Source organism: Zeugodacus cucurbitae, chromosome 2 (assembly GCF_028554725.1).
Source record: "Zeugodacus cucurbitae isolate PBARC_wt_2022May chromosome 2, idZeuCucr1.2, whole genome shotgun sequence".
Classification (NCBI taxonomy): domain Eukaryota; kingdom Metazoa; phylum Arthropoda; class Insecta; order Diptera; family Tephritidae; genus Zeugodacus; species Zeugodacus cucurbitae.
The window spans coordinates 10,091,045-10,197,970 of record NC_071667.1 but is presented as its reverse complement, the minus strand read 5'-3'; the positions used below and the strand labels follow the sequence as shown (position 1 = coordinate 10,197,970).

Below are 106,926 nucleotides of genomic sequence, written 5' to 3'. Positions count from 1 at the left end.
GGTTATTTCATCATTCCTTTGACGTTTATAAGAACATTTATGCGCGTTTGCTGCGTCACTAACACACCTACTCTCTCTTACAAAGTGGCCTGATTAAGTGCTCTCAGCGTGATCCTTGACTACAGCCACGTGGAATAACCAAGCGGTGGTAACTGACTGCTATGTAGTATATACATATTTTCTTGGTCTACGTGCATAGTTGCACAGTACATCATAAAAGTAAATAGCCCAATGGCATAAACGACAAGCATGACTCCAAAGTATATGAAATGTTACTCCCCACTTGTCCACCACTCATCTACAATGTATGAAATTTAATTTGCCGGCACTTTTGACTTGTGCGATTTAACTCTCCTCGGGTTATTTGTTTGTCCCTGTTGATGAATTGTTAAGCTGTGAAGGAATTTCTATATAGTTAATTGAGAGTTTGTGTATAATGCTTAAATAACGAAATTATTAAATATTATATATATTTGAACTGGGACGTGTATTTGTACTGCAATAAGTGCTCCTTTTCCTCTTTTATAAGGAAATGCCAAAATTTGGAATAATGTATGAGAGCATATCAATTAGTGTAGACATTTCGGTCTATTGCAATTTAAAGGCTTAAATAACAAAAGGTAGTATTTAAAACAATATATCAATCTGGAAAAGATACTTTGATAAAGAGTTTTTTACCTTTTCTTCAAAGAATAAGCATAAACATATACAAATACTTGCAAACATATTTCCTGCAAATCTTGAATGTCTGGCATAATGAACTGGTATAAGTGTATTATAGCCTTTTCGCATATCCAATTGATCAATTAATAATTGAGGAACCAGTTTTTGCCTTTCGCACTGCCGGTTACTCGATAATCGATCAGCTGCTATACATTTTTGTTTTTGGTTTTCATAAAAAGTTGGTAAGCTTCATCAGCTGATTGCTATTTTATTACTTATATCCAGCTATGTGAACAACAACTCGCAGACAAAGAATGCAACTATAATTGCAAACACGTTCTTTGACGCAGGGTTGCATTGCATTTTCAACTCGATTATAATTCGATTAAAAATTAATGTACAAAAATTAGGTTCTATTTTTGTATGGTAAATCGATTTAAATCAACGCTTTAATCGAGCAAAAGCCGGTTAATTGATCAATTAGTTTCTGTGCGAAAAGGCTATTAGACTAGTATATACACATTTCTTTTTTGCAACGAATACAATGGTTTCTTCTCAAAAAATTAAATATTAACTTATTTATTGTAGTAATTAAATGAAGTATAACATTTTATAAAAATAAAAATAAATTTACAGGTGTGAAAATTTACTTATAGCACAACGTTTCCTTCATTTTATTTCTTGTTACATACAGATAATCTTTCATTTAATATGCATTGCGTCGCATTGCATATACTTAGCCTCTGGAAATTCGATTAATTCGATGGCCACTTGTGAACGAAATGCAATTGGCATTGTGATGAATCTCACCACAAAGGCAGCTGAGCCCATATAGTTTCACGCAATGACACTGATGCTGCTAAGAGCTCGCTATATTATATAAAACCTTGTGGAGTGTGAAAGTTGACACTCTGGTGTCACAGTGGTGGGGCAAGATGCTCTTGGTTTTGGTCATGAAAATATAAATTCTTGGTTTTAAATACTTAATGTTTGGATGCATTTCAAAGAAGCCATTTAAATTACTACTTACAACATCTTAAAATAATTGATAAAAAATATCACACCTGGACATTATTCATACTCTCTTTCTTATGTCAAAGTTATAGTATAATTTTATTAAACAACCAAATATTGTATTATACTTAAGCTAACAACGCTCTTGACACAATTTCGACCAACTTTTCGGTTCGCCACTCTTAGACTCAATTGTAGTCTTGTGCCTGCTTTGTCTGACTGCATGATTTATAACTTTTAAATTCATCATTTACTACGCGTTCTCGACCCACCGAAATGTTCGCGCTTTTTCGTTTTTTTTATTCCAAAGATTCTAAAAAAAATCAAGTACTTCCCCGTACTCCATGAGTGGTAACAGAGAAAGTAAAATTCAAAATGTGTCACTCTTTTAACTGTTTTTGGCGGCAATTTATAGCGAAGCATTGTAGCGCGAAATTAGTCAATTCTCGTTAGTAACAACTTCCTTTCGTAGACAAACTTCGATGATACTAGTAGATGTGTACGAGTGTTTATAATATGCTGAATGGCGCGAAAATAAAAATAAGCCTATTATGCACCGCTATCTAATACAAATTTATGTTTGGTGTGCTCGTTTGGGTGGGCTTTCTCAGATATAAACTCACTTTCGTTGTCCTACTTTACAAGTTAGTTTATTAAAGAGGCGTTATGTTGAATTTTGGAGTTGCTCTTAGCGAGGTGTGCCTAATACAAATTACTACAACATAGGATAGGCAGTCGACCGTACGTACACCTCAACTTAAATACGAGTAGTCATAGATTACAGTGCAATGCAATAGATACCATAAAAACTATAAAAATCTAAAATATGTATAAAACTTTTCGAATTTTTAGTTATTTTTTTAATTTAATGATAATGAAAACCCTGATTATGTAATAATAAATATTAGTTGAATTTCAAATTTCAAAGCTGTACCATATCAAAACCCTGTCTCCACGCCTGCAGGTATGCAACGCTAAATACCATTTGTCATGAATTTATGGTGTCTTGTATATAACGGGATGTAAGTAAGTACATACACACACTCATACGCGTTAACTAAACACTTCCCTATCGGAGGCAATACGAGATGGCCGTGCCTTGCATGCCGCACATGTGAGATACCACAATTTATGCCTCAGTTGGTGAAAGTGTAAAATACGGCTGTTGCATGCAAATCGCTTGATGGATGAGCACACAGCGATGGCGACGACGACACGCCAGCGCAGCAGTGACAGATATGGCATTCTTCCAGGTGCCTTCCGCAAATTTCCTCTTTCGAATGCAATTTTATGCACATATTTGGGCACCCATACACTCACTTGCTACCCGAATCGCTGTTTATGGCGATAATTGCAAGCAACTAGGTGGCAAACAATGTACCACGTAGCGTGTATGCAAATGCCGTTGATGGTAATACCAAGTGGTTGCAGAACAATTTCCCCGTGTCTTTCGGCTGCGTTCTCAAGAGATATGAGTACAGCCATTGCAAACCGCCAGCTCCCACCTTGCTTATACACCATTTATTTTTTTACCCACAATAATGCTAAAAAATATAAGAGTTTGGGTCGCATTTGCGAGTAGTATTTGGTTTTCGTTGTTGTTATTGTTACAAGTTTGCTATAACGGCTCAGAGCAAATGTTACAAAGTGTCATTCATTATGTCACGCACCCGAACTCACCTTTGTACACAAAATGTATGTCTGTATATTGCCGACATATTGAGCTCCTAGCTATGTGTCAACCATGCAAACCAGGCACGTATGTTGATATGTACATGTGTAATAACTATAGTGATGCCTTTTGCTGGTATGTTTGTATGCAACTCGACTGCACCGCTATTGTTGGCATTCATTGTGGCGGAAAATGTTGTGCCCACTGAGCCCCACTGACACAGTAACTTTTATCAGCCCCATAAATTCTCGGCTAATGCACCATTTTTTAAGAATTTCAAAATGAACAAGTAAGGAAAGGCTAATTTCGGGTGCAACCGAACATTTTATACTCTCGCAATTTATTGACATAGTGTTATTAATATAACAGACAATTTTACCCATATATTCGACATAAAGTCCAATAGAATAACTATAATCATTATATCGTATATGACTGATGTAATTCCTGAACCAATTTCACTCATTTTCCCCACCAAGGTACACTATATATCTATACTACTATTATAAATAGTAAAGATTTGTATGTATGTTTGTACTCATATTGAATAAACTCGAAAACTATTGTGCCGATTTCAAAACTTCTTTCACCATTGGAAAGCTACATTCACACCGAGGAACATAGGCTATATTTATTGCTATAATCTCAACTTTCTGGAAATAGTTCCCAGGTGAGGGTATCAAAAAGTCTCCATAATGGAGAATCTTTATCTGAAAATGAAAATCGTTTGCAAGTCATTCGCTTCGCATTGCAATCCCGTGCGAAGCCGGAGCGGTCTGCTAGTATATTATAAAATGATGGAATCAGATGGAATATAAAATTTAGTTATATGGGAAGTAAGCGTGGTTGTGAACCGATTTCGCCCATTTTCCACACGTGTCATCAGGTTGCATGAAAATATTATGTACCGAATTTTATTGATATCGATTGAGTAGTTTCTGAGATATCGTTTTTGACACATAGGTGGCTTACGGCACGCCCATTTTCCAAAAAATATGCCCCTTTCTAGTGTGATTCTTTGTACCCAATTTAATTTTTATAAGTTTATTTATGGCTTAGTTATTACACTTTATGTGTTTACGGTTTTCGTCATTTTGTGGGCTTGGCAGTGATCCGACTTCGCCCAATTTCAATACCAACCTTCTCAGGCTGCCAAGGAATTTGTTGTTTTCATTAAGATATCTAAATTTTTACTCAAGTTATCGCTTGCACGGGCGGACGGACAGACATCCGGATTTCAACTCTACTCGTCGTCCTGTTCATGATAACCCTATATCTAACTCTATTATTTCTGGGTGACACAAACAACCGTTCTGTGAACAAAACTATAATACTCTCTTTAGCAACTTTGTTGCGAGAATATAAAAATGTCTATAAACAGGAATATGTGGTGTCGAAGATTTGTACCTTCCGAGTAAACTGAAACGAACAATAACGGGATTGGTTTTCCAAGAACCGTAAAGATTCCCAATCTCCAAATAGAATGTAATTAACTCAACTCTCGACCAAATAGGTAAGTAGGTCACACTTAATAAGGATATTGGTTTGTAAGCAGTTACAGAAAGGTGTAATTTTAATAAGGAAGTCCTCGATATAAGGTAATTAATGCGCCTAATCATGAAGAAGCCAATAAAATGCCAGCATATTATCTTCTAATGTGTCTAAACATGAATAATATATTACACTGGTTTCTTGAAAACGAAAAAGAATCTAGCACTCCTTGCAAAAACAGTGTTTTAAACATTATTATTTATTTATTTATATGTACAGAATTTACAAAATATATAGTATACCACTGATAGGCGCCTCTTCATAAGCTACACTATGCCGGAAACCAATTACAACCAAAATATTTATATAGATCATTTCGATCGGCATACTTAGCATGCCTGCAGTTGACACGTTCAGTAGTAGTCCGCTCCATCGTCTAATGTCCATAAAATATAAAATGTACAGTCATTCCAAATTATAAAAAATCAAAGAGTTTTATTTATTTTTAAAATGAAATCTCCTATTATGAAAAAAATATAATTTTCAATGATTTTATCTTTATATAAAGTATTTTCTATCGAATGTGCACCATAATAGTATGCCTTTTGAAATTAAGTGACTACTTACGTGCATTTCGTTCACTAATAATAGTCCTATTACAAAATAACAAAATAATATTCTTATAAAAATCGACATTTTAGTGTTGAAATGTGAAATGTTACTGGTGATGCGCTGATGTATACTACTAAATATATATTTCAATAGAAAGCAGTGTACGGGCGCAGCCAAACTAAAATAAAAATGCTCGTTTGGTGTTTGGGTATTAACAAAAACTGTGTTCCGTGTCATATTTTCATGCCATGGGAATAACTCAAAAATTTTCCGTTATATCTGTGTGAGATACAATCAAACACGAAAGAGCTGTTCCGGTGTTACAAAAAATATTTAAAAGAAACCTCTAGGAAAGAGGTCTCGATTCAAATGCGAGACAATAAGTGGTAACGTTTGAACCACCAGATAATGCATCTTAATACTGTGTAAAGTCGGAATATTGACATCATTTCAAAATTGTGTCGATCATTGCCCGGACGGAACGTGCAGTTTAAATTTCCTACAGTTTAATTTTTGACATCGAGAAACTTTAAAATACCCTTATATTGTGTAATCAATGGTCCTTTTTTTTAACTTGAGAAAGATTGAAAGTGGTTTTATATCCGTTTGATGTATCGGATATCGGTGATTTCTTTGCAACCGCGTTTCCAATATTCAATGATTTTAGGTACTCTGGGTATAAATATATGTAAAATTTAAATTAGTTATCAACAAATTAAAATTATAACGGTTGAATAATGAATGCTAACAAAAATAATTTGTTCCACCTATTAGTAATGTAAGACACCAATAAAATATTCAATTTGTTTCACATTATTTATTTCGTTGAACATTAACAATACAAGCACAAAGTTCAAATCAATTGTTAAAAGACAAAGGAAACGTAATACAAACGTATAGTATATCTATAGATGGATTATTAAAGCAATTTTATAACTTTTAAACATAATAAACTGAACTAAATCTACAATTTGAATTCGCTTTTACCAGAAATTTAGTTGAAAATTTTCATAGTTAGTTTTGAGTTTACCAAAGCATTTAGTTTAGATCGTTGCTTCATAACATTCAGCTCTTTGAAGACAGTAGACGTCATTATGTCAATAAATTCTCATTCTCATTCTGGCTTTCAAGCTCTGTAATGTATGGTTATGCTTGGGGAAGCAATAAATAGAACTATTTCAATTATCAATTCTCAATATCGTCTAAGCGTTTTAGAACTAAGTTCTGTTGCATTTTAATATACTCCATTAAGCGATGCTGATACTCCACTGGATCAATAGGTTCTTCCGGTTTGGTATATTGGGAATGGGAAGCGATTGAATATATTGAACGAATATTATCGGATTTATTACGTTGCTGCGCAATGTCTTCCTCTCATCAGAAATATCAAAAACAATATCAAAACGATTGGTCCATGAGTATGGCATGGCTTATATGCTGAAAGTAGATAGAGAACCCAATTTTGATTTTAACAAATATGAAATTTGAATAAATATATGAATTCTAGGGTAGTCCTTAAGAGAGAATTTGTAAGTTCCAGCTCTTCTACATTTATATTATTTTGTTATAGAAAATTAATTTTTGATCAGTTGATCCCTGTTACAAAATATTGAAAAGAATATGTTCATATCTCATTTCCTTTGTTCAGTCCTGATTTTGTTATATACGTATGTATGTATTCGTTTTTTTTATTACGATAAGAAAAGATCAACGTAAACTTTTAGCCTCTGAGCAACATGACTTACTCTGTTCGAATCGGGAACAAGATTTGTCGTTGAAATACTCATTAAACGGCTGAGACTAAAAAACATTCGATAATTAAGAACTACCCTTATATAGATATATATGAACCATAATAAATACATTTGAATATTTTGGTATCAGCATGTGCTTGTTATTATGTGCAATGTCTGCTCATTTCAATCACCTTTAGATCCAAGTCACGTACCAAATACTGTCTAAACGTTGTGCCTCCGATCTTTTGTATATGCAGAAATACTATCAATTCATGCCCATCCATATCGAAAGTCATCGTTGAGCATATCCACATAGAAGAGTCCAACATTGGCGATAATTAGATTTTACTGAAGTGAATGATGCTGCGAGTGATGAACACGGTAAGCATTGCTCGACCACGCCCACGGGACCTGGTAGTGGCATTTGCGCCTCATTATAGACCAGTATATCCGGTTGTAGCATCATGCTGCGCTTGGAGAGCGTTCAGGTCTGTTGACATGGAGCCAAGGAAAAAAGGAAAATAAGTTGGAAATTAATAAATATCGAAATAAATATGAGATATGGGGAATACAAGGCATGTTTTTTTTTATTTATGACAATTATGGCAATAAAAAATTCGGGAATTTACAATTACGTTGAAACAAGTACATGTGTAATGCGAAATGTGCGAATCAAGTAAAATCCAGTTAACGCATTCGATCAAGCTAGTGCTTATATGCATATGTGTGTGTATTTGGATGAAAGGATTTACGGATTGTCATACAGGAAAACCTCATCGAAATGCGTATTGGTGCATTGATAAGAATTCATACACTTATTTATGCAAATGAAATCAGACTCTAAAGCGCGTTCTACCGCCCACACACCTGAAGCACGTAAAATGTTTCAGCTGGCATTCAAATGCAGCGCCAATGAATAATAATTAACTCCTTTAATTTTCCGGTTAACGAAACGTAAAAAGGATTTCGGCGATACACTGATGCATATTCGTACAGATGTATGCCTGTATGTGAGTAAAATGCGTGAATCAAATTGGCCATGTATGAATTTTTAATTGGAATTTTTTAATGGAATGTCCGGTTTATATATGTACATACATATAGGTAAGTATGGATTTGGTCCACATCAAATGTTATAATTTATCACGCCTTCTGTAATACGAAAATTTGGCAACGCTCACACGAAAATGCACACATACATACGTAGATGGAAAACAAAACCACCACATGCTGGTCATTGAAGTGTAAACTAGTAGATTATCGCATTAAACAAAGAAGAAAGCCTACCTCCAAATCACATTATGAATTCGGAGCAGATAGTCAAAAAAATAAAATGAAATAAAAAGTTACAACTGTGAATGTTTTATTACTTGCTTATCGTATCCACTACACTGGTCAGCAGTGATTTTGGTGCCAAGAAACAATTATGTCGGTATATAAACATTCCATGGCTATAAGAGGCTGTCGTATTTTGAAATTGGGATATTGTTTTGTTTCATATAAATATTTACAATTTTGTGTTTAAAAAAATATAATTATTTATGTGAAATAATAGAATATTTACTCCATAGTCATATATACATATAGTCATATAAAAAATTATAAAAAAAAATTTGGAAATTTGTCATCTAAATTGCTAAAGCTCTGAACCTGTAAAAATTTGTTGACAAAGCTTATTGCTCATGAAAGTTATCTTAAAAGTTACAATATGTTTGGCCGACGTAAAATTTATAAACATTTCAGCACTCCACTCCAAAACTTGTCCAACAGACAAACGACAGGATATGCAATAAATGTGTCCAAACATGCTTTCAAAAGCCAACTGTCACAGCAAACCTAACCAACTAACACACGAACATATTGAGGTAAATACACTTGTAGGAAAAAAATTGTTGAAAAAATGATCTTCAGCTAAAATTTAAACACCGATTTGGTTGTCTAAAAAATTCTCCCAATTTTTAGATTGATATGTGCAATATTGCAACATAGTATAACTTTTGCAATCCATGCCACGTGCTAAGGAGCAACCAGAGACACTTCAAGCACAAGGGAATGTCAACTCTGACAGTTATTGAGTATTGTGTCAGAAGATGATCCTTTGCTTTGTAAATCACTTAAGATTACTCTAACCCACATCTTGCATTGTGTAATATAGTGTACTTCCATTATCAATACTTATGTAAGTGTTTAAGATTTCTCTAAAAATAAAAAAATTAAAAATGGAACAAAAATCTACGTTTACACCGTATGCCACCAATTATGAAATGTCAAATCGGAAAGTTATGTCACGAGTACATTTCGTTTGTCAGTTGGAAGCAATAGCGTCAAATTAATTGTAAATCAAAATAACATTAATCTTACTTATGACTTCGACAGCATCTTCATTTAGGAAGATATCTTCAATTATACAATTGTAGCATATTTTTGTAATTCGAAATTGGGAAATTTAATACTTAAAGTTTTTCTTGTTCAAATATTTAACATTTTTATTTTTGGTTGGTCTTTATGTCGTTATTTGCCAGTTTGGAACATTCGTTGAAACAATAACGCACTCTCAATCGTAAACAAGAGCGAAACAATTCAAAGAGAAGGCAACATTTGGAGCTGAACACTGCCGAGCACTTAAATATTTCTATTTAATTGCTAAAGTTATATTATTTCAGTGCAAGAGTTATGGGTACGCATCACTGCCTCAATTCAAACAATTCGGTAACTGGGCTTGTTTTTGTTGTCCTTTGTCTTCCTTTCTCAGTTTACGTCTACGGAACAAACACACTCATCCCATAATTTATAGCTCGTAATACGATAAGAAATTAGTTTGTTTCTCCGGCTGCACATTTTAATGGGCAAAGCAATTTGAGCATGGAGATAAGTGAAGAAAACAGCGAGTAATTGTTGTTGTCTAAATTATACTGTTGCGAAATATTTGTGTGTAGTAAGAATTATTTAAACTCGTAAAGTAGTTGTTAAAGAAAGGTTAGGAGCAATGACTTGTATGCTATGTTGTGTTTATTTAATTCTGGCAAAAGTTAAAAAACGAATCCTGAATAAGTCAGTAAACAAATCATGAGGATTCGCTAAACCGGATGGTCGATATAGAATAAGTCTCTTTATTAACTAAAATTTGTCAAAAAACAGCTTTCTCAAGGAAAACACGACATATCTTGAGGTTTTCTTCTACATGACTTAAAATTTTCCTTTCCTCATTAGCAGCATCGTTGTCCTGTGGGCTTTGACACTATTGAATATCATCATCTATAAAAGAACGAAAGGAAATCACAAATGAGCTTTCCCATGTGTGTGTATGCAAATCAAAACATTTTGAATGATGCAAAATAAATAAGTAGTTTTTAAATGAGTCTCACTCATCCCCCCACTGTAACATACATCACACTCACTAAGCATCAACATACCACACTGGCGCACAACATTTATCCAAATCCACACCACTGATACATAACATTCACCAGACTCACCACAGAACAAAAGAGAAACTGTTATAAGAATAAAATTCAGAGGGAATGAATTACATAAAAATATCTGAGGGATTTACCTATATTTTCGGTGAAAAATTACCCTTAGACACTGAGTTCTTCATGTTCGATATCAGGGGCCTTGAAAAGTCATGGTTCGATTTTGACAATTTTTCCACAAGTGATGTCACAGCTCAAATACAGTATTTGTGTAATGTTTTATTCCGCTATCTTCATTTGTTCCTAATGTATGTATATATGTATTATAAAGTGAACGAATCAAAAGAATTCAAAATTGAGTTATATGGGAAGTATGGAATTTCATTGAAATCGGTCGAATAGTTCTTGAGATATGGTTTTTGACCCATAAGTGGGCGACGCCACGCCCATTTTCCATTTTGTAAAAAAATCTCAGTGCAGCTTCCTTCTGCCATTTCTTATGTAAAATTTGGTTCTGACATTTTTCGTCAGTGAGTTAACGCACTTTTAGTCATTTTCAACCTAACCTTTGTATGGGAGGTGGGCGTGGTTATTATCCGATTTCTTTCATTATTCCGATTTCTGTATAAGGAAATGGCTAAAATAAACGACTGCTGAAAGTTTGGTTAATATAGCTTTATTGGTTTGCGAGTTATATACAAAAAACCTATTTGGGGGTGGGGTCACGCCCACTTTTCCAAAAAAATTACATCCAAATGTACCCCTCCCTAATGGGATCCTATGTTCCAAATTTCATTTTAATAACTTTATTTATAGCTTAGTTATGACACTTTATAGGTTGTCGGTTTCCGCCATTTTGTGGGCGTGGCAGTGGACCCATTTTACCCATTTTCGAAAGCAACCTCTAAAGGGTGCCAAGGAACATATGTTCCAAGTTTCATTAAGATATCTTTATTTTTACTCAAGTTATCGCTTGCACGGACAGACGGACAGACTGACGGACAGACATCCGGATTTCAAATCCACTCGTCATCCTGATCATTTATGTATACATAACCCCATATCTAACTCTTATATTTCGTGGTGACACAAACAACCGTTATGTGAACAAAACTATTATACTCTGTGCAACAGGTTGCGAGAGTATAATAACTAAAACATATAAGATATAATAAAGACAAATATTATAAATTGTATCAGCGGAAGGGATAATGTAGGGATCGAGGAGGTAATCTGGTAACGGATGTCCAGAGCATACTGGGATTATGGAGGGAACACTTCTCCGACCTGCTGAATGGCAGTGAAAGTACAACACCAGGAGATGGCGAACCCGATCCTCCAATCGATGACGATGGAACAGATGTTCCATTACCCGACCATGAAGAAATTCGAATAGCAATAACCCGCTTGAAGAACAACAAAGCGGCGGGGGCCGATGGAATACCGGCCGAGCTATTCAAATACGGCGGCGAAGAACTGATAAGGTGCATGCATCAGCTTCTTTGTCGAATATGGTCGGAAGAAAGTATGCCTGACGATTGGAATCTTAGTGTGCTCTGTCCAATCCATAAGAAGGGAGACCCCACAATCTGAGCCAACTACCGTGGTATAAGTCTCCTCAATATCGCATATAAGGTTTTGTCGAGCGTATTGTGTGAAAGACTAAAGCCCACCGTCAACGAACTGATTGGACCTTATCAGTGTGGCTTTAGACCTGGAAAATCTACAATGGACCAGATATTCACCATGCGCCAAATCTTGGAAAGGACCCGAGAGAGAAGAATCGATACTCACCATCTTTTTATCGATTTTAAAGCTGCCTTCGATAGCACGAAAAGGAGCTGCCTTTATGCCGCTATGTCCGAATTTGGTATCCCTGCAAAACTAATACGGCTATGTAAGCTGACGTTGAGCAACACCAAAAGCTCCGTCATGATTGGGAAGGACCTCTCCGAGCCGTTCGATACCAGACGAGGTTTCAGACAAGGTGACTCACTCTCGTGTGATTTCTTTAACCTGATGCTGGAGAAAATAATACGAGCTGCAGAGCTAAACAGAGAAGGTACAATCTTCTATAAGAGTGTACAGCTCCTGGCGTATGCCGATGGTATTGATATCACCGGAAGCAACAACCGCGCCGTTTGTTCTGCGTTTTCCAGACTAGATAAAGAAGCGAAGCGTATGGGTCTGGTGGTGAATGAGGACAAGACGAAATATCTCCTGTCATCAAACAAACAGTCAGCACACTCGGGTCTTGGCTCCCACGTCACTGTTGACAGTCATAACTTTGAAGTTGTAGATAATTTCGTTTATCTGGGAACCAGCATTAACAACACCAACAATGTCAGCCTTGAAATCCAACGCAGAATCACTCTTGCAAGGTGCTACTTTGGACTGAGTAGGCAATTGAAAAGTAAAGTCCTCTCTCGACGAACCAAAATCAAACTCTATAAGTCGCTCATTATTCCAGTCCTGATGTATGGCGCTGAAGCGTGGACGATGACAACATCCGATGAGACGACTCTTGGGGTTTTCGAGAGACAGGTTTTGCGCAAGATTTATGGTCCTCTAAACATTGGCAACGGCGAATATCGCAGACGATGGAACGATGAGCTGTATGATTTATACGACGACATTGACATAGTTCAGCGAATAAAAAGACAGCGGCTACGCTGGCTAGGTCATGTTGTACGGATGGAAGAAAACACTCCAGCTCTGAAAGTATTCGATGCAGTACCCGCTGGAGGAAGTCGCGGAAGAGGACGACCTCCACTCCGGTGGAAAGACCAAGTGCAAAGTGACCTGGCTTCACTTGGTGTTTCCAGTTGGCGCCCAAAAAGCAAAACGGAGGAATAGGTGGCGCGCTCTGGTGGATTCCGCTATAATCGCTTAAAGCGGTTCCTACGCCAAATATATATATATATATATATCAGCGGAATATACGTCTTTCATTGTTTTTCGGACATATGTATATTATCAGAGTGCGTCCAAAAATAGTGAGAGGCTATGCCCCCTATTATTCAAGTAATAATCAAGATTTATATGCACATATCAGAGCTTACTGAAGGAACTGATGTGTACAAGTAATGAATATATTGATTAGAGGGTAGAGTGATAATTTAGTGGCTTTTGGAACCCCCACAAAAAAAAATCGTTGCTTAAGTAACACATTTGAATATAAAATAGTTATAAATTTTGCAGTCTAAGATCTCATCAACCGGTTGTAGGAAAAAAATTCACTCCCTCCCTCTCTTTTTCCACTGATACATTTTCAATAAAATTGCATACTCGAAACAAAATCATTTTATGTGCTATACTTTTTTATGAGCATCATATTAATAAAGCGCACACAAAAAATGCAGCTTAACTGAATATATTACATTTATATGTAAATGAAGTTGTTTTATGAATATATAAAATCACTTTATGAATTTATGCGTTAAGCTTAAATCAATTGCTGGCGCAATTCAAATGTAAATGACGTTATTCATGGAAATATCAGCTCGTTGCAAACGGGTTTGATTGTGAGCAATGATCGCCCATAAGAGGTGTAAAGTGTAGGAAACGATTTGATTAGATATGAAATAAATTTATATTTAAGTGAATATTGAGTAAATATACGTTCATTATAAAACGCTGGAAAGTATGAGAAAAAAACATGGAAAGTAGAATAAATTCAATATTTACGATTTCGGCGATCAAAATAAAGTAAATAATTTAAATATTTTTTTCAATATATTATACTAGCGTATTGGAAAATTCGATGGATGGTAGAATTGCGAAGGAAACATGAGAAAACAAAAATAAATTGTAATTTTTCAATATTTCGAATAAATAAATAATAAAAGCAGGTAGCACAATAAATTTCAAAAACACACACACAGTGAGAAAAATTCTCATGGCAAATTAACTGAAAATATTTGGATATACTGCATGTAGCATGCAATGCAATGTGTGGCTGACTTGGGCTGAAGCCAGAGGGAAATAAATAGAAAATGGTAAACGTTGACGGCAAAAGGCCATGAGCATATTACTTTGTTATAAATATGTGTATGTATGTACATATGGATTATGAACTTTTAGCAGCACAAATAAGACAAATAAAAATAATTCACAACAAATTTTGCAATTGAGCACTGCGAAAAACCAATATGTGGGCGAAGAAGCCAGGCTAGCGGTTTAGAAGCAGGTTACTCTGGGTCATTGGGCGAAATATGTTAAAATAGTATGTATTATCGGAAGGAGAATTTGAAAATATAAGCTAAAATGGTAAACCGCAATTTGGTACATTCACCACATACATAAACACTCAGGATCTAAGCAAAAATAACAATTTTCTAAAAATCTGTGTGCAATATAGATTTGAAAGCACATTTTAGTAAAAAGCAAGCTGGTGTAAAGCTGCAGTATTACATACATATCTATTCGTGCGCAAATATATTAAAAGCAACCAGTTCTTTCACACCGTTAAATCCAACCAACCCCGAAGAGCAGCAAAAAATAATTCTAGCGAAATGACTGAGATGGCACACAGAGCGGTTTTTTTGGGGTGTTGGGTGCGCGCATATCGGGGGTGTTGAAGCGCAAGATTTCCAAAGTATGTCAGAAAATGCCACAACAGTAACTGAAGAGTTCAATGGAAAGATTTTAAGATATCAGGAGCGCTGCGAAACGCTTATGAGAAGTTAACGGATTGCCTGTGGCATTTAAAGAGGTCATTGTGGCTTACAAGTTGTTGTTTTATTACTTTTGGTTTGAAATCGAAATGTATGCGCTTGTTGTGGAAGCATGCGGTTTCGAACGAATTTTGGTGGTTGTCAACAAACAGCTGAAATGTTTGGTTATGAAATGAATCTATTTATTGAAGAGGAGCACCTGAATTAGTTATAAATGCCGGTAAATAAGAAACAAATAAGAATTTAGTGGGTATACTACCTGGAGAAGAATTTAGATCGGATTATGCAAAAATTAATAAAAGAATGTATAAATAATATGAGAATATTTGGTATTACTAACAAATATGTGTTCTGCGCCACCTATGTAGCTGTTTTTTACTTGAAAAGATGTCAAAGATGAAAAGATGTTAAAATACCCAATCACTTACCAACAATGTTATTCAGACACCTTATTATTTTTTATACTCTCGCAACAAATGTTGCTAAAGAGAGTATTATAGTTTTCTACACATAACGGTTGTTTGTAACACCCAAAACTAAACGAGTTAGATATAGGGTTATATATACCAAAGTGATCAGGGTGAAGAGTGGAGTTCGAATCCGAATGTCTGTCTGTCTGTCCGTCCGTCCGTCCGTCTGTGCAAGCTGTAACTCGAGTAAAAATTAAGATGTATTGATGAAACTTGGCAGACTTATTTCTTGGCACCATAGGAAGGTTGAGCAAAAACACAGAAAGTGCCTTAACTAAGCCAAAAATAAAACTATGGAAATAAACTTTGGTATGAAGGATCGCACTATGAAAGGGGCATATTTGGATGAAATTTTTTTGGGGAAGTGGGCGTGGCCCCGCTCCTACTAAGTTTTTTGTACATATCTCGCAAACCAATAGAGCTATATAAACCAAACTTTCTGCAGTCGTTTTTTCTAGCCATTTCCTAATGCACTCCAAAAATGAAAGAAATCGGATCATAACCACGCCCACCTCCCATACAAAAGTTAGGTTGAAAATTACTAACAGTGGGTTGATTCATTAACGAAAAAAGTCAGAAACACTAAATTTCACATAAGCAATGGCAGATGAAAGCTGCACTCAGATTTTTTTACAAAATGGGAAATGGGCGTGGCGTCGCCCACTTATGGGTCAAACACCATATCTCAGGAACTACTTGACCGATTTCAATGAAACTTGGTTTGTAATAGTTTCCTGACATACCAATGATATGTTGTGAAAATAGGCCTAATCGCTTCACAACCACGCCTACTTCCTATATACCAGAACTTTGAAGACGATCTGAATCGTTTACTTTACAATATATAAAGTAAGCACTAGTGAAGATATCGGTGCAGAACTTTGCACAAATACTATGTTTATAGTGTGGCAGCCCCGTTCCAAAAATCACCGAAATCGGACCATAGGCTGTCAAGGCCCCATATATCGAACATGAGGACCGCGGTACTTCTAACCTAATATTAAGGTTTCCAACTTTCAATTGACTTTATACAATATAAATGACGAATATGGTGGTCAAATTGTGTATTATATAATATTATTAAAACTAAATAAATAAATTGCGAGAGTATAAAATGTTCGGTTACACCCGAACTTATCCTCCCTTACTTGTTTATACATCAGCGCACCATCTTATAGAGGGTATTATAGATATATTCAACCACGGTTTTTTGAACGGAACTGAAAACTGGACAGAAATCTTCTTTAGACAACTTTTGCCAAGTAGTTCAATACACAGAGCTATTTTTCATTTCAACTTACTTGGACTTGGCCCTTCCTTACTTAATTTCTATTTTTACTTCCTCAGCAGATAAATGTAGAAACATAAGTATACTCTATTACCGCTTGAATGTTACTAAGTATGTTTGGATGCATGTACATATATTCATTTACATAACAGCTTTTGCAATGCACATGGTCGGCCGACGCATCACGTTGTGATAAGAAAATAAATAATGTTTAGTGTAGAGAAGTATGTGCGGGCCTTTTTCATATAGCAATCCAAGTGACACTCAAAGGCATAAGCTTTAACCGATTTAACAACAAATAAACATGTCCTCGCCCTTATTGGCATTGCCACATTGTATTTATTACAAATATCCTGGCGAATTTCATTTACTTTTTGGGTTTATCCCGTAATCGATAGGTTCCAGCTTGTAAACGCTAACCCTAATAAATGTAGATATACTTAGAAGCAGCTCAAGTTGAGGATTATCGAACAAATATTGTATGTATTTACCTTCGGTATCGAAAAGGCGGTCAGTATGTGATTTTAAATTTTTCTTTTTTTCTAAAATTTTGCTTCACACAATTTTGTGGGTGTTTCTCTTGGGTGCTGCATATGATTATTGTGTTATAAATTACAAATAATTCACAAAATCATATATTTATTAGCGCACATTTTCACTCATATTCTGTCTCATCAGATGCATTCGAGCTGTGTTTGCAAGTGGCAACACTTTGCTTTTAACTTTACATTTCATTTCTTAATAGCCTGTGTATGGCGTTCTAATTCCCAACAATAGCAAAAAAATTATTTAATTAAGCCAAATGACTGATACCCGTTGCCTACAGTGTTGTTGGACTGCTAGTGGACCGAACGAGGCGAGGGCAGAGAAATGAGGAAAATCAGAGCAAAGCAAAACAAAGTGATATAATTAGTTAGTGCACACAATTCGTTTGTATACATTCGCTGTGTTGGCATGACTTTTTGGCCTATTTAGAATTAAATGGATATGTAATCAATGCAATTGATGAGCCACTTTCGTAGCACTGGCACTTCTGTTACAGTGTTTGTTTATCAAATCAAATAACACCGGACCAGAATTAAAAATATAACATGAAAAATTCAAAAGAAATGTGCTATTTGAAAAAATGTTGAATTTTATAAAAAAGCTTAAAATTATTGATCAGCACCAAATAGTAGTATAAGTGTCAGAATTGGTCCATTTTGGAAGAATATAGCTGATTTGAATTGTTTTGTTATGGTTTTTCATCATTTTGTAACTAATAATTAATAAAACAATTTATTAAACTGCAATTTACGGATATTTAACTAATTTTTAACGAAAACAAGTAAGGAAGGGCTAAGTTCGGGTGTAACCGAACATTTTATACTCTCGCAATTTATTGATGTAATTTTATAAAGACAACACAATTCGACCCATATATTCGGCATAAAGATCAATAGAATAACGAAAATCATCATAAATAGTATATGGGGACTGAGGTAATTCCTAAACCGATTTCACTCGTTTTCACCACCAAGATACAACGTATCGAAGACTATACGCTCACTTAATTTAATATTACTTATAATTAGGTATATGGGATCTGGGGGAAGATATGACCCAATTTTTACCATTTCAGGTACAGAGAGAAACTGTTATAAGAAAAAAATTCAGAGGGAATGAATTACATTAAAATATCTGAGGGATTTACCTATATTTTCGGTGAAAAATTAACCTTAGGTACTGAGTTCATCATGTAGATATCTGGGGCCTTGAAAAGTTATAGTCCGATTTCGAAAATGTTTCTATAATTGGAGCCACAGATGATATATATATTATCTTCATTTGTTCCTAATGTATATATGTATTATAAAGTGAACGAATCAGATGGAATTCAAAATTGAGTTATATGGGAAGTAGACGTAGTTGTGAACCGATTTCGCCCATATTCCACCCGTGTCATCAGGGTGTCAAGAAAGTGTTATATACCGAATTTCATTGAAATCGGTCGAATAGTTCTTGAGATATGGTTTTTGACCCATAAGTGGGCGACACCACGCCCTTTTTCCATTTTGTAAAAAAATCTCAGTGCAGCTTCCTTCTGCCATTTCTTATGTAAAATTTGGTGTTTCTGTCGTTTTTCGTTAATGAATCAACCCACTTTTAGTAATTTTCAACCTAACCTTTGTATGGGAGGTGGGCGTGGTTATTATCCGATTTCTTTCATTTTTGGACTGTATAAGGAAATGGCTAAAAGAAACGACTGCAGAAAGTTTGGTTTATATTGCTTTATTGGTTTGCGAGTTATATACAAAAAACCTATTTGGGGGCGGGGTCACGCCCACTTTTCCAAAAAAATTACATCCAAATGTGCCCCTTCCTAATAGGATCCTATTTTCCAAATTTCATTTTCATAACTTTATTTATGGCTTAGTTATGACACTGTATAGATTTTCGGTTTCCACCATTTTGTGGGCGTGGCAGTGGACCGATTTTGCCCATTTTCGAAAGCAACCTCCTCAGGGTGCCAAGGAACATGTGTTCCAAGTTTCATTAAGATATCTTAATTTTTACTCAAGTTATCGCTTGCACGGACAGACGGACAGACGGACGGACAGACATCCGGATTTCAAATCCACTCGTCATCTTGATCATTTATGTATATATAACCCCATATCTAACTCTTATATTTCTTGGTGACACAAACAACCGTTATGTGAACAAAACTATGATACTCTGTGGAACAGGTTGCGAGAGTATAAAAACATACCTCTAAGTGAGTACTCGAATTAACGAAAAATTCGATGTAACGAACAGGCAATTAATGTGTTCGTTATTTCGGAAAACTACTGTATTACAAATGGCTAGAGTAAAGAGCTTATAGGGTAAACTATTTATGAAAAGGGTTGCAAACAACAAAAAATAAAGTGCTGATTTCGTAAAATATTTTTGAATCAATAAAACTATAAAAAATTAAGCTAAAGGACAATTTTTATCACCAATTACAAACATATGGATCTAAATCTAATATGAGTAAATCTGTAGAAAAAATAACTAATAAATATGGTAAACAAGAATTGATTGAATTAAGAATTATATTAAAATAGTATTGAAACATTTTTTGTATTAGGTTAACACTTTAACTAGCTTAACTGTTAGCTTACTACTCACTCCCTGCTTCAGACTGATCGGCTTAATTTCTAAATATACAAATTTCAAAAGTTTTTCTTTCAAATATAATACTCAAACTAACTATTTTATTTAGGCGAACCATAAATATTGTCTTTATTTTCCCCCAGCAATTTTAATAAAGTGATAAAATGTTTGCCCTTATCATTGTTGTCGCTAAGAAGGCTTATTATTTTAAGTTATTTAACAACATAAATAAAAAATCAACGACAACATCACTAAACAATGCGTTTATCACTTGGATGGAACACATATCATAATCAATATTTAGTATGTGTAAAATTTCAAATTTACATATGTAATCAACATTTATGCTTACAGATAGAGATGAAATATGCCTCACAAGCGTAGCGTGCTACGCAGTAAGCCATTTATTTTATTTTTTTCCAGTTGCGATTTTATTGTAAGAGATTAGGTTACAAAGCTGACATGACAACCACAAATTACAACCGGATCATGGGTGGACCTTAGGTGCTTGTGTAAAAACCGCATAGTCATGTGTGCGTGTATATGAACAAATCGTTTTGTAGCTTGTAAGGATATATGTGCATACATATGTGAATATGTAAGGATTTGTGGAGCTCCACTTTCGGGTCATATTACCAACACATCAACATACTCAAGATAAGTAGGTTGTTCACAAAATAAGTAGAAAATAAGATAAAAAAAAGAAAATAATAGCAATTTTATTTAGTGCAGAACAACTTAAATACAAACTTAGAACCAAAAAAATTTTCAAAGTTCACATTTTCTGAAGGGTATATTCGCAGTTATAAGTGTATGCATGTATGTTTGTACCCATAAGCTTTGGAATAATCCTTGAGTCGATTGTTTATTGAATTTTTTCGATTTATGTATTACCTTTTTTCTGGTTATTAGCATGGTTTACTTTTCCTTACTAAATATTATCGGTTCTCCGACTCTCTTCTATATTTTCGAGCTGACTACACACTCTCAGCAGCGCAAATTATTACATTGGCACTGTAGAAGGTCAATTGTCCTTTGTTGTTCTCACTCGGTTATTGTTTTCCTTTCTTACACTTGCCATTCGAAGCAAGGAAAAAAGGGTCATTTTGTAAGTAGTATGTTAAGGGGTTACACTTGATAAATTAGCGTTTACTGTGCTAAAATTAAAATGCGTACAAAACCTCGTATTGCATCCTCAGAGGCGATATAATCTAAATTATTTCCGTTGTTGTGAAAATACTTATGTATTATCTGTGAAAAGTGTTATTGATTTGCATATTTACAATTAAAATATAAAATACTCAGTCCTCAGTCAGCATGTTTTCATTGAAAGTATAATTGATTTATGCGGAGTAACAACTATTCACCAACCTATCGGTGTGGATTTATACCGGCATTGAATCTTATTTCATGACATCGAAGAACCGAACACTTTTTAAAGTTAAGAGATTAACGGAGGTTTTTGGGGTCTAACCGACCTTTCACAAAAATGGAATTTGGGCTTATATATGAATATCAAGTCTAGGGAATATTAGAACATGTAATTCAAAATTCCCCAAATATTAAAACATTGCTTGACATAAGTAAAGATTCTAGGGTCAAAAATTATTTATCCTCCTTGCATATAAAAAACATCCAAATACAACTTTCTTTCGATGTACATAACAGCGAAAGCCGACAAAAAGTGGAAAAAGCAGAAATAAAGCTGATGAATAAAACGTCAAAAATGGGGCAAAAGCCGGGAAATAATTCATCGCTACGTTTGAGCTTCAACGCCAGCGCGCTTTTATTAAAAAAGTCAACCTCATTTTTTATTCATTTCATATGTTTGTATATGAGTGTTTGTGTGTATCTGTGTATATGTAAAAATTAGTGTAACGTGCCTGCATGGTGCTAATGCAAAATGTAGACAAACATAATGGGGCGTAGTTAATTTCCCAAGCGTCGACGACTCCTCCCACACAAAGGATCATAGCGCTAAATTACTCAAATTACTGTGTGAGAGAGAGAGCAAAGCTGTAAATACAAACAAAAACTCCAAATCAAAAGAACATTAAAGCCCACGGCAAACGAGCAAGGGAAGGTGGCAAACAAACACACAAACAAGACACAGTTCAAGTATGTGTGAATACTTAAAATTCGCCTAATTTATGTTGAAATAAAATTTTATCTTATTTCTTCCAATTTCTTGCCAATAACTTGCCCTCGGTTAACCTGCGAAACAATTGCGCACAGATCTCCTTTTTGCGCCATTTTTTCGACCACTGCGCGACTTCTCTTCTCAAATGTGGGTGATATAAATTCTCATTTGAGCAAATTATTAAGTTAGTATTGTACTTTATTGGCATTGGCGGGGCCACGATGAGATGCTTGCTTTTTAGTTTTTCACAGCCAATTTAATCCTTGATTGCTCTCGCACAGAAATTACCGTTGCGCCGTTTTGTTTTTGGTCTTGACAAACGAGCAAATGTAATGAGAGGATATAAATTAGAATTTGAAATTCGAAACGGTGTCACTAATAAATATGAGAGCTGAAGATAATCGATAAATACGCTGTAACGATAGAAGCTGATAATACATACAGATCGCATAGCATAGAAAACATTATTATTGATTTGTGAAGTTAGAAAACTTGACTACATACATACATTTTAAATAAAATTCTTCTTAAAAGATATCCTTCTATAAGATATAAAACAAAAAATAACATAATTGCCATGTTTTGATTTTATAAATAAAAATTAAACGCTTCTCAAAAATTGTCACAGTAATAATAAACTTTTACTTTTTAATCTATAATACAAAAATGAATCGCAAAATGTGTTGCTAAGCGCATAACTTGAGAACCGCTGAACCGATTTCGCAAATTCTTTGTTTAGAATGTTTTTAGAGGTACCGGGATGGTTATAAGGAGAGAAAAATTGCATAAAAAAGTCTTAAATCCACAACTTTCTAATCACCCCAAACAATTTGTGTCGTTAGTCTCGAAAAAAGTCGAGAAGGGCCAAACCGATCTGGCTAATTTTAGTTTTGAAATATTTATGGAAGGCCAGGGAAGGATTAGAAAGTAAGTATATATCGAAAAATTGTGAGGAAGATAACAAGAAGATGATTTTATTTGAATTGACAACTAAATTATAAAAAAAACAAAAACAAAACAAAACAAAAAATAATAATATTTTGAAAGTTGTCATTGCTGCTTTGTTAAAATATTTTTATCACTGTTCAATTGTATAAGGCTGTGTCGATAGCTCAAAACAATTTGTAACAAGTAGGGAAGGCATAGGGAACATTTTATACTCTCGCAATTTATTGATATAATTTTATTGCACACAGTTTGAAATAAAGTCCAATAGAATAACGAAAATCAGCATATATAGTACATGAAGTTTGATGTAATTCCTGAACCGAATTCACTCATTTTCTACGCCCAGTTATAATGGGAATAAGGGCAACTTGGCACCTGTTAATAGGCATACAAGTGGCAATTCGGCCTTGAAATTACTCCTAAATTGCAAATCAACGAAACACCAGTCTGCAAAATCGCCAAAAAAAGAGCTATAAAGAATATTTTCCAGATATTCAAGTCGCTATAGGTACTGCACAGGACTTTAAAAGATTTACGCGACAACGAAAATATTTTTGTTGAAGCCATGATTCTGTTGGCAGGTGATTTTCGCCAGACTATTCCTGGATCAACTGTTGCTGACGAACGAATCACAATCCCAAAATGATCTAATTTGTGGCGACACATAAATAATCGCCCATTATCAAATAACATACGAGTGTTTTTCCAACAAAATCATACTGCGATTGAAGAAATAGTTGAAAATGGTAGCGACACAGTTGACACCTCGATGGATTAATAACATTTTTAACGGGTTTATGTCACTTCATGGCCTCGAAAGAGGAGTTTATTCATCGTGTTTTCCCTGACATGAGACCATAATGTAATAAACATAAATGGCTGATTAAATGACCTATATTGGTGGTAAAAAAAACAAGGATCTCTTTGATCTTAATGCGACAATTTAGAATTTCGTTAAAGGAGAGTTTACACAGCTACAAACCAGGATGACGTATTCAATTATCCCACAGACTATTTTAAATTGCTGGACTATCCCCATTCACTTGCAATTAAGAGTAGTGTTAGTTGTCATCATGCTGCGTAACATAAATCAACATCAAACTTTGCAAAAGAACAATACTGGCTGTGAAGAAGGTAATCAATATCGTCACCAAAGCCAAGATAAAGACAACTATGAAATTTGGTCTTTGGAAAGATTTACTAATTTAATGTATACCTTAGCCACAAAAACATGTGGCCGGGTCTGCTAGTTGTTAATAATTTTTATACTGTTGCAACAAAAGTTGCTAAAGAGAGTATTATAGTTTAGTTCACATAACGGTTGTTTGTAACACCCAAAACTAAACGAGTTAGATATAGGGTTATATATACCAAAGTGATTAGAGTGAAGAGTGGAGTGCAAATCTGGATGTCTGTCTCCGTCCGTCCATTCGTCCGTCTGTGCAAGCTGTAACTTGAGTAAAAATTATGATATATTCCACGCCTTCCTCCCATAGAAAGGTTATGTTGAAAACTACTAAAAATGCTTTAATGCAGTAAGGGAAAACACCAGGAACCTTAAATATCGCTATAAAGAAGGGCTACACCCAAACTAGTATACAAAATTTTAAATGGGTGTGGATCCGCCCACTTATGGGTCAAAAACCCTATCTCCGAAACTTCTCGACCGATTTCAATGAAATTCGGTATATAATATTTTCTCGACACCCTGATGACACGTGTGGAAAATGATTAAAATCGGTTCACGACCAAGCCTACTTCCTATATAGCGGAACTTTGAAGTCGACCTGAATAGTTTACTTTGCAAAATGTTAAGTAAGCACTAGTGAACATATCAGAACAGAACTTTGCATAAATACTACATTTATAGTGTGGCAGTCCCTTTCTAAAAATCGAAACCGAACCATAGGTTTTCAAGTCCCCATATATCGAACATGAGGACCTCGGTGCTTTTAACCTAATATTAGGGTTTCCAACTTTCAATGGATTTTATACCATATATATGATGAGTATGTGGATCAAATTGTCTATTATATAATTAAATAAATAAATTGCGAGAGTACAAAGTGTTCGGTCACAAGCGAACTTAGCCCTTCCTTACTTGTTATTTATATATATAACTTAGAGGGAACCACCGCTTCAATATTGAATATCGAAGCAGTAGAAAAGTGCTCTAAAATGTTATATATTTATTTTTTGAAATTCTAAACGAAAGTGTGTATGCAAGTGTTAACCTTTAAGTAATTGTCTGCAGTGTTTTACATAAGCATACTTCAATCAATAAATTTACATTGACATCAATCTTTAGGCATACCAGCATGAATAGACCTTTGACAACTCACCCAATAGCACACAATCAATTTTAATCCGTTTGTGTACTCTTACATATCTATATACGTATGTATGTTCAGTTCGCTATAGCAGCTTAAAGGTTTACTTTCGGCATATATACATAAATATAATATCAATACTGTCCTTGTATGTGCACTACTCTCGAAAACCAAATGAAACACTGTCGGACACACAGGGCGTATGAGTAACGTGTTTCAGCAAATATGTGAATGCATGGGCGAAGCACACATTAAACAATCAAGTAAGTACATGAAGAAACAAGCGGATAATAAGTAAATATAAATATATGTATATGTTGTTTGTGTTTATTAAGCTCTCATTAATTTAACATATTATGCTTGAATATGTATTACACGCAACGGAAGTGGGCATTTTTTCGGATGTTGTTATATTTTTAAACATATCCTGTCATATTACAAAAAAATTAAATGTGACACTGAAAAAAAGTAGAGTGATACTGTTAGGCCGTCACAAAATAAGAAAGCAAACAGACAACAATCACATAATAAACACAAACTAAAACGAAAAAGATTTCGTTCAAACAGCTAATATTCCAAAATCGCATCAACCACGGAAATCAAATATTTTAGCACTCGTTGTTGTTGTATTTTAATACATTGTAATCAATTTGGGCGCATAAAAAAGTGTGTAAACAGTTATTTATCACACTCAGATGTCAAAATATATGAAAAATATTATAAACTTTTAATGCCTGCTCATACACATAAACACTAGTACTCGAATTATGCAACGAACAACGAAAGTACACAGTAAACGCTGAACAACAAAACAAAATATTGAAAGTTAGAGTAAATCTGAAACTGTTTTGCAGCGCATGTGTGTATGTTTGTGTGTAAAATTTGTTCGCTCGGTAATTTGTTCAACAATAAGTTTGCGTTATGCTTCCGCCGCATGAACTGTAGTGTAAAATTTGTTGCCAGCATTTACAAAAAAAAAACGAAAAAACGTTACATCACAAAGTGTTGTTTGCAAGTCTATTGCATGTTTTCTAAACAAGCAGAATAACGCGCATAACAAGTTTCATAACCAAGTAAAGTGTTGTAACTGAAGCTGCGTTTAGAAATAAATTACGAGTATAACAAGAAAACTTTTACACAACCAACTCAATCTTGAATTTCGCTGGTGTTTTATTTAGTAGCAGAAATTTTTAAAAAGTTGTGAAGCATAAGTTCATTGAGGGGCAGTGTAGTTTTTCACTTATAGGTCTGGTTCAGGTTTAAGTTAATTTGCGTTTTACTGTTATAGTGTCTACATAAGATAAAATTGCAAGCAAAAGGCTAAAGTTATTAAGAATTTATTTACCAACATGTATGCATACACACATACTAAGAATTATAGCATATCTTCAGGCGCCTTAAGTGAAGTAAGGTAAATGACTTAATGCTCAGTAAATATAAACTTTTTGAAGTAAAACTTCCTCACATATACAAATTAATGTTTAACATAATATAAATTAATATTTACAATAAGAATACCAAATAAATATCGTTTAAGGAGCCTTAAAATTGAAAATATTTTTTAGAATGTCTGCAATCAGTTTACATATTTGTACTTAAATAATATGATAGTATTTTTCGAGCCTTTAGAGAGGCATGCATAAAAATTGTATTCTAGTAAATTTTGTATTAGGTAATAATTATACAAGTGCCTAAAGAACCCCAAAAATTTTTATTATTCATGGAATAAATAATTTTTCAAAATATTTCTTGCTTAATTATTTTAATAAATACAATACTGTACATCTTTGCGGAAATCTTCTACGGCAGTTTAAGATTGGATTTCTTGTAAGAATCTGAATAAATTTCTTACCACTATTTAGGGTAATTACTTCGGAGATTTAGGTTGTATGGGAAGGTTTGAAATCAGCCTGAGATTTGAAGACAGCTTTCTTTACAATAAATAACCCTTGATGTTAATTAACACACATAAATGCTTTTCAACACTTTCAACTCCGTTAGTGTTAAATATTTAAATACGCAAATTAATGACTGTAATATTCGGCAGCGTTGACTTGTAATATTTGGTGAGCATAAATACGACACAAAATGTCACATTTATTTAACGATACAAATTAATTACATTTATGTTTAATGAATGCCGTCCTTTGTGCAATTTATAGTCACAAATCGAGTAGACACACACACACGTACACACACATTTCTATGTTAATAAATCAGGTAAATCGAGGTAAAATTTGGTTGATTCTGAAGTTAAAGATAAGGACGAGTTGTCATTAAATGTTTCAATAAGCTTTTTTTATTATTTTGTGAGGTATAAAGCAAATAAGTAAGAAGCTAAATTTCAGTATTTAGAGAATACGAAGTGATTAATTCTGCAACTTTTGAGATGTGGAGGAGGTATTTATAACAATCAATCAATAATTTTATATAACAAATTTCGTAGTATTTTTTTTTGCAAATGATAAGAAGCAATGGTATTAAAATACACAAAAATGCGTTTGTTGTTTTCAACAGTTGGGTTAAAATTTTGTGTGATTGTCATTTCAAAATTGATGTTGTAGTCAAGTAAGTTTTGACATTTCCTGTTTAGGTGATGCTGGTGAAACTTCCGTTCGTAAAACTTTTATAAACCTCACATCCCTCAAGCAACACACTTGTTGTTTGGACGAGCATTTTATTTGGTACACGTTCTATTTACGCTTTTTTGCGAAAATAAAAAGCGGAAAAGCGACAACTTTAATAATTACTCACTCAACAAAGTGGGAAGAAGACCGGAAATGTCAAGAGTTAGAGAAATTTGTGGATAACAGGAAATAAAATTAATCGTATTAATACAATATTTTCAAGAAAATAATTTCAATAGCAGCGAATGGAAATTTTTAGTGTGGTTTATTAAGTTTATAAATATATCTATTATTTACAAAATGGGCAACCAGCAATAGGGGCTACCAGCAATAAAAAATTTCATATACCAAATACCATTTTACTTAATTTTCTATATCGTTTCCATAGAAACTTTAACGGGAATAAATCATATGATCATATTTGTAGAAAGCATCATATGACACCATTTGATGTGTACTCTCTGCCAATCTGTCACTTTAGTATTCAACAACGCCATCAGTGATGTATATTTACAGTAGCGAGCGTGCTCGTATTTATTATTTACTGCGGACCAACATAGAGTTTTTTTGCACTCATCAGCACCTCTTTTCTACGAGTGTCAACGGCGGCGAAAAGCGAAAAATGCCTGTCACGCCGAGTAGTAAATGCAAGCAATAACACTGCGTGACCGTACAATAACAATGCACTGCACACTTCAGCAATTCTTTCTTTGTTTACTTTTCCAACTGACACACTTTTTAAACTTTACACTAAATTGCCTGCAGCCACTTCATAATTACGGTGAATCGCTTCGAAAGCTTTTATTTTATTTTGGAAATATTTTTAAGTGCAAGCGAGTGGCGTTTGGCGTTTCTGCATTTTAGTTTTTGCAAAAGTCATTCACTCAAAAAGTATACTTTAATTTATTTCACTTTGTGCTGGAAAAAAATTGAATCATTTTGAAACGCATTTGAAAACCGTTTCAAATGCCTTTAAGCGGTAAAAAAAAATTTAAAATGAACTCTTACGAAATTTAATGAAGTAACAAAGAAATAAAAATTATTGTGATGCCTACATTTAGGCGCATTATCATTAAAAATTGATTTGATCGAAGTCTATTTATAAGTATATCTCGTTCGTACCTACCAAACAACACAGTTAAAAGCTCTAGTTGTGAAAAACTTTAGTTGGTTTGTTAAGCACACGCAGCGGTAGAACAGCCGCGCGATCCAGGTATTAATTGTCAACTCAGCTATAAGGCTTACGAGTACTTAACTCAGCGGTACGCTAATAAAATATAAAAATGTGGACGACAATCTGTCAATTAATCAGCGCAAAAACACATAAAAAGGATATATGAGAATAAAAATACATACAGACCTGCCTGTCTGTGTGGCAATAGGTAGTATAATTAAACTTGTTTGTAAATGATTTAAAATCGCAATCTATTTTCGTCTGTGCTTTTCTGCATTTCGCTTGCTAAGTGCTCAATATTATTTTAAGAGACCCTAATTAAGCTAACAGGGGACTATTGTTAAAATAACTTTTCCAAACAATAGCAAAAACTCGTCAACAACGAGGTAAACATTTAACGAGAGCTAAAATTTAAAGAATTACGCTGATGACTACACTCGGGCAAAGCGCGCTAATTATTTCATTCACATACACAGCCTGGGAGGATGGTAAGCAAAGGAAGGCACTATAGATAATGCTAGATCACACAGCCAAGCGATACACAACGAAGCAAGCAATGTATGTATGTATATATGCAATGGGCCGATGTCATAAACTGGAATTTATTCATGTTGTTGGCGACTGAAAAATGTATCCCTTTCAATCCGCTGAGCGACGCAAATTTCGAACAAATCCATAGCTCAGTTCACATTTGCGTGCGCGATTGAATGTGTGTGTGTATGTGCAGTTGGGGATGAAGCGTTTTCTCAGCGCCCTCCCTCGCCTATTCTCTACTCCAGCTCACTTTCCGATTTAGCGGCCAACTTCAGCTTGTTCGCACCACATGCTGCCGCCGTTGTCCTCACTTTGTCGGGCTCGTGTGTTCATTCTCATTGCTGTAGCTTTAAAACTTATGCTTTATACTCTTCGTTGTAATTTAATTTGTGGTCAACCATGACGAAATGTACATTCTGCGCACACTGAGTACACACAACTCAGCGTCAGAAATATATGCATATGCACAGTGATATGTATATGTGTAACATATTATCAGATTTATTTAGCTTCTTCCGTTCGTGGTTAGCTCTTCATTACTTACCATACATACTCATACGAAAATGTATATGTATACGATCCACCGTTGTTATTATTTTCATTAAATTATTGTTGATTCGCAACTTCATGTCGCGGCAAATGTCAAGCACATTTAAGTGTTTGTCAACATATAATTGGCCTTTAGCATTGCACCGCGCACAACTTCAAGTGTCAAAGCTTGCGCGCCAAATGCCAACAGCTATTGCAACGACCGAGAGCGACTAGTTGAGCGACACCGCCGACTCTATTTTTGTTTACCCTCCTTCGGACGCCTCGCCACATCACATCAAAACACTTTATGTCACCGCACTTCAACGCACAAATGGAAGGCAAATGTCAAGTCGAACGCCTCTCAAAAGTAATTCAATTCAACTTGGAAATGGAACTAAGCGCTGAGCCATTGACGGCTTGTCAAATGCGCCTGACTAATGCTGCGTGCAAAAGTTTAACGCTTGTGTGGCATAAATTATACGACACTGGAACATACTTATGCCGCGCGCCAAACGGGACTTCAGTGCGCACAATGATTGTCATTCGTTGCAGTCGCTCAGACCATTAAAGTAGACAGGAAGTGTTCATGGGTTGTGGGTAAATAAATACAATGTGTTAAATTGCATAAATGTATTGTGTTTGCAACAATTATTGCTTTTAAATTGCAACAACACACAGACACGTACTACTAATACAGCGTTATTATACTAAGATAATAGAAAATGCAGCGTAAAACCATAATTTTCGCCATTATATCTACTTCTAACGACGAACGTTGTGAAAAACTACAAAAAGTGTCTTAAAAATAAGAACGATTATACGTAATACATTAAAAAGCACTTACTGTCTATTACAAGAGAGAATATAAATATTGATGCTGTGAAACTTGGAGAAAAACTATTCATATTATTTGAAATATACGGCTCTGTTTCGTAAGTCACAAGATACATGGAGAAATTTTTGAAAATTTTTAAAACATTTATCATGATGCTTACAGTGTTCTCTAGAGTAGCGGTTAGCATCGTGCACAAATATCAAAAATATTTTCCATAAATTGTATTCTAATTTTGACAGAAATCCCCTGAAATCCGCCAATCTGTTGGAATTTATGCAATATTAAATTCATTGTGAATAAAAAAATTACCAAATTAATTGAATAAATAAAACACATCCTTTATTATCACCATACTTTTGACGTAGAAACTGACAGTTGTTGAGATTTTCTATTTAAAATTTATTAAAATTTAATACGCAGACAGACAGTTTAATACATACATATATAGCTGAGCATAGTTGGAGAAATAATGGACTTTCATATTTATAATTAAATGTATATACATTCTTTGTCTGCGATTGGCTGTATTTTTTTTTTAAATAGCATTAATACTACTCGACGGTATATGTTGCTGCTAAAAATATCAATCAGCTGATGAAACTTACCAACTTCTTATGAAGGGCAAAAAGAGTTTCTCAATAAAAATTTTAGTTGATTAATTAATTTGGCTGTGTAAAAACACTATTAGCAAATAAAGCTTGATGGTGCTTCTGTTCTCCAAAACTTGGAAGACACACAATTTCATAGCGTAGACACAAACTTTTGGATTTGTGCTTTGGGAAAAAGGATGCATATACAAAAAAAATTTTAAAATTATACTCTTAGCGTAACCAATTTAATAATTGAATCAATTAGAATTAGTGTTCGAGGTATCTAAAATTTAATAAGTAGCTCCACTAATCTATTAAAAAAACCGTAGGCTGGCGTTCAGTATCATTAGATATATCTTCAAAAGAGTAACAGAATTGTAAATACAGTTGAACTTCCATAACTTGAACTTCTATAACTCGGAGTTCTTCTTAACCCGAACTCTTGAATTGTCAATAGAACTCAAATTTCATACAAATTATCTTCCATAACTCGAAGTCTCTCTAACTCGAAGTTCTTACGTGGATTATGGTGACTCGAGTTAACCCATCTTTACCCAACGTTGCGCAAGCGCAACATTTCAAATTTGTTTTTTTGTTGTTTATAAAATAAGGAAATAAATCTATGAAATCTAAGCCACTCTCAAAAAGAAGAACTAACAGATAGACAACAATTTTTTTTTATGGTTTTCCAAATACAAATGCATTTTATTTTTATCATTCAAAAACTGCTAATCGAGTCATCTCGGGATCGAAATATTCATTGAATCATAAAAAATATTAATTTAAATAAAGCTTTACTTTTTACACTGTACAAAGCTTTAATAATATCTTATTTGTGATATAAACCATTTTGGTGGACAAAACTACCTACACGTGTTGTTTATCTTACATTTCTAGGAAACATTGCGTATACGCAACGTCGGGAGTAACAATAGTCAGTTATTGTTACTCAGGATGCCATTCGTGTTAGAAATGTATTGTCAATAATGGGTTCTCGCTATTCAAGGAGTAGTTCTGTTTTGTTTTTATTATTCAATTGGTTCTAGAACGTTGAGCTAATAGCATAGATAACTTGATACGAGACTATTTTGCCACTGGTACTATTCGAGAAAATAGAACAATGAATAAAACCATGACAAATACGAAAAATCTTCAGAAAAAAGAGAGAGGTTCATTTGATTTCAGCTTTGACCAAAAACATGAAGTACGATAGAAAACTAAAAAAAATGGTGAATGTGCCTCAGCCCCAGGTTATAGCAGATTATAATAAAAATATGGGAGGCGTCGATCTGCATGATAATGGAATTGCCAATTGTAGGATTCGAGTAAGAGGGAACAAGTGGTGATGGCCACTGTTCATCAATTTGATAGATAGTGTTTTAGTAAAATCGTGGAAGATTTACAATCTGGCAAATGAGCGATCTATGACTCAATTAGAATTTAAATCTTACGTTGCTGTTAGTTTGATGAAAACCGAAGAAGCCCAACTAGCAAATAATTCTCACTTTTTGGGTAATTCAAATAGGAATTTAGGAAGACCATCCAAAAACGCATTACCTTCCAATATTCGCTTCGATAATATTGGTCATGTCATAGAGGAGCACGAAAATAAAAGTCGAAGAAGATGTAGATAGTGTAGAAGTACAACAATTTATATGTGTAAAAAATGTCATATACATCTTCATGCTGATTGTTTTAAAATATTTCACTCACGCTAATCGCTATAGTATTAGCGTAAGTGAAATATTTTAAATGTATTTTTATGACTTGCTTGTATAATATAAGTTCAGTAATCCCAACGTTGAGTAGGCGCAACATTTTACGGAATGAAAAATAATTAATCAATATTTTTTTTTAATGATTTTCTCTTTTTTTATGTATTTTTAAACGTAATAAACAATAAAACCATAAAATATGCATTTATTTTTACCCTTGGGAATTAATGGATTAAGGAGGTTAGGGAGTCAGTACATAATTTTTCAAAAATCAGACGTTACGATTGAGACGAAGTTTAAAGGACTTTAAAGTCTTCTTGAAACTGAAAGGTATTGAAAATTTCGAAATCCATTATAAAAAGCTCGAAGACAATAAAATATTTCAAATACGAAACTTTATGCGAACTTTGCAAAAATAAAAACAAAAGAAAACTAAGTGGCGCACTTTAGCAGAAACAAGCGGCGCCTACACATACTCTACATTCCGGAAATACTATGTACGGTAGTATATACAAGAACGCGTGTGTCCGTATGTCACTGGTCCAAAACTGTTACAATTGTAATAAATATCACTAAGCTATGTGGACAATAAAAATATTTTCCGCTCGTTTGCTACTTCATTGTTTTGTTTGAAACATGAAAACAACAACGTTAACAAAAGCATTCTAAAGTCAAGACACTGTGGAGCACATGAAAAAGACCAAAGCCACCTTTGACAAATGTAACATTTGGCTTGACGGCTTTTCTGACATTACAAGAAGGGCAACTCAGAAGAAGTGGCTTGCGAAAGCGTCGAAAACATAGCAGTAACAGCAGTTGTCAGTTAGACAAACTCTAGTCTTCGGAGCAAATGTGCGAGTGTTTTGTAGGTAATGGTACAAATGCGTTGAATACCTTCCATTCGGTATTTTATTTCACTCCAGTTCGACAGAATGAGGTATGTCAAGGGAGCGACAGCAATAACATGTAAAATATTGCATACTTTTCAAAGCTGTGAACATGGAGAACTGACACAGAGAACAAATACAAATTTGAACTGACACAAACTCATACACATATACAAACATACATATAACACACTTTCTTGAAACGTTTAAATTTGTATACATATATATCATACACATTTGTATATTCACCTTTCGCAGACATATTTCTTACTCGCACGCACTCACACAAACAACTTATACTTATAAGCTCACATGGCTCCACTTGTATTTGCTGACGCACGGAAGTTGAGTATAAACTTTTCGGCTTGTCTGCCATAATTTGTGTTGCAAGCAAGTGTGCTTGCAGCAATTCAATATGTCACACATCCGCTAAACTGTTCAACTGTACAGTGTAGTCAAGGCTGTCGGTTGGTTATGCAGCTTTGTTCCTAAAATAAAATTAAATGAAAAGCAGCAACTTACTGTTACTGCATACGGGTATTCATATTGTGGTTAAAACACTTATGTCTATGTAGGTCGGACGGACTTACTATCTCTACAAGAGAGCATGTGTCAGATATTATTGAGATAAAGTATGCCTTTGAATGGAGCAATTTATGCTTCGAGTGGATTGTCTGGATATTAGTGAGCTGAAAAACAGAATCGAATATAGGAATAAAAACGTAAAAATATAGTAAAAAACGTATTGAAATCAGATGTTCATAATAGAGAACTTTAAAACAGCAACTGAATTAAGAACTATTAAATATGATTAAAGTTTAAACATTAGCTAAATTTTTGGTTTTCAAAAGTATGCATCATTTGGGACTGAAGTGTTCTATGTAGAATTGATTTATATGGTTGTAGTGTTCTAAACTACATCATCCTCTATATATAAAATTATGTATAACTAATGAAGTGTCATGAAAATATTGTCATTGATAATAGATAAACAACATAAATTCACATTTCTTAGTATTCACTCGGCTCAGTTTCATCTTAGTTGCTATTGTTAAAATCATATTTCGAACCTTTTTTTTTTCTTTTCTTCGTATGTCCAGCGTTTACATGGTCTTAAGTATGTAAACTACCATTCAACAGAATACAAATACAATTGTTCAATACTCAACGTAATTGTATTCGAATGACCACAACCGTCATGCTATGTCAATACACAAAAGCACAAATAAATCACACTGCTGTTAAAGGGGAAAATACTGAGTTCAAAACAGCTGACAAAAGCAAAACATTTATTGAAAGCTATGCTGAATTTCTTTTTTATTTGTATGTGAATATTTATGCTGGAATTTGTCTTTTATGTGTCGAAATTCATCGGAGGAAGCGTAGGACCACCACAGCGTATGAGTAATCTTGTCAAGCTCAATACAATGTTCATTGTAAGTGCTGACCTATAAAATAGTAATTAACTCTATATTTTAAACATATACATATAATTTAATGATTTATTAAAATGTACGCGCTTCAAATGGAGCGATAGGCAAAGAACTTTTAACAAAATGAATTAGACTACACGGCGTGGCAATAATATAGCTGTAAGGCTGTACGAAAATGCTAAGTACATGTATGTAAATATGTATATTTTATATACCCCAGTCAAATAATTATATGTGCATTTCTGCTTTTGGTTCCTAAATGGCTCTAGACCAAAGGGACATCGGAACAGTATCTCAAAATTTCTTAAAAACCCCACTAATTATGGTATAGTGCGACGCAGCGGACGAAAAACAACATTAATTAGCGGTGCGAAAGGATGATTCGACGGATAGTAGTTGCGAAGTTGATAAGCAGCGATCAATATGGACCTAGTTAAGACAGAAAATCACAATAAATATAATTTTTCCAATTATACATAAAAATCAGTTTCTGAAACACACCTCCATGGCACCTAAACCAACGCTAAAGAAAGACACAATAAAGCACATTTGAGGTTTGCAAATAAATACCAATTCCGTGCCGATGAGTGATACAATACAGTCTTAAGTGACGAAAAAAATTAAATTTGGTTGGCCCAGGTCATTGCAAGAAATATTGGAGAGATTCGCACTAGAAACGACGGTCCTACTACAAGCGATGTTTTGGAAGCGGTACCTTGAATTCATGGGCTGCATTTTGCTGCTGGAAAGCTATCTACATGTTTTATATTCACTTAAATGAATGCTAATATCAATGTAGATCTTTTGGACAGCGAGTTAATAAAATTTGCTGGCAATATTTATGGCATATAACTGGAAATATCGGCACGACAACGATTCAATCCACACGAAGAACATATTTTAGGACCGGAAAATTCCCGTATTACAATGTGCAGCATTGAGTTCGAACCTAAATTGAGGATCTCTGGGGGGAACTCTCTGCTCCTGTTTTCCATACGGAAAGCAGTTTGAGACAGTACGTCACCTTAAATTAGCCATAAAGCAAGATTTAGAATTAGATTTTGCTAATATTTACACAACTATTCTACAGTCAGTAGTTAATTCTCTGATTAAGCGGCTTAATTTAGTTTTAAAATATAAGGACAATTCTACTGACTATTAAAATAAACATTTCTTTCAGTTAAACTCAAATGTTTAGGCTTTACTGGTAAAAATAGTAAAATGCACATATAAATATTTACTATTAGCCTAAACTTCAATTCTGTTTTATAGTTTAAAAAATATTTTGAAATTTGTTAATTTTTTGTTTTTTTATATCGTATACATTAATAATAACAAACCGGCATACTCAGAAATATTTTGCAATTTTGTAATCTTTAATTTTTTTTTTTTGCAAAAAGTTCATGCAAATTTATAATTATTTGACTGAGGTATATGTGTGAGACTGCGTGCGCTCATGTCCGTATGTGAACTGTGGCAAACTAACATAAGAGTATCAACTCCATGTTATGTGTGCTTGTTTATTACCATTTTGCTGCTCATACTTTTTCGGCTTAATGTATAGGGTATTCGCATTAATATTGACCACATATAGCCGCAACATATCCAACCAGCCGCAGAGCACTAAGCACTTCCCATAAAGTGTTTGCTCGCCACAAATATTGCCACAATTCTTTGCTGCCAACACCAGTGGCATCGTCCGGCAGTAGACGTGCGCTGGTAGAAAGCATTCGAGAAGCAAGCACTATTGCAGTTTGGCCGCAGCATTAGTCTGGTGTTATGCTCGATGCAAATGTACCGATTTGCTAGAATGCAAGCGTCTAAATGTTTGTGCGTCACATACAACTACAAAAGCGCATAAATCATATTTAAGTGCTCGTGTATGTGTGTGTGTGGCAAGCGACACATAATGAGTGACAAACCACTTTTACTAGTCTCATTTTATACGAAAAATGTGCAATTTCTTAAATGAAAGCCTCTAAAATTGTATATATGTATATTTGCACGTGTGTGCATGTTGCCATTAGAAATTACTATTTACGGTAAGCAAGGCAAGTGCAAGTGCTTTCTAATTAATTGCACTTCTATTTCGGATGACTTTGAATTTTTTTTTTTGAGATTTCTAAATTCAAACACTGCCTATCCTTCAAATACATATTTATATGTGTACATATGTACTTCATATGTTTATATGAAAAACTAAAAAGCATTCCTCGCAACCACATATGACACCGCTGGACAGCTCTGCGCTTTCTCATCACTTCGTTTGAGTAATTAAGCATATCACATATCCTTTCGGCTAATGGTACATGGTACGTCTGCACACATTGCGGTAATGATATCAACAATTTCATTTTCTGTAACCTATGCGTCATTGAGTTGCCCGAAGCGACAGCTTATGCACTGAAATCCAACTGTGCAACTGTGAGAATGGTCGAACAATTTCCTGGAATCGAAACAGTTAATTGAGAAACCTTACCTTTGATTTGCTGTGTATGGAGAATATGTGAAAAGAGCTTATTTGAGTTGCGAATTGCCGCATCAAAGCTCTAAAATTTAAAGCTTTATGAGGTTTTATATATAATTGTTCTTTAATAAATGAAATTGTTAACCATTTTCTTATGCATATTTTTATGAATTTCTAATTATTAAATTATCTATAATACTATTATAAAGAGGAAAGATTTGTATGTATGTTTGTATTGAATAAACTGGAAAACTACTTTGCAGATTTCAAAAATTCTTTTACCATTGGAAAGCTATATTCAACCCAAGTACCATAGGCCATATTTTTTTAATAGAACTTTTTGGCAATAGGTCTCAGGTGACGGTATACAAAAGGCTCCGCAATGGAGAATTCTAATCTGAAACTGAGAATCGTCATGCAAGTCATTCTCTTCTAATCGCAAGCGCGATCACGTATTCGTCTACCAGCTACCATGCCGTCGAGTTCTTTAAAAGAAAGCATTTTAATTATATATAATTTTTGACAATTCTCGAAACGAAAGAAATATTTTCGCACTTTTTTATTAAAAAAGAAATCAAAAACAAATTTATAATTTATGTAAGCAAAAAAGTGGTACACATTTCTAAATGACGACAGTAAATTTCAATCACATGCTGATTATATGACGTTTAAATATAATATATAAAATAAAAATATTTAAATTAAATTCCAATGTTTCATAGACATTCTTCAACCAACTTACAGTGAAGCTATGCCTTATCTTGTCACAAATTTCACTAACCTACATACAGCAAAAACTATCTCCAGTGGGAGTATGTACATGACAAAGCAGAAGAGTATTTAGTTACTAAAGAAAAGCAGAATATACTTGGCAAGACTTGGATTAACAAGAAATTAAGGAACCTTGAAACCAGCAAACAAAGAAAAAAATTTTGTTTTTACTTTTTGCGTTTTAATGAAGCTATAAAGCAAATAATGTCATACAATATATAAAAAAAACTAATAATTGGAAATCAGATTGAGAATCTTACTTATATAACAGTCTTGACTTCACTGAATAATTTGTAATATGAGGATATAATAAGGAATACAAATACGTATGTTATACTGGTGGTACGTGTGGTATACGCAACATTTTAGTAAAACATCTATTAAAAAGTGTTTGTCCTAAAAATTAAACTTTGATATCACCGTTTAAGCATCTTGCAATCACGTTTTCAATAAAAAACTTGATTATGCCATTAAGTGAATTTCACGTCTTAATGTGTGACCAAATTATGTTGCGGCGCGCTCTGTTTTGCTAAATATTGTTCAAACAAGTACAAATACAAATATTGTATGCAATAACTGTGCACCAACTAAGAATAATTGCTGCATTTCCGTGACAAAGCGTAAATACGCTCTCAAACACACAGACATACTCAGCTAAATACAGCTGCATGCGCATGAAAGGTTTCAATATTTGTATGAGACTGTGTCACACATCCAAAGTGACTGCAGTGCCACTGGCATTTCGGTTGAACGAATCATGGCAGCATTGCAGCAATGAAACACATCCTCTCACGCTTGCAGCAACATTGTTTACAGTTAACAAAATGTCATTTCTGTTTTTTTCTGTTGACGTTTCTCGTTCCTACATTTAACAACTGGAACACGAAATTCAACTTTGGGTATTGCTGGAGCAAATGCTGCAATGAAACCGGCAAATGCACCCGTATACTCACAGACACCTGTTAAGCTTGAATGCTGTTTTCATCACACCTCCCACTGTGTGTGGAACAATGTCTGTAAGTCCTAGTAGGTGAGGGAGAAAACCAGTCAAAAAATGCGGTGGCATGGATTGGGAATGGAAAGGAAAGAAACTGAAACTAATTTGAGCAAAATCATGAGTAGATTAGTAGTTGCGAAGCTCCAGAAAGATTGTCAGCAAATATTGCATTACTTAAATTATGCAATTAAAAATCTTTGTCGGTCTCTAAACAAAAATGTAAAAAAAAATGTTTAATGTCAAGCCTTTCTTGAGGCATTTATCGATCCATTTATTAATATTTTTTCAATATTGTACATTTGAGCAGGTACATAATAGATTTGTCAAGAAAATATCAATAATGCTAGAAAACTTTTTCCTGACTAAAATACTTCTCAGTCCCACTTTGCTACTGCACTACATAGCTTACCACATATTGAGATGTCATAATTGAGTGCAAATCGAATGGATTATACTTAATATCTAACAAAATGTTATTTATGGCGCGATTGTTGGCACTCCAAAGCAAACAATGGGCGATAACTGTGTAGCCGCCTTACAAGTACATAGCTGAATGGATGCATGCGTGCGATTCGATTGCTACAACACTAACTAGTAAAACAAACGGGAAGTATTTACATACAGACAAGACACGGTGTCAACTAATTAAATGCGTTTAGTTGCATCTGCTTATTGGAATGACAGAGTAAATATAAATAAATACATATAAACTTTACACGCACGAAACAAACAACAACAAAAGGACACATGATGTTTGCTCATTTGCGAAACCACCGAATCGCTCAATGACCTCATGACCATTAGTTCTAATTTTAATAGCATCGAAAAGTTCACACTCAAAGGCGCGATAAAAGGCGAGGTGAACATTTTATTGTCACTTACTTACAAGCATTGTGAATGAACATACATCATTTTGCTATTTTCAACATTTGTTACACATTTTATTAGTACTTATTTTTGCTGTTTTTGAATATTTCCGCCTTTACTATTGCTCAATTGTCAGTTACATTGGCGTGTGGGAATTCTTCGGGGGCATTGTGTCAAACGTTGAGTAGTGAACTAAGCTATCAATTAGTTTATTATTTTAGCTGTCAATTCGCACACACACACACACATATATTTAAGTACATATACTGCACATTTTTATTACGCTATTTATGAGGCTTAGTGGAGTTATTGCCTCGATATTTCATTCCGAATTCTCAGCGCCGCAGCATCAAACTTTATATTGCACGCAGCTTCTCCACTCGTAAATCAATTAATGCCTGTTAGATACATTATTCAGACGATAGCAAGCAATAGTTAAACCGTTGGACATAAAAACTTATTTATTTGCAGCAATTAAGCCTATCATTTGTATCTGTGTTTTTCAAATTAACAGTACAAATAACTCGAATTTGTCGAATTCAAATGGTAATGTGAAGTGGAATTTTCCGTTATTTTTATAGCTTTGTTCTGTAAGCTTTTTCTTTGGCAGTTACGTTTTAATCCTTTAATATTGAGAAAAACCTTTTCTTTTTAGTTCAGCTTTGTACGTTCTTTTTAAAAAATATTTTTTTAATTAAAATAATTTCACTGATTGCTTGCTTCTTGATATATAAAAGAAAGCATTTAAAAAATTTCTAGCGAATACATATATTTTTGAATTTAAAATGACAAATTTTCGATTATTAATCAATAGTGCCTTCAGGCTGAGTGATCTTTGATTTAAGAGTGTTTGAAGTGTTAAGCAATTTTCGGCATAAAACCTATGCTCAAGTAATATAAATTGTCAGGAAAACTTGAATTGTTAATATCAGAGGGTTTATTTCTGACAATTTTAGTACATTTATTTGTCAAATTTAATGACAGAAATTATCAAATAAAAAAACGGTTATTTAGCAACATTAAATAAGCAACCTAGTGAATACAATCTAATACGTCAGTAAAATTAATGAGAACTTTCAAAAGAATAGAAAATGACACTACTGCCGTTTTTGAAAATTGCTGAGTCTTTGTCATTAAATTTGGCATATGAAAACCACACTTAGCTAATTCCACATTTTTCATCATAACATGTCTCAAGAAATAAAATATCGATATAAAATGAAGAAGAAAGAATGAATCAATTTATTAACCATTTGAATAATGTTTGATGAGACCTTAATTATTTTTTTTTATTTGGATGAGCATACGCTTTTTGCAATGATGACTAGTTAGCTTAAAAAATATTTTTTCAACTATTTTCTTTTAAATACATTTTCAATATAACAATTTAATATCCTAGTAAAGTAAACAAAAGAAAAGATATTATCTTAACCAAAGAAATAAAAAACCAAAATAACTAAATTAAAATAAACTTAATTAACTCTCTAACCGAGCAATTTGCTACATTTATGTACGAGCTTTGTATTCGTTGCTTAAATACCAAGTGTACTTCCTTTGTGTGACCAATACTTGAGCATGCGCCGACTGGAGCCTTAAGAAGAGTGTGCAAAAGTGTTTGACTACAATTTAATTAACTGCAGCAACACTAAGCGAGCAACTTAGTAAGGCAAATATAAATGAGTCCATTAGAAACTTCCAGCTGATGCACGCAATTTCGGTGAGTTGTATGGTAAGTTGTCGACCAGAAATTGCCGGCAGCCACATTCGCATCAAATTTAACAGATGGGTTCAATGTTAACACACTTATTTGCGCACTCTTCTACATATTCATGTGGTCGTGCAAAAATGCGGTGCTGAGCAAGTGCTGGAATAAAACAACAATAAATTTATTTTACTACTCCATAGTAGTTTGCCGGTCACAGAAGCGTATTTTGAGCGAATTCGGCCTGCTGTCTTTTCACCAAGGTAAAGTATTTCTATGTGCACCAATTTAAATGTCTAAACCGCTCTTCAATCTATTTTGAAGACAATAAGTTACTCTTACTAACCAAAAAAATTGTTTTCTAGTAAACTTTTGTTTTGTATCATTAGCTAGATCGATTAAAGAAATAAAAACATATTCAATTCCCGCTTAAAAACATCATTCATACTTTTATAGATATATATACATATGTATAAAATTAAAAGCAATTTATTGTATTATGGTTATTGAAGTACATATACATATATGGTATTTTGTAAAACCAAAAGGAATTTATCTTACACAGCCGTATTAGTTTTGCGGGGATACCAAATTCAGACATCGCGGCATAAAGGCAGCTCCTTTTCGTGCTGTCGAAAGCAGCTTTAAAGTCGACAAATAGATGGTGTGTGTCGATCCTTTTTTCACGGGTCTTCTCCAAGATTTGGCGCATGGTGAATATCTGGTCAGTTGTTGATTTTCCAGGTCTAAAGCCACACTGATAAGGTCCAATCAGTTTGTTGACGGTGGGCTTTAGTCTTTCACACAGTACGCTCGATAGAACCTTATCAGCGATGTTAAGGAGGCTTATCCCACGATAGTTGGCGCAGATTGTGGGGTCTCCCTTTTTGTGGATTGGGCAGAGTACACTGAGATTCCAATCGTCGGGCATGCTTTCTTCCGACCATATTTCGCAAAGAAGCTGATGCATGCACCTTATCAGCTCTTCGCCGCCGTATTTGAATAGCTCGGCCGGCAATCCATCGGCCCCCGCCGCCTTGTTGTTCTTCAAGCGGGTAATTGCTATTCTAATTTCTTCACGGTCGGGCAATGCAACATCTGTTCCATCGTCGTCGATTGGGGAATCGGGTTCGCCATCTCCTGGTGTTGTACTTTCACTGCCATTCAGCAGGCTGGAGAAGTGTTCCCTCCACAAACACAGTATACTCTGGTCATCAACCACTAGATCACCGCTGGGGGTCCTACAGGAGTGTGCTCCGGTCTTGAAACCTTCAGTTAGTCGCCGGATCTTTTCGTAAAATTTTCGAGCATTACCCCTGTCGGCCAGCTTGTCAAGCTCGTCATACTCACGCATTTCTGCCTCTTTCTTTCTTTTTCTGCAAATGCGTCTCGCTTCCCTCTTCAGCTCTCGGTATCTTTCCCATCCCGCTCGTGTTGCGGTCGATCGCAACATTGCGAGGTAGGCAGTCTGTTTTCTCTCCACTGCGAGACGACAATCCTCATCATACCAGCTGTTTTTTTGGCTTTTCCGAAAGCCAATGGTTTCGGTTGCAGCTGTACGTAAGGAGTTTGATATGCCGTCCCACAGCTCCCTTATACCGAGATGCTGATGAGTGCTCTCAGAGAGCAGGAGTGCAAGTCGAGTAGAAAATCGTTCGGCTGTCGGTTGTGATTGCAGCTTCTCGATGTCGAACCTTCCTTGTGTTTGTTGACGTGTGCGCTTTTCTACACAGAGGCGGGTGCGTATCTTAGCTGCTACAAGATAGTGGTCCGAGTCGATGTTGGGACCACGAAGCGTACGCACATCAAAAACACTGGAGACATGTCGTCCATCTATCACAACATGATCGATCTGGTTGCGAGTGATTCGATCCGGAGACAGCCAAGTAGCTTGATGGATTTTCTTATGCTGGAATCTAGTGCTACAGATGACCATATTTCGGGCCCCGGCGAAGTCGATCAGCCTCAGACCGTTTGGTGATGTTTCGTCATGGAGGCTGAATTTTCCGACTGTTGTGCCAAAGACACCTTCTTTACCCACCCTAGCGTTGAAATCGCCAAGCACGATTTTGACATCGTGGCGGGGGCAGCGCTCATATGTACGTTCTAGGCGCTCATAGAAGGTATCTTTGGTCACATCGTCCTTCTCTTCCGTCGGGGCGTGGGCGCAAATCAGCGATATGTTGAAGAACCTCGCTTTGATGCGGATTGTGGCTAGACGTTCATCCACCGGAGTGAATGCCAGGACTCGACGACGGAGTCTCTCTCCCACCACGAATCCCACACCGAATTTGCGCTCCTTTATATGGCCGCTGTAGTAGATGTCACAAGGACCCACCTTCTTTCGTCCTTGTCCCGTCCATCGCATTTCTTGGATTGCGGTGATGTCAGCCTTTACTCTTACGAGGACATCAACCAGCTGGGCAGAGGCACCTTCCCAATTAAGGGTCCGGACATTCCAGGTGCATGCCCTTATATCATAGTCCTTTATACGTTTGCCGTGGTCGTCATCAAAAGGGGGGTTTCTCATCCGAGGCCTGTGTTTCTTATTCACTGGTTATTCGTTTTTATGTGGTGGGTCCCAAGCCCTACGCACAACCGCATAAGCGGGATTCGCCTTCTCACTTTAGCTCGCTTCCAGACGGATGTCTGTTGGCTACCCAGAGGATACTTGGTCTAAGACCGGAAGTTGTGAGCTGCTTGAGCCACATGTAAAAGAATCATTCCTGGCCACTCCCAAGTGAATGGCAGTCAGAAACTTTCCTCACTTACGTGAACTTCTACATATGACTCCATCCTCCGCTGGAGAAAATTATAAGAGCTGCAGAGCTAAATAGAGAAGGTACAATCTTCTACAAGAGTGTACAGCTCCTGGCGTACGCCGATGATATTGATATCATCGGAAACAACACCCGCGCCGTTAGTTCTGCTTTTTCCCGCCTGGATAAGGAAGCGAAGCGAATGGGTCTGGTGGTGAACGAGGACAAGACGAAATATCTCCTGTCATCAAACAAACAGTCAGCGCATTCGCGTCTTGGCTCCCACGTCACTGTTGACAGTCATAACTTTGAAGTTGTAGATAATTTCGTATACCTAGGAACCAACATTAACACCGATAATAATGTCAGCCTTGAAATCCAACGCAGAATCACTCTTGCCAACAGGTGCTACTATGGACTGAGTAGGCAATTGAAAAGTAAAGTCCTCTCTCGACGAACAAAAACTAAACTCTACAAGTCCCTCATCATTCCCGTCCTACTTTATGGTGCAGAAGCGTGGACGGTGTCAACATCCGATGAGACGGCACTAGGAGTTTTCGAGAGAAAGGTTTTGCGGAAGATTTACGGTCCCTTAAACATTGGCAACGGCGAATACCGCAGAAGATGGAATGATGAGCTGTATGTGTTGTTCGACGACATAGACATAGTCCAGCGAATAAAAAGACAGCGGCTACGCTGGCTGGGTCATGTTGTTCGAATGGATGAAAGTGCCCCAGCTCTGAAAGTTTTCGATGCAGTACCCGCTGGTGGAAGCCGAGGAAGAGGGAGACCTCCACTCCGGTGGAAGGACCAGGTGGAGAAGGACCTGTCTTCACTTGGTATTACCAATTGGCGCCAAACCGCCAAAAGGAGAGATGCGTGGCGCACTGTTGTGGACTCGGCTATAACCGCGTAAGCGGTTTCTACGCCAGTTAAGAAGAAGAAAAGGAATTTATCTCTTACAAATGTCAAATAAATTTAGAAATATACAAATTTCAAGAATAATTTCTTTGCATTAAACTCGCATCAATAACATTTTTTTGGAATTTTACGTATACTAATTTTTTCATATTGTCTATCAACTTTTTGCTTTTGAAATAAACAAACAAAAAATTAAGTACATATTTTAGCATAAAAAAATAACCACAGACAATTGTATACACATATGTATATAAACTACATTCATATGCAAATGAATGGCGTTAAAATATTTGACACGCAATGCTTATGAACAATACATCCGGATTTCTCACGAATTAGGAGAATGAAAGGTTGGAAAGATTGACAAAAAAAAACTAAAGAAAACCGCTAATACCTAATACCAACGCTCTGTAATCACAAAAATCTATTTTAACCAATATTGAGTTAATATATTACTAGAGCTTGAAAACCAAATCCCAACTCACAAATTGTTTGTTTGAAAACGGGTTATTCGTTTATACTAGACAAAAAAATTATATTTGTGTATATAACCTATATAAAAGGGTAACTAGAAACTATTAACTGTATAAACTGTTATGCGCATTAATAAATTTAAAAAAATTCAATGTACTTTCTTTGTGAGAATATGTTAATTTTGCAAAAGAAAACTTCATAATTTTTCTCATCCATCATTGAGTTAAAAGCATAATGAATGACGAGTTTTGGAGTTTGAAACTCCTACTCTGTATTTGATTAAAGGTTTGAATAATAGGCAAATGCTTCTAACTTCTATTAACATATTTACATTGCATTTGACTAATAACTCAGTAAAATTCTTTAAATTGTTAAAGAAATGCGTCTTACATATTAAACAATCCATAATCAATATTTCATATAAGTAGGTCCACATACCTGAAAAGAGAAGAATGAAATATATTTGAAAGAATTCTTCATTAATTGAATTCAATTATGTCTACAAACATGGAAATTATGTATTATGTCTGTGTTAAATATGGATATGATATCTGCTTTGTAGAGAAGATACCAGTTCAAACGCACCAACAATACGATATACTACAATATACATAAAAATGAATAAATGTATACATATAACACACATAGATATGTTTGCAAGTATATATGTAAATTCACACCATTATTATTGCGTGTGGGAATACCTTAATTACATACATGAGTAATTACAGTCTCTCTCTCATAAAATTAATGCCGCAAATTAATTAAGTGTATTGTGTAGCCACAGAACGATTCAATGCAATAAAATTGAGATGAAACCATACATTTCCTTGGCAGCAGACATTTAAGACTCAATATGAGGTGTGGAAACTAATATAGCTGTAAAGATTGATGCTTTAAAACTGGCGTTGAATATGTGAGAACAAGTGCTAATGAAGTTGTGAAAATATATATGTAAAATTAATATTTTATTTTCTCTCATAAACTGTTTTGTGGTTTAATTATTGTAAAAAAAAAATGATAAAATTATCAGCATTGCCAATAGTTTAAATAATAAATAAATATTCTACATTACTGCTTTTCATCTTAAGTAGAGCAAAGTAATTGTCGATTAAGTCAAATATATGACATCACTGTGCACGTTTTAGCAAACTCTGCATAAATCAAATCGGCTGGTATTATAAAAATTGGTATAAATCTCATAGATTTGTATAACAGAAAGTGGTATAAGTACCGTCTGCTGGTATACATTTTTATAATAAATCGTAAAAACAATTATTTTTAGAATTATGAAATATTTTATTAATTATTTTTCAAATTAAAACTAGCGCGCAACCATAAATATACACCATAGCTTTTTGCATAAATCAAATTCACCACACAGAATACCACCAATTCAGAGCAAGTGCATTTTCCTACAGGGCACTTTGGAATAAACAGACAATGCCTGTCAATTGTAGTCGACACATGGGATGAACGGAAAATGTACGCTGCCATTCAGCAAATAAATTAAGTGCGTACTTGCATATTTTTATTGCATTTGCAAGCAATTATTGCTCGAGCAACACTACGCGTTTGGGGTAATGACAATATGAATTAACTACAAGAGCACCATAACAAAAGCCACGATAGTTGTGGGGAACGAACATTGACAACATTAGAATGCGTAATTATTACTGTGTATAACAACCTGTGCTGATTTGCATACAACATATTCAGTGGACTCTTATTGCCGTTAATGACTATTTATAATCAGAGAATGTACAGCAAAAGATGAATTAGTATGCTACACGACACTTCATCATTATTTAACTATATGGAGTTAAATAGTCGTAAACTAATTAACAAAAATCTCAAATGTATTTTAAAAAATGTATTTTATTACAAAAAAGATTTCCAACAATGCTTTAAGCACAAACCGTAGTTGTCAAATTCCTTCTCCCTGCAATAACAGGACCGAACAAAAAATTTCCATTGCGAATCACGAATTGATGTCGATCCAATAGACTAAATGCATTTGTTGCTATAGCATAACCTTTCACACAGAGAATTGTATAGTCGCTACGGGGACGCGTCTTCACCCGAAGTCGCTCAAGATGTCAATTAATGATTTACGTGCCTCAACGAAACCCGCCGACATATCATAGACAACACTAAATGTATCAATTAATTTTTTCTTAAGCAAATGCAAAAAAAATTGTAATGAATTCAAAAAACTCGACGATTTCGGCTTCTGAAAAAAACAAACTGAAATAAGAAACTGCTGTCAAACTTTATTTAATGTTTACAAACTCGCAACCGCAGTTTTAAACCGCACAAATGCAAATCAATGTTTTCCGGCGTCGCCTTCGAAGTGAAAACGAAATTCAAACGCAAACAAGCGAAAGTAAAACCAACAAAAAAAAAAACATCCAATTACAAGCGTAAATGTGAAGGCTAAAAGTTCCCGCACTCCATTATGCTAATGAGACTATCAACCGCCACTCTTTTCCGCTAAAGTGCGTCTGCACCGCCAACAGCAGCTGTGAAATGTCAGCACAATGAAATGAGGTAAAAAGGAGAATACACAAATAAGGATGGAAAAACGGTTTTAAGCGAATTGGAAACGCATCCTTCGCAACAGAAATCAAATCTCGTAAAGCGCTTAAAGGTGGAAGACAGATATCATATATCATTGCCGTCCGGGGTGCCATTTGAAGCTTACGATGTTCAACTTGTTTATGCTTGTTTTGAAAAGTTTCAATAATGCTTCTTAGCACAACGGGTGGACTGCTGCGCATGAGTTTAGAGAAATTATTTGCATTATTAAGTTGAAGTTACAGTCACATTTTCAAATAACATTTAAAGTATGGAAATGTCACATGTGTTGGTTCATTGGTTTGAGTGCTCTCCAGCTTTCCATATTCTAAAATCAAATTAGTGTTATGGTTCGATGATACAGAGTACACACTATTCTCACCACTCGATTGACTTCTTGAATTCTCCTTAAATATGATAAGCGGTTAGTTTTTAAGGTTTGGTCCTCATGGGGTCCGATAATTATATGTCGGACATAAGCATGAATGAGGAGATTATATTAAAGGAACTCAGAACAACTCTCGATCATTACATTTTATCTTTTCTCTAACATCGATAGAGAAGAATTACCTATATTAATAAAGAAGAGTCTTGGGCCATCAAAATTTTGGCATCATAAAATGTGTAAAAATGAAAATAATAATTGTTAATGGAAAAATATGTTTTCTTAAATTTTAAGTTTCGGTGTAGTCTATATAATGCCCAAATCGCCAACTCTAAAGAGTAGAGTGCGATTATTAAACATTACAAACATAAATTTGTCAGCGACACATTTTTACGCAAAACAAATTCTCCTTTACACTGCATCCGCCATCTAACAATTTAACACTCTAACCACTAAATTAACTATTTTCCATATATACCAAATATACACAAAAGTGATTACCACAATTCGTTGGGAACGCAAATGTTGCGACGTGCATATACCCGGAAAACTCTATGGGTCATTACAAACGCTACAGCTAACAATGCAGTTAGCGTTTCCACACGACAAATTCAGAAATTATGCCACCTAGGAATACGATGCATGTTAGTTGGTAGTTGCTGCTAGTCATATATCAAATTAAATTGCGCACACGTTATATACTATTCTCGTATATATAATCACTTCCCACTTATATCCTCATACATAGATATATAGATGAATTGCATGTGTGAAGGATATACTAGTATTTAGCACGCCAGTTTATAGGATAGTAAGTAAGATAGTAATGGGTGACGCCTTTAAGGTCGCTTTGATAAATAATGATAATGCTTGTAAACTTCAACAACAAGTTATTATTGGAAAAAGAAAAAAATTATAATGGTTCATAAATTAATAGTTGCAGATTTTAATTACTGAAACTGGGCAACTTTCTTAGTACACTTTGTTTTAAAAAGCAGTTCCTTTTAAAAAGCCTTGGTGAGTAGCAAATAGAACAAACAACTGGTATACACCACATAGACAGGTTAAATCGAAAAGGGATGGAATGCCATGAATTTATTATACATACATACATATATAGAAGTAAAGATACCTGAGCACTGCTCTCTCTGGTTTATCTAATAAACTCTTATTCTCCGGCTCTCGTTTCACGCTCCAATTAAGAGAGTGTAAAAAATGAAAAAATGTGCTAACAATCACTTGAGTGAGATGTTCGTTGGAATAAACTCCATTTTCGTTTATAATACAAGTGGTACATGCAGTTAACCCTCTTATGCCCGAATCAAAATGGGCGGAGCTAACATTATATTTAGAACAGATATATATTAGTCTTAACTCAAATATGAAGTGATAAAAATTTCAAAGTCCTATGTATCCCGGTTCATTAGTTACAGGATGTTGCTTATAGGCACAAATTAAGTTATTATAAATAAACTGAACACTTTTCACATGAATTATTTATTTTTAATAATTCTCTTATCTTTATTTAGTAATATAGTTCAATTTGTTTTAAAATAAAACAATTACTTTTATGTTTTTGAAAACTTTTTGTATAACCACTTATGTATAGCATTTTTCGCGAAACGATTTTTGCCAATTTTTCTCTGCGGAGAAGTCTTACTGAATGAATACGTGCACAGCTGATATCAGAAAAAGTAACTTTAGGCTTGAACAACACATAACTCTACATAATTGAAAAAAAAACGCTGGTCCGAAATATTTAAATAACAAGTAAGGAAGGGCTAAGTTCGGGTGTAACCGAACATTTTATATTCTCGCAATTTATTTATTTAACTTTATATATATAGATATAATACACAATTGGACCCACATATGCGTCATATATATTATATAAAGTCCATTGAAAGTTGGAAACCCTAATAATATAGTTAGAAGCACCGAGGTCCTCGTGTTCGATATATGGGGCCTTAAAAACCTATGGTCCGATTTCGGCGATTTTTAGAATGGGGCTGCCACACTATTAACATAGTATTTGTGCAAAGTTCTGCAACGATATCTTCACTAGTGATTACTTTATATATTGTAAAGTAAACGATTTAGATTGTCTTCAAAGTTCTGGTATATAGGAAGTAGGCGTGGTTGTGAAGCGATTTGACGTATTTTTACAACATTTCATTGGGATGTAAGGAAACTATCACAAACCAAGTTTCATTGAAATCGGTCGAGCAGTTCCTGAGATATGGTTTTGACCCATAAGTGGGCGACGCCACGCCCATTTTCCATTTTGTAAAAAAATCTGAGTGCAGCTTCCATCTGCCACTTCTTATGTGAAATTTAGTGTTTCTGACGTTTTTCTTTAGTGAGTTAACCCACTTTTAGTAATTTTCAACCTAACCTTTGTATGGAAGGTGAGCGTGGTTATTATCTGATTTCTTTCATTTTTGTACTGTATTAAGAAGTGGCTAAAAAAAATGACTGCAGAAAGTTTGGTTTCTCATTCATTTCACTCATTCATACCAAATTTTATTTCCATAGCTTTATTTATGGTTTAGTTATGGCACTTTATGTGTTTTCGGTTTTCGCCATTTTGTGGGCGTGGCAGTGGTCCGATTTTGCTCATTTTCGAAAGCAACCTTCCTATGGTGCAAAGAAATAAGTGTGCCAAGTTTCATTAAGATATCTTAATTTTTACTCAAGTTACAGTTTACACACACAGACACAGACGGACAGACAGACATCCAGATTTGAACTCCACTCTTCACTCTGATCACGTTGATATATATAACCCTATATCTAACTCGTTTAGTTTTGGTAGTTACAAAACTATAATACTCTCTTTAGCAACTTTTGTTGCGAGAGTATAACGAGAGTTAGAAGCCGGTAAGAACAATGTTGCCTATAGGCAGTTGATTGGTGCATATGTATGTGTAATTATTGCCGAGTTGGCCCAACTACTAATTTGCATGCGTGGTCGATTTCACAAATATCAAGCTTAAGCAGCATATGAATTGTATTAGTTTGTGTATAGGCACGAACACCGACACTTATCTGCAAATCTGGATATAATATGCATGAATATAAAGTATTGTGCAAAATAAATGCAACAGAGAACAGTTATACAAAAAGTTAGAAAGTTATTTAGAGGGGTGCAACCCCTGTGATGTACAACACTGTACATTAATACCAGCATTCCTCTTGTAACTACATACAAGTCATTACGTACAAGTGAATACATACATTAGCATATTGCGTTGCATACTTGCAGGCGTTTATACGAAATTTTATGCAATTCTGAGCGCTCACTTTTTTCAACGTTACGCATGGGAACTAGATTTTCTGCTTACTTATTATTTCTTTTTTCGCCATTTATAGCACTTTTTATATTACCAAGGACACTTTTTTAAATGGAAGCAAGGGCGGAATAGAAAGTGTATATGTTTGTGCAAGCTGCTCTCTTCGGTACCATAGAATTGCTACAACATCCTAATATTTTATAATACACTTGAATGCGACAATGAGTTTATTTATATTGTTTTGCTCCATAAATAAATAAATAAAAAAATGCTAAACCAAATATAAATAACCAGCAACACGCACGCCATAAATTACGCAACCGTTAATGAAATATTAAGCTGTTGCATAACAGCTGTGTGACATGCAAAACTCGTAATGAAAAATTTCGAAAATAACCATTGCCAAAGCAAAATTATGAAAAATCACAAAAAGGACGAAATAAAGAACAAGCGAATGTGCAACGCAGCATTTTTTTTTCTGTTTCGTGAATTAATTTTGCCTCACAAATTATATGAAAAATTGGAGCAGACAACTCAATGTCACAAATTGCATATAACGGTGCCCCCAAATACATATTTACAAATATACACACTCTTGCAGGGTTTTTTTCTCAAACTGAAAGCTCTGAGTTGAGCTACAAAGTCATCAAAATTGTTTTTCTTTTTAATATTTTCAATGCTTGATAATAAATTATTAAAAAGAAGTAATTATAATAAAAAAGTACTTTTTAAAATTAGTGTTCAAATTACTAATATGAAGAACACATTGGTCCGCTGTGTCGTATAAGTAACCAATTGCAGCAGTATTTCGACGCGCATTGCATGTGCATGTATATGTATTGTATTGTCTATATGCGCTTGAATAATCAGCTTGTGTGGCTTTTGTTGTCCGACATCTGCGGTTTCACACCTCACTAACTGTTTGCTTTAGAGATTATGATGTGGTAATCGTATTGTATGCGATTTAGCGCAGTTAACCGTTGACGCTTTGCAGTTGTGAAATGCTGGCATTTTAAAGCAAACACCACGTAAGTTCACACAGCTATATTTTATTACACTATACAACAATGTGCGTTACACTGCTTTAATGGAGTACAGTGCAAAAATCAAACCATACGTACCATATTCAAATTGAATAATAATTTTTTAAACCACCAATACGTAGAAGTTGTAGTTATGTGATTATTTGATTTCCTAACACAGCTCAAATCATCTAAAGCCATTTCATTGTATTTTTTTATAATTTTTTTTCATTGGAAATTCAACAAGATATAAATAAAAGAACAAAACCAATCACTTGAGAGATTTTGGCATAGAATGATTTGCATTCGACATATTTTTCATAATTTTCACCACTTTTAAGCTGATAGCGAAAAATTATTTATTATTATTAAAAAAAAAATATATATATATATATATATAAGGCAGAAACGAACAAAGAGCTTCTGATTAAAGGAAATGCAGGAATATTTCACAAATATATTTTTTTATTTTCAACTAAACCAAACAGTTATTCAGAAATATAAATTTAAAGAGAATTAATTATTTGGTAACGTAATTAATACTCATATTATTACCGTTATTATCGCACATACACAAAATGCTAAATATAGAACAATATTCATTACATTTTTAAGATTTCTTTCCATTTCACCCAACAAATTCGAAAAAAATTACAAATGGACAATTATGATTTTCAATGAAAATAACGGTATTTATTATTCATTTGTAATGATTTGCCAAAATTAGCAAACCATATATTGATATTTCATGGAAATTGAATGCAAATCAGTGAATTCGTGTGGAAATGAATTTAACTGCATACAAAAAACGATTTGCTCACACCCACTGGCCCTTGGATCGCGACAATGCAAGCCATAAATATTCGCCCGCCAGATAGCGAAGGCAGAAAATGGTTTCATATTTGTAATGGCCAATTAAATTCTTTATCACATTAAAGTGTGGGCACTGACTCAACGCTGACCGCTTTGCTGAAAGTATTTCCAAATGGTTGATTGCACAATACAACAACAACAATGTACGAAAGGATTGTGTTTGGTTGTTCGTAATACAACCAAGTTTTGACATTTTACTACCGGCATAAAATATAAAATGAGAGAACTTACCAGCTGTAGGACAACAGGGACGAAAGTGTTTCATTGTTTTCCTGAAGTTTTTCAACAATTTCATGCTTGCTTCTTGTATATGATTTTATACAAATTCCTATTAAAATCATGGTTCGTGTGATCTTTGCAGTAGATATAAATATGAAAAGGCATTGCTGATGTATAAAGTTTATCCAAACACATACATTGAAAATATTGAAAACATATTGAAAATATTTTCAATTCACAAAATTATGTAGATTCAAAGAAAATTTTGGTCAGGTTATGTTATGCGCTGCAAACGTTTCTGAAACTATTTTGAAAGAAAACCCATCTTATATAATATATAGTATGTCAACTCATTGTTCGCACTCAGAAGAACATAATGGGAAACCTCACCGGCGTCCCAGATAAAAATTAATACAAAAATGGGTATTTATGATTCACTAGATGTCACCACATTCGTATTAGTATAATAGTGGTAGGTTATCTATAGTGAGACCGTGTCTAACATACAAGATACATACTCCGCCTTATTCACAGTAAGGCATTTTTAACTCAGACTACTTTTCATCGTATAAAATCGGGTCTGAATTTTACTGTCGTTAAAAATATGTTTTTATTGAATAAAACACTTAGTTGGTGTGTGAAAGCATTGTGATAATATTATATATATTGGTTTTAATTTGCATAAAAATGTTTGAAGGACCATTTTCGTATTGCTGATTGAGTAATTGAGTCAACAAACTATAATTTTGTAGAAGAGACTCGAAAGAAAATATCGCGAAAAAAGTTAATTTGTATGCAGCTGAAGTAAACATCGTTCGGAGTAAGTTTTTTTCATATTTTATTGCTGTGTTTAGCTTTTGTTTGTTTATATGCTACCTTTCAATTATTAGCAATTCTCCAGGCGGTTAGTTTTTTGAAAACACACGACCATGTACCGTATACAATGTCCCACTATACTGCCTGTCAATGGAGCACAAGAAATTGCGGTCGCATCCTTAGCTATTGCCAAAATCAACACGAAAACGCTGCCAAGCGATCCAGTTCCAAATTTAATTTTTTATCACATTTCCAAAATGTATTTTTTCATATGTATTTATATATAAAACTATACCTGTATGCGTAGGTTTGTAAAGTGCTAGGTAAATAATGGCTAGCCGACGCCAAAATTATATAAAATTTTTATTTAAGGCTAGAGAAGCAGCTCATAGGAGGAACAGTTTAGTTGAAACATTATATATAGTACACATTGCAATATAGTTGCATATTGGAGGTATATATGGTATGTTCCTGTTTTTGTGTCAAATGTGCGGGTGTAATGCAGTTTTTGTTGGCATGTCTACTCAGAGTTTTGCAGTTTGCCTGAGTTGCCACATTAATATGTCTAATACAAAAAACGAAGAAATATAAAATAAATGCGCAAGAAAATTCTTTAGTGTTATAGCTGGTATATGAGTAAATTAGGGTAGATCTCAAATGTGAGAAGGAAAAAATTAAAACAGATTGCTTAAAACTCAATCTGGACTACTACTACTTTAAATCTACTTTAAATCTATATATCACATATAATTTTTGGTGTCAAAGATTCGATTTCACTAGAGAGATTGGCTATGGAAAATACTAGAAAAAAACTAGTGATAGTGAGATATTATAGATATAAATAAAAAAAAGTTATATACATAGATACATATATATTTAATTTAATTTTTCTTTTAATCTTCATTGATAAAAGTCACCTGCGAATAGGCATATTTCATCAAGATATCTTAATTATTTTCAATTTTTGTAAGAGCCACCCTAAAACATATACATTAGAGCTGGCACAGCTTATATGAGATTTTTTTTTGGAATTTTGAGTACGGGGATTGGTCAAATATGCGATTCGATGTAATAATTCATGTGGTAAATTTTTAACTCAATCAGAGTGTGCCAACCTGTGCCATAATGAGGTCAAAGTTCAAAATATGGAAAAACACTTGCTTTTTTTACTGTTATCTGTTTATTTATTATATATAGAATGTAATTACCTCATTTTTCCTCAATATTTTGCACAGTAATTTTTTCTATATGTCCAATAATGATAAGAAAATTTATAAATATTAGAAAAGAGTAAATTAGTAAAAATTCCATTGAACTAAGGCGGGCCACTGACTACACAAATTATCTGCACAAGACTGTTGTTGGAATTGAGTGGAATTGTGTTCACTGAGTTCACAACAACAAATTACTCGAATTATATATTTGAACGTTTTTCGCGGGAATGGAACACTTTCAATTTAAAAGATCTTTCAATTGGAATCATGGATGAAGAAGTGCGACGTGCTATAAATGCAGAGGAAGGTGAAGCCAATAAAGAATTTTGCGTCAAAAATATAGCAAAAGACCACATTCGCCATGATTACAAAGAGCTATTGCAACTCATGTTTATTTTCTTAGGTGGCAGCATCCCGAACTTTTCCTTTCGTGCACCTGGCGCGAGGTCACATGCCAGGTTTAAGTGAAAAGCGATATCTTCTTCTTCTTGACTGGCGTAGACACCGCTTACGAGGTTATAGCCGAGTCCAAAACAGCGCGCCACGTATCCCTTCTTCTGGCAGTTTGGCGCCAATTGGTTATACCAAGCGAAGCCAGTTCCCTCTCCACCTGGTCCTTCCATCGGAGTGGAGGTCTCCCTCTTCCTCGGCTTCCACCAGCGGGTACTGCATCGAATACTTTCAGAGCTGGAGCACTTTCATCCATTCGAACAACATGACCTAGCCAGCGTAGCCGCTGTTTTTTTATTCGCTGGACTACGTCTATGTCGTCGAATAACACATACAGCTCATCGTTCCATCGTCTGCGACCATAAATCTTCCGCAAAACCTTTCTCTCGAAAACTCCTAGTGCCGTCTCATCGGATGTTGACATCGTCCACGCTTCTGCACCGTAAAGTAGGACGGGAATGATGAGAGACTTGTAGAGTTTGGTTTTTGTTCGTCGAGAGAGGACTTTACTTTTCAATTGCCCACTTAGTCCATAGTAGCACCTGTTGGCAAAAGTGATTCTGCGTTGGATTTCCCGGCTGACATTGTTATTGCTGTTAATGCTGGTTCCCAGGTAGATGAAATTATCTACAACTTCAAAGTTTTGACTATGTGCCTTAAAATTGTTTGCTTTGCAAAAACAATTTAAAATGTCTTCCAGCCATTTGAATGGATTCCGCAATGTGTGTATTTTCCTGGTGCGTCTTTATACAGCCTTGGCCAAAAGTATTAGGCACCCCATTAATATTGGTATTGGTTTCGAACTACTAATGCAGTCGTAGCACCAAATTTGGATTTGCAGCTGGTAAAAAACATTGCCGGTTATTACGACCCAAAAATATCTCTGGCCTTATTAGATAAAATGAAAAACCACTTATGGTATCTGTCCGAGGAAGCCGTTGGTCTCGCCTTTTTCGATTCTAATGTGGACTTATGTAAATGTGAAAAGAAAGATGGTTGAAGCACTAGCATTAGAAAAGGAGTTTGAAAGCAATGACGACAATAGCGTTTATCTGCATAAAAATGTAAATGCCAGCATTGAAGAAATGAAAGCATTCATAAGTAAAGATTTAAGTTGTTTTGTAACGCAAAGAACTAGAAATATCTTTTCACGTTTGGAAATAGACGTAAAATTTTTCAACTTAGATCCCTCAAATTGGTGCGAAAATGCAGAATATTTAAAAGGTGTTCAAATCCTCAAAAACGTCACTGCTGTTAATGATTCTGCTGAGAGGAAAGTAAAACTAATAACAGATTTTAACCGGTCTTTAACTCATAGCGAAGAAGATAAACAATACTTGCTTCATATTGTCGAGAACTACAGGCAAAAGTTCCCTTCATATACTAAAACTTCGCTTTTGTAATATTCTTGAGACATATGTTAATAATAGAAATGCAAATTGTGGAAAAATTGCTTCATTTTATTTTTTCTTTAATAAATAAACAGAAAACAGTAAAAAAACCAATTGTTTTTCTATATTTTGAACTTTGACCTCATTATGGCACAGGTTGGCACACTCTGATTGAGTTAAAAATTTACCACATGAATTATTACATCGAATCGCATATTTGACCAATCCCCGCACTCAAAATTCCAAAAAAAAAAAAAAAATAACGCCAGGTCTAATATACATGCATATAGTTGAATGTGCACTTAAGGTGACTTAGTAATATTGCGAAAATGGAACTTAATTCGCCAGTGGCTTAAATCAAAAATTTAGCGACGGTTTTGAAAAATTCATTAAAATTCATTAAATTTATATTACTTGTAAAAAATAACAGTATGTGGTTTTTCATAAAATTCATAAATTTCATAAATTTTGTGTTTCAACACTCAATCCGAATTCCCCGTGTAGTGATTTCTAAATAAATCCAAATAAATTCTTCGATATGAGTTTTTCAATACTGAATGTACAATTTGATAGTATATATTAAATATAAATACAATGTTGATTATATAAATAATACATTTCCGATTCATTGTTGCATTTAGAAATTTATAATCGGTTCTCCGAAACATTTAATCATTTGCTAAATGGTTAATAGGAACGATAGAAAAATTCGTTTGCAATTTTCAACTTTTGTTTATTGTGAACAATAACAAGTAACAATCTGTCATTACAAATAATTATATTTTTAATTGTTTGAACTCCTTTTTTTGCCTTTTTATACTATTTCATGCTTTATGCGAACACATGTTTTCACATGTTCGTATGTAATTCTGAATGGAAAACGTTTCAGTAAAATTAACATTGTGAGTTCAATGCCATTACCATTCTTGCTACTCATACACTCTTTGGCAATTAGCACACAAATTAACATGTTTGCAGATTGACAGCATTTGATGCTAAATACACACATACATTTCCATTTGGTTCTATGTTTGTATGTCTGAATGAATACGTATTTTTCACAAATAGCTCATAGTTATTGAACATTTGCACTCGCATTTCTATGTTTGTTTTATTTTGGCCCAATGCTTTGGTTAGGCCAAGCAAGGCGAGTTGTCGGATTTTCCAGTTCATTTCGGGTGTTTTAAGAATTTTCGTCACGCGTTGGTTTCCTGCCGTTTGCTGCATTAACATTTTGTCAATACAGGCACTTACAAACACTCACACCATTACTCTAAGTAGACTTATGTGATAATTTTCACCTATATTTATTGCTCTAGCTGGCGCTAGATAAGATCTCTTTGGCCGAGTGTGAGGGGTAATGCAAGGAAATGTTTGTGTTCTATTGTTAGACACCGTGATTTGAGAGCAGAGAAACGTGCTAGTGTTGGCAGGATTAGCCAGGTTTTCGGCACACTTTCAATTTTTTCGTGTCGTTCTCGCTCTCTCTTTCTCGTTTAGCTGTTGCACACCTGGAACTCATGTGTGTTGCTGTTATTGCTGCTTTTGCTCATTATTATTGTACAATTCAGTATTCGTGTTTATTTATTTACATGATCATTAAATAACATTCCTGTGCTGTGCGATTTGCTTTGCAGCTCACGCATGTAGTGGCAATTGTTTGATGGCACAACGACAAAACAAAATTGTCCAGCAATTAAGTTGTGTGTTTGGAGAACGTAATGACTGAACAAGTGTGTGGAGGCGTGTGTCATGTGCGTATGGGAAGGACAACAAGAAATTCTTTAGTTTTGCCACATAAATATCAGCAGGAAATGTTCAGCAATAAAAATCTGTTTCAAATTTATTATTTGTATGTTGTAAGTAAGCGTGCTAACAAAATTTCCCCCACATAACTAATAGACGACTTTTTAAACTTCCGTTAAACTTTATACCGTATATATCGGTTAATATGTGAGTACCCGAATGCCCTTCCTTCCATGCATGCTTCTTATATATTTGTGTTATCTATATACTTTTATTTTATTTTTGGTTGTTAATTAGTTAGCAAGAATAAAAACTAAAAATCTACCCGACCCGAAACAAACAATTCTATATATTTTTTAACACTCAATACATATAGACAAATGTATGTAGCTGAGTTGTTGTTGTGTTTATGCTGAAAAATTAATTAGAAACCAAATCTGAATATGCAGTTGATAGACATAAATAAAATAATTGTCTGCTCGTGATGAGCAAAGCATCAACAATAACAACAACTACGCCGGCCATAAAATATACAAAATTAAATGAATTAAAAATAGACAATACAAATAGTATGCCCCCTCTCTCTTGTTCGCGATCTCTTTCGACATGCTATTTAAATTGAAAAACACCGACTCACTTTACACAGACCACACCAAATGCGGTGCAAACGCTGTGCGGCGTGGTGACATAATTCGAGCAACGAGACAAACTGCCGCGTTTTCATGGCGACGACAACAGTTTGAGCGGATAACATTTGAGGCCGTTCACGTTGCAGGGAGAAGATACAATGAATTAGCGCGCGCGTCAATTGTCACCGAACAACTCAATTAAAATTTGCAAAGCAGATTATATAGTCATATAAGGATGGATAAGGAGGCGAAGCGAATGGGTCTGGAGGTGAATGAGGACAAGACGAAATATCTCCTGTCATCAAGCATACAGTCGGCGCATTCGCGTCTTGGCTCCCACGTCACTGTTGACAGTCATAACTTCGAAGTTGTAGATAATTTCGTCTAACTGGGAACCAGTATCAACAACACCAATAATGTCAGCCTCGAAATCCAGCGCAGAATCACTCTTGCCAACAGGTGCTACTTTGGACTGAGTAGGCAATTGAACAGTAAAGACCTATCTAGACGAACCAAAATCAAACTCTACAAGTCGATTATCATTCCCGCCCTGCTTTATGGTGCAGAAGCTTGGACGATGTCAACATCAGATGAGACGATTGCGATTGCCGACTGCGAAGGAAAGAGAGGAGTGGCGCGCCCCCTATTCGATTCGGCTATAACCGGCTAAACGGTTGAACGCCAATCACATACATACATAGTACATAAAGTATACATGTAGGTAGAAATTATGGTCATATTAAGGAGGCTGATGATGGCACACTTTGCTCGAGTGGCACTGTAATTCTTATTGGATTATGTTATTTAATTGAATTTCATGTGTCATAAATCAAATTGTAAATTAGGCAGAAGAGACGACAGAAGAGTCTACATACAAATGCATTCACGCGCATGTTAGCATGCGTGGCTACGAGAACGTTAGCAGAAATCATTCAAAACTAAAATGTACATAGTTATTCATTCATATATATCCCGTATCCAAAATAGACATCAGTTTGTATTGGTATTCAAATCAGCACGCGGCGGGCGCTACGTGGTGCACATTTTCTTTTGATGACTTTGCACATTCCTTCTGCTCAAACGCTTCATTGCACTTTGTTCAGATTCTTGGTAATTCAGTTTATGATCTACGAGACAATCAAATTTACAAATTTAGCAAAACCATTAGCAATGGCCCGTACTAAAGCTAAACGCAGTGAACGCTCGAAGACTAAAAACTGAATGCGGTAACATTTTTTCTATCTAGGGACCTTGAAAAGCCAACGAAAAAACTTAAAGCAAAAATTTCACTGATCTTTGAGGGGACAATTCTGTTTTTTGTTGTGCGCTGAATGAAAACTGCGAAACGCCAAACAGTCTCAGCGATTTTGCTAAAATTGTCTGTCGGCGGTGCAAAAGTCAAGAAAATAAAATTCAATTATAAAATTATCTACTACAAAAATACTTAAATTGCACATTTGAACACAAAGAAGTGCAAGATTTTGTGCGCAAGGGAAGTCACAAATAGGTTCTCGGTTGATTCCGAAAACTTGATAAATGAGTAATTAGACAACACAAACGCTACTCTCAATGTAATACAACGATATGAGTATAAATTACATACATATTACATGAAAGAGAAGACAATTGGGAAGATTATAATTAGAACTCCTTAACACTATAAAAAGGATCTCGAACATGTCTAGATAAGTCCATGAGGTATGCCATTTAATATAATACTTCTAATAGGAAACGTTCCAAATTCTAAGCTATCTTTGAAAGATTAACGAATTTTCACGAGAATATGTTTTTCTATAATATATCAAAATGTATACTCAGAGAAAAATAATAATAATCACTTTACGTTTACTATGGATTTAGAGAATTGCGTGGTGAGGTATTTTCATCGAATGAAGGAACGAATGAACAAATACTTTAGTTTGAACAATGCCGTTGTACCGTTCTAGTGGCTGACTGATTCAAAGCCAACGCTTTAGCTATAGCTATTTTCACAAATCCCTTTAGGTAAAACTGTAAATGCGAATGCCAATGACGATGATTAGGTCGAGACGAACGGTACAGTAAATTCTAATAAAAGGAGGTTAAATGGGAATAATGGAAAACTGAATTGTGCTTATAGTGGTAATAACAGTGTGGCGGATTTGGATTTTTTCCATTTGTTGTAGTGTGAATGGAAACAATGCGGCATGCAGGTTGGATTTTCGTTGTTTGTTGGGATAAAGGGATTAAGTTCTCAGAACGCTTTTCAAAATACGATGCTAACGAAGCATTCACGCCTTCACGTCGTCACTTGTATTGCGAAAATTCCAGTCTTTCAAATACGATTCAAGCTTATTTCAGCACCAGAGCCACTTACAAGGCCGTCGTTGTAATCGATGTTGGCGGTGTTAAATTCTGTATGCGAAATGCTCAGCATGATAAACATTCGCCGACTTCTGAACTATTACTCTACGCGCCTAACTGTGCGTCGATATATGCTTGACTTTTCGTGAATGACTGTGATAGTGTAGGTTTGTATGTTTATTGACGTTTTGTTATTTCCGACAGCTTGGCACAGTTCAAGCATTGCTAATTTGCACCATCGAACGTGTTGCATCTTTTTTGCCCGCGCACTTTTATAGTTAGCGATAATTTCTCGGTTCACCTCAACGATGCCTCACAACAAAAATGCGGGGGAGAAAAACTAATGGTATAAAACCATTTAATCGAGACTGATAACGGTATTTTACGGTATAACAACAAATTTTACAAATGGAACCAAAAATTTATGGTGAAAAGTAGTAACGCAACACTTGATTTAACAATCACGAGGTAAATACAGGGATATTCATATAATAAAGATTATAAATAATGTTCAGTGAATGATTATATTGAATTGGTGTTATTCTAATTTCAAATGCCTACAAAACTTCCCACCTTTTGTTCAAAAGCAAAGTCATGGTTTACCATAGACAAAAGACACTTGTCTATGTACTTCCTTCCTCTACTGTTACCATTATTTACCACTACATATGCAACATGCTTTCACACATACTTTGTACTAAGCAGCTGATTTCTTATTACAATGCAGTGTATATAGCAATCACACTTTGTACATGTTGGGCTGGTTATATTATAGTTTTTACCTGATCATTAGTGTAGAAATTTGTGTTTTCATTTTGTATTTACATTGCTCGTCATTGCACAATACACTTTTAAGCTTTTTATCAGCTACTTTCCGATTTCCATTTCGTCAGAAAATGTTTACTCAGGTTTAGCGATTAATTGCACCATTTTTAAAACAATTGCTCTTCTTTATTTTTAGTAACTTACAATCATTCAAATTATCAATATTTTTCACTTCAGCAGCAAGCGTTTTCCATTGTATGTATATATATTTTTATGATTTTCACACCTCGCATAATTTATACGCTAAAGAGAATATTTGATATTTTATTCTACACCATATTTTCAGCAACTACCAAATGCGAATAGCTTAATATGTATTTACATTTTCCGGTAAACGTTAACCTTCGTCTTTGCTTTGTGTATATTCGTACGAAGCAACGAGTACGAACTCACCAGCCGTGTTGGTGAAATTGTGCAATGCAGCGTTGCCACACTTTGCATTGGTTGTGTTTATTCGCATTTGGTTTACATAGATACAATTATATTCATACATATGTACATGTAAGACAATTTATCACCACTATGTGGTATAAGTACTTCAAAACTAAACACTTACAAGGGATAGTTTAATTAATTGCACTGCTATGATTCCAAGAAATAGAAGCGAAGATGTTGCCGACATATTGTTCTTGCACTGAAACGACTTAACTAGCATAGACTTGTCAACATGTCAATATAAGTATATGAAACCAAAAATCATTTCAACATTTATTGTTATTTTCTATGACATAGATAACGGTTTCTGGCATTATCTCTCTAACGACTGGTTCCATATTGTCCATAGCGGGCTGAAACTTATTCGAAAACAAACCACGAAAAAAAATTTAGTCTAGTCTGACTTCAACAAGATTACCGATTATAGGTTACTGAATAGATTACCTAAACTGGTATACAAAATATTTATAGTGAATTGTTTCAACAGATCAACCGAAGATTATCCAACTTTAACTAAATTGCGCTTTAAAGCAATATTTTCGAAAAACAAAAATAATTTCATCCCCATAGCGTCAGAAAAGCTTATATAATAAACATTTTTAGATCCGTGGAGCTGATAAGAAATACATATGATATAAGAAACCACATTATAGAACGTCCTATATAGGAAGCCACTGATAATTGAATGGTTCATCTGATTGTCAATGTTTACATCAAATCAAAATATACTAGAAAAAGATGTGTGAAAACTAGTAAACATTTCTATATTTGAATTAGGTTTAAATGAAGATTAGTTTGTAGACATTATTCTACTGTTATCAAATTCCTATACAGTGTCACATTAGTAAAACTTTAGTATCTTTGTTCAAAACAACGTTCTAAATCATTTTTTGTTTGCCTTGTTAAAAAGAGAAACCGCAAAGTTAATGAAATACTTAAAGAGTGGAATAAACTGGACATATGTTTGCTTGTTCGGCACATCTTCAAAGGAAAAGGAGGACATTTAACAAAATCAGCCTAATTTTAAATACAAGGCTTTACCACAAACCTTACTCTGAGTAAATAAAATAAACAAACTCGTACACTTAAAGCCGAGCAGTTTAATTGCAAATCCTTCGACCGAAGGCCCAGCTAATTATTGTTGTGTAATTTGGTGAATTAAATGTGGGCAATAAAGTTAAAATACCATTCAGACATCAAGTGACATGTTCATGTCATTTACAGCCACAGTTAGGCACAGCTGTGTGCTCAGCTCAAACAAGTACTTAAGTATATATGTAAACATTATCAACCTTATATATATATATGTATATATATATTTGGCGTAGGAACCGCTTTAAGCGATTATAGCCGAATCCAACAGAGCGCGCCACTCATTCCTCCTTTTTGCTTTTTGGCGCCAACTGGAAACACCAAGTGAAGCCAGGTCACTTTGCACTTGGTCTTTCCACCGGAGTGGAGGTCGTCCTCTTCCGCGGCTTCCTCCAGCGGGTACTGCATCGAATACTTTCAGAGCTGGAGTGTTTTCTTCCATCCGTACAACATGACCTAGCCAGCGTAGCCGCTGTCTTTTTATTCGCTGAACTATGTCAATGTCGTCGTATAAATCGTACAGCTCATCGTTCCATCGTCTGCGGTAATCGCCGTTGCCAATGTTTAGAGGACCATAAATCTTGCGCAAAACCTTTCTCTCGAAAACCCCAAGAGTCGTCTCATCGGATGTTGTCATCGTCCACGCTTCAGCGCCATACATCAGGACGGGAATAATGAGCGACTTATAGAGTTTGATTTTGGTTCGTCGAGAGAGGACTTTACTTTTCAATTGCCTACTCAGTCCAAAGTAGCACCTGTTGGCAAGAGTGATTCTGCGTTGGATTTCAAGGCTGACATTGTTGGTGTTGTTAATGCTGGTTCCCAGATAAACGAAATTATCTACAACTTCAAAGTTATGACTGTCAACAGTGACGTGGGAGCCAAGACGCGAGTGCGCTGACTGTTTGTTTGATGACAGGAGATATTTCGTCTTGTCCTCATTCACCACCAGACCCATACGCTTCGCTTCTTTATCTAGTCTGGAAAACGCAGAACAAACGGCGCGGTTGTTGCTTCCGATGATATCAATATCATCGGCATACGCCAGGAGCTGTACACTCTTGTAGAAGATTGTACCCTCTCTATTTAGTTCTGCAGCTCGTATTATTTTTTCCAGGAATAGATTGAAGAAGTCGCACGATAGTGAGTCACCCTGTCTGAAGCCTCGTTTGGTATCGAACGGCTCGGAGAGGTCCTTCCCGATCCTGACGGAGCTTTTGGTGTTGCTCAACGTCAGCTTACATAGCCGTATTAGTTTTGCAGGGATACCAAATTCAGACATCGCGGCATAAAGGCAGCTCCTTTTCGTGCTATCGAAGGCAGCTTTAAAATCGATAAAAAGATGGTGAGTATCGATTCTTCTCTCTCGGGTCTTTTCCAAGATTTGGCGCGTGGTGAATATCTGGTCCATTGTGGATTTTCCAGGTCTAAAGCCACACTGATAAGGTCCAATCAGTTCGTTGACGGTGGGCTTTAGTCTTTCACACAATACGCTCGACAAAACCTTATATGCGATATTGTGGAGACTTATACCACGGTAGTTGGCGCAGATTGTGGGGTCTCCCTTCTTATGGATTGGGCAGAGTACACTAAGATTCCAATCGTCAGGCATACTTTCTTCCGACCATATTCTACAAAGAAGCTGATGCATGCACCTTATCAGTTCTTCGCCGCCGTATTTGAATAGCTCGGCCGGTAATCCATCGGCCCACGCCGCTTTGTTGTTCTTCAAGCGGGTAATTGCTATTCGAATTTCTTCATGGTCGGGTAATGGAACATCTATTCCATCGTCATCGATTGGGGAATCGGGTTCGCCATCTCCTGGTGTTGTACTTTCACTGCCATTGAGCAGGTCGGAGAAGTGTTCCCTCCATAATTCCAGTGTGCTCTGGACATCCGTTACCAGATTACCTTCTCGGTCCCTACATGATAATGCTCCGGTCTTGAAACCTTCTGTTAATCGCCTCATCTTTTCATAAAATTTTCGAGCATTACCCATGTCGGCCAGCTTTTCATACTCACGCATTTCGGCCTCTTTCTTTTTACGTCTGCAAATGCGTCTCGCTTCCCTCTTCAGTTCCCGATATCTATCCCACCCCGAACGTGTTGTGGTTGATCGCAACGTTGCGAGGTAGGCAGTCTGTTTTCTCTCCACTGCGGAACGACAATTCTCAACGTACCAACTGTTTTTTTGGCGTTGCCGGAGACCAATTGTTTCGGCTGCAGCGGTATGCAATGAGTTTGAGATGCCGTTCCACAGCTCCCTTATATCGAGATGCTGATGAGTGCTCTCAGAGAGCAGGAGTGCAAGTCGAGTAGAAAATCGTTCGGCTGTCGGTTGTGATTGCAGCTTTTCGACGTCGAACCTTCCTTGTGTTTGTTGACGGGCGTTCTTTGCTGCACAGAGGCGGGTGCATATCTTTGCTGCTACTAGATAATGGTCCGAGTAAATGTTTGGTCCTCGGAGCGTACGCACGTCTAAAACACTGGAGACATGTCTTCCGTCTATCACAACGTGATCGATTTGATTGCGCGTGTTTCGATCAGGGGACAGCCACGTTGCTTGATGAATTTTTTTATGCTGGAATCTGGTACTACAGACAACCATATTTCGGGCCCCAGCGAAGTCGATCAGCCTCAGGCCGTTTGGCGATGTTTCGTCATGGAGGCTGAATTTTCCGACTGTTGTGCCAAAGACACCTTCTTTACCCACCCTGGCGTTAAAATCGCCAAGCACGATTTTGACATCGTGGCGGGGGCAGCGCTCATAGGTGCGTTCTAGGCGCTCATAGAAAGTATCTTTGGTCACATCGTCCTTCTCTTCCGTTGGGGCGTGGGCGCAAATCAGCGATATGTTGAAGAACCTCGCTTTGATGCGGATTGTGGCAAGACGTTCATCCACCGGGGTGAATGCCAGGACTCGGCGACGTAGTCTCTCTCCCACCACAAATCCAACACCGAATTTTCGCTCCTTTATATGGCCGCTGTAGTAGATGTCACAAGGACCCACCTTCTTCCGTCCTTGTCCCGTCCATCGCACTTCTTGGACGGCGGTGATGTCAGCCTTGAGTTGTATGAGGACATCAACCAGCTGGGCAGAGGCACCTTCCCAATTAAGAGTCCGGACATTCCAGGTGCATGCCCTCAAATCATGATCCTTAGTACGTTTGCAGGGGTCGTCATCAAAAGGGGGGTTTCTCATCCGAGGCTCGGTGTTTGTTTTCATTGGGGAGATTTTTTTTATGTGGTGGGTCCCAAGCCCTACGCACAACCGCACAAGCGGGTTTCGCCTTCTCACTTTAGCTCGCCTCCAAACGGATGTCTGTTAGCTACCCAAGGGATACTTGGTCTAAAACCGGAAGTCGTGAGCTGCTTGAGTCATATGCAAAAGAATCGTTCCTGGCCACTCCCAAGTGAATGGCAATCAGAAACTTTCCTCACTTGCGTGAACTTCTACATATGAAGAAGTTCTACACCATTTAGGCGATTAAAGGTGTTAATTAAATTTTCTATTCTCAGCGGAATTATTTGTTAAATTTTAATTGATTACTTCGATGCGAGCATGACTTGGTTAGTAATCGTTGAATTATCCAATTAACTGACACATATTCGTGGAATTTAAGTCACAAATTTCAAATTTTTATTTAATTTTTGCATTTATATATATTTCACAAATATGGGAAAACATTTAAAGCAAGCAGAATCGAAAACTGTTTTGTCAAACAACTCTCTAAAGAACGAAATCTGCCAGCCTGCTTTTATTTTCATCACTATTGTACGTATGTATGTATGATATAGTCAGACAACCTTTTCTAAGTGATTGTGTTTAACACTCACAAATGAGCACTTATCACTTCACAGTCGCCTGACTTTTGGGAAATTCGCTTTTCAGTCTTTTCAAATGGCTTCAAATGCTTGAAATGCTGATAGCATTCACACCATTTTTGGGTTAAATAAGCCAAATCCGAAACCGAATAATAAATATTATGAGACAAATGTGATTTGGCTACAGACTGCTGCTGCTGTGCCAGCAACCAATAAAAATGAAAACACACATAAAACACAATTAGATTATTCCATATCACATTTGTTCCAGTTCAATGCAAATTGAATGTGCATAAAGTAGAATGCTAAATGTTGAAAGCTTTTAATCGAGGAATGTAAATTTTCAGAATTTATACCGCAGCATTCGCGTAAATGAATTTTAAAGTCAAAACCGGTATTGATTAGGGACAATCTTTGATAATATCTCTAGAAAAATCAACCAATTTGAACTTCATTAAATGTTTAGAGTATTTCGTAGTCACTGATGTATTTATTTATTTTGCACTAGGAGACCGTTCCGGCTTCGCACGGGTTTAAAGAAACATTTTAAAAGTTATAAGTTTTTACATACTTATACACACTCTCCTATACATATCTATGTACCTTCCCATTTCTTGCGTGGGTTCATTTTAAAAAAGTAAAATGAGAAAAATTCGAACATGAAATTATATTTTATTTGCAATGAGCCAAAACTTGATTATGACCTCTATTATTTGGCGTCCGATGTCTTTCTCTAAGATTATGAAGGCGTTCGGAACGCTCAGAATTCGACGCCCTAGTGCGAGCTTGTATATTTCTAATACTTGGGAGGTTTTGAAATTTAGTTCAGCAATCAGCTGCGAGCGCTCTTTACTCGACTCTCTGGTATGCGATTGCGATTCGAAGAGATTGACTTGCCCAGACGACTTTGGGTTTCAGATTAAGATTCTCCATCACGGAGTTTTTTTGATACCCTCAACCGAAGATTATCCAACTTTAACTAAATTGCGCTTTAAAGCAATATTTTCGAAAAACAAAAATAATTTCATCCCCATAGCGTCAGAAAAGCTTATAACGGGTGATTTTTTTGAGGTTAGGATTTTCATGCATTAGTATTTGACAGATCACGTGGGATTTCAGACATGGTGTCAAAGAGAAAGATGCTCAGTATGCTTTGACATTTCATCATGAATAGACTTACTAACGAGCAACGCTTGCAAATCATTGAATTTTATTACCAAAATCAGTGTTCGGTTCGAAATGTGTTTCGCGCTTTACGTCCGATTTATGGTCTACATAATCGACCAAGTGAGCAAACAATTAATGCGATTGTGACCAAGTTTCGCACTCAGTTTACTTTATTGGACATTAAACCAACCACACGAATGCGTACAGTGCGTACAGAAGAGAATATTGCGTCTGTTTCTGAGAGTGTGGCTGAAGACCGTGAAATGTCGATTCGTCGCCGTTCGCAGCAATTGGGTTTGTGTTATTCGACCACATGGAAGATTTTACGCAAAGATCTTGGTGTAAAACCGTATAAAATACAGCTCGTGCAAGAACTGAAGCCGAACGATCTGCCACAACGTCGAATTTTCAGTGAATGGGCCCTAGAAAAGTTGGCAGAAAATCCGCTTTTTTATCGACAAATTTTGTTCAGCGATGAGGCTCATTTCTGGTTGAATGGCTACGTAAATAAGCAAAATTGCCGCATTTGGGGTGAAGAGCAACCAGAAGCCGTTCAAGAACTGCCCATGCATCCCGAAAAATGCACTGTTTGGTGTGGTTTGTACGCTGGTGGAATCATTGGACCGTATTTTTTCAAAGATGCTGTTGGACGCAACGTTACGGTGAATGGCGATCGCTATCGTTCGATGCTAACAAACTTTTTGTTGCCAAAAATGGAAGAACTGAACTTGGTTGACATGTGGTTTCAACAAGATGGCGCTACATGCCACACAGCTCGCGATTCTATGGCCATTTTGAGGGAAAACTTCGGAGAACAATTCATCTCAAGAAATGGACCCGTAAGTTGGCCACCAAGATCATGCGATTTAACGCCTTTAGACTATTTTTTGTGGGGCTACGTCAAGTCTAAAGTCTACAGAAATAAGCCAGCAACTATTCCAGCTTTGGAAGACAACATTTCCGAAGAAATTCGGGCTATTCCGGCCGAAATGCTCGAAAAAGTTGCCCAAAATTGGACTTTCCGAATGGACCACCTAAGACGCAGCCGCGGTCAACATTTAAATGAAATTATCTTCAAAAAGTAAATGTCATGAACCAATCTAACGTTTCAAATAAAGAACCGATGAGATTTTGCAAATTTTATTTAAATTTTTAGATCCGTGGAGCTGATAAGAAATACATATGATATAAGAAACCACATTATAGAACGTCCTATATAGGAAGCCACTGATAATTGAATGGTTCATCTGATTGTCAATGTTTACATCAAATCAAAATATACTAGAAAAAGATGTGTGAAAACTAGTAAACATTTCTATATTTGAATTAGGTTTAAATGAAGATTAGTTTGTAGACATTATTCTACTGTAATCAAATTCCTATACAGTGTCACATTAGTAAAACTTTAGTATCTTTGTTCAAAACAACGTTCTAAATCATTTTTTGTTTGCCTTGTTAAAAAGAGAAACCGCAAAGTTAATGAAATACTTAAAGAGTGGAATAAACTGGACATATGTTTGCTTGTTCGGCACATCTTCAAAGGAAAAGGAGGACATTTAACAAAATCAGCCTAATTTTAAATACAAGGCTTTACCACAAACCTTACTCTGAGTAAATAAAATAAACAAACTCGTACACTTAAAGCCGAGCAGTTTAATTGCAAATCCTTCGACCGAAGGCCCAGCTAATTATTGTTGTGTAATTTGGTGAATTAAATGTGGGCAATAAAGTTAAAATACCATTCAGACATCAAGTGACATGTTCATGTCATTTACAGCCACAGTTAGGCACAGCTGTGTGCTCAGCTCAAGCAAGTACTTAAGTATATATGTAAACATTATCAACCTTATATATATATATGTATATATATATTTGGCGTAGGAACCGCTTTAAGCGATTATAGCCGAATCCAACAGAGCGCGCCACTCATTCCTCCTTTTTGCTTTTTGGCGCCAACTGGAAACACCAAGTGAAGCCAGGTCACTTTGCACTTGGTCTTTCCACCGGAGTGGAGGTCGTCCTCTTCCGCGGCTTCCTCCAGCGGGTACTGCATCGAATACTTTCAGAGCTGGAGTGTTTTCTTCCATTCGTACAACATGACCTAGCCAGCGTAGCCGCTGTCTTTTTATTCGCTGAACTATGTCAATGTCGTCGTATAAATCGTACAGCTCATCGTTCCATCGTCTGCGGTAATCGCCGTTGCCAATGTTTAGAGGACCATAAATCTTGCGCAAAACCTTTCTCTCGAAAACCCCAAGAGTCGTCTCATCGGATGTTGTCATCGTCCACGCTTCAGCGCCATACATCAGGACGGGAATAATGAGCGACTTATAGAGTTTGATTTTGGTTCGTCGAGAGAGGACTTTACTTTTCAATTGCCTACTCAGTCCAAAGTAGCACCTGTTGGCAAGAGTGATTCTGCGTTGGATTTCAAGGCTGACATTGTTGGTGTTGTTAATGCTGGTTCCCAGATAAACGAAATTATCTACAACTTCAAAGTTATGACTGTCAACAGTGACGTGGGAGCCAAGACGCGAGTGCGCTGACTGTTTGTTTGATGACAGGAGATATTTCGTCTTGTCCTCATTCACCACCAGACCCATACGCTTCGCTTCTTTATCTAGTCTGGAAAACGCAGAACAAACGGCGCGGTTGTTGCTTCCGATGATATCAATATCATCGGCATACGCCAGGAGCTGTACACTCTTGTAGAAGATTGTACCCTCTCTATTTAGTTCTGCAGCTCGTATTATTTTTTCCAGGAATAGATTGAAGAAGTCGCACGATAGTGAGTCACCCTGTCTGAAACCTCGTTTGGTATCGAACGGCTCGGAGAGGTCCTTCCCGATCCTGACGGAGCTTTTGGTGTTGCTCAACGTCAGCTTACATAGCCGTATTAGTTTTGCAGGGATACCAAATTCAGACATCGCGGCATAAAGGCAGCTCCTTTTCGTGCTATCGAAGGCAGCTTTAAAATCGATAAAAAGATGGTGAGTATCGATTCTTCTCTCTCGGGTCTTTTCCAAGATTTGGCGCGTGGTGAATATCTGGTCCATTGTGGATTTTCCAGGTCTAAAGCCACACTGATAAGGTCCAATCAGTTCGTTGACGGTGGGCTTTAGTCTTTCACACAATACGCTCGACAAAACCTTATATGCGATATTGTGGAGACTTATACCACGGTAGTTGGCGCAGATTGTGGGGTCTCCCTTCTTATGGATTGGGCAGAGCACACTAAGATTCCAATCGTCAGGCATACTTTCTTCCGACCATATTCTACAAAGAAGCTGATGCATGCACCTTATCAGTTCTTCGCCGCCGTATTTGAATAGCTCGGCCGGTAATCCATCGGCCCACGCCGCTTTGTTGTTCTTCAAGCGGGTAATTGCTATTCGAATTTCTTCATGGTCGGGTAATGGAACATCTATTCCATCGTCATCGATTGGGGAATCGGGTTCGCCATCTCCTGGTGTTGTACTTTCACTGCCATTGAGCAGGTCGGAGAAGTGTTCCCTCCATAATTCCAGTGTGCTCTGGACATCCGTTACCAGATTACCTTCTCGGTCCCTACATGATAATGCTCCGGTCTTGAAACCTTCTGTTAATCGCCTCATCTTTTCATAAAATTTTCGAGCATTACCCATGTCGGCCAGCTTTTCATACTCACGCATTTCGGCCTCTTTCTTTTTACGTCTGCAAATGCGTCTCGCTTCCCTCTTCAGTTCCCGATATCTATCCCACCCCGAACGTGTTGTGGTTGATCGCAACGTTGCGAGGTAGGCAGTCTGTTTTCTCTCCACTGCGGAACGACAATTCTCAACGTACCAACTGTTTTTTTGGCGTTGCCGGAGACCAATTGTTTCGGCTGCAGCGGTATGCAATGAGTTTGAGATGCCGTTCCACAGCTCCCTTATATCGAGATGCTGATGAGTGCTCTCAGAGAGCAGGAGTGCAAGTCGAGTAGAAAATCGTTCGGCTGTCGGTTGTGATTGCAGCTTTTCGACGTCGAACCTTCCTTGTGTTTGTTGACGGGCGTTCTTTGCTGCACAGAGGCGGGTGCATATCTTTGCTGCTACTAGATAATGGTCCGAGTAAATGTTTGGTCCTCGGAGCGTACGCACGTCTAAAACACTGGAGACATGTCTTCCGTCTATCACAACGTGATCGATTTGATTGCGCGTGTTTCGATCAGGGGACAGCCACGTTGCTTGATGAATTTTTTTATGCTGGAATCTGGTACTACAGACAACCATATTTCGGGCCCCAGCGAAGTCGATCAGCCTCAGGCCGTTTGGCGATGTTTCGTCATGGAGGCTGAATTTTCCGACTGTTGTGCCAAAGACACCTTCTTTACCCACCCTGGCGTTAAAGTCGCCAAGCACGATTTTGACATCGTGGCGGGGGCAGCGCTCATAGGTGCGTTCTAGGCGCTCATAGAAAGTATCTTTGGTCACATCGTCCTTCTCTTCCGTTGGGGCGTGGGCGCAAATCAGCGATATGTTGAAGAACCTCGCTTTGATGCGGATTGTGGCAAGACGTTCATCCACCGGGGTGAATGCCAGGACTCGGCGACGTAGTCTCTCTCCCACCACAAATCCAACACCGAATTTTCGCTCCTTTATATGGCCGCTGTAGTAGATGTCACAAGGACCCACCTTCTTCCGTCCTTGTCCCGTCCATCGCACTTCTTGGACGGCGGTGATGTCAGCCTTGAGTTGTATGAGGACATCAACCAGCTGGGCAGAGGCACCTTCCCAATTAAGAGTCCGGACATTCCAGGTGCATGCCCTCAAATCATGATCCTTAGTACGTTTGCAGGGGTCGTCATCAAAAGGGGGGTTTCTCATCCGAGGCTCGGTGTTTGTTTTCATTGGGGAGATTTTTTTTATGTGGTGGGTCCCAAGCCCTACGCACAACCGCACAAGCGGGCTTCGCCTTCTCACTTTAGCTCGCCTCCAAACGGATGTCTGTTAGCTACCCAAGGGATACTTGGTCTAAAACCGGAAGTCGTGAGCTGCTTGAGTCATATGCAAAAGAATCGTTCCTGGCCACTCCCAAGTGAATGGCAATCAGAAACTTTCCTCACTTGCGTGAACTTCTACATATGAAGAAGTTCTACACCATTTAGGCGATTAAAGGTGTTAATTAAATTTTCTATTCTCAGCGGAATTATTTGTTAAATTTTAATTGATTACTTCGATGCGAGCATGACTTGGTTAGTAATCGTTGAATTATCCAATTAACTGACACATATTCGTGGAATTTAAGTCACAAATTTCAAATTTTTATTTAATTTTTGCATTTATATATATTTCACAAATATGGGAAAACATTTAAAGCAAGCAGAATCGAAAACTGTTTTGTCAAACAACTCTCTAAAGAACGAAATCTGCCAGCCTGCTTTTATTTTCATCACTATTGTACGTATGTATGTATGATATAGTCAGACAACCTTTTCTAAGTGATTGTGTTTAACACTCACAAATGAGCACTTATCACTTCACAGTCGCCTGACTTTTGGGAAATTCGCTTTTCAGTCTTTTCAAATGGCTTCAAATGCTTGAAATGCTGATAGCATTCACACCATTTTTGGGTTAAATAAGCCAAATCCGAAACCGAATAATAAATATTATGAGACAAATGTGATTTGGCTACAGACTGCTGCTGCTGTGCCAGCAACCAATAAAAATGAAAACACACATAAAACACAATTAGATTATTCCATATCACATTTGTTCCAGTTCAATGCAAATTGAATGTGCATAAAGTAGAATGCTAAATGTTGAAAGCTTTTAATCGAGGAATGTAAATTTTCAGAATTTATACCGCAGCATTCGCGTAAATGAATTTTAAAGTCAAAACCGGTATTGATTAGGGACAATCTTTGATAATATCTCTAGAAAAATCAACCAATTTGAACTTCATTAAATGTTTAGAGTATTCCGTAGTCACTGATGTATTTATTTATTTTGCACTAGGAGACCGTTCCGGCTTCGCACGGGTTTAAAGAAACATTTTAAAAGTTATAAGTTTTTACATACTTATACACACTCTCCTATACATATGTATGTACCTTCCCATTTCTTGCGTGGGTTCATTTTAAAAAAGTAAAATGAGAAAAATTCGAACATGAAATTATATTTTATTTGCAATGAGCCAAAACTTGATTATGACCTCTATTATTTGGCGTCCGATGTCTTTCTCTAAGATTATGAAGGCGTTCGGAACGCTCAGAATTCGACGCCCTAGTGCGAGCTTGTATATTTCTAATACTTGGGAGGTTTTGAAATTTAGTTCAGCAATCAGCTGCGAGCGCTCTTTACTCGACTCTCTGGTATGCGATTGCGATTCGAAGAGATTGACTTGCCCAGACGACTTTGGGTTTCAGATTAAGATTCTCCATCACGGAGTTTTTTTGATACCCTCACCTGGGAACTATTTCCAAAAATATAGCCTATGTTACTCGGGGTGAATGTAGCTTTCCAATGGTGAAAGAATTTGAAATCGGCACAGTAGTTTTTGAGTTTATTCATTACAAGCATGCATACAAATCTTTCCTCTTTATAATAGTAGTACAGATTACTTATGGCAACTGCTGGCACTACTGCCCCAAGACTTATGTATAATTTCACACCACCTGAATGCTTACATATGTACATACAAGTGAGTATGTAAATAACTGCAGACGACAATAAATAATCCACGTCATTAAAACGGCGTCAACACCCTCCACATTCCGTCTGCATTCACATATTTTTTGCGATTCGATTCATCTAAATTCAAACATACATAAAAATATATGGACATTCCATTTTTTGCAACCACATTGCTCATCCGCACAACACCACTCGGTGGACTGTGCAAATGTTCTTTTTTTCTCTATACACAGACATACCTCCGAATGTATGTAGAAGGAGTCCCACATCTGCATGGAAGTTTTAATGAGTCTTGAACGTGACATTGGCTGTTCCGGTGGGTGGCGTCTCTAATGAAATTAAACATGCTTCAGCTATAAAAGCCCCTACACAAGAACGCGTGAAAGCTCTCTGGTTGAAAAAAAAATCGGAACCAAGTAAATTGAAGTGCTTGTACTCTTCATCACTTCGCCTGTTGTGCAAATATCAGCCAGAACATTGTTGAGTTGAGTTGACTTAAATTGTCGTGACGGTAAATGAATTTGCAAAGCGTCAGAAAGTCGCTGAAACGGAAAGTTTGTATTAATTGAAGTCGTATGTGTATATACATATGTGCATTAATAATTGCATTCGTATGTTTATGTAAATCAAAATAAGTACTGTTGATTGCGGTACATAATTACTACTGATTAACTGTGCGTCTGCTGGGCTGACTCAATTGAGAATTTATATACCGAGGTCAGTACTTTAAGCCTATATAATCCAATTCAGATAACTGTCTTCAATGTCTCAAGCTTTTAGAAAGACGAATCGAAAAAACTGGTATAAATCACTTACACAGGCATAATATAGATTGTTTTTAAAGCTCTAAACAGCAATTAAACAAGTCTGGTATAATAAACGTTTTCAATCTCTAGCTTTTATACGACTTTCTTGTGGTATGCATTCACTCTCTTATATTGTATGTAACTGAATAGCTTAATCTTTGATTTCACATGACATTTGCTTGAAATACGAGTCACACACAAAATAACTGTCATAGTAATTTCAAATCAAATACTGCCACTTTGATATACATTTATGTAAACTTTACTACTTTTCCTAGTTCAATGCATCAGTCAAGTAGGTCCGAGTGTGTTTATCATTAAATAAAAATTAGCAGCAAATCTAGTTCACTTATGCAATTATTTATGCTCGACCACGGAAAGCCATTTGACGATAATTTAATTAGCAGCAGTCAATGGCAAAACTTTTAATCGATTGCGCTATTTTATGCAACTTCATTGCATAATTGAATATATATAGATTGGTCATTATACTCGTATATTAGTATAATTACGCTGAGCAGAGTGGATGGCTTTGTGAGTACTTGTTTATGCTTTTCAAAACTTGAGTTGTTAAGACTCGTACTAATGCTTATTCAGTTAATAGGTAAGTTTTATTAAAAATATATGAGTTGAATGATTTGCTTTTAGGCCATTTAAGTAGCACAGTTTTCTCTTACGCTTTCTATATCATCTAAAGAACATGTTATTGCGTTTATCATATTTCATACTTACTTTTCTATACTACAGTGTAAAGCGCATATTTCTTTTCTATATTTGTGACATAAGAGCAGGCTCAAAATAGAATTAACAATAAAGAGTCAAATGTTTATTTTACCAGAGTCTTGGTAAAAAATTTATTTTACTATGTACTCGTATTTTGGTGCAGAAATGGAGTTTCAAAATATATTTATTCGTAGAAGAGAGTGTATTGTACTCGCAAATATTTACACGGATTTTCAATCTCTTTGTCTGTCTTCAATATTTGTCATTGCAACACACTTGTGAGAAATCACATTCCTCTTATACCATTCATTGCAGCACATCAATATTTGTTGCATTTCCTCCACGTTGAAGTTGTTTACTTTTAACCACTTTAAACTTACGAAAGTCGTGTTCGAGTGTTTGCTCAATAATAAGATTTAAGGTATTGCAACATTGCAGATAAACAAGCGAAATAAGCGAGTTTTTGGTTCATGGATAAGTATTCACATTTAAATAATTCTATTTTTTATGTTGTTCTTGAGTGAGTTTAAAAATAATAATAATATTGTAAATATGGACGACATTGGAATAAAAATATAAAATTTCTATGGTAAATTAATTGGAATTAATTAATATCAATGATTTGATTATTGAGTTTTTTATTCGAATTTAATCGGACATATAAATATTGATATAGTATTAATAACGAAAACATTGAATAGTTATTAGCTACATTTCTTCATATACAAATATGGTTACGTATACGCCATGTCATACTTTAAAATTGCATGTATGTAACTAATATGATTCAGGTAGGCAAACAAAAAGCCTTTAAGCCTTTACAAATTTCATTTCAAATTCTATGAAATTCCACACAATCTTGCCGTAATTCGATAATATCATAAAATTGATTGGGTTCCGCCAGACTGTAGATATAATACTTTGGAATGGAACATGTATGACATGTAAATAGTATGATAGTTCTGTTTTAAACTGTATGCCTTAAAAGTTAATAGTTTCAAAATTTCCGAAACAAAACACACACAGAGATAAAAAATTAAGGAACGAAAGTAAGTTAAATAATTTCAGCAAATGTAATGATAATTCAACATTTTCCTACTATTTATTATTATTATATTGATTTTTTTATATCTTTACATTTGAGACTTCAGCCTTTTCCCAACTGACAAATTTTCTCTCAGAATGATTATTTATTTTTATAAGGTGATAGAAACTAGATAGAAAATAGATATCACAACAAAAACTCAAAAAGACACAATACACTCCCAACACATAGTCATACACTTGGGAATTGGCGACTATACAAACATACACCTACAAGCATAAGTCATGGATGCTGAACATATGTGAGTGCAGCTCTTTCCCGTGCAAACATTGCCACCAAACGACGGTTGTGTGTTGAAATTCCCATATGGAGCAAAAACTTATTGATGCTCATGCATCATTTAGCACTCACATACTTACGTAGCACAGGCACATATGTTATGGATGGCATATCACCCCACATTAAGGATGCCAATGAATGATACATGCTTCATACGAACTTAAAACCATTCGCTTCTCGACACACACTCAAAGGATTGGAAGTACGAGTAGTTGTTGAACAAAATGCTATAACGTTTGTTAGTTGATGTCTGCTAAATCCGATAAAATGGAGGTCACATATAAAACACAATTAGATGACTTCATGTCATGCCGATTGTCTGCTGTGCATTGTTATGCGAAGAATCCGCTTCTAGAATATATGTAAAAACAGGTGAACATATGAATACATACTGACGCCTGTGAAGAAAGAGTGAAGCAATAGAGTTTCTTAAAGAGTGTAATATTTCTTATTCCTAAAAAAAAATTTGTTCACTAAATTTGCAGTTATCATTTTACAAATATAAAGCTTCTCAAGTTGACACATGAAAGTGATAAAAAGTATCCCTCTGACTAATTACAGTCGTTTTCAATTCGTTATATCTCTGCTCACAATAAGTGAGATTCAGATCTGCTCTCTGAAAAAAATGGGCAATGTATATTTACCTCACAGTTTATTAAGCTTGTATGTATATCCTTTGCTTAAAATAAATGACATTTTATAAAATTAAACTTGACTGCAAGCCATTTTTCACAAACATATGAATAAATCCTACAAGCCAAAAGAAATTGAAAGCGAAATCTGCAACCCTTTTGTGGTGGTCGCAAGCATACAAAATGGAGAAAAGTCAACAAGGACAAAGCCACTTCGGTGTGAAAGAAAATAAATGCCTTTTATGTAATTCTATGCCTCCTTTTTATACTATCGCAACAAAAGTTGCTAAGAGAGTATTATAGTTTTGTTCACATAACGGCTGTTTGTAAGTCATAAAACTTAACGAGTTAGATATAGGTTTATATATATTAAATTGATCAGGGTGACGAGACGAGTCAAAATCCGAATGTCTGTCTGTCCGTCTGTCCGTGCAACGGATAACTCGAGTAAAAATTTAGATATCTTAACAAAACTTGGAACACGTATTCCTTGGCACCCTGAAGAGGTTGCTTTCGAAAATGGACAAAATCAGACCATTGCCACGCCCACAAAATAGCGAAAACAAAAAACCTATAAAGTGTCATAACTAAGCCATAAATAAAGTTATGAAAATTAAATTTGGAACATAGGATCGTATTAGGGAGGTGCACATTTGGATGTAATTTTTTTGGAAAAGTGGGCGTGATCCCGCCCTCAAATAGGTTTTTTTGTATATAACTCGCAAACCAATAAAGCTGTATAAAGTAAACTTTCTGCAGTCGTTTCCTTTAGCCGTTTCCTTATACAGTCCAAAAATCGGATAATAACCACGCCCACCTCCCTAACAAAGTTTAGGTTGAAAATGACTAAAAGTGGGTTACCTCACTAACGAGAAACGTCAAAAACACTAAATTTTATAGAAGAATAGCAGAAGGAAGCTGCACTCAGATTTTTTTACAAAATGAAAAATAGGCGTGGCGTCGCCCACTTATGGGTCAAAAAAGTTATCTCAGGAACTACTCGACAGATTTCAATGAAATTTGGTACATAATACCTTCTTGACACCCTGATTGTTCATAACCACGACAACTTCCCATATAACTCAATTTTGAATTCCATCCGATTCCTTCACTTTATAATGTTCATAAGGAACCAATGAAGATAGCGGAATAAAACTTTACACAAATAGTGCATATCATCTCTGGCTTCACCTGAGAAAAAATTGTCGAAAACTATAACTTCTCAAGACCCCTGTTATCGAACATGTTGAACTCCGTGCCTAAGGGTAAATTTTTACCGAAAATATGGGTAAATCTCTCTGATAATTTAAAGTAATTCAGAGGAAATTGTTTTCTTCTAATAGTGTGTCTCTGTTCCAAAAATTATTAAAATCGGATAATAACATCTCCTAGCTCCCATATACCTAATTATAGGTTTTTCAAAAATGCGGTGGGCTTTAATCTGCATATAAGCATAGTGTACCTTGCTGGTTAAAATGAATGAAATCGATTCAGGAATTACCTCAGCCTTCATACACTATATAGGACGATTTTCGTTATTCGTTATTAAACTTTATGCCGAATTTATCGGTAAATTTGTGTGTTATCTTAATAGAATTTACTTACTTGTTTTGACTTAGGTTCTAAGGTTAGTTACCGTTCAAGCAGCTCTCAGCCCTTTGGTCAAGCCACATTTCATCAACACTGCCTTCGTTATTGTTTAGAAAGTCCCCTCCGGTACGCTATTTGTTATTGTTAAATTTTACCACATTCATGTATTTTCGACATAAGATTATTTGTGGTATATTGCAGCCATGCCTTATGCTGCTTCTCAACTCCTTTTTGCCAGTTTTCACATTGAAAATGTTGGTTACTTAAGTAGGAGTGTGTGTTTTCCTTTGATTAAGTTGTTATTTCAACTGTTTAATCCTTTACGGCTGTTCTCGGCTTTTGGCCAAATCTCTCTCTCACTCTCTCTCTTAAATACTGTAGTTACACAGCTTCCGGTGCACTCAAATTGATAAACCAGCAACAGAGGAGATAATCGAAATAGCCTCAGGAGTTGTCACAGCAAATTGATAAATTACATTTGATTTGAGTTTCGATATTTGGGATTTCTATACTCTACGAGTTGTTATTGATGAGCTCTTACCACATAAATGATGGTTTATATCACTCTTTGTGTTGTAATGTGCTGCGTATAGTGATGTTTGTCTAAGCTTTTAATAACTTTAAGTACTTTAAAGCTTTGTGAAATTATTTGGGAGAAAACATAAAAATTGCTGATAGTGAGTAGATCAAAAGTAATTTTCCAGATTGCAAGAATTTACGGAAAAATAAATATTTGCAATCCTTTAAATGAAAACGCTATAGGATTGTCTATAAAAAATGGCGTTACACACTTGAGATACCAAAAACCTGGGTTGCCTTTTAGAGAAATTAAACCGTTATTTATCCAAATTTTAGAAAATTATTTCCAATCATTTCTTTTCTTTTCTTTATATTTTGCTCAAATATACTACATATAAATGTCAAAAAAATAATGTTTACTAGTTGATTGAACAGCCATCAATCAGAGAAATTGAAGTAGCACCCTGTATACTAACTTTAACTCTTGCCACACATTATAAGTTTGTGAGTGCACATCAACTTTCCACGTTTGTAACTTTTCTTTACTTTGTACTCTTTATTTACCCGACTTATTATCCGTTACAATCGTTAGGCAGACAGGAAAGACGTCACGTTAACTTTACAACTATTTGCACGTGCCGACATGAAAACTTCATGTTGAGCCTAACGGAACACGTACAAACCAGAGCTTTCTTGGAATTTAACACATTTGGAAGCATTAAAGGATGTATGCAATTATTTCCAACCAAAATACAGATTAAATGTATTTGTTCTTTTCAGTAATGTAAAGCGGTATCTATAAATTATGAGAACGTGAATTGATCTATTTAAAAGGAAATTCTTAAAAAATATTTCCAAAAATAATTTTTCATAAGATCACTAAATGTGGTGAGAACAAAATAATTACACCTCTTTCATCAGTTAGTAAATGTATCTTTCGGAAGCGGAATAGGGGGCAGTGCAAACTAGTTAGACTCTTCAAAATTACATATTTCCCTTTGTAAAATAAATCAAAATTGCAATACTTCCAGAAATGCTCAAGAATCACTTTCACTACTCAAAACGCTAAGCCGCTTTTAGAGGTGACATTAAAAAACATTTTATAACGCATTATATGCAATCAATTTACTCACTTGACATTAGTGGCATTTTGCTGTCGCAAATTGTCAAAACAGCAAATGCTTAAAGCAACACAAGTACATACACACATACACACATGCAAACATATGTATATCAAGAAAGAAGAATGGCACTAAGCTGTCGGCTTAAACTTGTTACCACGTCGTCATCATAATCATCATCATAAGTTTTATCGCAAACGTTAAAGCGGACAAATCAAAACTATAACAACACAAGACCAAGATTATGTTGTTGGTGTTATTTGTGGTTGGAATGTCACATACAGGCAAACATGCATAAAATATTTCAAGACAGTTGTCCTTGAACTCTATATTATTATATATATGTACATATGTACATGTACATATGCATGTCGAATTTAATCAATATCAATATGACTATTATTGTTTAAGTTGAAATAACCAACTCGGGGTTTAGTCGGTCGTATATTGATAATTGAACACACTTCTCAATTATATAAAATAAAATTTAAATCAACGGATCGGAAGCTCCAATATGAGCGATGCTTCTCTTTGATGTTTTTATACTCTCGCAACAAAATTTGCTAAGAAAGTATTATAGTTTTATCCACATAACGGTTGTTTGTGAGTCCTAAAACTAAACGAGTTAGATATAGGGTTATATATACCAAAGTGATCAGGGTGACGAGTAAAATTCAAATCCGGATATCTGTCTGTCCGTCCGTCCGTCTGTCTGTCTGTCCGTCCGTGCAAGCTGTAACTTGAGTAAAAATTGAGATATCTTAATGAAACTTGGAACACGTGTTCCTTGGCACCATAAGAAGGTTAAGTTCGAAGATGGGCGGAATTGGACCACTGCCACGACCACAAAATGGCGATAACCAAAAACACATAAAGAGCCATAACTAAGCCATAAATAAAGTTATGAAAATAAAATTTAGAACATAGGCCCACATTAGGGAGGGGGCACATTTGAATGTAAGTTTTTTGGAAATGTGGGCGTGACCCCGCCTCCAAATAGGTTTTTTGTATATATCTGGCAAACCAATAAAGCTATATAAACCAAACTTTCTGCAGTCGTTTCTTTTAGCCGTTTCCTAAAACGGTCCAAAAATTAAAGAAATCGGATAATAACCACGCCCACCTCCCATACAAAGGTTAGGTTGAAAATGACTAAAAGTGCGTTAACTCACTAACGAGAAACGTCAGAAACACCAAATTTGACATAAGAAATGGCAGAAGGAAGCTGCACTGAGATTTTTTTACAAAATGGAAAATGGGCGTGGCGTCGCCCACTTATGGGTCAAAAACCATATCTCAAGAACTACTCGACAGATTTCAATGAAATTCGGTATATAATATTTTCTTGATTCTTCTTCTAATTCGTTCACTTTATAATGTATACATAAGGAACCGATAAAGATAGCGAAATAAAACTTTACACAAATACTGTATTTGAGCTGTGACATCACTTGTGGAAAAATTCTCAAAATCGAACCATGACTTTTCAAGGCCCCTGATATCAAACATGAAGAACTCAGTGCCTAAGGAAAATTTTTCACGAAAAATATAGGTAAATCTCTAAATAAATTGCGAGAGTATAAAATGTTCGGTTGCGCCCGAACTTAGCCTTTCCTTACTTGTTTATATTGCGATATTCGACTACTGGGCACATCCGCAACTTTAGACCACCTACGTTAGATGAAACAGACTCAGATCGCTTAAAGGCACATCTGACGATGAGAACATTGGTCTTGTTAGCACGAGTAGGTAGCACATCCGTCCATAATTCAAACTTTATCTAAATGTTATTAAATATTTGAAAATAAGTAAGTATCTAAAGACTTCATTAACAGTCCTTGTAAGTATTTCTAGGGAATACTACCATATTTATTAGTAAATCCACTAATACTTTGAATTTCTGCATTTCCACATAAAACGCAGTACAGAAATTATTCTCTGCAAAATTGTCATTTCTCGTATCGATCTGATGGTGTAAAGTTCTCGGAACCATCTATTAAACAGCTCTTTCAAAGGAACAATGCTTATTATTACGCAGAATAGAAACAAAGGAGGTACGCTGTGATTTAATTTGTTCAGAATGAAACCAAAACGAAGCTATTTGGGCAGCAAAACCAAATGACTGCGCATCTGACAACAACCAATGTCACGTTCACTATTCATTAAAATCGCATCTCTTTTGTAGCTATTTTCGCATATGCGCGAATGCCAATTCGCCGGTTTAGTGCCTCGCATCGGATGTCAGACCGAATGCACAATTGAGCTCATTTGAGCGCATAAACTTCCATACAATGAATTACTTATTACTGCGCATAAAATGCAACTGAAACTCTCTCAAATGTGTACGCATGTATGTGTGTATAGACAAACGGGGAATTTATGGCTGCTGCTATGTGAGCAGCGTGTGTGTTTGTTATGTGTGTGCGTGTGTTGGACAAGTTGAATTTTACTGCTGCTTTTGGTCGAAATTACAAGCTGTTGTGGAGTTCAAACAATTTTGGTTTTACTGCATTAGGAAATGTTTTTGGGGGCATGTGCAATAGAAATTAATGATTTTTAGTGGGCAAAGTAATAGCGAAACAAATGAGTATAATGGAATTGCGCACTAATTGTGATGTGACACATTTAATTATGTTTTGTGTGAATCTAAACTGAGCAACAAATCACAGACACATATGTATTAGCAAACTTTGCACCAGCATTATTTCAGCAAATGTTAATGGTAAATTAATTGAAATATGCTGGTGGAATGCTGTGTGGGAACATTTAATATCCAGTTGCAACATCGAAACAGTAGATAATTTTTGATATAAATTCCGAATGTTTTTTGAAAAGCTAAAAAAGTGTTAGAAGAACACAACATGACTTGTTCACAGATATTTCAATATATCAACAATACTACTTTTCAAAATAATAATTACTGTACTGGAGCTTAGAGCTTTAATTTTTGTGCAAAAATATTAAAAAAGAATAAAATTTCTGTTGGCGCATAAATAATATGTATGAAAATACGTGTTGCTATCTTCCTGCTTCGAACTAAAAAAGTTGTAATTCGGTTTTCAAAGGGAATAAACTCGATTTGAGAAGGGCAACAAAATTAGCACGCTTTCACATGACAAATTGACAGTGTCAACATTATTGATAATAACTAACAACAATTCGTGAGAAATTGTGCTTTATAGCAGTCATAAAGTGAAACATAACCTTAATGGTCTCATGTCAACAGTAGCGGAAAGCAAATGTAGTAGTCCATTGGTGTATATATATGTATGTATACTTATGCACTCTAAAACTCTATGGAAGCAGATCGGAAAAAATGGAAGTAAAGCACAATCGTAGCATAATTTTTATATAAAGCAAATAGTGAATTACTTAACTAGTTTGTACGTGGCATCCACAATATGTCGGAAATGTTGGCGGAAATATGCAATTCATCCTTCTATGTCTAACTACTTTCAATGACTACTAACGACCGGCAAATGGTGTGTGAAAAAAGGCAAAATGGGCGAAGCAATGCGAAAACAAGACGGAAATTTATTCAAGGTCCATTGCGCAATGGAGATGCTGTCGACTGACTGTGCGTGTGTGTGCAGGGAGTTTCAGTGTGTTACAGCTTTTTGCGTTAAAAATAAAAATCTGACGCTAATTAAGAATAACTAAACTGAATGTGAATTCTGTATAAAAAATTTAAAAATATATATATTTTTAAATTATAAATGAATTTTCACTTGCAGCAAAATTCATAAATGCGCGTTAACTTTGTGAAACCCAGTTGTAGCTTTGCAAATGAAATGGATAACAAAAGCTATAACCCACGCATTCACCAACAAAGGCAAATTAATCCGAAGAGAATTCGCTCATTGGTATGCTAATTTTTCGCCAGAAAGGTAAATTATTGTGAAAAGGTAAGTGGAATGGTCAGAGAAGGCTATGAAGCTCGTATTGCGAATATACCTAATAAAAATTTTCATAGATGCGAACAAATTTCAAACTCTTTAAACAACTCAAACCCGCGTAAAGGCCATGCGGAGTAGCCAAAGCAGCCATAATCGCCGAAATGAATACTGCACCAAACAAAATAAAAGAACAAATAGGAAACGTTAAAAGAAATGCATGAAATATAGAAATATTATACAAAACTTTCGCCGCAGAGATGAAAATGGAAATGCCGTACAATATAGACAGAGCAGCATACTGCCCTAAGTATGCATCTTGACTGCTTACATTTTAAAGCGCGCAGATAGCCAAAGGCGAAGTGCCATTTGATTGTCCTTTAGTGCTGAGTAGCTTACAAACTCCAATAAAAATTATTTAAAATGAAATTTCGGAGCATGCAAATATTTACAAAATATTTCATTTTTTCTGTTTTTATTAGATTGTATTTTAACTTTTAGCTCATAACTGGCGGGCTTTTCGTAGCGAATATTGCCTTTTAAGTGCCTTTAGCTGAGAAACAATGGCATATCCAATCAGAAAAAGTGAAAAAAATATAATGAGAAATATTAAAAGCATTATAAACCATGTCATCGTCTTTGGTGTGTGTTGGTGTTAGATTCGAGGAATGAGTTATTCAGTTACTGGTCAAAGAGGAAGAAATTTATTATTCCATAGAAGTAGTCGGAAGAGACTACAGGAAACTATAGTAAAGTGTCTACAGAGGCCTTAGATCTAAATTATAAAATAGCTCAATTTCCAACCGTATTTTAGAAACAGAAAAGATACCTCATATAAACAGAGTTCTATATCGGACTTCAATTCTAAGACGTTGTATTGTACTAAGTCAACTATTTTTTTAATATTTTTTTGGATAAACAGCTTTCAACAGAACAGAAGTTCATATAATTTACCTCAAACCAAAATTTTACACTTAAGTTTCTATGTTGAAATGGTGGACTAATATAGATATGACACACATCACTTCTATCAGCTTGAGTTTTACAACTCAAGAGTCAAGAGAGTATTCTTTCAATTATAAATTCAGCAGTGAAATTTAATGCTCAAAATTCATCCATGCACAAAGCCGCAGATTACGACAGTATTTGTAAGTGCCGAAGGGTATTCAAATGGATTATAAAGGGTGATTTTTTAAGAGCTTGATAACTTTTTAAAAAAAAAAAACGCATAAAATTTGCAAAATCTCATCGGTTCTTTATTTGAAACGTTAGACTTTTTGAAGATAATTTCATTTAAATGTTGACCGCGGCTGCGTCTTAGGTGGTCCATTCGGAAAGTCCAATTTTGGGCAACTTTTTCGAGCATTTCGGCCGGAATAGCCCGAATTTCTTCGGAAATGTTGTCTTCCAAAGCTGGAATAGTTGCTGGCTTATTTCTGTAGACTTTAGACTTGACGTAGCCCCACAAAAAATAGTCTAAAGGCGTTAAATCGCATGATCTTGGTGGCCAACTTACGGGTCCATTTCTTGAGATGAATTGTTCTCCGAAGTTTTCCCTCAAAATGGCCATAGAATCGCGAGCTGTGTGGCATGTAGCGCCATCTTGTTGAAACCACATGTCAACCAAGTTCAGTTCTTCCATTTTTGGCAACAAAAAGTTTGTTAGCATCGAACGATAGCGATCGCCATTCACCGTAACATTGCGTCCAACAGCATCTTTGAAAAAATACGGTCCAATGATTCCACCAGCGTACAAACCACACCAAACAGTGCATTTTTCGGGATGCATGGGCAGTTCTTGAACGGCTTCTGGTTGCTCTTCACCCCAAATGCGGCAATTTTGCTTATTTACGTAGCCATTCAACCAGAAATGAGCCTCATCGCTGAACAAAATTTGTCGATAAAAAAGCGGATTTTCACATTTCGAACCGAACACTGATTTTGGTAATAAAATTCAATGATTTGCAAGCGTTGCTCGTTAGTAAGTCTATTCATGATGAAATGTCAAAGCATACTGAGCATCTTTCTCTTTGACACCATGTCTGAAATCCCACGTGATCTGTCAAATACTAATGCATGAAAATCCTAACCTCAAAAAAATCACCCGTTATAATGGATTAATGATATTAGGATTTAGCTCAACTGTAAAAGCATAATAATGCACTTTTCACCCATTCGATTACATATGTACACAGATATATGCTGAAATAAGCTTTATGGAAATTATGCTCTGGAATATTTGTTGTATATATGTGCGGTTTCACTACTTTCCGGTATGAATTACAATGCAGCGACAGCTACAACAACAAATGTACAATATGACATGACAAGCTGTAACAAGTGATGTCCTCATTAGCATAATGGGGACACTTTAGCCAAATCATTTGCGTGTTTATGAATGCAAATAGGTAGCAACAACAAATAGAACTGTAGAGAGAGCTTTAAACTGAGTGTTTGGTGATATTTAAAATGACACAATAGAGAATTCAATTAAAGAAGAAGTTCCATTTAACATGTATTAAACCAGAAATTAAAAGCATATTTGAGGATAAGATCCTCCTTGAAAAATTCTTAAGAAAAGAATTATACAACTTCACTCAAGACATTTCCATATGAAAGGTCTTGAAAACTGCACGGTTTCTCAATTACATATCTCTTGTGCTAAGTATAAAAATTCTTAAACACAACTTAAGTTGCATGCAAAACACGCATGCAGCTTCTACGATAAATATGACAACTAAGCAGCCAGGCCAACCAAGCAGTGCACTGGAAAATCACTGAGCATGAACATAAAAGCGAAAATCAAACAAAGGAAATTGCGATGCAAGAAAAAGCTGAGCTGAACTGAGTTAAGCAGAGAGCAAACGAACTTATTCTGTGTCAGTGCACTGAAAACTATGAAATGGAATTAAAACGCGTCAAAGCGTAAAATGGCATTACAAAGTCACTTATTTGGTTGGTGGGCAATGAACGAAAAGAACAGCGATGTTGCACCTAAAGTTATGAATGCGAAATTGTTGCGACATTTTTATACAACGCAAGTACCGACAGTGCATAACCACAAATGTGGAGCTCTAACACATTTCATTTGCATTCAGATATGCGAGCTGATTTGTTTGTGTTCGTACGACTGCTGAACCAATAAATACACATTTTCAAATTCGTAATTAATTCGATGAAACCATGATTATAGTAATTGAAAATGATTTTTAACAGAAAAATATATATAGAGACCAAACATCGTTTTGTTCAGTACCATTTGCTATAAATTATTTTTATCACTTTTATACTAATATCAGTTTAATTCTTCGATAAATAGATATGTAGTTTTCTAAGTCCACCTTAAATTGTGTCTGCAAAGTATAAAATCATTGAAATACTGTAAAAAAGAACTTCAAAGCAGTCTTTCGATCGGTTGCCTGAATTCAGTTTATTGAGAGTTGATTGCATGTCAGGAAACCCGACTCGGCGAACTGAACTTTATGACTCTCAAGAGTAACCGCGCTGCGAAGTAAGATGAACCAAGATGAGCTGTGGTCCCAAGGTAAACTATTCAGTGGAAAATGCAGAGAAGTGTATTTGCGTGTGTACCTATTCTGACAGTTTTTCTGCGAAATTTATATAAATACCAGCAGATAGCCACTGCCATGAAGCGACTGATGAAAAGAGGGAAATTGTATAGTTTTTATGTTGACAAAGGCTTAACATCTGAATGTGACTGCAAAAGCAACATTTCGTATTTAGTATTAGTACTGTATGTATGTATGTTATTGGCGTTCAACCGTTTAGCCGGTTATAGCCGAATCGATGAGAGCGCGCCACTCTTCTCTTTCCTTCGCAGTTCGGTGGAGATTCCAAGTGTAACCAGGTCGCTCTCCACCTGGTCCACCCAACGGAGTGGAGGCCTTCCCCTTCCTCGGCTTCCTCCGGCGGGTACTTCATCGAACACTTTCAGGGCTGGAGTGTTTTCGTCCATTCGGACAACATGACCTAGCCAGCGTAGCCGCTGTCTTTTTATTCGCTGAACTATGTGTATGTCGTCGTATAACTCGTACAGCTCATCGTTCCATCGTCTGCGGTATTTGCCGTTGCCAATGTTCTGAGGGCCATAAATCTTGCGCAAAATTTTCCTCTCGAAAACTTCTAGTGTCGTCTCATCTGATGTTGACATCGTCCAAGCTTCTGCACCATAAAGTAGGACGGGAATGATAAGCGACTTGTAGAGTTTGTTTTTGGTTCGTCGAGAGGGGACTTTACTGTTCAATTGTTTACTCAGTCCAAAGTAGCACCTGTTGGCAAAAGTGATTCTGCGCTGGGTTTCGAGGCTGACATTGTTGGTGTTGTTGATACTAGTTCGCAGGTATACAAAATTATCTACGACTTCGAAGTTATGACTGTCAACAGTGACGTGGCACCCAAGACGCGAATGCGCCGACTGTTTGCTTGATGACAGGAGATATTTCGTCTTGACCTCATTCACCTCCAGACCCATTCGCTTCGCCTCCTTATCCATGAGGGAAAAAGCAGAACTAACGGCGCGGTTGTTGCTTCCGATGATATCAATATCATCGGCGTACGCCAGGAGCTGTACACTCTTGTAGAAGAGTTAAGTTAAAGAAGTCGCACGATAGTGAGTCACCTTGTCTGAAACCTCGTTTGGTATCGAACCGCTCGGAAAGGTCCTCCCCAGTCATGACGGAGCTTTTGGTGTTGCTCAACGTCAACTTAACTTAGTACTACTATCAAAAATTCATAAATTTTTTTTAGCATTACCAAGCTTTATTGATAAAAAATAGTTACCTCCCGTATAAGAATACTTATATATAAATACCTAACTTTACTAATGCCGGCTTGATACAATTGCATGTAGATATCTTAAATAAAGAAATACGTAAAATGATATTACAAATGCGAACTCCTCAAAACGGAAGTATAGTTTTTCTAAAGACAACAAAATTTTGAAAAGAGTCACATAACCGATCTCAATTAATGTAACCGAACTCGACACCTTTACGGCTGCTGAAGGTGAATTGTCAAAACATGTTCATATTTCATGCAACGCAGCGGAAATACCTGCCGCAGCTGTTTGTCACTAAACACTATTAATGTAATGTATATACATACATATAGATAATATACAATCCTGTATGTACATATATATATCGGCACGAAGTGCTTTTATATAAGATTAAAACAAGCTTGCCTCTTGAATTGCAAAAAACCTTATTTAAAAAATAGAAAATTTACTGTAGAAGGAGACTTCATATCTGAAGAACGACCAAGAAAGGCTGGTGTACCGCAGGGCAGTGTCCTAGGGCCAACTCTATACATAATATATACAGACCTTCCAAACACTGTGCAACCAACATCGATATAATTCAGAGATTCCAATCAAAAATCGTTAGAACAATCACGTTAACCCTCAGCAAATGCAAATGCAAACAAATTGCCATCAAATGAAACACAATGCCTGTCGGGTATTTAGTGAAAGTATTACAAATATAAATATTTTATATTCGTAATAACCAACAATACCTCAGTGCTGCGGCAGATAGTATCTTTATTACAGTAAATCCCTTCGCAGCTGTCGCATCAATATTCATAGTATTGATTCAAATAATTTTAAACGAATTACCAACCCACAAACATATATTTACTTTCAGAGTAAAGCTATCAATTGCAATGACCTTTGCTTGAATGGGTTTTTAGAATAATCCTAAGGGTACAAAATGTCTGCAACTTGACTTGTTTGGTCGTAATTCATTAGCTTCAGTATGCGTAAGTACAGATACATATATGTACATATTCCTTTGAAATGAATTAATTATTTAAGTAAGTTTGTCGACACCGACAAATTCTTTGCGCCTTGGGTAATCAATTTTACATATATTAAAGATTTATTTACAATGGGGTCTGTGTATTTTATTAATATAATAAATACAATAAATAAATAATACTTCCAGTGCTGCCATGTTAAATTCATAAATATAAAAAAAAAATAATTTTTTAAAATAAAATATTATATTTAAATATATTTCCTTATATCAGTATTCAATTTTAAAATAGCAAACTGATATGGTTAGCATAACTTCTGTATGAATATTTGATTATTTATGACAGCTTCACATGCACATGTTCTAAATTTATGCTACTTAACATTAACAATTTAAAAATATTATGGCTTTGCCCTCAATTTTCGTCATTGCATAAACAAGATGTTTCAGTAGCATCTTGTGGTCAAATCAACTAGTATGGATACCGAACGCAACTAGTCAGCCAAATATCTTGTTTGTATTCCAACAACCATTATGCTATTCTTCAGTTTTTAACTGTATTTAACTTATTCTGTACGACTCCAGTAGAACGGTTCTTGAATCAGTAAAATTATCCACCTCTCAGCCGACTAAATCCAATTTTAGCAGCAATAAAGCGAACTGCGCAGAGATTCCCGCAGGTATAATTGGATATAACCAATGGAATTGCGCCCATTACACGCTGCACATGATGATGGAGCATGCCATGTGGTGGCATCGGCTGTGGCAGCAAAATAATGTCATTTGCATTTTCCAATTAATCAATCAGAGCTGAACTGCTGATGGCTCTAAAGCTAACAAACTCAATTATTCAGCGTGCAACATCTACATTCATCGGCAACAAACATTGCACCTAACTGCGCATAGCAATACTTACATTTGACATACTGAATTAATTTGATCCTCGCTTTTTTTGTGTGTTTATTCCTGAATGTGTTGCCAACAATCGGTTGGTAACCATCGCAGCTGAATGTCTGATGAGCACTGATTGTTAACATATGCAAAAGTGAAGTCCTTTATCGATTCTGCATATTTTCCATTTCGTAATATGTTATTTAAATCACACGCTTGAAATAATTTTGACTCCACAATTAATTGCAATTTCATTTATTTCTTTAACTTCACTTTCTTTATTTCCACCCTTTCCATAATATAAAGCACTCCAATTAATTACAAATAATAATGTTTAGAAAAAATATCCTTTTATGTGGTCAGAAAAGGCAGAACTTTTGACCGTCTCTACTGATTTTAGCCTCTTCTAATTTGTGGTATTTTCAGCTAAATACGGTTTATTTGGTTTTATGGTTGACAAATCTGAAACTTTTATTTCATCGACTATTATTGCGACCTCATTCGCTCAGTCAAATGGCTTTCATCATGATGAATGAATAGAGGGTTTACAAAACTTTCGCATGAGTAAAGAAATAATAAAAGAATAAACCAGAAAACTAACTAGTTTTAATTAGGCTTGACGATATTTTCTAAATACTTTTGTTTAGTATTCGTATTTTGTTGATTGTTTCATAATACTTATAATGGTGATTGATTAAAAAGTTTAAATCCTGAAAATAGTTCTTATAGGTTCAGTACCCCCACCTAATTGTGCCTCAGAACATTCACATTTTTTGTGTAATTAACGAAGGAAATTACTTTTTACAATTCTGGTGTTTCAAATTATCGAGAGCATTTTGTATACTTTATGTTCTCTTTTATATATCTTTAAATTTTTATTTATTACTTTTATATTCTTCTTTAATTTTAACTTTTTATACTCTCGCAACAAAAGTTGCTAAAGAGAGTATTATAGTTTTGTTGAGTAAAAATTGAGATATCTTAATGAATCTTGGAACACGTGTTCCTTGGCACCATAAGGAGGTTAAGTTCGGAATCGGACCACTGCCACGCCGACAAAATGGCGATAACCAAAAACACATAAAGAGCTATAACTAAGCCATAAATAAAGTTATGAAAATAAAATTTGGAACATAGGATCGCATTAGGAAGGGGCACATTTGAATGTAATTTTTTTGGAAAAGTGGGCGTGATAACGCCCCCAAATATGTTTTTTGTATATATCTTGCAAACCAATAAAGCTATATAAACCAAACTTTCTGCAGTCGTTTCTTTTAGCCGTTTCCTTATACGGTCCAAAAATGATAATAACCACCCCCACCTCTCATACAAAGGTTAGGTTGAAAATGACTAAAAGTGCGTTAACTCACTAACGAGAAACGTCAGAATCACTAAATTTTACAAAAGAAATAGCAGAAGGAAGCAGCACTGAGATTTTTTTACAAAATGGAAAATAGGCGTGGCAGCGCCAACTTATGGGTCCAAACCCATATCTCAGGAACTACTCGACAGATTTCAATGAAATTCGGTATATAATATTTTATTGACACCCTGATAACATGTGTGGAAAATGGATGAAATCGGTTCACAACCACGACTATTTTCTTTATAACTCAATTTTGAATCCTTCACTTTATAATACATACATTAGAAACCAATGATGATAGCGAAATAAAACTTTACACAAATACAGTATATGATCTGTGGCATCACTTGTGAAAAAATTTTCGAAATCGGGCTATAGCTCTTCAAGGCCCTAGATATCGAACATGTTGAACTCCGCGTATAAGGTTAAATTTTAACCGAAAATATGGGTAAATCTCTCAGCTAATTTAATGCAATTCATAGGAAATTGTTTTCTTCCAATAGTGTGTCTCTGTTCCAAAAATTATTAAAATCGGGTCACAACATCTCCTAGCTCCCATATACCTAATTATAGGTTTTTCAAAAATTCGTTGGGCTTTATTACGCATATATGTATTGGTTAATATGTGATATATCTTAGCAAAATTAAGTGAGCGTATAGTATTGGATATAGTGTCCTTTGCTGCTGAAATTCAATGAAATCGGTTCAGGAATTACCTCAGCCCTCATATCTATATATGACGATTTTCGTTATTCTATTAAACTTTATGCTGATTTTATGGGTAATTTTGTGCGTTATCTTAATAAAATTTATTCAATAAATTGCGAGAGTATAAAATGTTCGGTTACACCCGAACTTAGCCTTTCCTTACTTGTTTTCATTTATTTCAATTTCTTTCTGTTCCATCCAGAGTATAACAAAGTAAGCTCAACTAGGGTGCTAGTATTCGGAAAAGCTTCAGATAAACCATGAATATACTTATGCACGAGCTCTTTTATACTTCAACATCTAATATATTGCATTTGTATGAAAAGCATTGCAGTCAGAAAACCAAAATTGTAAAAATGAAAGTAATTTTCCCTACGTCAAATGACTGCTATGATGTCTTTTTATCAAAGTCATCATGACCACAACCTCTGTTCACGCCACTAATTCTATTACACGCGCGAAAACATCTTCGCGCTCGTAAAATTGTAGCCGTCACTGGCAGACGATAATTTTAAATTTTCACTTTTTATATGAATATAAATATTATTGTGTCTACGTATAAGGAAATGGGTCAAGCAGTTCAAGAACACCATCAGTCAAAGTTGCAGGAATCAGTGACAGCAAGATGGTCAATTCTTTGGTAATGGTTTTCGTATATTTGTTGTTGTTATTGTTGTCGCTGTTTTGTTTTACTTGTCCTCTTGTCATGTTTTTAACTTAGAAGTAGAAATTATAGCTGTGGCTGTAGCAGTCGTTTAGTTTTACGGGTGTGACCATTATTCATAGACCGTGTAAAATCTAAATTTTATGTAAGTGGAAGATGTAAACAGCTACGAAGTATGTCAAAAAAATAATGGTAATTTTCGTATTTTGGAAAAAATATTTATTCATTCATCCACATTTATATTGTCGCCTTAAAGAAAGTCCCCGTTCGATATTATGCACTTATGACAGCACTTCTTCTAATCGTCACAATGCTTCTTAAACTTGTTTTTGGGATAGCTTTTGGCTCTTTCAGTAATTTTTCGAATGCTTGTAAAATGACGGCCCTTTAAGGTATGGAAGCTGGGTCATCGTTAAATTAACGAGCAACGAAGTATGGTAGATTAATCGCTATGAAAATCAGGACTTTCGTTCGTTGTTCTGACGCGAACTACATAACAAATGAAATAAGTAAATTGATATTGAATAAAATGTGTATAATTTATTAGGGAACACTATCAATTGCACGATTTCTCGCAACAATCGAAAGAAATGTGAGTTCTTAAGCCATATTTGAAGCACCCTCTTCTCATTAACAAAAATGTACATTCGTATTATATATTATTACATAAGCCCATCATCAGCATGTGACGCCACAATTTATTTGGAACCTTGACCTGCAATACTTGAAAGTTGTGTTACAGGTTTATTTTTAAAATTTTCTATTTTCATTCTGAAATGAAAAAAAAACACACATTGGGTACATACTTTCTACATAGTACACATAGTGTATGCTTTCTTTCATATGCTAGTCGCTTATTCATGGCATAATGATGAATGAGAACATCTACAAATGCTTATGCATATTATTCAACTCAGTGCTGGCGATGTGAAAATGTTGACTGGTGATAAAGATTATGGATAATGTTCCTACAACATGTGGCAAGCTCTACGCGTTGAGCAGAACTCCCAGCTGTTGCTGTCCGCTATTGAAATCTGACTGCATGGCGCATGCTACGCCGGAAACAGTGGTGTGATTACACATACAGTGTGCTACAAATAAAAAAATATATATTTCTTAAAACTATTAAAATTAAATGTTAAACATTTTTGGCTGCGATATTTCTCGAATGAAATTTTTTTTTTTCATTAAGCAAATACTACAAAATACAATACGGCAACAATCAAATATAGAAATAGTTCTTTGAACTATTAATATTAAATGTCAAATATTTCGAAATTTTTGCAATTTGCAAATGCTTTTTATGCGATTGTTGAAGAGAAAATTCCTGAATATATGACTTATCTAACTTCAAATTAACGAATGGACTTATTGATATCCAACACTTCATATTTTATCACATATTATCTTTATATCTAGATAAAAGCATAAGATAACTTATGTATAGTTCATTTATACAAACTTGGGAATTTTTGTATGCCTTCAAGTATATTTACTCTAAATACCTAAATTAAATGGTGCACCACAGAGGAAGACAAATGATACTTTTAGATACGCCAGTTGTTTTAAATGGAAGCAATTTAAATATGAAAACCGAAGGAAGCAGCAGATGCAGAATGCACTCCAAAACTGAAGCTAAATTTGAGTCGAATGTTGAAAACTGTATAAATAAATACACTGCTGCAATAATCAACAGACTGAAATAATTATGCTTAAATACATATGGAGCAGAGACTGAAAAAGACACAAGTGCAGTGAATTTCTGACTGATGCAACTAACAAACACACAAACAAACAAACAAATAAATCATCAAGTCGTGGCATGCAGCTGTGTAAATGGCAACGAATTTAATTTTATATTTAAATAAACTTATACATACAAACAATTGTGAGTGGTGTGTTGCATGATAAAGCTGGAGTGTTGAATGTGAGCCGATTTAACATAGAGAGCTTGTAAAGTGTTCAAGTTGCGCCTGCAGAAAAGACAGCACCATTTGCATATTATATATATATATATATATATGTATATGTAATATCATAATCTGTGCGATCAAATTTCGACAAATAGATCTATTGAATTACGAAACAATTTGGTAATACTTTTATTGTTTTATTATATGAATAAACAGCCCTATTCTGTGCACTTGACAAAATAACAAAAAAATTGAAATTTTTTTCAGATTTTTATCAAGTAAGAATTTTTTTGGTATTCTATGACAATTTTGACAAAATGAAAAGCTTCAGAAAGCATAGCTTTTCTCCACACGTGTGGGAAACAAAAAATGTAAACAGAAACAGCTGATTTCTGTCCAATTATATTGATTTGAATTGAAAAATTTATTCGAATTATTTTACAACGTAAGTTTTCACATGCATTTCAATATTTGTTGCAAAATAGTTAATAATTTAACTTCAATTTCACAATAAATCCTTTGCTCTTAGTCTAGACGTGAAGTTTCTGAGAAAGCGCAAATATTCCATGCTCCGAATCTAGCCCTATTTTTCATGCAAAAGGTCGTTATTTGGATGAGTGTTTGTTTTAACCGAGCCTTCTTCATTGTGGCTTCGTTGATAAGTTTGGTTTACGATTGGCCGGTTATCAGCCTATCTATCCGATTCTGATGTAGCGAGAATTCTGAGATATCGACTGAAGCCTTTCAGGCCTGATGCAAAGTATTTGGTTTGATTTTACAACCCCATTTCTATATATATGACAAGGTTATACCGCATTTACGCGGTCGCCAGAGCCTCACTAATCTCTCTAACCAAACAAGGAGAGCCGCGATGAGTTGATTGATAATCGGATGACAGAGGCTATATATTCGCTTTTCCATCCCAGCAACCCCCCCCCCCTAGTCTTTTGCTCACCCTCAAAGCTACAGACTACTACATAATATAATACATATACATATGTCCTTTATAATATATTTAAAACTATTTGGAATGCAATTTTGATTTAGTTGGTTGTTATGTTTAACTTCAGAAAGGTTCCTTGGGGACTACGAAATTTAAACTTTGTTCTTTATTGGCAAAAATTTGCTAAGCTGTAATCGCATGCAATATATAAAAGACAATTTCGTCAAAGTTACCCTCATTATCTTAATTTTTTTAACGGCTTAATAATGCGAGCCATCCACATGTTCATATTTTTCCTCTTTGTATAAAAATAACGACAAAAGTAAAATATCTCCATTACAAGAAATTCACAAATATCCACAGCGAGATATTTTATTTGTCAAGAGCATTTTACTTCTTAACAATATATAAAGAAAAGAGCTTTTTATTTTAGACACAGAATACGAAATGCTTGATAAATTTCAATTTTTTACAAATTAAAAATTTGTTGAATTTGTAAAGTGCACAGAATAGGGCTGAAAATATATCTATCCTAAATATTCATGAACAACTTCTTCAAATAATGTTTAGAGTTTCTTCACCTTAGAACTTATGTATTTTTAAAAGTTCATCAACAACATTTTTTAAAGTTTTTGGTATTTTCATACTCAATTGCTTGTTTTGGACATCTACTGGATTTACATATAATATTCGATATTATCTATAGGACTTTCGGCAAATGTGTTTTCGACTATTTCGCCTGGCACAGAGCATGATTTAGATTATTTTCATACCAAAAAAAAAAACATTGTTTAATTTCATAGTTTAATTTTTCGCTTAGAATTTTATTATTTTTCCCAATTCGCATCAGAAATTAATTATGATGGCTAAATAATTATAGTGGAATGTGTATACGTTAATTAGTAGTGTAGAAATGAGTCGTACTTGCCTTGCGGCTACTCCGTCATCAGCTGACACCATCATTCACTTGACGTTTATAAGAACATTTATGCGCGTTTGCCCCGTCACTAGCACATCAACTCTCTCACAAAGTGGCCTGATTAAGTGCTCTCAGCGTGATCCTTGAGTACACACACGTAATATAACCAAGCGCTGCTAACTGATGGCTATGTATTTTCTACATATTTTCTTTACCTAGGTACACAGTTGCGCACTACAACACAAAAGTATAAAACCCAAATGGCATAAATGACAAGCGTGACTGCAAAGTGTAAGAAATCACCATTCTTCTACAATATATGAAACGAAGAATTACGTCTTCCTTTAATTTGCACGCGTTTTCGACTTGTGCGTTCTAACTCTCCTTGGGTTATTTATTTGTCCCTGTTGATTAATTGTAGCGGTTCACCGTAATTAATATTGGCGAGTGTGTGTTAAATTACAAAATTGGTCTAGCAACGAACAGAAATACATACGCATTTGGGCGCATATTATTATAGTCAGCAGGTTCAATTTATTGCTTTCCTTACAACACGTGCTGCTTTGGCTCTATTGTATATCTTAGGAAATGTCCGTATGTGTAGAAAAACTGATTTTTTATATGTATAATGTGGATGAATTGAGAATCGAAACATGCATTTAGCACACGTATGGAAATGCCACATGGGCTTTTACAAGTACTCATTCAAGTTGTTTCCAGTAATCGCGTTACAATAGTTAAGAAAGCGGAATCAAAGTGTAGTAAAGATCATGTACTATAAACTCATACAAGCAAATGAAGACTGAGAAAATCAAACAGAATTAAAAACAAATAAGTAAGGGCTAAGTTCGGGTGTAACCGAACATTTGATACTCTCGCAATTTATTTATTTAACTTTATTTATATTATATAATACACAATTTGACCCACATATGCGTCATATATATTGTATAAAGTCTATTGAAAGTTGGAAACCCTAAAATTAGGGTAGAAGCACCGAGGTCCTCATGTTCGTTATATGGGGCCTTGAAAACCTATGGTCCGATTTCGGCGATTTTTAAAATGGGGCTGCCACACTATAAAGGTATGATTTCTGCGAAGTTCTGCATCGATATCATCACTAATGCTTACTTTATATATTGTAAAGCAAACGATTCAGATCGTCTTCAAAGTTCTGGTATATAGGAAGTAGGCGTGGTTGTGAAGCGATTTGGCCTATTTTCACAACATATTATTGGGATGTAAGGAAACTATTACAAACCAAGATTCATTGAAATCGATCGAGTAGTTCCTGATATTTTCCATTTTGTAAAAAAATCTGAGTGCAGCTTCCATCTGCCATTTCTAATGTGAAATTTAGTGTTTCTAGCGTTTTTCGTTACTGAGTTAACTTACTTTTAGTAATTTTCAACCTAACCTTTGTATGGGAGGTGGGCGTGGTTACAATTCGATTTCCTCCATTTTTGGACTGTATAAGGTAGTACCTAAAAGAAACGACTTTAGAAAGTTTCCTTGATATACCTTTAGTAGTTTGCGAGATATGTACAAAAAACTTAGTAGGGGGCGGGGCCACGCCTACTTCCCCAAAAAAAATTACATCCACATATGCCCCTTCATAGTGCGATCCTTCATACCAAATTTTACTTCCATAGCTTCATTTATGGCTTAGTTAAGACACTTTATGTGTTTTCGGTTTTCGCCATTTTGTGGGCGTGGCAGTGGTCCGATTTTGAAAGCAACCCTCTCACTGTCCAAAGGAACATGTGTTCCAAGTTTCATCAAGATACCTCAATTTTTACTCAAGTTATCCGTTGCACGGACGGACGGACGGACGGACAGACAGACATTCGGATTTTGACTCGTCTCGTCACCCTGATCAATTTGATATATATAACCCTATATCTAACTCGTTTAGTTTTATGACTTACAAACAACCGTTTTGTGAACAAAACTATAATACTCTCTTAGCAATATTTGTTACGAGAGTATAAAAATTAATCTCTTGAACATACATATATAAGAATACTTTCTGCAAGTAAGAACATCTTCAATATCTTGTGAAACGAGCAAGACTTGGTATACATGGTAAAAGCTGTCATAATCAAATAAAAGTGAAATAATATGTGGTTTACCATTTTGAAGAAATATCCTCATGTTTTTCTCTTGATAATTTATTGTTGTTTTCTTATATTCGTTTTTTTAAAAAGTAAACATAGTGACCGGAGAAGTGCCGAAGCATTGCCTAGTATTTGTACATGTTACAATTTTTGCTAAAAACATTTTCGAATAATTTGTGTATGGTTTAAAACACTTTGTATCAAATAATATTATAGTAACATTCCCACGAAAATAAATATATTAACACTTTATTTAGACGATTTAAACGTATGCAACAAATATTTTTTACAGAAACTCGTTTGTTTGCTACTTTTTATTCTTTTACACTTTCATTTTAGTTGCATTTCCTATATGTATATATACTCAGCCTCTGGAAATTCTATCAATTCGATGGCCACTTGTGAACGAAATGCAATTGCCATTGTAATGAATCTCACCGCAAATGCAGCTGCGCCAATATAACGTCACGCAATGCTACTGATGCTGTTCACAGCTCGCTATAAAATATGATACATTGTGGAGTGTGAAAGTTGACACTCTGATATGCATGTATGTGTGTCTGGTGTCACAGTGGTGAGGCAAGCTATTATTCGCTGAGGTCATAAAAATATACATTTTTCGTTTTGAACGTTCGTTTAATATTTAAAAGCTTTTCAAAAAAGCAATTTAAAATCAGCAATTAATAAAAAACAAAACTTTTATACTACCGTTGCAACATGGTGCGAGAGTTTAAAAACCCGAAACCCTGACATTGTTTATACTTTCACTCTTATATAAAAGTCATATAATTTGATTAAATGTCCAAATATTGAATATGCTAAAGCAAACGCGCTTCAACACAATGCTGTCGACATAATTTTGACCAACTTTTGAGTTCACTGCTTCCCAACTCAAGTGTATCTCAGCAGATTGTGACTGCTGTGTCTGACTGCATGATTTATGACTTTTAAAGCCTTCGGAAACTACGCATTCGCGTTTTACCAATATGTTTGCGCTTTTTCATTTTGTGGAAAATATTTAAATTTATTTTGCGTTCAACAATTTTCCAGTATTTCCGCGTATAAACTCCTTGAGTGGCAAGTGAGAAACTAGAATTTAAAATGTGTCACTCTCTTGCATTGTAGCGCGAAATTACTCAATTTTCATTAGTAACAACTTCCTTTCGTCGACAAACTTCGATGATACTAGTAGATGTGTAGGAGTGATTATAATATGCTGAGTGGCGCGAAAATTATAACTGGCCGAAGGTTGCGTGTCGGTAAGTAGCACTTACCATATTATAAGCGGATATTTGAGTCTATTTGATAAGCCCATTATGCATAGTCAACTAACACAAGCACCATACTCGTTCGTTTGCGTGGACTTTCAACTTGTATTAAACACATTTTCTTTGTCCTACTTTACATGTGAGTTTAATAAAGAAGCGTTCTGTAGAATTTTGGGGCTGTTGTTGTGCAAGGTGTGCCTAATGCAAATTACCGCAGCTAAGGATTTGTATGTGACTCCATTTTGATTTTAAGTGGCGTACATTAAAAATGTAGACTTAAGCCGTGTAAAATGTATGTTCAGTTGATTCTTCATATCGTTCGTATAGCAGTTTGCTGTTCTTGCGATAATTTGTAAAGCTTCTTTGCTAACTCTACGTTTTGTTTTCTTGAGCTGTTTCAGTAGTGCTGTACAGTTAATATCATCATTCTCATAACCTTAAATCACAATTTCGCAGTAACTTTTTGTCGAACAGCTCACCCTCAAAGATTGTGTCATATGAGTCATAACAGGTAATACTTCTATAACAAGAACGGCTTCAAGCCTTGGCTCTTTATGGATAATGATTTCAGGAAAATTGCAAAGGTGCACCATATCAAAATCCTGTGACGCCTGCAGATATGCAATGCTAAATACCATTTGTCAAAAATTAATTGTGTCTTGTATGCAACGGTATGCAAGTACTTACTCACACTCGTACGGTATGGCTGTACACTTTCCTATCGCTGGCAATGCGACAACGCCGTGCCTTGCATGCTCTACGCGTGAGATACCACATTTTATGCCTCAGTTGGTGAAAGTGTAAAATACGGTTGTTGCATGCAAATCGCTTGATGGAGGAGCACACAGCGATGGCGAAGCGTCATGCTTCTAAGTGCCTTCCGCGAATTTTCTCTTTCGAATGCAATTTTTTGTACATATTTGAGCACACATACACTCTCACTCACTTTGCTACTCGAATTGTTGGACAACACGGCAATAATTGCAACCAATTCAGTGGCAAACATTGTACCACGTGGCGTGTATGCATATGCCGTTGACGTTGATGGTAACACCAAATAGTTGCTGAACAATTTTCCATGCCTTTCGGCAGCGTATTCAAGAGAAATGTGTGCATTCATTGCATACCGCCTTTATATATATATATATTTGGCGTAGGCACCGCTTTAAGCGATTACCACCACCTTTGCTATCTGCAATTATGCTCAAGAATAAGCGAATTTTGGTCGCATTGGATTCGAGGTTTCGGCGACTTTCCATTCAGTCCACTGCTAGTGAACCAACTACTTGTGAGTTGCATTTGGTTTTCAATTTCGTTGTTGTTATTGTAACAAGTTGCCATAAAAGGTCAGAAAAAATATCACAAAGTGTCATTTATTGTGTCACTCACTCGCTCTTACCTGTGAGTCTAAGTATGAAAAATATATTATGCTATGTTCTTGAAACTAAACGAACTTCTTTAAAAAATTCAAGCCAATGTAATAATAAATTATTTTTAAACGCGAAAAAATCTCTCGACTATACGAAATTGATCGCCAAGTATGATATCTTGTGTTATTATAGGTCCAATCGGTAAGTTTAAGTTTTTCTAAAAATGAAATCAAAAACATTTCGTTTAAAAAAAAATACTATCAAATGGCATGTTGAATCATATTGGGAGAAGACAAAAAAATAAGAACACTTCAGACAATTGATAAATATTAATAAAACGGAAGGTAAAATGGCATACATATGCAATATTTTGTTGAATGTATATTGATTACACTGGTTTACAGCAAAAATGTTCCATGAACGCCACTATCCTATTTGTATGTGGAATAGCTCGCTGATTTCGAAAATCGAATTATTTTTTTTTTCTATGGA

General features: G+C 35.4%; 2 long non-coding RNA genes across 3 annotated transcripts; both read right to left on the bottom strand.

Annotated features, from left to right (window-relative positions):
* Positions 1-5,076: 5,076 nt before the first annotated feature.
* On the bottom strand, positions 5,077-5,652 carry LOC128919855 (uncharacterized). The gene is made up of 2 exons (XR_008469993.1): positions 5,468-5,652; positions 5,077-5,276 (listed from the first exon to the last, which is right to left on the bottom strand). It is a non-coding gene; the product is annotated as an uncharacterized LOC128919855 (long non-coding RNA).
* A 593-nt stretch (positions 5,653-6,245) lies between these two features.
* Positions 6,246-65,040, bottom strand: LOC128921545 (uncharacterized). 2 transcript variants are annotated; one of them, XR_008470984.1, is made up of 3 exons: positions 64,616-65,040; positions 7,401-7,678; positions 6,246-6,889 (listed from the first exon to the last, which is right to left on the bottom strand). It is a non-coding gene; the product is annotated as an uncharacterized LOC128921545 (long non-coding RNA). The 2 variants fall into 2 exon arrangements; XR_008470983.1 differs by having other exon boundaries at positions 6,248-6,889; positions 7,380-7,678.
* Between the last annotated feature and the right edge of the window lie 41,886 nt (positions 65,041-106,926).